The sequence below is a fragment of the Pleuronectes platessa genome, chromosome 10 (assembly GCF_947347685.1).
Source record: "Pleuronectes platessa chromosome 10, fPlePla1.1, whole genome shotgun sequence".
Lineage (NCBI taxonomy): Eukaryota > Metazoa > Chordata > Actinopteri > Pleuronectiformes > Pleuronectidae > Pleuronectes > Pleuronectes platessa.
In genome coordinates this window covers 17,192,483-17,314,378 of record NC_070635.1, presented here as the reverse complement: position 1 = coordinate 17,314,378, position 121,896 = coordinate 17,192,483, and the positions used below count along the sequence as shown (strand labels likewise).

Here is a 121,896-nt window from a genome sequence, read left to right as displayed (position 1 = left end):
TGTACTGATATAGGAAGACATTAAAATATAAATTGGGTCCTAGCGGGATTTGATTGCGTGTGTAGTGCCATTATAACTCGTGTTGTGGGGACCTAAATCTGTTTCCAGTCACATTATGGGGACTTGTCTTCCTTATGGGGACAAAAAACAAGTCCTCATATTGTGAATCATAACATTTTAAGGTGAAGACATGTTTTGAGGTTAGGTGTAGAGTAAGGTTAGAGTTAGGCAAGTAGTAACTAAGGTTAAGGTTAGAAAAATTCTCCAGGAAATCAATGTAATGTCCTTTGAAATCATGGAGACAAGTGTGTGTGTGTGTTTGCTTGTGTGTCTGCACATTTTCAATACAGGATCAATGCTGCCCAGCTCGTCTAATCTGGTTAAAACATCCCTCAGGAACACAGAGCCAGCTTTTAACAATATTATGAAATAAAGCCTGTGCCAAAGTATCACTGCTATTTAATCATCAATGAAATCAGAGCCAGAAGGGGAGGGGACACGGAGGCAGGATAGTTTCCTTTCGCCCTTAGTCAGCTCGTTTGAGTCAGGAGAGGCTAAAAGGGGTCTCAGCAAGGAGGACAGCCTTTTTCCTTTGGTTTAACTAGGGAATAACATGACAGCGATTAAACCGTCAGGAGAGATTTTCTTTAAGTTTTCTCCTCTGTCAGGTTCCACTTGCCTGCACCCTGCCGCCAGTAGGAAAGGTAATGGATTAGATGCAGTCAAGTAAAAACAATGATCCGACACTGCCCCCATGAGAAAGCAGGAGGAATCACAACACACCAGATGAGCGAACGTGCTCAGTGTGCATCTGTATATTGAACATGACTGATTTTGAGCTTGTGAGAGAAATGCAGGTCACCAACATGCTGCTATTCAAGGCCCCAATGTTTGGCTTTAGGGTGAGTGAGTAGTCAAAAAGGTGGTGAGAGACAGCCAACAGGACACCACATTATCAATATAAGCATATAGACTTGTTAACAGTAGCACTGTTCATTTGTCTTTAACCAAATGTAGCACTGTATAAACCTGATGCAGATGGCGAAACAGTAATACAGTGTTCCTAAATGTTATGTTTAGAAAAAGCATAAATCAAATACTAAAACAGGAAATGGAGTTTTAAAATGTTTATTAAAAAAATAGAAAAACTTACATTAAAAAAAACAAGGTATACATCTATATATGTCAGTCAATGACAGATTCTTAGTTACACAGATATGAGCTGGGGATTTGGTTTGTGGCAAGAGATTCAACCACCCATCGATTTACCCTTTAAGGCGGCTTGTTGAAAAGCCACACTGAAATACTAAGGGCATATTGCCCGCAGTATCATGTCAAATCCATAAGTTTGGTTCCCAGGGTGTTATACTACTAATTTTCAGACTTTTGAACCACATAACTTCAAAGTTTGGCTTTTGTTAATGGCTCCACCAAAACTGCGGTTAACGGTGAATCTGTGACATCCCGAGCTCAAGTCCTTGTACGGATCGCTGTGTAAATTAAGTAGCTTTGAAACCTTGTTTTTAGAGATAGACTTTAAATACGGAGACTAAACCCCGACATGTAAGGACCTTACACAAAACAGGTTTTGAATTTAAAAAAAGAGACGATGTGACATGATGCTAATGATAGCAATCACTGACTGCAGAATCTGCTCCTGGAGCATACACCTAGAAGCTGCATGTAAAAAGTAAAGCCAAATAAACCCTGACAGTGCATGTAGAGTCGAGGATAGAAAGCTGTCACTACAGCCAGGGGGGAAAGGGGAAATTTGGTCTTTTTTACAAAGGCAGAATCAAAAGGAGCTATAAGGCAGAAAACAAGCATTTTGCTGGTAATAAGTAGCACCAACTGTTGTCGAAAACAAATTTAAAATGGCATGAGTGAACACTGCTGAAGGTGTATTTCCTCAGCACAGTCTACAGTCTATTCAAGAGGAAATGCACCCACAATGAAAAGTGATGTTTAAAATGAGAAATGGTGGTGGGAAAACATTTGGACAGGCAGTTGTCTAAAGTTCAAGTGATAATAATGCATCGTAAATTAAACATGAATAAAATGTTGGCATCATGGGATTTTTGGCACATTTCTCATGTTATACCACAGCTCCCCCTTCTGCTAGAAAGCTGGACACACACACACATTCACACATTCCTTCAAGGCCCTTAATTCCATCTATTGCACAGATCGATGTAGTCTAGAGTCAAAATAAGCATATGTATAGTGGGGGAAAACCCCTAAAATGAATCTAAAATGTGAAATAAATTAAATAAAAAAAGAGAATCATTATTGCACATTAATGCAAATAAACTTAAAATAAGGTGGCAATGTTTACAGTACAAAAACATCGTAGTGCCATCGTGAACAAAAAAATCCCTTTGTGACAAAAACAAGAACATAAGATTATGACCAACACACACAAAAAAGAAACACTTAGTACATTCAAACAAGTCATCACAGTTTAAGCACTTGAGACAAGGTCCGGTTTTGTGCCTTCACACCGAAAAACATCAAGTCAGCGTTGCGCTGCATAGGTAGAAAGGTAGTGCTTCGCTTCAGTCCAGAGTACAATTCACAGATGATAGTCAAAGCCGTAAGAGCTCTGAATCGAGAGCGTGCTAATAGAGAGTTCCATTCAGGGGACGAAATGAGCCCGAATCAATCGAAAAGGAGCAAAACCTTCGAGAGCGAGAGATTGGGTTTTAGGAACCAGTTCAGTACTATGGCACGAGATGTTCAGGTTGCATGGAGAATGTCTGGGAAACAGTAATTCCTTGTTCAAAACATCTGTGCTGGTGTGCATCAAATTTAGTGGAAGGGCTCTGACTACCATCAGACCAAAGTGACCACAGGTAAGAGTTTTACAGTCAGCCTTCACCTGAAATAGCCCTGTAGCATCAATCGGTGTGAGCATAGATCGGTCGTTTAACATCATAGGTAAAACTCGCTTCAACTTGGGAATTCCAGCATGAGGTTGGTGCAGTTTTGAGAGCCGCTGAAAACATCAAAATAGGCTTCTTGAATCATTCATGGCTTCTCAACTGAAAGACTAGTGATGGGCTGAGAAAGGCCTAATGAGAGCAATGTCACATCCTGCACCTTCCAAGTCTTTCATCTACTTTGGTTGAGAGCAGGGAGATCTTCCCTCTTCCTGCGCCGCCAGGTGTTTCTGTTGTAGTGCTGCTGGTTCCTGAAGCACGGTGTCGTGTTGTGACCCTGGGGAACAAACCGCTGCTGGGGGGTGAAGTTGCCTTGAGAGTGGTTTTGGCTCTGCAGGCTTCCGCCTTGGTTGTGCTTGAAGCTGAATTTGTGCGGCTCGATGGAGCTTTGGGAATTGGATCTCAATGTGTGAGTATGGCTCTGATGCCCTCCGACCTGAGGCTGGTGGAGCGGGCTGGGGAGAGGGCTTGTGGAGTTGATGTGCTGGGAGACCTGTGCAGCTTGTGACGCGTGTCGGTGCACAACGCTGATCGAAGGCAGATTCTCATGGTAGAACTGGCAATCGGAGAGGGTAGGGATGGCTAGACTTTCAGGGAGAGACATCTGGACCTGGAGAAAAATAAGAACTGTAATAATGTGTATTCTAAATTTAGCTACGAGTAACCTTTTGTTATTATTAAAGCAAAAGGGATTAGCATGTCTGCATTACACACGAATCATGTAACTGATTATTTTAGGCTGAAATCCCAAGCAGCATTGTTCTTATTGCTTGGTCAACTGTGAGTCGAACCAGACATGCATTGATTTTTTTTAGGCCGATACTGCTATGAAGGAACTGGTGAGAAGTTTAGTGTATTTCAAAATACAAATAAAACTTTCTTTGCATGCGTTTGTAACACATCTGTTCAGAAGAACATTGTGGTGGTGATTTATTCACTCCAGCAGAGTTTGCAACACTGATACTCACCAATATGATTGAGAGACCAATGTCACTCGATAATACTGGCAAACGCATAATACGGTTTTGCTCTACCGGCAGCGTGAAATAAATAAATTATAAACCAACCTGGGGCGTGGCCTTGATAAAGCCTGCTGGGTGTGTGGCCCTCAGGTCAGTAGTCATCTGGATTACTGGATGGAGTGAGGGCAGGGTGAGAGGGTGGAGTTGGATAGCAGCATTGCTGCATGGGGGTGAATCAGATTCCTGGAAAGTGTCACATATGAACAAAACTGCTCACGCCAAAAGAAAACCAAGTTGAACAACAGACCAGTTGTGGCTGGGGGATTTATAGTTGCATCATGTTATTCTGACGTTGTTATTGATTGCAGGCAACGCAAGGTAGTGGCTCCAGACTATGTCCCCACTAATCATAAACCACTGATTTAGTAAATGTTTGAATGGTCAAAATATCCTTTGGTCTTACTATGTCACTTCCGGAGGAGGAGGAGAGGGAGCATGCGGAGGATGAAGACGAATGGTGCAGAGGGCTGGGGAGGAAGACTGGGGAGGGTGAGGGGGAGTCAGCGCTGAGGGGGGAGGAACTGTCCCTCTGATCCTCCACAGAAACTAGCATAAGCCTGGCAAGGTCCTGCTCACAGGTGTCTATATCTAGGATCGAAGAGAATGCTAGTGGTGAGACAAAAGTTGATTAGTTTGTCACGAGATCATAACAATGCATTTTATTTTAGTCTAGTCCAAATTTTAAAGAAATAAGACGTAAACACACGTTTGTTGAAGGCTTACCATGGTTTTCCAACTTGGCGTACTGCTTAGCTCCCCACTTCTTGATCGTCCACTCCCTGTAGATCAACACCTCTGGGCTGACTTTGATAATGCGTCCTAAAGTGCTGCAACACAGAGATGTAAAGCCCCCAATGACATCAGGATAAACACAAAACTAGTGCAAAAACAAGACCTATGAATTAAAAATAAAATAATCAAACCTGTCATACTCCTTGTTGGGGTAAGCACGAGCGAGAGGAGAAACTCCATGACTCAGCACCATGTAGGCAAAGTCAAACACCTGCTTCACCTGAAGGACGCCATAGGAACTCCTGCCAACGTCGTTTCCTATGAAGAATAAAATAATACTATAAAAGTAGTAAAATTAAATAATAAAACTCCAATGCTGTGAAAAAGATTCCAACAAAATCAACAAAACTAACTAACCTTTAAACTAGGTTTAAATACTTGTTAACCATTAGCTGTTAATGCTACTTGGAGGGAAATTCTGGACCAACTTGAGTCCAGGGAACATTGCAATCTCATGCATGTAATTTTTTTTATATCAATTACATTTTCAGCGTTTCCAATTAGTTTTTTTATGCGCAAATATAAAAAGGACAAAACTCACGTTAACCTTTAAAACTACACCTTAACTGATTAAAAGGTAAGGGAGACATTTGCTTCTTATTGTTTGCCCATTCATTTGTTTGCCCATTAGCTATTTTAGCTTTATCTGTAATTCCCTCCTCCTCCGTCTGTATATGAACAGTTCTATATATCAGATCAGAGTGCATTTATTCATCCTATCAGACCCCAGTCTGACCTGGCTGTATTGGATCTTCTATGCAGAGCATGGACGGCCTGTTTCCAGTGCCCATGGCTTTCAGCATTTCCTCCTTGGACAGGTAGGCCCCTCCTGTCTTCACCCTGATGCCGGTTTTGATGTAGTTGAAATCACGGCCGTACAGCTCAAAGAACTCTATAAGCAGGATGCCCAGGTTGATGTTGGCACGACGCGTGTCGATCCTAGGATGTAACTGATCAACAGGACAAGGAGAAATCATTACCCGAACTTTGTAAACAACATCCAGCCAGTTTGAAATAGTTTCTTGACACACAACACAGAAGGAAATATATAACTAATATCAAGCAATATTTTGTTTATTACTTTGCAAAATAGTTTACACAGAGTTTTATGTTAAATTGCACTAGAATAACACTTTGGAATTACGAATTTGAGAAATTAAGAATATCTATGAAATCTCGAACGAGGGGGATTACACAATTGTTAGTGTTTTGAATAGACTGAAAATAATTACATTTTAATGTCCTTTCACACTACCAAGCAGACTCTTAGGTTAAGGATGCAAACTGAGCAAATGTACCTGCAGGAAGCTGATGGCCATTAGGATAAGGCTGTATGAGCTGATGCCTCCAGTGAAGACTTCATTCAGATCCCTCTGCAGTAGGAACTGCTTCAAGACGAAGATCAGCGGTGGCAGAACAGTGTACTTCTACAAAACACAGCAGACACATGCATGAGATACAAAACAAAAGACAATGCCACTACTTGTGTGGAGATTGTCGAGCATTAAAATGATCACCTTCAGGTAGCTTTTGATGAACTGTGCTGCTTTCACAGCGGTTTCTACATTGAAGCTGATGTCCACTTTCACCTCTGTCTCATGGTCTGTGAGCTTGATGATTGGCACCTGGGGACAGACAGTCAGGTTGTGATCAATTCACAAATAGATATGTCAACAGACATCTCATGATTTGTGATAACATCATAGACTATAGATAAAGATGGACGACGTGTGACCTCTTGCCCCCACTATCCAGATATGAACACTCATCTTGCATAGTTGGAGCGAGAGGCTGAACTCTAACGATCGGGAGATGGAGCTGCGCAAGCATGGGCCAACCGATAATTGTGCTCGACCAATTGAGACTTAGTCTCAGCTTTCAATCATGATGTTTCACCCTGTTTTAATAATATAAAATACATTACAGTGCGACAACGACCTACAGTGACAGAAACAATCTTTAAGAAAAATGGATTTCTGTCCTAACTATTAGCATGGAGGCAGGAGTTACAACCTATACTGCAGTCAGCCAACAGGTGGCAATTGAGATGCTCGGCCTTCACATTTGGAGAGTAATCATGTTGTCCATCTTTGTAAACAGTCTATGGTTGAAATGATTGACAAAGGTGTTTAGCCACAGTTTTTAATATTTAGCTAATACAATCTTTAAACAGCCCCCAACCAAAACTACAATGACGTTGCATTTTAAGATATTGACTTACCGTAGCTTTGTCAAGGACCTTGATGGGATATGGGCCGGACACATTGCGTTTCTTCAGAGCTTGTTCCAGTTCCTGCAGCGGAGGATGATCCCACTTTCCAAACACAACCAGGTCAATGTCGCTGAGAACAAAAGAACAGTACTTGACCCTCAAAACTCAATATAGTTCCCCCAAGTATTCAAAGTGCATGGTGATGTGTAGGTCACCAAAAACACAACATTAAGCCCTGCTCTATCAAAGAAAAACAAATGGAGACTTCTTGAAATATGGACAATCCTGTTTTTGTAGACTCTGAGCCGGAGAGGTTGTGCGAGCTCAAAGTGACAATTTGACAGATTAAGAATTTAGAACAGAATAAAAAGAGAAGATTGGTGAATATAACTGGACTGCAGCAGCATTTATTTAGCTTCAAATTGTACAAAGTGTTCTAGATCAACTCTTAAAGCATAAATTCTTCAACCATTTATGAAAAATACACTTGATAAATCGATATAAAAAAGGAGGGAAATCAGTTCTTCTCGTGGTCGTTTTAAAGACCCAGCCTTAACTCATAAGATTAACATAGTGATCATGAGACTTGGCTCAAATTAATGTGCGAGTAATAAGTGAATACACTAGTGTGAAGTTGAAACAACCTATGGTCTAAACAGCTGTTTTCTTGCTCATTTCCCTGTTCTAAAATTGATGTAATTGCTGCTTGACTGATAAACTATTTCTAAAGCTGCTTCATAGAACACTGTTACTGAACCTCTGACTAAAGTAAACCTACCCAGAACAAATATAGCTCTACAACTCTTAAAACTAGCAGATCGTCATTTTAAAATAAGTCCACATGAGGTCAGACCATGCAGGGGGAAAAAAAAAAAAAAATCCTGTTACCTTGTGGGAAGATATAGCCCTGTGCTGAAGCTGCCAAAAATCTCCACCTGCAGGATACAAGAGAAATCAACACAGGTCTGGTTTAAGATGCGACACATTTTATGCAACCATTTAACAGTTTGATTCATTGCTCTGAATTGATGAAATGTCGTTGCAGCTTGCTAGTGAGAGGGTTGGCTGAGTAAAACAGGTCGGTTTTGCTCAGTATTTGAGTTTTTAAAAGAAACGGTATTTCACTCTTACACTCTTAGCCCGAACGACAACTCAACAACTCTTGTGTAATTGCTTTGTGATATTTGTGCATGTCTGTGTCTTCATTCACTTGCCCTAAACCAAGTCACCTATGGAATTAATTAAAATGTGTTTTACTGTATTGTCAGGGGAAGAATATATGTAGTAATTAGGGTGGGTGAAGCTTTTGTGCTAACCAAGTCTGTGTCATAAACAAAAGCGCATTTACAACATTAAATGATATTTGTTTAAAAACAGAGGTAACTTGTGATTAATGCACTGCACGTCAAGCTCTCTTGCCAGCAGCTTCAGTATGTTCGGCTAAAAGGGCTTTACAAACTTCATAAATGGTTGTCAAAATTAACAGATTAAATCCTGCAGACAGCTACAGGAGGTGCAACATGGGGAAAATATTAACAGAAAATGCACTCTGCCAATGTTGATCACAGTTTGAAGAAGTGTGAATGAGTTGTTGAAGTTAGAAATTAGGTCAAAATATGACACTGATCTCTGCAGAACATGGTGTGTGTGCACTTCACTGCAAAAACATCTAGTATTTGTACTGCTACAGTTTATAAGAGTGATGCTAAATGGCCTTTAGAGGAAAGAAACTAAATCGTAACCACATTGAGGCCCAGGGGGACTTCTATGGCCTGAACTATTTCAAAATGTTTATACAATTATTTTTTTTATTTATTATGAAGTACACTTACATTCTGCTGGCAACACAAGATGGAAAATAATTTCCCTAATGCTACTTTGGGAACGCAAGTGACATGAATAATGATCATATCCGGCCAACTGTGTTTGGACGTGTAGAGTAAAGCAGTGCTGTTGACTGTCTATGGGGTGGCCAAAACAATATACGCGAGTGCAGTAAACCTCCAGATACACTGGCTGTGGCTGCATGACATAACATTGAATTACTGAGCGCATCACCGCTCTGTAAAGTATTGAACAAAAGCGATAAACAAAGTCGATATTAGAAATAAAACGATGTATTGAAGGCCAATGTTGCATAATGATACAAGCAAGTAAAAAAGCTTAATTTAAAATGTGTGAGTCATGCTGGGTTCAAATGTTTCCGATATTCAAGCCTTTGCCGATTTGCCGGACTCTTATTAGATGACCCATTTCGGGAAGAAGACAAACGTTATCCATTTTGGCTACAAGTATCAGAACACAACAAGTGCTTTGTGGAGTCCACAAAGCACTTTGAGTTTCAGGGGCATGAAGACATGGACCCATCTTCAAACGTTGAAGACATGGACCCATCTTCAAATGTAATAAAACAGAAGAAAAAAAATGGCTCCATACTACTCGTGTCCTCAAGCACCGTCATTCAAATTTGACTCGATTCAAAGTCATTTCCACCAAGTTTTTAGCCTAAAAGTCCACTACAAGCTTCTAAGCTAGCGTACATTAGCATTTTCCAACGGTCGTTGAATGCGCCTCGTCAGAAGATAGCTGTGGATATATGCTCTTAAAACACGATGTAAATGACACCGTTTCAAGTCCAATATGAATATCGGGGCCTTCGAACACTTAAATGAAACCACACGAGCAGTGTGGAGGCATATTATGTTTTTTTCTGTTGTTTTATTAGGTCTGAAGGAGGACTCACCACAGACTTCAATCGTATTGGATTCTGTTCTAACAAAGTTTACAACTGAAACTCAAAAAGTGTTTTGTGGACTCAAACACATCACCCACTCCTCCATTGGCATAGGGGTGAGAAGATAAAGAATGCATTTTCTTTTCGGGGTGAACCATCCCTTTAAAGCCCCTACAGGGACATTTGTACTGGTCATGTATTATTTTAATATTGCCACGTCTTCATGACCTACAACAGCAAATGAGACAATCGGGAGAAAATTGTCTTTTTCCATAAACTATTCTCAATGTCTGTGGTCAGGAAAGAATACCGTGAGGTCATTGGCAACAGCCAATGTTTAGGCGTAGGGAGAGGAAACCGAAGCGGGGGAAGCGAGCCAGGCTACGTGCTAGGCTAAAGGCTAACCCGTACACACCAGCGCTCTAGAGTCCGTTCCTCAACATGTCCATGTCTCTTACAAACAAGATGGATGAGAATGATGATGCATTAACTTGTCGCAAACAGCAGTTTGTAATAATTTGGTTTGGTATTCCAGACAACTTTAAGGCCCTATACACTGAGTGACTTGCTATCATCTCAGGTGGGATGATACATTTGCCAAAAATAAGGAGCGGGGGAAGTATGGATTTCTCGTACCTGTGTAAAATGAATTTAATACTTAATTGTTGTATTAAATCACTAATATTGTGAAAATATTGATAATACTAACAAACGGGTTAATAATTTATGCATCTTTATTCGTTTATTAGACTGAAACAATCCAATAGGACATTCATGGACAGTCTATGGTTGAGACAGTGTGTTAGAGAGGTGGTAATTCACATTCTGTCTGCCACATGTCTATAAATCTGAGCAAACGTATCATTAAAACTGATCTCAACATAAAGCTGTCCATTATAACACCACCACTTACCTTGGCCTGATGTCACTAGAGCTGAATCATCATCACCTCTCTGACCTTATACCATACAAAGATGATCTGCAGCAGTAAACAGCTAATTTAAGATTCTAAATCTGGAATCACACGTTTCTGCATCATTCCTCTATAAATCATATTTGCAAACTTTTATCTTCTTTAAAAAAAGGGGGGGAAAAAATAGAAAAAAAGAAATCGAATCTTTTGCACTAAGAAGTTAGAAGTAAGGTTCACCTGAAGCTGCAAACATTAACTTCAGCCATTTCCAGATTTGACAGAGGAGGGTTTGAGGTCAGTACTTGATGCATGATTATAAGGCACATGTTAAATGATAATGAACTGGGATAAGAGGTGGAGAACGGTATAGTCTCAAGAAACAAGCATGGTGGTACGCTTCATCTAAAAACAGACAGCTGCGAGTCCTCCACAGAGTATAGCTCCTTTTCCACTGGTCAAAAAACCCACTAACAGAAATTAACATCCGTCTATATTGTTTGCAATGGGATTGGATACTGTCGCCATTAAATCCCGCATCAAATTAATCTGCAGTAAACGCAGGTTTATTTAGGCTGTGGCTCAGAGCCACAGTAATGGAGACATGACACCTTGGTGAACGGGTCAATTTCTTCTTTATTTGAATGTCTAGACGATGACGCTGCACCTCTCCTAGCGTGACATTTCAGCGAGCATGAAGAGCCATGAACTTTTGTGTTAATATAGATTTCTTTTTTTTTTACATCTTGGGAACCACATGCAACTGCTTTTTTTGGGGGGGGGGGGGGGTGTACAAGATGCAACATTAGCAAGACAGAAAGTTGCGATTCTCCGTTTCCAACACATTCCTGATGTTTAACATAACTCGCTGGGGGGTTAAAAAAACCGAAGGGAGAAGAATTAACTTTAGCGATTTTACTCACAAAAAAAAAAACTGTATATACCAGCTAAATTTGGTGCAACAGTTGTATTGGGCAGAGTGGAGTAGTGCAGCCCCCATACAGGGCATGTGGTACCCTCTCCAAACCTCTGCACAGGCACATGATGAAGCCTCCCGTTACTCACCCGCGCTGTGGGCCACAAGTCCTTGATGACCTTTTCTATCCTGTTCACCACATCTCTTCTCATGGCCTCCTCCTCTGGTCGCGGAGACATGAAGTTGAAGAAGTCCATGATCTCTTCATGCAGACTGTAAGGAGGAAACACAATACATGTGGGATCATGGATTGATACAATTGAGAATTCAGGAAGCAAATACAAGGATGGGGCCTACACAAAACTAGAAGGGGGGGGGATTATGTAAAAATGTGTTTATGCATCAAGTTCTTGATCTGAGGTACTTTATAAAATACCAAACGTCAAGTTCAAGGGAATAAATTAAGTCAAATAAATCCACAGTTTTGTTGGAGGGACCACAACTTTTTATATGTACATTTATAAAAAGGCAAATTTGGGCATTTATTCCCCACTTCTCATTGTGGCTTGGGAGCTGGTGGAATCTTGTCAAGTACCAATTAGGTCCCGACACCTCACGTTGTGAACCTGCCGGTGACTGGAAGGAATCGACCTCACGCCCTTACCCGTTAACGCCCGGGCTGTATCGCCTGGTTTTCCACAGGCTGCAGGACGAGTCTACGTAGTGTCCGTAGCACAGCAGCGGGTTGATGCCGTGGAAAGTGTTGGCCCGGTTCAGGTGCCTCCTGCGCCCGGATGGATGCGCCTGGTGGTGGTGCTTGTTCCCATGCTGATTCTGCATGCCGGCGGGGGTGTGGCCGCCCGGCTGTTGCATGCTGCGACAGTGGTGCTGCTGCTGAGCAGTGTGAAAAGGCGGAGGGGGACACTGCCGCCGGAGATTGTTCTCGTTCAACTCGTGCTCGCCGTAGTGCAGGAACCGGCTGGCCTCCTCCGCCACGTTCAAATTGTCGATCCGCAGAGAAGAGCCGGAGGGAGACGAGCTCTCGGCCTCTGAGTCCAGCGAGGAGGAGGACGGCGACAGCGAGCCCTTCCTCCGGACGCTTCCCCTGCTGCTGCTGCCGTCGCTGCCGCCTCGCTTCGGCAGTTTCCCGAGCACAACCACCGGCGGTAGCGGGGCTACATTTTTGCAATACTCGCCGTTCGAGTCCGCGGAGTTTGAATTCTGCGCCGCGAAGTTGCGCTGGTGGTGGAGGTGGTTGTCGAGGTCGGAGTTGCCTCCAAATCCCTGAGAGGTTTCCCAAATGTGCATCCACAGGGAGTTGGCAGGTCCCTTCTGCTCCGGCTGGATCCAAGCGGTCCTGGGATCCATCAGACTCGAGTTGGCCGGAGAGCCTCTTCGCGGGGTTTAAAATGCGAATTGTTCGGCAAATTAAGCGCTGAGCACCCGAGAAAAAAAGAGGTGTCCTACCGCCGCGTTGCTTTACTTGTTACCCTGGAGGTGCTTCATGCCCGGAGACTGCTTGTCGGTCTTTAATTTCGGGCAGCTTGTCCAACTCCACTCCCCATGTAACTCAGCCAATATGGCGCAGGCAGCAGCACGGATCAGCCAGTGCGCATGTGCGGGGGATTTAAATCTGCTGGGACACACCCCTCAGGAGCGCGAGCTGCGTCAAGTCACAGGGGTGCAGGGCGAACACACCGGAAGTGAAGCATTGAATTGCTTTATATTTTCTTAAATATAACAAAAAACTCACTAAAGATAAAGCAGCTGATAATTATGTCTCTGCAGAGTTATTATACATTTTTTTCAAGTAATTGTTATTACTCCATATCTCTTTTAAATCTCCTTTTGACAATTTTTTTTGGGTGCTTTCCTTCTAATTCTGATATAAGCGTCAATTTTATTAATCTGCAATAGTTTTATTTTATCTTGAAAAATATTTCTGTATTTCTGCCTCTAATGCCCAACCTTCAAATGATTTCTTATCGTTTGCCATTTTTAACTATTTACAATTGTTTGCCCACAATATTTTATTTTCAACATGTAAAACAAGTCGCATTTGTTTAAAAGGGGGCAATGCAAATAAGGTTATTGGATCATCTCCTAATTTATACGTTTTGTCAATGCTTTTTTAATTTGTCTAACTTTACATTCCACAGTAGCTTGGGCTTTTATTCTGAAGCCCAATAAATGCTGGTTTGACTCATTGACAGAGAAGATATTAGTCACTTGACTGGATCACTTATCACATTTCTTTTTAAATTCCTATGTGTGTCTAAAAGTCGATTTAACAGCAGTTGGTTTTATTTCCAGCAGTGATATATAAATATATATTTCTCGATAAGCTGATAGATGCAGATTCAACAGAAGCAGGTGAAGAGAGAGTGCAGAAATATAATTGATTTGTCTCAATAAATGGAAATTTTAATTTGGAAAAAAAAAGACTTAAATAATCCCTGAATCTTACAACTTTACAAAACATTTCTTATTTTCATTTGTACAAAGCACCTTATATTTACACAAAGACGAACGAAGAAACATTTACAGTAGCACCCGGTTGAGTCAGAATACAAATGTACACAATTTACAATATTTTCAGAGCATTACCTGAGTATGGCAGACAGGGAGGAATTCATATGAAACAGAGAGTGGAATGCTAAAAGATCAGAAAACCAAATTCTATATGTGTCATTAAAAATTTAGGAAACATTAACTGAGATGGAGCAGTCACTCTATACGTGTGGAAGTGTACATAAAAGACAAAAATAGAATATGTTTAAGAAGTCTTTGAATATAAGATGGCACAAAACCCATTTGTGACTGTTCATAGATCCAAACACCTCTATCACATGCAACTCATGTCAGTGAGTTAAAATGAATAGAGGGATGTATGGTGGCGTCTTCATTCTCCTGCCTTTAAAATGAATGCATGTCCACATCACTTTCTCTAACACGTGTCTCTCTCAGCTCTTGACTTGTCTGCAGATGGAGGCTAACTGGTTAATGTAGCTAGTGACAGCAGGGGGGGGGCTCTGAGTCGTCTCTACTCTCCACTCCGCAAGGGCGTCCAGGGCTTGTTTTGGGTTGCTGGGTGACAGTTCGTGCATGCAGTACACGGCTGCTAGCTGGACCTCCCAAGGCACACCTGCAGATAGAAGATATAGGATTGCAATGGTTCAGCTACTGGTCAGCCGCTTCTTCAAAACAGGATGAACGAAACATTATACATTTGTTTTTGATTGTTATATTTTTTGAAATTCTGAGAGATACCAACATGCCAGTGCACTTTAACATGGATGAGTGCACTCAGGCAAGTATCTGTATGATGACATGTGAAACAGAAACATCCTGACTCCACTCAGAACGCCTATTAACATTCACCCAGAGTGATCCGATCACAAGTGGTCAGCTTTAAGTACAGGTATGAATGCACCCTTGATGCATCCTGAGATCCGATCAATCAGACCATATTCTGAGGTATGGGACACACGAGGCCATATCATTTTTGCTGTGTGAACACAAATGTGTCCTGGGCCACATACGAAGGACAGACATCTCAGCTGACGTCCTCTGACCTACTACAGTTTGAAAGATCGAACCCAATTTTGACTCTTCTCAGTGTCCAAACATTGATTTGATTGCGGCCACAATATCAACACTGACAACCACATTATGATTTCAATTGTTGTAATGGGTAAAATTGTATTCCATAATAGAGCTATGTGCAGCCCATTGATTCACTCAGCCCCTCCTTACTCTGCTCTCGCTTCAGCTAACACATGCATGCATGCAAACACACGTTTTGTCAGACTGGTTCAGACAACAGCATTTTGATGTTTGTGTGTTTGCATACAGAGCAAGGAAGTAAGACCATCACCTTGTGATCAGATCTCTCAGGATGGTGCCAGGTCTGAATATGGCTGCTTAAAAAAACTAAAAGTACTCTCAGCACACAACAGAGGCTGTGTTTTCTCTGTAGTAAACACATTCTACAACATTTCTCATTTTTGCCATACCTTCCTTCTGTCCATGTCGACCGAACGCGTTGATGACATGGGCGACAGTTACCACAGACGCAGACCTCTCTTTCATTCCCAGCTGACAGAGGCATCCTATTTAAATAATCAAAAAGACAATTAAATTCACCAGTGATCATCCAGTTACTCATCAACTCAGATAATGATGTACACCAAGTCAATAAACTAACTAACCTATGAGTCGGAGCACAGTGGCGACAGTTAGATCAGAAACGGGTGCTTGTTGATCTCTGGGCTGCGTCACCCACGTGTTCATTAAAGGCCACAACTCTTTGCTGTCAAAACAAAATGAACGGATTAGCTCAGGTACTATTTTGAAAAATGGCATTGATATATATTTGCTATGGAAGACAACTTTGACATAGATTATATCATTAAGATCTGTAGCTTGATATCAGAGAAAACAAACCTTACCTTAAAAGATTTGCATAGGTCCACTTCCACTTTTTTTGAGTACAGAGAAGGTGCAGAGTGAAGACATGTTCCCACGCCTGAGTCCCCAGGTCCCACCCGTACCGACTGTGTTTGGTGAAAGACCCACCTGACCCTGACCGGATATCAGACAGCACTCTGGAGATCAGCTGGTCAATTTCACAGGGAGGATTCTGCAGAGAAACAGGGAGATTAGGTCTCTGAGAGTCCACTGACTACAAACTAAAGGCCGAATTATAGTCAGGTTGCACGCACGCACGCATGCATGCCCCTTTCGTGCCCTCTGCGGGCTTGCGTGCGTCGGCCAATTTTTCTAACTACACGACAAAGCGACGCGAGCCTCACGCAGCCCGCAAGGCTTGTGATTGGTCTGCTTACTACATCCCGTCCGGAGTCTAGTTTCCGGTTTCATGCCCCACAATACGCGGAAATCACGGAAGATTTAGAAGAACGAATATGGACCAAATAGAAGAGCACTTGGCAGAAGAGATCCGAAAGTATGACCACTTGTATAACCCGTCACTGACTGGCCGATTTGTCCGCCAGAAATAGGCTATGAGGAGCCGGAGTGGCGATGTAAATAAACAGTCGACGAAGAAGAAGACGTCTCTTCTTTGTGTGTTTTGTCTTTGAAAAAAAAACGTTACTCCGCCTAGGGTTCTGGCGGTGAATTGCATTGCAACACGCGCAGCACGTTAGAGAAGTATAAACCAAAACGAGTCCGTCGATGCAGCTGCGTGGCCTTCCGCAGTTGCAGGACTATAATTCAGCCTTAAGGTCAAACAGGTTGAAAGTGCGTCAAGCAGACACCCCGTGAAAGTAGCTAAAATTTTAAATACCTTTTCCCAGCCGAGGAACGCTGAAAGTGCGCCGAGAATCTCTTGTTGCGCTTTCATTTTGGTGACAATGTGTATGGCCCGGCACAAACAGCTGCTGTGTGAGAGAAGCCTGGGCCACGTTGTCACCATGAACAAAATCAGCTTGGCAGAATCTGGGAAATCTGCGGTGAGGAAGATATAAAAAGTAAAAACTCAACAAAGCCGATAATCTTATACCTTTAGGTGGAAAAGACTTTGTAAACAGGTGGTAGGGTGAAAACAGGTTGTGTGCGATTGCTAACCTTCTGTGAGAACGCTGTAGGCCAGGATGTGAGCCTTCTCCCAGTCCCTCTTCTGTCTACAGATGCCTGTGTAGACTCTACAGAGAGCCTGCAGGTAGTTTGTGCTCAGGTCCTTCTTCTCAGTTTTCAGTTTGTGCAGGATGGCTGAAATCACATCATCCGCCTTGAGCTGAAAAGAAAAGAAAAAATATCCACGTTTATTTTACACAAAAGAGGACTGACTTCATCTCACCTGTGAAAGCTGAGAGCACTTATTTGTCTTTATGTATACAGAATTCATACATGAGCTTAATAAACCAGCACACTTACCAAGCTGCTGTGGCAAATCTCAGAGATGACCTCCTTCTCTTCATCCCTCAAGACAGGTTTTTTGGGGAGGTTACCAACGTGGATGTGGCTCTGGATCACGGGCAATACATCAAAACACTGCTTTTCAATTTTCTTTAAAACATCAGCCAGATTTTGCTCTGCAGGTTCTCCACTGTCCATGGACTGAGACAGATTTTTGATCGGTTCAAGCTTCAAACTCTGGGCTGAGGCGGTCTCTTCTCCACTGTTTGATGAGCAGGAAGGCACCTGCATACGACTGGTGGTGGGAGAGTGGCTGTCAAGCCTGCAACATTTGCTGTTAAGGGGCTCAAGCAAACTGGTGGCCTGTCTTTTTTCCCCTCTCGTCTCAGTCTTGGTGAAGGCCGTCGAGGTGGAGTTGACGGTCTTAAAACCGGACATCTGATTTTCAGATGTCTTGGGTAACGTCCCGTTCTCCGATGAGCAAATGCTAAGATTAACGTTCCTTCTGAGGATGCTCAGAGTTCTGGCGCGGGCCGACATCTCTGGATACATGGTGTCGAGCATTCTCATGGAGTTTTCCTGAGACGGACTGGAGGAGGACGGCGAGGAGTTCATGGCTGTTATGGGCAGGCGACCCGGGACCGGAACGGCGTGTTTGGGCGTGGCAGAGCCGAACTGAACCGGTGACGAGGGGACACTTAGATGGCGACTGTTGGGTGTCCTGTGGCTCAGAACAGGGGTGATAGGAGAAGCCAGCCTATCCATGGGTGAGGGAAATAAGAGTTTTCCAATAGCCTGCCGCGGACTGATTGATTTACCTGCTTTTGTGGGTGTGCTCAGAGGGGTTAGGAGAGGGGGAAGCGGGGGGCCCATCTCAGAGCGAACGTCACCTAAGCATTGCTGTGGTTGATCTGTGGATGTAGATGAAGCTGCTGCCGGGTCACTTTGTTGCTCCAAACCGTTACTCGGCCTATTCATGGTAGTCGCTCTCGGAATTAATGAGGCGGTGCTCAGTGTGACGATTCTCTCCCGGGAGACGTCTTTGACGACAGCAGTTAAAATCACACCTTTCTCCTCTGGATCAGGAACAGCTTTGTTGTTCGTTGAAACGTGCTCAACATCCACAGTCAACTCTTCTATGTTTGAGTGAGTTTGCAAAACCTTCAGTTTTACAGTGGGCATCAGACACGTGGGGCTCAACTGCCTGCACACAGAATGTGTGTTTTCTTTCAAAGACTCACAGTCAACACTCAACGTCTCTTGGGAAACAGAAAGGGAAGATTCAGGATCAGACGTTATTTCTTTGTTCAATGTCTCTATTTCAAGGTTCTCTTCGGGGGTTTCAACATTTACTTGGTCAGAATTCTGGCCAGTTTGACCCTCGTCTGCATCTTCCATCTTTAACTGTGAACATATTTGAGTTGATTGACATCTGGTGCTGCTGTGTGACTCTGGGGAAGAACGAAGAATTCTATCAACTCTTATAATTTTTTGTTCGTCATTATTATTTTCTACCTCAATATGTTTAATGGGTCCATTGTTTTCAAGCTCCTCTTTAACTATTTTAATTGGGACACTAGTGAAGCTGTTACTGCTGCCTGACGTACAAATGTTATCATCTTCTGGCAAGCTCGTGTGTTTGCCAGGGGAAGATTTGATCTCCTGAGGCTTCACCCCAGAGGCCTCCTGATGGCTCTGTGTCGAAAGACAAGAGTCTTCATGACTTTTCTCAACATTTAAGAGATTATCTCTGTTTGAAACCTCAGAGTCTTTCACGAAGTCTGTAAATGTTGAGGAAGCACCTTGCTGCAACTCTTCGGGAGCTACAGTGTTATCGGTTCCTCTGGGTGACTCTGCAGCTTCATCAGCGACTGTTATGGCTCCGGTACCATCACTAAGGTTTACATCTACATCCATTATTGTTATTGTCTCTGACTGATCCTCCTTTTCCTTTTCTGGAGCCGTTTCAGTTTCGGTGATGTCAGTGGTAATGTTGTGACAGGGATTTCTGCTGCAGGATGGTTGTTGATTTTCACTTGCTGACGAGACAGCCTCGACCAGTACTGTATTATCTGGTGTGGCAGGAAAAGAAGGTGCTAATGTGGACTGTGTTGGCACAGTGGCTGCTTCCTGCTCAGTCTGCTCGTCTTTCTGAAGATCCATTTCTTCAACGTCTGCACTGCTTTTATCTTTCAGGTCAGTGACACTGTTCAGCTCCTTCTGCTCCAAGTCTTTGGAGTCACTTTCCTCAGAAATGTGTTCAACTTCAGGTTCTGTGACAACTGGCAAGTCCACGGTCTCTTCCACTGGTGGTATGGACGCCTCTTGTTGTAGAGCGGCAGAGTCATCAGAGGGTCGGTGACGGTTTCCCTCTTCTCTATCATCCGTATCCATAGACTCCATCTCTTTATCCTGAAAGAAAAGGATGTCATTTCAAGACTCATGTCCACTATTGCACGTGAACGGCAAAGTTGCTCAACTGAAATGACTCAAAGAAGTAAAATATGTACTTTTTTTTGCCAATTAAATTAAAGGATTGTTCATGAAAGTAACTAAGCAGTTTGTCATGGGCGTATGTCTCTCAATGGACCATCATTCAATTTCAGCTTGTTTGACATAATGTGAAACCACTTAAGTTCTTCATTCTTAGAAAAAGAAAAATTACCATTAGCTGATATAAGTACACATATTGGAAGGTATTTACCTCCGCCATGAAGATAATGTTTCCACCCATGCCTGTTTGTTTAGCAAGATTGCGCTGCTGTTAACAACTTAATAGATTTTTGTGCGGATGTGGATTCATTGTTTGGCCTTGGTGCAGGTATGCGCTCTGCTAAGTGCTATTTTAGATTGGATTATATCTTCTGACTTTTCGTTTTATTATAATGATTGATCCAGTTATTGTGATTCAAAGTCATTGCGATATATAATAGTGTAGATAAAAAAAATGTTTACAGGGAAAGCAAAACATTGAGTCAATCAACAACAAAACATTCACATGAAATACGAACCAAATCCTCACCATGTCTAATATTGGTGATAGGCAGAGGGGCATCGGTTTTAACATCTCCATGATCTCCTCAACAGAAACTCTGGAGCTGCCTTTGTCCGAAGAAGACTCCTCAGTTTTGTTTCCCTTGGACAATCGCTTGCTTTTTTTGGGAGAGTCTCTCTGCTTCTTGCCACCCGAGCGCTGAGGAGACACTTGGTGCTTGATGGTTTTCTGTGCAAGGGGAGAAGCTTTGGAGAAGGGTTTTGTCTGCATCATGTGAGAGTGAGATCCCACGTTGTTGTCAGAGGTGGACTGAGGCATGAAACTCGGATGAGAGTTCACTGTGCGTTGTGGAGTCAAGGGTCCAACCTGCTTGGAGTTGAGGCAGGACTCTGAAATTACAATTAAAAAAATAGAGAATTGAAAGCATTGTTTGGTTGAAATGGTAAAAAAAACCTAAACATCTCAGAAGTCACTGTTGCCAATTAAAAACTACACCAGAGCCACTTACTTAATGATGTTTCACCAGTTAAGTGCAACTGATTTCGCGAATGCTGCTGTTGAGGTTCTACACATGCCCACAAATTCTCGAGCAGCATCAGGACTTTTTCTGGAAAACAAACACAACGCAAAAGTGAAAATTATGACAATCTGCCTTCAGGCTCACTGCATGTGGTTAGCTCATCAACTAATGTAATAGATAATAAGTAAAGCCAAAAGCACACCTTTGTCCACTTTATGCTCCTCTGGGGGACTTGCTTGTGTTGATGTGCTCCTATAGTCTGTTGAGAAATAATTATGATGTTAATCTAATGAAATAGATTATGTATCCTTGATTCCTTTATGTAACTGAAACATGGGAATTGTAGTTGTATTTATTTGTACCTTTACTCCTTTCTCTTTCCAGTTTCAACAGTCTCGCCTACAATGTTATTGAAATACATAAAGAAATGGTTAGTTCAATGTCCCTCAAAACAATGTTTCCAATAATTTGCCATCCAAAGCTCATCACTGCACCTGGAGATCAACAAGATTTGTCTCCAGCAGGATCTTCTTTTTGGTGAGTTTGGATATTTGATGATTCTGTTTGGAAACTGAGTCTGAAATAAGAACAAATACATGAATAAATATATGAAAAGCAAAACCACCAAACAAGCATTGACTTTTTGTCACTGCAGTTCAATTCAAGACATTCTCATCAAAACAATATGATTTGAATTGTGTGATCATTAATTTATTATACCAACCTTCAAGCAGTTTAACGTTATTTTCAAGGTTATCCTTTCTGTTGATGGAAAAAATTTAAAAAAAAAATCACATTGAAATATTTTTCATAATCTGTTTATAATTATGAATCTTTCACTTAATATTTAAAGAAACGTATATCTCATTCAAATTTAAGAAACCACACATATTACAAGACCGAGTTCTCACATGCTTGTTATCTTGATATTCTCCTCTGTCAGCTTTTCAACTTGATCTGCTCTGGCCTGAGATTTCTTAAAAGACGTCTGATGAGGCGAAAATACAAAAATGAAGGGATTAAATTTCAGTATAGTATTCAGGGTCAGTAATCAGATTATATTAAAGTCATATGATTGAACCTGGTCAAATTATTAATGCTTACCTGTGTTTTTAATAGATCATTTTCTACTTCGGCCTTTTCCCTCTTCAGTTGTGCATTCTCAAGTGATTGTGTTTCTGATAGTTCTACAAGTTTTGAGGACAAATCAGCACATTTTAGATTAAAGAATTATAAACCTAATACTAAATTTATAAACTGGACAATTTTTTGCTGGATTTAAGTGACAGGATGTGACTGCAAAGTACCTTTCTCATCCTTTAGTTGTTCTTCAAGCTTCTTCTTCCTGAAGGATACAAATACAATAATAATCATTTGACAAGAAAGACATAACCATCATCTGCACTGTTATGGTACTGACTGGCACCATCTCTTACTCTGCTACTGTCTTGCTGTTTTCCTGCTTTAGTTTTTCCATCTCCTCAGAAATGTGTCCATAGGCCAAAAGAGCGCGCTATAAAAATCAACAGTGTGAATATTACATTGACAGAAAAATTAAATTAAATTTATTCAGAGATGGACAGAATTTGTGTGGCAGTACTAATGTTAAGAGACAGACATATTCTTGCCATTCCTTCAGTGGGATCTTACAGAGAAATGACATACCTTCTTTTCTTCCAGCTCAGCTTGCATAGATTCATAATCAACAGTCTTTTCCTCCAGTGTAACCAAACTGATCTGCAGCTCCTCCAGCTGTTGTTGGAGTCTGATAGAGTCACTGCATAAAACATGTGAAGAGCATGAACATGTTAGTCCAGTAGAATACAACTTAATAGAACAAAGTGTTACTGTCTGTATGAGGCTTCATAATGCAGTTATGTCCTCACATGTACCGTGTGTGTGCGTTCATACTGTTGTTTTTCATTGCAGCGTAATACTTTTCATTTATACTGATGCTCAGGCCAATACAGGTGCAATGTTGAGATAATAAAAATATAATTATGTTATTGAGTTAGCACTATGGGGTCTCTTTTATAAAACTATTTATTTTGTAAAACATTTCCTTTCAATCATTTACCTTTAAAACACAAACACTGATCAGTTTATTTAAATGAAGAAACTTCCTCACATCTTTATGAGTTTTGAATCGGTCAACAGACAACCACAACAAATGTCTATGCATTAGTTATGGTCAATAAAACTGTATTGAGTATGAATAGCATGAGGATCAATATATGTATGTATATAATGCTGAAGCATTGTGTAAGCACAGTGAGAAGGTGTGAAACACTATTGAATTACCTTGGATTTGTATATTGTTTAACTGTTTAATTAGTGTTGGTCATTATCTGCCCATAAAGAGTTTAAAACCACAATCGTTACTCAAAAATCAAACCATATTGTTATAAAGTTAAACTCTGGTCATCCGGTTGAGTCACTTAACTAAGATTTTAGTGTAATAGTAGGGAACTTCTCCATAGATAACAAAGTAGAGACTCTGTCAAATAAACTTTATCAGTGAATATTAACAAATGGTATTTATAAGCAGAACTGACCCTGGTGTCCAACTTATAATCAATATAAGTAACAGCTTAGGGTTTTTGTAGATACTCACTCTGAGACAGTTATCCTCTGTTTCAGTGCCAGGAAGGAGGACACATATTCGGTCAGGCTCTGTAACATGTGATGGGACAAAACAAAACATAAACAAACAGGGACGCTCGTCATTACCGACACGTCCACTGCAGCCGACAAACACATATAAATCATGTCAACCCCACGGGAAGCTGTTTGTATTCTGCCCTCAGGGATAAAACAGTGAAGTGCTAAATGTTTGATAGAAAGATGATCTGACCTGATGCAGAACTGAGCAGTTCTGACAGTTTCCCAACTTCGCGTCCGCAGCTATGGCCACCGTTTTCGCCTGAGTGTCCCCGGGCATCATGGTAACACACGTTCCTCTGTTATTCTCAATTATCTTTCTCTTTTGTCTTCAATTCAACGACCATGGCCCCATTCCGCCAAATCTACACAGCTTCAAAACAACTTCACATTTTCGCGTCACCCACGTTGAGGAAGGACCCGCGTGAGGACCCCACAGGGGCGGCTTCGTGAAATGCCGGTAAAGAAAGAATTGCCGATTCCCGTTGAATTGTATCCACGTTGAAGTTATAGAATGAACTAAATTTTGCATGAGCATCACAATTATTAAATTGCATGCCGTATTTTTATTTTGACCAAACGATGATATTTTTGGTAATTTTTCGCTTTTACTTCAGGCGTTTCATTTTTTTTGGGGGGGGGGGGGGGGGGGGGGCGCTTACTGGCGTTCACTGGCCAACAGGGAGCAGTGTTACCTTCTGGTTTAAACAGGGTGTATTCTGAATGACTGACTTTGCACTTCGAAACGTTGTGTTTTCATCTCACAAACTTTACAACAAACTTTACAACACGTGTCAACGACGTTCTGTTTTTCGTTGTTTCCCCCATTAAGGCTCAAGGATCGGTCATGCTGAGGGTCGGCGGAAGGAACTGTCCGATACCAGGACAATCTCCGTTTAAAGGACAAATCCCAGCCCTTTCAAGTTAAAGTGAAGAAGCCAGAAGATATAGTGACTTTCCAATTCCAGTTGCCTGTTTGCGCATAGCAACAGTCCCTGGTGGTCTAGTGGTTAGGATTCGGCGCTCTCACCGCCGCGGCCCGGGTTCGATTCCCGGTCAGGGAACTCACTTTTGAATCTTTTAAGTGTTAAAATGTTTTACGTTCTTCTTCTTATTTCTCTTTTGTCATATTATCTTTTTTTTAATTTTGTATTACCGTGTATTTTCTTAACTTTGTAACCTGGTTAGGATAAGTGCTATTACTATTATTATGTTTTTATTATAGATGAGTTATTACAAGTGATCCACGGTTGTATTGTTGTATTTGTCTGTTTGTACTTTGTGAGTTTTAATTTTCATATGAATCCAACAGAGGGTGCTGTTGTTTAGATAACTATGTTCTTATCCAGTCTCTATGTCTCTGTGTCTCTCTCTGTCACATTCACACACACACACACACACACGCACGCACGCACGCACGCACGCACGCACGCACGCACGCACGCACGCACACACACACACACGTCCCTCTATTGTTGGTGGGAGGACATTCATTAATATAGTGGATTCCCTAGCCCCTTACCCTAATCTTAACCTAATTCAAATCCTAACCCTGAGTCTTATTTCTATTTCCTTATATTCTTTTCTATATTTGAATTATTCTGAGCATTGCCAGAAGAGAACTTGTGAACCAAGCATTTCATTGCCAGCGATTGCTATATGTAATTGTTGGGCATATGACAATAAACTCGTGAATCTTGAATCTTGAATTTTAACCCTCAAACAGACCTTTGAATTTGTGAGGACGTAAAATTATCCTCACAATGATGGTATCGAACCAAAATTGGCCCTCATAAATATAAATAACCATGCACACACACTCAAACCCACATACACACACACTCTCTAAGCTTTGCTATGCCACTGAATGGCTTGGTTTATCATTTGGGAGGCCAAGGTCCAGTAAAAGAATTTGATTGTCTACAAAAAAACACATGAACTTTGAGACAACAGTGTGTAGTTCAATGCCTCATCCCCACTGCTGTTGAACATCCATGCTGTCTGTCAGCGTATTACACTGAGCCATGCAAGTCCTCAGTATTGTGCTGCTGTGTGAGAGGTTGTTGTTTCCCTAGATTTGAGCGGCTGTCCCAGTTTGTCGTGCTCCACAATGGTCGGCATAATTACTGTGGCAGCAGGTCGTCCAATAGCAGAGAGGAAGCAACAAAAGGTGCTGGGACGTGCGCTGCAGGTTTGTCCTTGATGGAAAGGTAATAACCCTGTAACTTCAGATGAACCTTGGGAGCGCAGCCTCGAGGCTAAAGAGCCCACTCTCTCCAAACAGATGCAGTCAGAGATAGCATAGTTTCTATAGAGTGGAGAGGGGAGTGTTGACCGTGCTCTCCTCTCTTCCTCTCTCCCCCTGACAGATAATCTCCTCTGTTACCAGACATGGGTGAGGTACCGCTCTGCATGTTGCAGGATTGCTCTTGATCACCTCAGGAAGCCAATCTCTGATCTTTATCTTAGTATAAACAATAATTCATTCATCCTCTTTTATTCCATTTCCTCTTGTGAAGTGTCCGTAACAAGTAATACTGAGTGAGGTGGAAATAAATTTGCAGCCGACGCAATGAGTGTTTGTTTTTGATGAGCCAGTCTCGTATGTAAACTGGTCTCTGGTCGTCACAGGGTTAAAACTGACGGGTAAACACATTTAGGTTCACACCTGCAGCCACACAAAGGTGTGTGAACTGTTTGGACTGCAGGAGGAAATGCAAACTACAGACAAGTTGTAACATAGGTGCACGGTGGCCGGGACGCCTCACACGCCTGTTAACTGAAAACACAAAGGTGACAACACAACTGCAAAAGCCACAACAGGATCCAACGGGGGTTGTGTTACAGTGATGTCGGTTTTGATGTTGTAATGTCACCTATGCGCTTGTGTTGTAACTAGACTTTTGTAGTTGTGTAAGTGGTTAATAATTGTTATCATTTTGCATAGTAACATTATTCATTCAGCATTAATAAGTGTTCTGCAGCATAAATTGGGGATTTGTTTAATATTGTGTGTATTCCTATGTGTACTCTTCTCTTCTCTAGATTGAGTTTTAACGTGACTAGAGTGCAAAGTGGCTGATGACAGTGCATTCCTTAGAAACATGGAAGAGGGGTTGGGGGGATAGGGTAATCTGACGCAATATATGTGTGTGTGTGTGTGTGTGTGTGTGTGTGTGTGTGCGTGTGTGTGTGTATGTGTGACAGCAAACTGGCAATGTGTGGTAAAACTGTAATATACAAACACTGCTCTCGTGCCTACATTCACCCAGTGATGTGGTGCTTACGGCTGACCAGCTTTCAATCAACTACAGAGAGGTCGTTGACATGGAGGAAAACCCCCTTCTCTCCCTGTACCCACCTCTCCCTCTGGCTCACTCTCTGTATTTCTCACAGCATTTTTCTATGACAGCACCAAACACACATGTGCCTTCTCCCTTTTCTTCCTCTCCTTCCAAGAGCCTGAGGCCTGTGCCCCAGGGATTCTGACAATGGTGATTTTGTTTTGGGGCATCAGTGTCTTCTCGCCTTGTCGAGAAAATGACTCAGAGCTAAGCCCAGACACAGTATGTCATAGGTGTTGAAACGGATAATACCACATTGGCATTACTTCTATAGCCAGGGCGCTTGCTTAGGTGCTTTCACAGTGAATATTAGATCTTAGCATTCGGCTCCAGAAAGTAGCTTCAATAGCCAGACTTCTTTTCTTCCTCTTTTAAGTTTCAGTACATTATGATTTGACTGGACACTTTTGTCCTTTGGCCTGAGAACCTATAATTTGTCTGAGTCTGAAACTTTGTTTTTTAATGAGCCATGCTCATCAACTTCATCCAGATACACCAGGCAACCACACCACCACTCACAGACCGCTGGCATTAGACACTCTGTGGAGGACAGATTTCCCAGATGTGAGCCCAGTGTTTGATTGGGACCAAGTTTGGGTTAAATTATGGTTAGTGAATAAAAACCCAGACCACCAGCAAATGCATTACATTCTTTTATACAGAGCATATCTGACGCCTCAGAAGCTTAAGGGCCAAATCACACATACTCAAATATTTCTATACTTCCCTTTACGAGCGAGGAGGCGATTCAAAATTGTTCAGCTGTGGTGAACTTTGACCTGGGATATTTGATTCACATATGTGTGATAGTGTCCTTTCTCAATAAAAATAACTGCTGACCCTGAAAGTCCTGACCTATCCAATTTGGGCCACAGCTAAGAAATGAGCTCTAGTAGTTGGGTTTACAGCAGTGAAAAAAATGGTTGCCATGTGTTGAAAGCCTCCAGACTCCCTCTTTTTTCGTGTTTTGTACGTTGTGCATTTGGGGCCATCGACTGCTTGAGTCCATGGACTGACGGAATCCTATTTAGAGGCTTGGCCTTCACTTTTATGAATCTCCAGGACATTTTGCGGTGATGCTGTGAAGGGATCAGTGGCCTGGATCCAGAGGATGGGGTTGGTAAGGATTTAGTTTCCTTTCATGTTTTTTATTTGTATATTTTGTATGTTTCGCGCGTTTGTTTGTATTTTCATCTTTATTTGAAAAGAAAAGAACAGAAAAAAAGACAAGAAGTTCAACCAGACTGACGACTGCATGCTACAGCTGAGATGCTGACATGACACAGATTTCTTTATTTTCCCATTTACATTGTAAAAACTCACATTGAAAAAGTACTAGCCATCATTTGTCAGTGCTTTTGTCCATAATCAATCTGTAATGCATTATATTTGTGCAATGTCGATGCATGTAACACACGACTGCTTCGAGTGATAATGTTGAACAGTGTAATGTAAAAACAAATGGAGCCGTGCCTTTTCAAACAGCTACTTTTTGTTATTGATTAAGATATCCAATAACCAGCTATTGTTAATGATCAATAATCATAATAATGGTGACCTTGATGATTGAGATTTTGACATCACAGATGTTTTTCTTCAAAAAATAAAATAAATGTTTTGTGTAAAAAAAAAAGGTGCAGTTTGTCAGCATGAAATCCTATGAAACATAATACAAAATATAAGGGTAATAGGGTAGAGTAATAAAAGGACGTATTTATACTGCTTATTAATACAGTCTTCCAGCAACGCTGTATCGTAAAGCCAATAAATAAAACAAACAACACTGTACATGGGTCACACAGCTCAGTTGTTCTTCTTGAGGATTTCACATTGATTTGGTGACAAAAGACAACGTTATAGCACCACTGAGTACGAAAGTCGGTTCACACAACCAAGACCCATCGCAGAATACTTCTCTCATTTATCATACATTTACTTTTTTTCTTTTATAAGCCAACGAAGAGCGTCCTGCTATTGTCCAGTTATTAAGGAAGCCCCCTCTGACTGTTCCCAGCCTGTTTTGTATCAAGCCTCACAGTAAAACTACGTTTTCTTACTTGTTTCTTTGAAACATCCCTTTTCATTATCAGATCCCAGATTTCCAAATTGTCAAGAATCGCAGTTTGCGCTCCAGGGCGTATCACATGTTGTCGCGTGGCAGCGCTTGAAACGCCGTCCCCCCCTTTTCTCTGTTGGTCTGCCATCACTGGACCTCAGTTGCCTGGGAGATGTTGGGTGTCCTGGGTACAGATCTGTTCTATTACATACAGTATATAAACAAAGCTGGGATTTGTCAGGTTTTCAGTTTCTTTTGGACATGTCAGTCCTATTCAGTTTAATCAAGATTCCCATTTTGCGAGTTCCTCCTCATAACTCGCTCCTTTATTTGTACTGTCCTGATCACATTCCTGTGTAGTGCTGTCAGCATCATGTTCTTCTATCCAGATGGCCGGCATCGCAGGGAGAGGAGAAGGGCACTGCAACTCTCTTGCACTTCCATTGAAATGTCGTTGTGTTTTTCAGTGCTCGCCACACGCTTTAAGCAAAAGAAAAAACTAAAAAACGGTCTTTTCAAGCATGGACGTCAAATATAGTCTTTTGTCTAACTACCTATCTGTGGGGGACACAGACAGACTCAGTTCATGTGATTATAGGTTTGAATTTGAACAGGACTGGCAGCACTGCTTGCCATAGAACTTGTGGTTGCAGACTCCATGCTGGGGCACCAGGTAACACCAGCTGAAGTAATCCCTGCACGCAAGGTCTGCGAGAAAAATAAGAGAAGAATGATTGTGGAAGTGTTTTCATGATATAAATTCCAAGGAGGAACTATTTCAATTTGTCTTCGAGCATTAAAAATACATGATGTAAGAGTTTCAGTACCTTTCTTCTCAGGTTGAGGGCAGAAGTTGGTGTTGCAAGCCTGAGACATGGAGGGTTTGAGGTGGAGTGCACAGCCAGAGGAGGGCTTCCCCTGAGCCAGACATTGGACTGTCCGGGCCTGCACCCCCCCTCCACACGTCACTGTGCACTGCAGTAAACAAAGACACAAATTTCAAGAGACCCAAGGACTGAATAGAGATTTTGATTATCAGCCACAATATTGGATATTCATAATATTATAACGATCGTTGAGCGTTATTACACTCGGTTACTACACTATGCACGATATGAAATGCTTTATACACACACACAAGATACAAACTGCAGTATATTGCAAAACTATTTTAATAATAAGGTTATATTCAAGAGAAAGCGCACTGGAAGTCGTTGGAAAGGGATCATTAGCAATGCTTTGTTGGATGCGTAGTTCCTTCACTCTGAAAATAATAATGTACACAGTATTGTAACTTATTTCCCATTTTCCAACATTTATTTTGCTCTGAATCAACTCTTTATGGCTAATTTCCATCTCGTAGCTGGTCGGCCATGTTCCAGGCTCAAAGCTCTTTTATATATGTTTGTCTTCCCGCTCATCCCAATCCAAAGTAACTTACCTGTGTCCAAGGAGATAAGTGCCAGTCTGGTCGCGGCGGAGGTTGAGGTGGATGGGTGCGATGATGTGTGTTCCACCTGTGGACTGGAGGTGTGGTGCGGACGGGGCAGTCAGACAGGATGCAGGCCTTCTGGAGCTCTACGGTTGGCTTGGGGACGTGGTGACACTTCTTGGCAGCGAGCTCTCTGTATTTTCCTGCAGTGTCCTTTATCATGGAAACAAAAAATAATCATGTAAGCATCAAGATATATAAATATATGTATAACATGACACCCACAAGAAAGACATTTTTTGCATTAAAGATAGCACTGCATTTATGTATTAACGGTGGAAGTAAAGTGCAAAACTGAAAACCTACAATATAACTAATAGATTTTGATACAGACCTTCTCTGCACATTTGATGAAGCGTGTCTGATAGCCACGACCACACGTTGCTGAACACTGAAAACAGAGTAAAGAAAGAATTGAGAAAGAGAATTTATAATCCAAAATATGTCACACTCCATAACCTGCTGCTTTATTCATTTTAATTCCATAATTTTTCACCCGTCTTTACATCTGCTGTGGGGAATTACCTCTTGCCATGTGGAGACAAACCACTGGACCTTTCGTTGTTTCTGGCAGCGTTTAATGAAGCAGGATTCTTGACCGGCAGGTTTTGGCAGGCCTGCGCACACACTGTCTGGCAGCGTGTGTGTCTGGACTCCTGGGTTGGTGCTCGTGCACAGCACTGTCCGCTTCCTCAGGCCATTGCCACACTTACGAGAACACTGCAGAATAGAGAGAAACACGGTAAAGACGATTCGGATTATTTCATCTTTTACTGCCACGACAGTGCGTGACAATATTATTTACAATTATTAATTCCCAAAATTAAGAAAATCAAAAGGAGCAATTTAACTGAGGCAGAAGGGAAGTTCAAAAGACAAATTAAATCTCCACTGACCCATTTAATAACATTCACACATTTGGCTGCTTTCAGACATTCCCTGAAATCAGGATAATCTCCTGACATTCTCCGTCGAGGCTATATTAGAGAACGGAAATATTCGAGTTTCTCTGGCCAGTCCGCTGGAATAAAATCTACAGAGAGTCTGGAGGAGACGATGTGAGAACACAGCAGAACCGCAGCAGAATGAATACGTTACATCCTGCCTCTGCCTGCTGCGCCACCCCTCACATTCTGGAGACTTCTGTGTACCTTTTTTCTGTGTCGAGTAGAGAATCTGCAATCCGGTTGTTCACATGTGAACTGCAAACTCCGGGGAAAGTCCAGACCTAATTGTGTGGACATTCTCCAGAGTTTATGTCTGAAAATAGCCTGAATGATAAATTGACGTAGACTCCGGGTCCAGAAAGTGCCTGAAACCTATATTCTCTCAAATGACCAGCGAAGGGGGAAATCCACTCATCTCAATCACTGGTTTCAAGTCTTCTTCGATACAGCATGATGTTAATTTTTTAATCAATTTCCCATTTAGAGTAAAATAGACAATAAAGCACTGTTTGCATTAGGTTATGAATACCATGTGATTGACAGCTGGTATACTGTCCAATTGGTAATGGTGGGCATGCAGTGTCCTCGAGCCCTCGGTCAGCACCCCCCATCAGAATAAGGTTAGTTTTGGACAAGATGGCGCCAAAACTTAAGGCTCCAAAACGACAGTTCATAAATCAATGTGCGACGTCACGGTGGGTTGTCACTTGATTTGGCCCCATGCTCGAGAAAATTTTAATATTCAGCAATAAAAACACAACAATGATAATGAACTCTGACGAAATGGGATCCATTTCGAACTATATTTGAAGCGCAGCCATCTTTTCAGAAGTAGCCTTTCCACTTCCACTCGACTACAAGAAAGGATTTGTCAAAATAATACAAGATTTGACATAATGGGGCTACTAAATGACTTAAGCATAGAAAGACATGTCTCAGGCCAATGATCTGAGCAAGCCAACCATGCACACTCGCCCATATACTCCCATTCTCCACACAGTGACTTATTGTGCCTTACTTCCTTAGTAATTCCTTTGACACGGGCCAACAAGTCCCCCAATATCCATTCTGATCCTGTGCACACATCTAATGGCACAGCCTAAATCAAAACCCTTGAGCGTGTTTCACATCATCCAAGAAGCAGGGGGCTGTGACGCACTATGCACTGCACTGTGCTGCAAATTACCACAAAGGAAGCACACTGGACACCGTTTGTGGCATGTAGTTAGGGACTTTCTGGGGTAAAATGGGAGTTTAACAGCGAAACGAGTCACTAGACATAATGCACAGGAATTTGGGCTTAGAACAAAACACGAGAGGTTTCAGTGAGATCACCGTCGTAAAATGTGGTGAAGCCATTAAGGCGACGGCTCACTTAGCAACACATTGTATAGAGCTAGTTTGAAGCTTTGGACTGTTTTTTTTATCATCCTGCAGATAATGGTTTTGTGCTACTACAGCGGTATGTCCGTCATACGTCAGTGTGATATGTGGCTGATCGCTTTCACACATGCTTACCTGTGACCATGGACCCGCGGTCCAAACTGGCGGACAGCTGGGCGCGTTGCAGGCTTGCCTCCTAGCGAGGGAGGGCTGGGCGCACTGAGAGTCAGACAGGACGGCTGCTTCGGCCTGGCTGGTCCTCTGGATGCACTGGACCTGCCGAATCTGCTCTCCTCCGCCACAGCTCCGGCTGCACACCCCCCAGTCTCCTACAGACCAGCTGGGACGACACAACACAAGGCTGCTGAGTCAAAGTGCACGGCTCCTCAAACACTTATCCAGGCAGGCCTGCGGGAATTCACCATTGACATGATAAGTGTATAGTGATGGCAGCTGCAGAGGACTCCCTGTGTTGCATCCATGCCATTTCTCCTCTCAAGTGGCTCTAGTGTATTCTCTGCAGGGAATTCTGTCAGATGTTTCAATAATATAAATCCCAGACTATAGAGTTTATCTAACAATAGCTTATTATGTTTATTAGAAGTAATATTGTAAACATAAGTCTTCATATATCAGACACAGTGTGTTGCAGGCTATAGACGATTGTTCATGGCTGACACATGGAGCCACAAGAGCCGGAACACCAAACTATAATCCAAATCCTACTGCACAGTTTTAAACCCGTTTTCATAGAATAATAATACTAAAATCGTAATTTAATGAGTACAAAGTCATAATATTATGAGAATAAAGGCGTAATTTAATGAGATAAAGAGTCACATCATGAGAATCAAGAAAAATATATAAGTTTGAGCTACTTGACAAAATTAGGTTAATAGAATTAAGTGAAATGAAAAACTAAATATAAAGTAAAAGATCAGCTTGTCAAATTTTACAGTGTAATTTATACTTCTAATTAAAGGAAGAGATCACCGATGTGCTCTCATCCAAGTGTCCGTAAGCCCGACAATTAAATCGACTCAAAACGGAGTAATTTACACCATGTTTTTAGCCTAAATGTCCTCTGATAGCCTCAGAGCCGCAGTGAACTATCCCTCTGATGTGTTGGTAACTACAAAAACATGGACGGTTCAAGAAGTATACTCAGCGTCTTTCCTTCTAATGCATCTTAATCCTCTGATCCTAATAAGTGTGAGAGTTTACGTTATTTTTAGTGCATTTTGTTTCAACACTGCAGCCGGCAGACTTTATATCTTAAACCGCCTAATCCCAGAATCTCTTTTCCTCTTCTTTCTTCCTCAAAGCTTTACGGCATCTTTGCCAAGCGACCCCAAACTCAAGGTGCCGGCAGCCCAACATCAATCCTTCATCACGCTCACTGTCATCCTCTCCCTCAGCCCCGTCCCAGTATATCCACCCAGTCCCCAACACGTTGCTGTCAGCGCACAGTTGTATACATGAACAGTCTAAACTCTATTTGCAGTAATGCGGTGCATCACTTGCTTGGAATGTTGTATAAGGAGGATAAGAAGACTATATATGTATACCAGCCAATTGAATCTAAATAAATATGGATGGAGAAACTCCATCTGGTTTCATCTATGGTTTATGGTTCGTCCATAAGGAACATTTACATTGTAGCATCACGAAGGGAAGAGTAGAGGGATGTCGGGATTGCTTCAAATTTTAACCTAATATTCAACATGTGACTTATCTAATTTGCTTACATTACATTTATTCTGCACAGAAACACAAGCAAACCCCCACAGACATCATCCCTTTGTATGTATCATACATTAAAGCAATTTCTAGCTAAGACATATATGGACACTTACTCTTATATCGTTGGCTTAAAACGAGACATATTATGCTTTTTGTGTGTAATATTTTTTTTTTGTGGATTTAAAACTCTTTAAAGCACAAAGACTGTGGAAATGAGAACCCCTCTTCCTCCCAGAAAACACTGCTCCTGAAACTCCTCGTTAGAAATCGAGAAGCACCACTAGCTGCTAATCTGTCACGTCCCCAATCAAAGCCAGGTAAAGTAAGAAGGCTGATATTTGCCACACGTGGAAGTGGTTTACCAAACACAACAGAGTGGGCCAGCTGGCCAATCAGAGCAGATTGGGCTTTATTTGGAGGAGGGCCTTAAAGAGACAGGAGCTAAAACAAACCGTTTCAGACAGAGGCTGAAAAGAGGAGCTGCAGCAATTGACAGTTTGAGGAAAGTGATGCGTTTTCTGAAAATTAAAGCATGTAAACCTTTTCAAATAATAACTCATATTAAAATAATGATCCTGCATGTGAGCATAATGTATCTCATTTGAAGACAGAAAATTTGATATAATTGTAGGTCATATCCCTAGCCTTACCTTGTATATTTGTATTTTACCCCAAAATATTTCAGTACCTAAATTCAAAGGGATATCTATATTGTTACATAAAAGCCTATATTAGTTAGCTAATATCATTGGTTGATTATGCCAGAACATTTACCGACTTGCATTGTGATATCATACTAGCATCATTTATGAGTAATGTTATTTTGGCCGTGTTACACCACATATCAGTTTTCGCATAGAAATTCGAATATAGTCATCTGACCTACACTGAGCTAAACTTTGTAACATGATAAACGATAGAGGTGACACGATAGAGCTTTAATTAATACTGACTTGTACCACAGATTTATCACTTTAATGACCTCACCGAAATGGTCATTGGCATAATATGCTGATTAAAGCGACATCAAAGTATAGACCACCGTGTGATCTGTGCCTTGGTTGCAGTCAGAAAGTGTTGTTGGTGGATGAGTAAGCATCAGACCCTTTGGACAGAAGCACACGGGATCAGATGTCCTGTGGACGGAGGGTCAGAGAACCCCTGGGATCTAAACGACACTGTCTGGATAGCTCACCAGGGGCATTAAATAACCTCTGACCGGTGTTTATGGCCGTGTGTTATTGCACTTTCACGTGTGCGAGGGTGTTTCTCTGCTTATATTGGTGCGCATCCACTCAGTGAGACCGGATGATATCATGCTCCAAATACGAGTGGGCATCGGAAACCTTTTTCCATGATGTAACGCCAGTTCAGTCCAAGTCGGCGGGTGCAGACGCAGCAAAATGAAATAACTGCAGGGCCTCAGAATAGTTTGACCTGCAGAAGATGCACTGATGACCACAGACAGACAGTCTAGGCTGCGGTGCATGTTTAGGTCGGTGCAGCACATGATTTGTCTCAGCTCACAGTTCATGCACATTGTAAGAAAGCGATGCGCTTTGAAAAAACCCGGCCGGATGCTTGATGAAAAGAGTAAACACATGTATGCTAAGCACATGTAATAAAATATGTTTCAGTTTAGCTCAGCTAAAATAGGATCTGCAGTTTACAAAGTTGCAACCGAGACAAAGCTCTGGTTGTTTTAAAACAAGAAACAGAGCAGTGATGGAGCAGGATGCGATGAACCTTTAATACGAAATTAGATTCATTCCTGCAAATAACTGCAATCAGACTGTGTAAGCATGAAAATGCAGCCTTGAGCTTAAGATTGTAACCAATCGGAAAAAAGATTATCTAGGCTTGTTACCATATAACTTTTCTGCTGCAATATGAGAACCCTGCTGTGTGTCCCAACTTGTAGTCTGATCATTTAGGCAGTTAGTAAGGTTGATGGCTCTTGAGTCCGTTCAGAGAAAAGATAGTTGATGAAAGGCTCCTCTAACTGTTTTTAGAGGAGCAGGATCACTTCAGAGGACATAACAAAGAAAAAAGACAAAGCCTCTATTTCCTGGAGACCTTTCACTAACCTTTCCTACTGCCACTACTTGCCTCACCCTAACCCTTAACCTAACTTTAGTCTAAACTTAACCTTAACTTTACTTAACCTTAAAACTTATCTTCACCTTAAAATGTAATGAGCCATGTCCCCATAATATACCTGTACAAACAGCTTTAGGTCCCCACAACATTGGGGAGTCCTAGAGTCCACACACACGCAGACACACACAAGCACGTGCACACAGACACACTTAAGCAGCACCAGCTGTAGATAATGAAGGAGGAAGGCCCAGGAGATGAGTGTAAACAATAGCGGGATTACTTTACAGCCACTATTATCACTCCTTCCTCAACTCAGTGTAAACACACAAATCCATTAGTGAGTAACTGCTGATAAGAGCAACGTGCAGAGCTTTGTAATGGCGGAGTGTGAGAGAGAAGATATCGGAGAGAAAAGAAAGCAAAGCAGGGAGAAATATCAGAGAGGAGAGTCAGTCGGCATCTAAGATAACCATGGGAGAGCAGGGAGGAGGGTTTGTGTACATGAAAGAAGGAGACTATGAACATTTGAACGTATTTATAAATGACTTTTAAAAGATGCAGACAGTCAGACAGACAGACAGACAGACACGGAGCCAAGAGAGTGTGTGTGTTTGTCATAAAGCCCTAATAAATCCCTGCTGAGAGATTGGAAGCACTGCAACCAGAGAGCAGCTTAGATTGAATGACAGCTATCCTTGGCTAGCTGCTTGATGGTAAAAGAGTGTGCGTGTGTTTGTGTGTCTGTGTGTGTGTGTGGCTGGACAGGTCACAGGAAGGAAAAAAAAAGACGTCACATCAAAGTGTCCAGGCCATTAGGGTTATGTTTACAGCTGAGCCTGAAGCCAGCAATGGTAATGGACACTGCAGTGGAGGTCTGGCAACCTAAAGCCATGCTGTTTATCGGTGTATGTGTGTGTGTGTGTGTGTGTGTGTGTGTGTGTGTGTGTGTGAGTGTCTTTGTGTATGTGTGTGTGTCTGTGTCTGACAACTGACCTCAAAGGCTTCACCTATGCCTGAGCGGGTGAGACGGAGACAGAAACTAGACAGTGAGACTCATGGCAGAGATAACACACAGAGAGCAACGAGAGGGGACATAGTCTCGTCCTTTCAAGAATGGCTGCAACGCTGGTGTGATTCAAAGTGTGTGTGTGTGTTGACACTGAAGCATCTGCTGCATCCCAAGAGATGAGTAAGCAGTTAAGTGTTGACTGAACTCAATGTTAATGAAACACTCACTGTCTCTGGCTACCAGATAATGACAGTGTGATCACACGGTGTAAATGTCGAGATGAAGCTTGACTTGTTTGGCTTGTTGGCATAAGTGGACAAACACTGTGAGCAACAATTTCCTGATTTCCACCTTGATATACAGTCCTCCCTCCTGAAATGTATACATTCCTTTCTCCGAGATACATTTATAGGACGGTAATTTAATTTTCCACTGTAAGCGTGGCAAAGAAACATAATACACTATGGTTCACATTCTATTGCAATTATATGAACATGTGTTATCTGATTTTTTTGACAGAATACTTGACAGACATTGTTGAGGCCATTCAATGAGTCTTGTTTCGATGCCAACCTGACATTTTAAGTGTATGTTAAAGGAGTTATTATAGCTCTATATGACGTTTTTTGATATGAATTTCTACCAGCGCTGTACTAAATGCTTACAGGGAGTCGCAATGATTACACTTAATGTACTGTAACCAAGAGGTTTCAGTTATGAGCCCATTGGAGGCTGAATAATTGTCATGACCCCCCGATGAGTAGATTGATTACATATATATCCAACAGAAACACTGGGGAAAACGGCCACAAAACAGCCAAGTTACTCTCTAACCAAGAACATTTCCTTCTCATTGGTTTCTGCTGAGTGAGTACAAAATTTATATCTAAAAATAATAATTGCAGAAATCTGTACTGACAGTCTGTCTGTCAGTAGCTCGCATATCTCAAGAACCCTCTTATCAGCAAGTGTTAATGGCTCAGGGAAGTGCTGTTTCAGAATTGGTACGATTATGACATGTGATACGTTCAATATAAATAAACTTTGAATAGATAGACAATCAGTGCTCTGTAGCAGCAGTGGCTGATCCAAACAACAGCACTTCCTGAATGGCACGTTCACGACAATCGCAACGACAACTGATTCTCCAGGATGGGGTTCTTTGTGCTGAGTCGAGCTTAACTTAACTCTGAATAAACAGGTGAACAGCTGTTTGTGCAGCCGCGGTGGTGCAGCTTCAGGATTCTGTGGACTGATACTAGCAGCTGGTCTCTACTTGCTGAGACTCAATTACTGCAGGTCACTTTTACAGTTTTAGAGAGGAAGCTGGGAACAGCATCACCACAGGCCAAGAAAACAGACCATTCCAAACATGCAGGCTTAGAATGGACACTGCACTAGTTTACTTTAGGTAATCGTATTATTGTATAGTCCTTTTTTCCTTTCCTGTTAGAAATGAAGCTTCCTTTTATTTAAAATGCTTTCTTTACTTTGCTTTAATTCTACATTGAGAAGCAACTAAAATGTTTGTGTAAAATCATAAGAAACAGTTATTACCCTAATACAAGACCATACAGTGAATAATGTAGGTGGAGCGCAGCAGTAGCTTGTGGACTCCTTTATCCAAAGAGCCTCCGAACTTATTAGCGTGGGTGGAAATCATTGGTAATGCTGGCAACAGAGCACTGTGCTCACGGTACCAGCTTCTCCTCAATGTGACAGTGAAAACAAAGCAGAAATGACACCATAATAAATGATAAATGACTGCACAGGATGACCCAATGAACCACAATCATGTCATTATTATTCAAAAGGTCTGGGCTAACAAAGCCCTGGAGGACGCGGCCCCCTTTTCAGGCAACTTTTTATATATATATATGGTTTGTGTCAACACCATCACCATTTCATGTCGGTGAATATGAGACAGCTCTGTGGTCACCGTGCAGAATTTTCCTAGGATACCTGTTCCAAAATGGAGACAAAAACAAATGGAGCAAGTGGGAAATATTCATGCACTGACACTTCTCGGGGAAAAATCCCCTCTTGAGCAGCTGTTGGTTTCTATAAAACATGAGATAAACGGTAATGTTACTGGGATTCCATGATTTCAGTGCTGATTACATAATATTGGTGGCCTGTAAATACCGTATCCCAGTGAAAGTTTAGTTTTTTTGTGTGTGCAGCAGGTGTTGGGAAACCACAAATGGAATGTAATGGAATATTAGTAGAGGGATGACTTCATAAGCACTGAGAAAAAGAGCGATGGAGTGAGAGGTTTGAATGGGACTTTAATGTCTGCATCATTAGATTGTTGCGGTTTTGGAGCTTTGACTGCACTGATCTCAGGGTGAAGTGCAGTAGAGACACCAACTTTTTTAGCTGGGAGTGAGTTATGGAGTAACAAGACCCCAATTCATCCCCTATCTTCTTTGTGTGTGTGTGCGTGTGTGTGTGCATATGTCTGCACTTGGCAACATGATGCCAGCAACACAAGCATCATACATCATGACTGTGTGTGTGCTGTGCACGTTACATTACATATACAGATACATATGTGCACAGACAAAAATTCCTTCAGAATCTTATATTTATCATACCTCAGCAAACCACTGATCACATTCTTTGCGTTCTATTAGTCTGTCTGTTTTATTCCCCTGCTCCTATCTATATATTTTATTCCTACACATTAAGATTAACTGCACATTGTTTTAAAACCCAGGTGTTTACAAATATTTTCATTATGTAGAAAGTGTCCAACATTTCCGGCCCGAAGATGCGAAGAGGCCATATTGTGCCTGTCTCGGCTGTGGCCCTTCTAATAGCAAATAACAAGAGTTCATGAAGCATTTTAAGTGTATTGGCTCAGCCACAACATAGTAAAAAAGCTTTTCACACAGGGGACACAGTCACATTCAACACATGCAACGCTGACCAAGATGAGGTCAGTCTCTCAACAAAACTCTTCTCTGCTCAAAAACCAACTTGTCAGCGATGTCCTCTGTATTAGCGAGAATTTGGCTGATATTTCAGACCATTACTAAGAGCGTTCATGGGAAAACTGTGAGTAGAGGCACAGAGGAACCGACGCCTCGACAGCAGCTGTCAAAGGCCTCGAGATGAATACTCTTGTTTTTCTGTGAGAGATACACATCATGGTCATCATCATCGTTTTTACATGTTACAATGCCGCTAAGATTGTCTCCATTTGGTTTGTAGTTGCGGTCGGTCATCGCTATAAAAATTTCAACAATAAGGACAGTTGTACGGATGCCCAGTACTGTTCTGTGCTTGGCTGACAGCAGCAGCCAATAAAGTACAAAAGCAGAGAGGATGTGATAAAAAATGATCAGTGGAGTGATTTATTTTACTATTCCAACTAAGTGTAGAATAAATGACTTGTTTGCCTAGCGTCCATTTGTAGCCTAACAACTATTCCTAAGCACAACAGTCGTGTCAAGCTTTGGATTTACACCATGAAGCTTTGAGCATGGCGTTGTTGCAAGAATGTAAAAAAGTGTCTCCAATGCCAGACATAAGGAATCATTGGTGTAATACCAATATTATTTGTAACCTATGGGATCAGCTCAAGTAGCTAGCTAGCTATATCTGATAAAATCTCCCAGTAGCAGTCAGTAGCTAGAAACAGGAAGCCTGCTCTCGCCTACTTCTGTTTGAAATCAATATTCCCCTGTTCTGAAATGATAACGATTTTTGAGTGAGAAATCTGCCATATTTATCAATGTAAACTGTGTATATGGGCTGTGCCAGAACACACAGCTGGACAGGTGTTGCAAAAGTAACTGAAGGGGGGGTAGTTTGTTTCCAACAATGCATTCCACAGGAACTTTGGACTACAGCAAATTGCAGGAAGCATTTCACAACATGAAACTTAGCTTGTCTGATTAGAATTGGTGATCAGGAGAGAAGCATGCACCCGTGAGGTTATTGCACTGGTGACCCCCTTCTCTTGCAAGAGTTATGTCGGCCCAAGAGATCCTGTTTGCATGCTTTCTCAGAAATGATTGCTCCAACCGCACTTAGAGAAAATGCACTCAGGGGAAGTAAAACTTCATCCAGCAGCTGTTGTAGGAATGAAGCACAGCGTCTCCATTGGTCAATGCACTGATGTGACAGGTATATAGTCATTCTATGGCCAATTTAATACACTTACACACCCCAAAATTGGTCAACCAACAATTCATGTCCTTTTAACTGTTGTATAAATATCGTTCCGTGTTTATGTATATCTGGTTTTCATTAAATCTTATCACGTTTCTCTGATTTGTTGTCTGGCCCGAATTTTACCCTTCGTGACAATGTCCAGAGCAGCAGAGACAGGGGAGGGACATTTCCCCGGTGTATATGTGTGTGTGTTTTTATGTGTGTTTCTTCAGACATAGCCTGACAGTCAGTGCGGCTCACCACTCCCTATGATGTCCGCAGCATTGCACTGTGCTGACTGATCTTTGATCCTCTGCCTTGGCCCTGTATGTCAGGGGCATAGACAGTGACCGAACCAAATGAGCTGAGCCAAGATCCCACAGAACCCCACCCTGAAACCGCAGAATCATTAGCGGGTCTTGCTCCCACTCTTCCTTTGCCTGGTGTCGTCATACATCACTGAAAATGTGTCAGTGCTACTCAAAGTGACAGGAGTGGCCTTACACAACATCGCGAAAAGCCCTCTTGGTCACAGCAACCTGAGAGTGAACCTCAACCTACTATAATGTTTCCTTCTTTTGTTACCGAATGCAAATAAATCTTGAGCTTGTTTCTGGCGCACCATCGTGGGACAATATTATCTGAGATTTCCTGAGTTTGGAAACGAACCAACATGTCCCACTAAATAAGCTTGCACTACATTTTGTATACAGCAGAGTATGCACATACACGCATACACGTAGAACTACAAAGGCCTTGGTGGGCCTTGATTTAGCCAGGGAAGTGGAGTTTATTATGAGCTTGGGTCCCTCAGTGATGCTACATATGAAAAGATTTACAAGCCCTTGGCCTGCTATGTTGAACAAACACAGAAGCTAACGGTTCCTGACTGTAAGTGAGGTATCACTCTGGACTGCATGAAGACATTAACAGACTATCCGTAGGAACTTCCCCTGTCTTTCCTGTGTCTCACGCGCACATTTTAGCCACAATTTATTTTTTCATTACAAGGAAAATGTCATCATGGTAGAACAGGTGCATTACTGGGGCTGGGAAAGGGTGGAGAACATAGTTAAACCGGCGCCGCCTGACACCCTTCATTCACTATATAATGAGGAGATAGTGTGGGAAGCTTGGAACAGTTGACTCAACCAATAAACAGCGCTTCTCCACAGATGTGTAGGTGTTTGTGTAGACCAGTAACACATGGCAGTCAGGAAGGAGTGAACGAAGAGGAAGGTGGAAGGGACAGAAGGCAGGGAGACACAAATAAATCACACCCGAAAGGGTAAGAAAAGAGACTGTGGGAAGGATATGAAGACAAAGTTGAGACGAGTTCTTCACTGGCATTGATGAGCTTGAGTAACTACATCAACTCGTTTGGCTGATGGCCCTAAACCTGATCATTTGCCTCCTCCCAACATGAACATGGACGTACGAAATAGAGAGCAACTACAGCCAACAATGTTTTTGGCTACTTACATAGCTTACAGTAGACGTTATCCCTCCGAGTAGTTAATTGATCAACTGAATAACTGACATACCCCGAAGTCTAAAAGTCTAGAAGGACCAAATATTTAGTCGTATTTCATCCAAAATTGATGTATTAGAAATTATGAGGGAAAAAGAGTGCACGGTTCAGTTTTTAATGATGTCCAGATTGAGAGTCCATTAAATCAGAGTGCAGATATGCTGATGATGTAATTCGCAAACTAAATGACTACAGTAACACTCAAGAGCTTCAAGAGCATTCCCAGCACCAACAATTAAAACTGCTATAACAAACATGCACAACAGTGACGTGGGGTCTGACCTGGCAGGACATGGTTGGGTGTTGCAGGGCATCAATCCAGTAGCTGGTCTTGATCTGGGATTGCAGTGGGATGTGTTCACCTGCACTCTCAGGTCTCTGTAACACGCTGACCTGGTGTTCATCTGGCCTGTAAAAGTTTTACATCAATAATTTAAGGCACATTGTCATAAAAGGAGCAATTCATTTTCAATTTGAGTTACAGTCTATTCCTGGCTAATACTCTGTAATTATAAAATAATCTAAAAACAATGTTACAGGGCCATATGTTCTGCAATGGCTTTAATAGTTATGAAGAGCATTTAGATTATTGTATGTATATACTGAGTTTAAGGGTTATTCTTGAGCCTGGAAGCAGCAGCTTCACAAAACAGTCTTTCAAGATGCAAACAACTGTTTACACAAAATGTATCAATGACACCTGTTAAATAATGGGGAAGCAATATGATAATGGATCCATCCTGATACTGAAATACTACCTAGGTGGTACAATGTTGTTTTGAAATAAGGTTGATGAATGTTTAAATGTGTGTGCTTCACATGGGCAGATCCAGTATAAAACAATTCCTGTATGGCTCTTCCCACTGCTCATGTGATGTCCAAAAAAGTCTGTCCCTTTAAGCTGTAAAAACACTTACATGATTTAATTTAACTTTCTTAATCAAAGATATTATAATTTACTTTCTCAGAGGTAAGCAACAAGGATTCTGTGCTCCTGCTATTTGAATTCTGGCACAAACTCTGATCTGACAGTGTTTTTTGATTTCATGTGAAACTTGAATCCCAGGTTTACAGATATCCTGGTTGGTATTTTGGCCTTAGGCACGGTCAATCTGCACATCCCAACCAATGCAGGTCAGTAAAGTCAGTCACACTCTTTAATAGAGCAAATGACCCCCGACCCAGCACAGCCTACAATCAGGACACAAAGAGGTGGATGTGGTTAGGGTGGACCGCCGCAGACCAGGGTGGGGAACTTTAACCTGGAGGGTCAATCAACAGGAACGTTACACTAGGGGCTTTGTTCACACTCATGAAGCCAAGCAAGGGCATACACACACACACACACACACACGCACGGACATACACACGCACACATATACACCTTTATCTCCCAACATCTGCCCTCAAATCACCATGCCAGTCTCTGCACATGTCTGTGTGTGTGTGCTTGTTTAATACTAGGCCTCTTGTGGGACAAAGGACACTGGTCAAAGCCATGCATGCGTGTACTTGTTTGCTTTAGCGGATGTGTGTGTGTGTGTGTGTGTGTTTGTGCATGTAATAGCAGGTCTCAGATGTAGAAGAGGTAGAAGAGGTCCCACCAGTCCGAAAGACGAGCTGCTAATGTCCCCTCACTAATGATGGGAATGCTTCTCTCTTCATTTAACCTGCAGCTAAAAGCCTTATTATAGATCAGAGGGTCCATTGATCTACGAACTGTCCTCTTAATTTGCGGGGGTTGGCCCAGATTGAAAAGAGGTGATCCGCCGTTTTTCATTAAAGTAAGACAATTTAAAATCTAGGTAAAAAAAAGCAATAAAAAGTAACATGTCACTGCACTAAATCAGACATGACAGGCCAGATGAAATGTACTAAACTTACCGTTGAATCCATCTGTCATTGCAGGTTAGAAAAATACATTTTGATGTAAGTGTAATAAGATAAGGCTGTAAAATGTTGGTACATACCTCCAGCACAAGTGGCCGAGCACTGGGAGCGTATTATGGCCCATGTGTAATTGTGTTTGATGTGATTCTTTTTCTCATCAGCTTTCTTCAGAGTGTACTCCCAGCGCACACCTGGGTTCCAGCCCTGCAACAATACCTACAGAGGAGAAGATGATAAGCATGAACTTTTTTTTATGAAGCAGAAAAGAGAAGCCATGACTGCAAGAGTCTCACTCACCTCTGGGGTCAAAATCATGATTTATGATGATCTAATAGACCCTTCTTCAAAGTCCCGATACTTATGATAATGTGTTGACGATTAGCCAAGTCATTAAGTTTTTTATTACTAAGCTTTGATTTAGCAAGATCCTCCACATTCCTCATCTTAACACAGGCTGATCTTCGCATATCTGCTATGACTTAATTTTGCAAATGTATGACTTTTATTTTCTCGTAATATTTCAACTTTATTCTCATATAATAATTAGGGATGCACCGATATGGAAATTCTTGGCCGATACCGATATTTAAAATAACAATCTGGCCGATAGCCGATACCAATGTTGTTTATTTTCTTTTTGTTGTTATTCATTCACCCTTTTGTGCCAGAAAATTAATTAAATCATATTTAAAAGCACTATTTAAAAAATGTTCAGCCCTTCATCACTCTTATCTTTTAATGAGCACAAATCTAATCAGATTTATGAAACAATCTTTGATTTAACTAAACTTTATTTAACAGAGACATATTATGCCCATTTTACCGCAAGTTGAAATGGTTCCTTGGGATCTTAATGAAATGACTGTAACATATTTTGGTCAAAATACCACAAGGATAATTTAAAACAGCACCTTTTTACCCTGTCTAAAACAGCCCTGTTAAAGTAGCATTATAGAGAACGCTCTTCTCATTGATTTACGGTAGCAGTATTGCCCGTTTATTAGATGTGTTACGGCTTCTGTGTGTATGACGTATGTTGTCAATTCCCTTGTTACCTGTGCATGAGACGGATGAATAGAGCCGGTGCACATGAGAATAAAGTACTTAAACAGACGCTACGCTCATACTTTTTACGCCAAGTTACACTGCGTGAGTCAAGATAACTTAACAAGCCCTCCTCAGTTTTACCTGTTTTTAGTGTCGGGCAGAAATCACATCACGTCAACACCCACCGTGGCCCTTCGCGATGCTTGTTTTAATTAAACAGTCGGATTCCCCTGGTCCGCACCAGTTCTCAGTCAGCTGCTAGGCGCCAGCCGGAGGGTTCCGTATGAACATCGGCCAATGATATCGGTGAAAGTCAAGTTTATTACCGATAAGCCGATATCAGTAAACAAGGCGAATATCGGCCGCTACCGATGTTCGGCCGATAAATTGGTGCATCCCTAATAATAATATATGTATTTTTTGCCTTCCATTTAAGTGTATCAAATACTATTATTCATGTTAAGAGATACAAATATTAGAAGTGACCAAGTTAAGAAATAAGAAAGTCACAGGGTCAAGGGTCGATGATGAAAGGTCTTACAGTAGATAAAAAAATCACCAATTGGCACAAACACATAAATAAGTAATATAACATTGATCAAAGTATTAATTTACGTACGCATTGACTGAACCCTTACCTCTATGATCAGCGTTTCATTGGTGGGGCCAGTTGAAAATAGGCTCTCGGGTCTGTTATACGGTCTCTTGTATTCAAAAATAGCTCCAGCAATGGGATGTCGGCCCGGCCAGTCCACCGTCCAGTGTCCGTTCAGGAAGTAGCGTCTCTGGGAGTCCCTGACAGCCAGGTATGAGCTGGATGTATTCAGCTCTACAACACGGATGCTCCGAGCTCCTGCTGGGATGGTTACCACCCCATAGTACTCTGACAAGGACAAAATATTAAGTTTGGCACCAGACAATGAAAAACATTAAAAAACTGACACTAAACTACACAAAATAAAACAGGGCTCACAAATGGTCACGGTGAGAATTTTTGGGGGGATTACGTTTGCATTCCCTTGTTTTATGTTTTCACCTATCGAGCAATGGTTTTCCATTCATCAGTAGTACTATATCAGCATACTTCATATCCAAAGTAAAATTCAGAGAGCTGATCAATGCTGCAGGGAGACGAAAAGGGCTACATATACGAGTGTGGATACCTAAACAGGGCCCGTGGGAAGGAGGCGAGCTTTGGACAAAAATTTGAAATTATATCTGTGTTCGGGTGATTCACGTCGACTAGGCTGATTTTTTTAACTGCATTTGTCTGTAGCCTGGGAATACAAGTAATAACGCAAACTTAGTACAGCCTACATTAGCTACATCGTGCTTGGGGTGGGGTTAGCGGTGGGCTTGGTTGATTGTCTCGCAAGCTCGGACAAATTTGGACAGAAAAATGCAACCTGAAACACTAGGATCAGTAGGAAGCCAAGAAGAAAAGAATGGAGGGATAACGCAGAAGTATTACGAGATAATGCAAAACATATCGTGAGGGAATGCATAACAGTAATCCTCAAAATATTCTTGGTGTGAGCCCTCTGTAAAATAGTCTCGTATAGTAGCTATAAAATCATAAAAGCGAGGATATGAGCACAGTACTTTGTAAAATATCTCAAACCACATCCAACGAATCCAATGAACCTCTCAGTTTAAGTACTAGGACTTACGGTTTGTGTAGTGCTGCTTGGTGTACTGTCCTTTATAGATCTTACAGGTGGAGTTGTCTCCCTTACAGACCCCACAAGCATCAGGCACAGCTGTGGAGCCCAACACACGGTCACAGCCAACCCTCTGACGGAGAAGAAAACAACACTGCTTATTAAAAATGCAACTTAACATCACACAGTGTCATAAATCCCAACAGTCGAATGCCAGCATAATTTTTTCCCCACTTGTGATGAAAGGTCAGCTTTTTTGTTTCACTGCGTTTGAAGTAGTCGAGAAACAGCACAACAAATGACAGGGTGTCTATTGATGTCCTCCGCTGCTAAAGCCGTTCTCCCCCAAAATTTTATAGCATAATTTCAGAGATCTCACACATGATATCCTCTTCAGAAAAGAAACACCCGGCACGGACTCTGCGTGCTCGCTCTCTCGTGCTTCCACACAACCGTGTCACTGTCTCGCTGCTCGGCTGCTCGTGAAGGATTACCTCACACAGTCCATCAATACAGACGTTTGTGCTGTCCTGTGAGCAGAGGGTCCCATCCTTAACTTTGCTGGCCAAGGCAAAGAAGAAATCATAACCTTCAGCGAAGCAGTAGAGCTTGCACACATCTTGATCTGGAAGACAAGAAAACGACCACAGGAGGCCAGAGGGAACGAGCAAAAATGTCCACTTGTCATTACACTTCATTTTTCCCCCTAATTAATTCTGAAAATGAATTTGGTGCTTGTCTCACCGTCCACTCTGGTGTATGGTCTCCATGTGTAGTACCATCCTCGGAACTGTTTGCTGTTGTGCTCGGCACACTGTTGCGCTCTGTAGCCAATGGCGTTGGGGGGACAGTCCTCAGTGTTACACAGTTTGTACGACCTGGACGAGCCCTCACAGAACTTTCCTCCATACGCAGGCCTGCGGAGAGGAATAAGCATGACAGAAATGTAGGTTTTCCTTTGAATCATTTTTTTCATAATGTTATTTTCATGTGTTTGTGATCAACAGCTAATTATACTGTGTTATAAACGAAATACAGAGCCAATACAAGGCCCAATAATCCCCTTGTGAAACCAGAAACCATTAAATTCACTGGGATATGGATTTTCATTTGGAGTCTCAGACTGTGAGACAGTCTCACAGATGTCAGTCCTGTAAATTTTCTTTAAAACGAGATCCATGAATTATTCTCTGAGAAATCAACAAAAAAGTTGAGAATCACCCTTTTGCTGAATGTTAAACAGAGTTTCCCGGATCTCCCCCTGTTCCAGATTCACACCAAAATGTAATGGGTTCTTCTGTGAACCATACCACATCCTTACACCAAGTTTTGTGGTAATCTGTCCTGTAGCTTTTGCCTAATCATGCTAACTAACAAACACACACACACAAACAACTGCCGATAAAAACCTCCTTGGTGGAAGTAATATCACTTTTCATTGTAACCACATTTTGGCACAACTAATATGTGGCTATCCTTCCCTCTGTATGTGTGTGTGTGTGTGTGTGTGTGTGTGTGTGTGTGTGTGTGTGTGTGTGTGTCTTTAAAGGCTCACCCAATCACAGGTGTACAACCCTAGGCTATGTTCCATAAAATGCCTTCCAATGGGACAATTACAACGTCTATAAGGCCTCCAATCACATTGTCACTTATCTCCTCCTCTCTCAGATTCTGCCCCTTTACATCTCCACATTTCATCTCCCTCTTTTTTAATCCCTTCTCTGTCATCTCTTCCACCCCCTTTATCCCTCCCCCTCTCCCCAGCCTCCCTCTTCCCTTGCTTGTCCTTTGTCTTCCTCTCCCCTCCACCACCGTCCTTCCTCCCTCATCTCTTGCTCTCTCTGTTTAATTTAGCCTTGTCAGGAACTTGGCATGGCATGATAAAGAGGAGGGCTCCGGCATTGGGGATATAAGAACCTCTGACTGACACTGGCCGCGCAAATAATCCGGAGTGACGGATGAGTATGGGACCAAGTGAGATGATAAGTGATGAGGTGACAGACCCGTGTGATGGATCTTCAGGAGTCTAATAACCCGTAGCAATGCACTCTTGGCCGTGAGTCAATCAATCGCAAACCACAATCCCTCTTTGTATAAAGTTATATGTGTTTTATCAGTTTGCATTTGTTTTTATTTTCATTCAGTTTGGGCTTAGGCCTTAAAATGGGAGGAAAAACGTGTTCAAATCACTCACATCTTTATAATGCCCTCAAACATGTGGCTTCTGCAAGAATGAAGTCATAAGGAACACCGCGCTGTGTGATAAACTGTGGGATGAACTCCTCTCCTGTGTGAAGCCTCTGTGTGTGTATGTGTGTTTCTGCTCCTCTCTGTCGCTCTTCATACACAAATGGACAATCCCACTCAATTAATTACTAATCTATGGTGTTGGATCATGAATCCTATTCTAGGTACAAGGTGCTTCTGCCCTGATCCTGAAGCGGTGGGCCGCCACTGAAAATGAATGTGTTTCGAGTCCATGCTGCTTTCCAGGCCCAAGCTCCATATTCAACACATGGAGGTGGAAGTGGGACTGATCATCTTATGGAAGCAGAGTTTCCCAAAATGTCAAACTAAACTTTAATTGGTGGCATTTACGTTCCTGTGCAGTTCTCCTCTTTGCTAACATGCACTGCTGTGCTTGTTTGTTACCTCTGCTAAGGAGATTGTTTGAACGCAAGAATACTTAAATACTACTGGACATATCACCATGTGACTTGGTGGAACGATGTGGTATGTGTCAGGGACATGGTCATACAATTTTGGTTCTGAGCCATATCAGGGGGCGGACCCAGTAATGTTTTATTACCTTCTTTAACACTGCATGCACTTTCCAACATTTCCACTGATTTCCCAGGGAATAATTCAAGGATCTTGATGAAACAAATCCGACACATTTAAGGGACTAATATCTATGAGTGTGTGTTAATTGGTGCAGCTTGATGGAATTTAAGGGGCCTGTTGGTCCGTGGTGGAGGTATCCCCGCTCTGAGCGTCATTCCTCTTAGGTACTGTATTTTTATTTATTTTTTTATTGCTCTACCGTGGGTTATTGCACTGCCTCTCTCGATAGGTGACTCCGCTCTCGCAGCTTCGTGAGCAGGCCGACCAGGAAGACCACTCCGACCACTGTCCATGCTGAGGCCTCGGGCCCTCGTCACCCTGTTTGACACACTGGCCCCTGCGACACCACTGCGGAGAGAGGGAGAGAGAGGAATTATGAGCGGGAGAGAAGGAGGAAGAAGAAGGGAGGCAAAGTATTTAAAAGTCTCTAGAACACACAGACTATATTTCAGCAGACCCTGCCCTTCATCTTCTTTACGATGACCATTTGTCAAACCCCAGCAGAGGCCTATAAGACGCAGCGTTCAGGTTTAACTGCTGTCAGGAAGGTCACAGTCGTGCTGGTTACATGCTCATAGTCCCTCAGTGAAACGCCAGTTGTGCTGCTTTTTGGACCGTCTCTAGCTAGAGCTGTCATCGGCTAGAATTAACAGAGCTCATGCCAAACACAACTGAAATGCGAATGTGGAAAAAAACAACGTGTCAAGGATATTCGCCCTACAATAATACATCTAGATCTGTTTTGTGCTGTCAAATTTGCATTTCATGTGGCCTTACGCCTCCATTTATCAACTCGTAAAAATCAGTCCAAGTGAAAACATTTACAAAAACATAAAACACGTCGAAACATGTGTTGCCAGCAATGCACAAATCAATGCAGCAGAGTTTCTTCACTGCTGAAAAACATCCTTTTAAACAATTTGAGTTCTGAGGCAAAACAATAAATATCTGCCAAGGGAGTGAGATAATTTCACATCTTTCCAGTGCAAATCAATGACGAGGGTGGGGCATCTGCCTCGTTCTGTCTTGTTTATTAGTATTTATATGTGGTTTCTACGTACTTTCTGTCAGAAGTGTATCAGGTCAGGCAGATTTTGACGGCATTTTTTGATATTTGTCCCGTGTTCTTCCAATTTGACGAGGAGAATTTCCTTCCCAATCTGGTTGCCGCAGACTTTTTGGGGAATATGCTGGGGGGCCACCCAGACGGAACGGCTTTCCACTCACAAAAAGCTGCCAAATGTGATCTATGAGGTAACCAGGCAAGGCAGCGTGAGGATATCAAACTACAGCATGTGCGGAAAGTTATGCGAGTAAGGATTTTCTGCAGAGCGCTGCATGGATCGATGGGGCTTCTCTTACTGCTGAGTTATTCACTTTATGTATTTAAAAGGAGAGTCATTAACCAACCAGCCAATCACGTGTTGCGAAATGAGCCGCGCTTCGCTCCAAATCTGTTAATGTAACGCGAGAACGCTTCGCAGAATCTAAAGTCTCTTAAAGCAACATTATGTCACAAGCTGTTTCCTGGCACAGCACTGAACTGGATTTGTACGTGTCAAGATGACATCAGTCACAATATACAGAATTTGCCACACACACATACAGTGCACAAAAACACATAAGTAGTGAATATACACACAAACATACACACTAAGAACGCACAAATATACGTGAACATATACCTAGTGAAAAAACACACATGCACCTACACACACAAACAACCACGCGAACACAGTGAGTGCACACACAACTCATCCGTGAATGAGATCAGCTGTTCTTGATCTCACTGTGTGTTCATGAGCTGCTCACACACACACACACACACACACACACACACACACACACACACACACACACACACACACACACACACACACACACACACACACACACACACACACACACACACACACACACACACACACTCACTCACACACACACACACACACACACCTCCAGCTCATCTCGCGCTCCTCGACTGAACTGGAACAGCTGATTTCCCCTCAGTTTTCCCCTCGCGGCTGAGTGCCACAGATTCCTAAGTGAGCCTGTCATTGTTTGTGTTGAGTTAATTGTCCCGTGGAGAGAGAGGGCGGGATTAAACCATCAAGTTCAATATATTGAGAAGCAAATGCCGATGAGGGGCTGTCAGGGGAGCGAGGGTAAGAGAGAGAGCGAGCCTGGGGGGAGAATCATCTTGAAACAAGGAGGAGAAGAAAGAAAAAAACACAAAGAATAAATAAAGAGCACAGATTGCTTTTTGGCCCCAGCCCCGATGGCATATTTTCGCCATGTCAGCAACAAACCAGTTGCAGCTGCTCCCCGAGATAGAATAACGGAGGACGACCATGATACCTCGATCGAGAGGAAGGAATTTATTGATGCCGCACTTAAATGAACCCAAAGCTAAAACCTAATAAAGTCAAGCTTTTCACTTAGCTTAACGATGCTTTTATTGGTCTGTGCTGGGAGAGAATGACATTGGTGTGTAAATCAACGCCACTGAAAGACCTGCAGCTTCCCACAGTTCGAGGCCTTTTGTCTTGAAATGAGCTGAGTGGAAGTATCAGCACTTTATAGCACTGAAAGACTCAATAAATAATACTTTCATAATAATATCTCCATCCACTTAGCCGGTTAACCTTAAAATAAAATATCACAACGCTTTGCGCCCTTTACTCACTCAGAGTAAAGCCCTTAGAGGTATTGCTCGTATGTGTCTGTATGTTTGTATGTGTGTGTCTGTGTGTGAGCCATCTTTTGACAGGCCATAACCCCTCTTATATAGTAATAAATAATAATATATTAAAATTAAAATATAAAATTCCAACTTTTTATGTTATAAATTGATGGTTACTGGATTGCACTTTTCTAGTGTTAACGACCACTTGCAGCACTATAAATTACAGCTCACCTTCACCCACCCCTACACACACACACACACACCATTCATATGTTTCATTCGCACACTGACAGCACTGCCACAAGGGTCAATTTGCTGCTTAGTGTGTTGCCCAAGGGCAAACTGGGGATCAAACCACCGTCCTTTCAATGAATGGACGACAGGCACAACCGGAAAACAGTCGTGTTGGATGTTCTTGTTTTGAGCAGTGTCGTTGTTGGAGGGAATTTTCTCACCAATACAGACAAAGAAAACTTTGTTAGAGACTCTTGTTTGGTGCCTTTTTATTTGCGGATTTATTTGTTTAGACCTTGCCATGGAGCGATGTATTGGCAGCAGTTAAATGAAAAAAACTGAAAAAACACAACACATGCTGTCCTCATTTGACAAACCATGAAAAGATTTTCTCAAAGGCATATTAACTCCACGAATCATTTTGGCTCCTTTAACAAAAATGGAACATGGTTTTAGGGATGTTATGATTAAAGGGTCGGTCAACCTCCTGAATAGATGGTGAACTTAAAACAAATGCTTAATTTCATCCTGCAGTTCAGAAGTTGATAGCTGCATCCCCCTGCTAGAAACTTTATTGGCATGACCACTTGAATTGGCTCAAAAGCGATGGATAAAAGGCTAATTAAAGTATAAAGCTTCTCACGCCAGTTATTTGATTCCACTGTTGCGATGACAAAGCCTTCATGTTTATCAACCGCTTCCCTCCATAACCACACAAACACATACAACTCTGTGCAGCTAGAGTTGTTAGAACATTGCACCGACTTCCAATCATTGCGGACGGCAAACCTAAACCACTGGCAAACTTTAAAGGAGCTGCTTGAAATAAAAGTTCTTACTGCTATATTGCATTGGCATTAAAGGCTGTTTACTCATTAATTAAGCAGAAACAGCTTTTTCCCCTTTGCTAATGTAACACGCTTCTCGGATCTCCTTATCCTAAATTCTGGCTCAACCACAGCAACTGTTTACTTCCATTTCTACAGGTTTTCACTTTCACTGAGGTTGTTCCAAGCCTGGCTGGCCCATCAATTTCCATTCATTAATGTAACGTCCAGTCTGTATTAGGAACATTAGCTTTGGTCCCCACTTTGACTACTGGTTCTGAGAGGCTCAGAAAGGTCCCAAAAAGTTCATAAAAGTGTTGATATACACACACACACAGGTTTGCGCAGCTATCATCAACAGGACCTTGCATTTTGTGTGGACAGCATAAATAAAACCTCCCTGACTTTCACCATGACCAATTCACGTTTAACCATAATCCTAACCTAACCAATATTCATATCTAAACCTTAACCAGGGGATCAGAAATCAAGATTTGCCTCATTAAGATTAAACACACACAGACAGACTCACATACCTAAACACAATAAGAAAAGAACATGTCAAGTCACCATATCGGGGCCGCAGGCAGAACCTTCGGCAGCTGGCATGAACTTGGTCTCACACTTCCTCCCGACACGGTGACACCACAGAGCCTTGCAGATATCCTGGAACAACATGAGACAAAAGACAAAATGTTAAGTTGCATGAGACACTGATAATTTTAGAAGAGGGATGATCAGTATCCTCCTCCTCACAACGTCTGTAAACAAACTAGCGCTGGTAAGAACAATAAATTATGACTGCATTGTTGTTTTGGTTCTTGGGAGCTATTAAGACATGTTGATACAAAGTGGGAGACCACCGATTGTCTGAATAATGACCGGCAAGCTATAAGTGTCCAGGCATCTTTAATCTCCAAAATATTTATGCTTCAGTAGCAAGGATAACAACATTTAAGGGGAAAAAAAGGAGGAAAATACGTGAAATGTTGTCCAACTGTTGCGAAAAATTATTCCACAGGCAACGCAATGAATCAGTGACAGTAAATCATGCACATCCCTTGTTTCAGTTGCAAAACGATGGAGGAAATGTAATGTCTGTGTGCATTGTATTTACCTTCCAGCTCATTTTCACACATATATATGATAGAGACATTAAGAGAGGAGATAACCCCATCCAATAACAAGGCACATCTGCCTCACAGATAAATCCCAAAGTCATGACTGTGTTTCTCAGCAGATTCTGCCAGGGACGCCGGGTGGTTTCCCTGAATGCATTGCCTGAGAAACATGGCCCGCTGCATGTTACCATCGCTTCTATTACCGTCTGAATGACTATATCAGAATGTGACAACTCAGTGCTGATGCTGACAGGCCCCTCGGCCTCAGCTCATCGCTGCCAAGAGCCACCATGGAATTCATCCCAAGGCCTGTATTTGTCCAGCTGTTTTGGTAGCTCAGGAACTTTTTCAGCAGTTTAAAAAATTGCAAAGCGCGAGCGAACGAGGGAAGATAGAGAGTGAAAGGGTGAAGTGAGGAGAGGAGGAAAATGAGAAAGAGGGGGAAAATAACACCCGTACTTATTATTTTGCTTTTCGCTAGGGTAACCGAGCTCTACCAAACCACAAACGCTGTGGAGAGAGTCGCTTGGCTGCTCCACTGGTACCTTATCTCGACAATGCCTGCCAAAGAGCTCCAAGAAATATGATTTCATTACATGAAGAATTGCACCACTGAGGCTGATACTTGAGTGGTTCTTTTTTTTTTATGAGTAACAAGTGTCGGGAAAGACAGTGATCGTGAGGGCTGCTTTGGGATTTTGGGTTCCTGTGCACCTTGCTGCTACCAGGTGCATCGACAGACACCAGACGTGAGAACAAAACCAAAACCACGAGGGAGCGATTCTCTGATGTCTTATGGCTGAAATAATGCGAGGACGTTTCAGTGTTCAGAGGAGTACAGGAGGATACCATCTGTCAATGTCGTGGATTCAAATCCAGCAAGTCTCTGTCACATTTCCAACCCTTCTTCTCAAAATAAGCTTAAATGTTTTACAACAATGTTATCATATTCCATCATGCTCTTTAGGGGAAAAAACTAACCAAAATAGCAACTTAAAAAAATAAAAATGTGTCTAGTAACTTTAAGTCTTACGGTAAGTGCACACATGCTATAGTCTCACAGTTTTAAGTTGTTCTCAGACATGATAGATTTGGCCGGAGTTTGTCGTTCCCCGATGACAACATCAGTTTCTGGTGATTCAGGTGAGGGTTGGCGCCTGGGAAGGTGTCGACACACCTACTCCCTAACTGTGAATTTTCTGGAAATGCTGCTGCTGTATTCTCACATGGGCTCACTCGGATGTAGGAGCCACGAATGAGTTTAAGTTGAATATTCATTTTTGGTAATGATACAAGGTGTGTTGGTTATATTTTGGGGTATTATTTAGATTATTTATTATTTATGTTTATTTGTCATTAAATTGTTTCGGCAGAAAGTAGGTCACAAAGGATATGGGTGGGGGTTATATGAGCACCTGTTTTGGGTGTTGGTTGTAGGAGGAGGTGAGTGGGGCCGACCAAGTTTTTGTTGTCTGCTATGATATTTTCTATTTAATCACTGTAATTGCTTCAATTTATGAGTTTGTGCACATTACAATAAGTTGATCTCCTATTTTTAACTGGACACAAGGGGGCTGGCAAGAAAAGAACAGGAAAATATCGATAGCAACTGACTCGGAGATTTGCGTTCTCACATTCAGCTCCCTCTAGGAAATACCCGTACATTTAGTCCATGTACGGAGCAGCTTTCTATCCGCTTCGAGGCAAAGATGTTAGCCAATTTAGTTTGGAGTCTTTTCTCAACGGTTGCCTCTTTGGTTCTGATGAAGTTTAGGTAGGCTGCCATGTTTTTCCCCGAGACGATTTCTAATCCAGATGCAACAACATCAGTAATTTAAATCACTTTAAAATGTCTTAAAACAATGAAGCAATCCAAATCCTGTGAGGACTCGCACAGAGCATCTCCAACAACATCAGCAGAAATGAGACAATGGGAGAGCAACAAGAAGAGATTCCCATTGGCAACGCTCCAGTGTATATATAGTCATCATCCCAGTGAGTATTCCATGGACAGCATTGCAGCTCTCACAGTTTAGTTTGTGTTGTTGTTGTGCGTGTGTGCGTGTGGGTGTGGATGTGAGAGATCAGATATGTATCTAACCCTAATCTTCTCTTTTCCTTCCTCTTTGCTAATTCTTCCTTTTTTCCTCTACCTCATTCTCCGCATCCCTTTCTCAATTTCTTTCTCTCTTTTTCCAAGGAAACAACTGCCCTCAGATTTTTCTTTAGCGCTGATTAAGCAGCTGCCAATGGGGGTTGTGAGAAAACCCTGGCACAGGATACTTACATTTGAAACACTGAACCAAAATCAATTTTACCTTCTTAAAATCAAGGGTGCAGAGTTTGGCCTTCTCCCCAAACTGCCATTTGCACTGCGTGTCTGCGTCGTACAGCTCGCCAGGCAGCTTCTCGGGGTACGGATACTCCTTGACTGCTCTGGGTTCATCTGATAGGCACAGCGCCTGGGCAGAGCTGGAGGAGAAGAGAGCACGATAAAGAAAAAGAAAAGAAATTACAAAAGGCGAGGAAAGTTAAGGGAGTGAGCAAAAGTGGGAATGAGTAAAGCAATAGAAAGAGGGGAGTTTAGGTAAAAAGGTCAGGGAAGGAGAGGGGAAATAAAAAATAAATAGGGGGTAACATTAATCATTAATATTAAAACAACTTCTGTGATATATAACATGCATGCAACGGTCAGATGTGTGAGTCAGTGCCGCGCTTCATTAACGTGACGTAGCTCATATGTGAGTGTCCCTGCTGCACACGCAAGAAATTCCTCAATAGCGAGCACCAGTCCATTATTTTCCATTGTTCCCCACTTTGGAGAGTACCGTAAAGTGTTGCCATGGAGACATAACAAGTTGCCAAACTCAAAACCCGGAGAGTAATGGCTTTAATGCATCAGACACTCAATTATGACAGACATAAAAAAAAAAAAAGATCCTTGCCCATATCACTCATATCCGAACACCAGCAGGGGGTTTCCAATGTTAACTGATATCAGTGGTTACCATACAGAGATGTTTTACAGCTTAAACACAGCAGGCCCAGGGAATATAATACAAAACTATGCTGGAGAGAGCATGAAAAGGCAAAATATGTTGGACTGGTTCAACGTGCTAGTGAGTGGTCCTGATCGCTTTAGCAGAATATATGTGTGAGTCTGAGTGTGTATGTGATCTTTCATTGCTTTTTGGGACCTATGTGTCTACAGAGAACAATGGCTGTTCTGCAAGTGCAAGACTCTGATGTCCCGCGTTATTCACATAATAAAGTGTCTGAAAAATACATCAGCATCAGCAGGCACACGAGCGAGGCTCCGTCAAACATTAAATTACAAGGTCAGTGGAGCTCATTTGCAGGATTTCAGGACAGATTCCCTTTAGAGCAGGTTTTTGGTTATTCACCGATGGCACTGATGTGGGCTGGAAGCACTGAACAACCCATGATAATAATCAGCTGCAGATAAAAATAAGGAGTTCTGTGAAGTACCCATTGTTTTCTAGGATTTCCCGCAGATCTGCTGAGTCATCTCTTCCTGACATCAAATAAAAACGAATTATTTTCTTAATAAAATGGTTTGTTGATATATCAAACACAAAAACAGTTAGATCATTTTATGTGGTCAAGTGAGAAAGTCTCATAAATCACACTGACAAATGCCAAGGACAAATCTGGCAAGATGAAGAGTGGTAACAAGGTGGAACTACTAAGGTAATCTACAAATTAAATCTCTAAAAGAAAGTATTCTTTAAAGCTTTAAAGCCATCACTGATGAATCAACAAAAAAAGCTTCATCTAAATGCAGGGGCGGTGCCAGGGGCGGGTCGGGCACTGGCCCTAGCGGAAATCGGATTTACTCCCTAAGTGCCCCTGTCCTGTCAAAAGTCCCTCACTAACAATACAAACAGCTATTATAATTTGTTAAGAATCTGTATGATCTGATATACATAATATAGATATTTATGGTTCAAGATCGAGTGGCTCCGACTCAATCGTTAGCATTAAGAATATTCTGTAAACCCCTAAACAGACAGAAATGTCCCCGCGATTGTCAGGAAGTGCAAATCGGGTTTAATTGGGCTAGACTTTCCTCTAGTGTGCAGAGGCCCAAGCTTATTCAGGAATTGCGCATGGATGTTGGACATATACTGCCCATTTATGGCCCCTGATTTAGAAAAGTCCAAGATCCGCCAATGCCAAAATGGAATTTAAAAGGACTAACTCAATATTTTAGGGAAAAAGAGCCGGGCAGACCGATCTATAACATTCTCAAAACCAAAGTAAACATGTAGGTGAAGCCAGCAGTTGATAAATTTAACTCAACATGAAGACAAAAGTTTTACAAGAGAAACTGAGACGTTAGCTTTAACCTGATCATTAGATCTGACTCTGTCCTTAAGTGTTATATTAGACTGTGGGGAAGAAAATGTGACCGCAAGAGAAATCTTGTGACTTTCATGTCTCACTGACTTTTTAATAGTGTTCCCCCAAACAAAAACAACTCCAAGTGGCTTTTAAAGGAGATTCTGCTTCCCCTGCCGTGAAAGTTATCCATCCGTGATATGCATGACGAAGAGCTGTGATAAAGCTTCTGACTGGACAGTGTTGGCACAGAGCTCTCAGTCATAGCTGATCGAGGAGAGACAGCGCTGAGTGAGCGTGATGTAGAACTCTGTTGGCTGACAAAGCTCTTCCATCCCAAGCAGATGACGACAGGGACATTTAGAGTCTCAGTTAACTCAATGAGACACATTAAGCCAAAGATATTCCACTGTGATAACATTCTGATGATTGCAATTAGAAAAACACACAGTTTTTTTTTTGATCATTCAGTGATTCTGCAGGAAGAACGACCCTCGGTTGGTTCGGCGGTGCAGCGATCCCCCTCCGCGTGGCCTCGGGGGGGTGATGGGAGTTTAATATAAGGCTGACAGGTCTAACAAGGGTGAGGTCACTCCAGCTCTAATAACTCAGCGAGGAAATACACTGTCTGTCTCCAGCACTCTGAGCGGGGAGACCTGACAGTTCAGTTAACACACTGGTAAATTTAGTCGAGGGCACTGGCTCTGGGCTATCAAGTTTCAAGTATACACTCACACACACATACAGACACACACACACACACACACACGCACGGACACAGACACATAGACGCTACGTCCATGATGCTTGTTTTTTCACTTGGGTGAGCAGGCTGCATGCATGACAAATGTGCATTGCATGAACACAGACCCACAACTTTCTCACTCACACACTTTCCCTCAGATTGTGTAAAACAACTCTTACAGGCTAAAAAGGTGGCACCACATCATTCAGCTTGGTTGCCATGTTAGCTGTATATTTCAGCCTTGCACACTTGCCTGCCTGTTTGCCTTTGCTTTCATGAATTAAAGCCCATCCAGTCATCATTTTAACATGAGTGCAGTTTTTTCACTTGGCTCTCTCTGGACAGCGCAGACGTTTGAAACTGATGTATTTGCTGTTGACATGTTCATCCATTAGTAACACATGTCGAATGAAATAAACATAATGCGTAAGATAACGGGAACCCTCTTATTTAGACAACTCTCTTTTACAAACTGATACAACACGTTTCTGTTTTTGTTGCCTGAGCACAAAACAAACGCTGGCACTAGTATTTACTCCCGACACGTCAATGTGCCATATGGATGTGATGCAGCCCCTTATTTTCTGAAACTTAATAAGACTCTTTAAAGCAGGGTTGCCCATAAATGTTAGTATTAACAACAAATGTTCCTTAAATCAACTGTATTTGCGCTGTTCACCACAACAAAAGCACAGTGGTCATGGTAAAAGATAAAAACAGAGGATGCTTACTTGAGGAAGCGGCTGAGGTACTGGCGGCTGCAGGCGGACCAGGAGAAGATGCCATTGTGGCCGGCTAACGTGGGGGACATGATGTTGCCCTCCGACTTCTTACAAACGTTACCCTCACCATCGTGGACCATTCCAAAACTGAGGAAGGAAAGGAAAAATATTTAATGTGGTCCAGTTATGGTGATGACGCTTCATATTCAATTTAAGTCAACTTTATTTAAAAAAACACATTTAAAAAGTTGACCAAAATGCGGAATCAAGACAATGCGTAATACAAGTGATGTGATGTGGATAGGGTTAGGGTTAGGGTTATCAAACCCTTGACACTCAAAAGTAGAAGAAGAACTATGTTGACAGAAGGGAAGCTCTTCATTGTAAATGGTAGGTTGTTCCATGGGGCGGCCACAGTAAACGAACTATCCCCTTCACCACTTAGCCTCGACCAAGGAACAACTAGTAGTAACTGATCAAAGGGATCAGGGAGTGGAAAGGAGACGGAAGAGCTGAAATATTAGGTCAGGTATTTTGAGGCATTTAGTGCTTTAAAAACCAAAAGAGGAACCTTGCACTCCATTGTCATATTAATTGCTAAAGCAGGAGAAAACAGGGTGCAACACATGAATGTGTTAAAGTCCTAACTTTTCATTACTGATAGACATTTAGGATCAGGCTGCAAATGTCTGGAAATACAAATAGAAAACATTTTACAAAACACATTATTTTGTCCCTTCTTAAATCTTACTGCATGTTTAATGAACACACATCAGTTTCTTTGTGTCATTATGAGCCTGTGAGGGATGGAGACACTTACTTGTGTCCAGATTCATGGGCGATGGTGAATGCCAGACCCAGGCCTGTGTCTTCATTAATGGTGCAACTCCGGTACTTGCTGCACATCCCACTAATCGGAGCAAAACCTGTGAAATCGGTGATGCAAATTTTACACATAGTAGATCACAGCTTTTATTACAATGTCAAGAGTTACTAGGATCCACAATAGTACCCAATACCTGCTATTGTCTGCTCAACGACGACATGTCCTAACCCCTCCCTTTAAAACAATGCAGAACACTGCCCATGTTGGCCTCTTGAGTAAAAAAAAAATGTCTTCCTTTATTTAAATTCCTCTTTGTTGTGCCGCACTGGGGTTGATATTGATATTATTTGATCAGTCAGGGCCAACTTCACAACGAAATACGTGGACAACTTTCAAGCAGGCCATAATTTTGTAAAAAAATCCCTCCCTATGTTAAATAAAATATGGGACTCTGTGGGAACATCCCCAGATCTCTTGCTACCTTTCACTTCATTCCTCCACTGTCTTTTCTGCTTTCTCATATCCCTCCTCCTCTATAAAACTCCCTTTTTACTATTCAGCTCCTTTTACTGTGCGACTCTCTTTCTGTTCACTTTCCCTCCGTCCCTCCTCACGTAGACACTGACACACACGCAGCCCCCCTGGCACTGAATCAAAATAGATAATTCTCATGGGGGCCTCCCCTAACGTCTTTGTCTCAGTGTCTGGGAGGGAATTCAGCCTTGTGTTTTGTTATTTTATAGTTTTATGGCTAAGTCATTCGTTATAGAGTGTAAAAACCCTAAAGTAATGTTCTCATGTACATAACTAATGTAAATATTGAGTATATGCGTACATACGCAGGCAGAGAGACTGTGAGAACCGATATTTTAGTGGCCAAATTAAGATCATCGATATTAAATACAGCTTTTTTAAATATGGAGGCAAACATTGATGGATAGGGCTGTTGTGCACTAACCCTAAACTGAACTGGTAGCCCATAGGGTCATTTTGCCTCAAACCTTTGGGAATTAGTCCAACCTCACTCTTATTTTTGACTGCACACACACGAAACATGCACACACGAATACCTTTAAACTGGTCAATGGTTAAGGCTAATGCTAGTCTCTACACTTTGAAGTCAATGCTGAGTCTGGTGTGTGTGTGTGTGTGGGACACAAAATGGAAGTTTCTTCTCACAGTGTGGAAAACAACAATGTGTTGGCACAGTCATTACCGCAAACAAGCTGTTGTAAGTTTGTTAGAGGGTGTGCACTCAAGAAAACTGTCTCTGAGTGTGTGTGTGTGTGTGTGTGTGTGTGTGTGCGTTTAAAGAAGCTGAAGTATTTTCTGTGATGTGAATACTGGATAAGCACATTTGCTTTTCTAAACTTGTTTTGTTGTTGCATCTGCATTATTAAATTCTATAGTTCTGCATCTTATTAATAAAATGTTGAAGAGGTCAACTTCTCAGATAAATTAATCAAGCTGCACTTCTCATCCTTTCCCCCCTCTTTGCTGACAACTGATGAATCTTCTTTTTATCTGCTGTAAAACTTTATATAACTCCATATGTGATCCTGTGGCGTAGAAAAGATCTGAAAGCTGCAGATCTTTTTAACATCTGGTTTGGCGGGTGTGATCCTGGGTCACACCGTGTGACAGACAACAGGGACGTCTTCCCATACAGATGCAGGCAGCAAAAAAGAATGATATATATTTTCTATCAAGAGCAAACAGACAAAGAAAAACAAACACAGCTGGCAAACATGTGGCTTTCTCGGAAATATTAAATTTAATGTAAAACACTCCTTAAGTCCCACTTCTCAACATTTAGTGCTTTTGCATTTGCCCCAACTTCTTTTGTGTTTCCTCAAATTTCACTTTAAGGTATTTTGTCACTGTAGAATCCTCCTCCATGTTTTTGCCCAGCTCAGTGATGGACAAGGCAATAAAGACATACCGAGAGTGTCACAGGGTTCATTCTTCCACGAGCAGATGTCAAGTCCCGTCAGGAGGATGGCGTGGTCGTGGTGGCGTCCCTCTCTGCCTCCCAGAGTGGACTGCCAGTGGCAGAAGCTGTTCAGTGTGTGGTCTGCATGGTGGTTGATCACCAAGCCGTCCTGTGAAATAAACCAGATAAAATGAGTCAGACAGAGCGAGACAATGTTCATTTTATGGAAAACAAGCTGTGAGCACAGAGTGTGGATTTCAGTGGAAATTATAAGTCAGTCAAATGAAATCACATCACCTAATCTCCTTCCTCTCCTTCGACAATTAGACGGACACACCATATTACATATACGTGCATTGAGATCAAATCAACTTTTTTTTTACAATTTCACAGTTCATAGATATTTTCCATGAAGATCTTTGGATTATTTGGATAATTACTCAAAATGTAGAAAATGCACTCTCACAATGTTAAAGGAAGAGGAAACAAATCCCGGGTCCGCCTTACTTAATCAAATCCACTCCAAAAGTGAATGGGATCTTCCTTGGCCTATGCCCCACCCTTCCGTGAAGTTAAAAGAAAGTCTGCTTTTGCTTAATCTTACCAAAAGGCAGACAGCTGTGGCAAAAATTTGATATTTATTGCTCATTTTTGAATTACCAGATCCTTGGCTGCTTACCAAGATCATAGACATACTGTATGCATGCTAAAGGCAGCATGCAGATGTTGGCATTCTTCTTTTGGAAAACTTTGAACTCTAGTAACATCACAGGTGGATAGAAACCTGAATCCACAGTCCTTTGAACTGCTTTGCACTTGACAGTACCTCACCTATTTCTTCTTCCCTCTCTCCCTCGCTCTGTTTTTTTTTTCTCTCATGCTGTCTTTCCGCTGCCTGCTCTCCACGAGAATTTCCCTCCTCAATCTCGCAAACATCCGGGAAATGCTTGCCCTATAATTAACCACTGTAAAAGTCCTTAGTTGTTAGGACGACCCCGGGAAAATCTCTGAGAGACCTGAGGGATCTGGACTTTCAGGTAAAACAAATAAACAAACAAATGATAACTTCCCAGGCCCCATAAAGTCACCACTAACAGAGATTAGGGTGGTTAAAGTAAGGGTGTATATTAATAGTGATATTCTTGGTCATGAACGATTCAAAATTGGTTGAATTTTCAAAAGCTTCAACCCCATTAAAAACCCATCGACATCATTCAATGCCATGCAGTGTATATAAAGATTGCCTGCTTTAGTGTAGGTTATATATCTTAAATCCTCAATGTTAGGGGATGGGAGTATAAATCCAATTTTTTAATTCCTCAAAGATGTTTTTTTTTATTGGTCAATAGGTAGTTCTTATGACAGGTAGCTATTTGGTTTTATTCACATGATTGTACTCGGGAACAGTTTGGCATCATTTTTGGAAAGTGGGAGGAAGCAGAGTTGTGTCGTGCATCTTAAATACAGTCCATGTTCGGTGCTGTTAAAGAGGATGACATTTTGGACACTTTAAGATTTCACCTGACACTACTGACAGACTTTGGGACGCTCACCTGCTCTTCATCCAGAAGCACGAGGCCCACGATCACTATGTTGATGTTCCCTCCTATTGTCCCGTCTTTGAAGAGACTGGAGACCTAGAAGACAAAACAAAAACAGATGCTATTACTTATTGCTAATGCTACTATTTACAATTTTTCAATTCATTCATCAAAGTCCTGTATCAATGGCAAATTTCTGCCTACAGCTTAATAGCTCTCCAAAGTGACTATAACAGCTGTTAACGACTCTTAAAACTTGGCTAAAGCACAATCAAAGACATCATTCTACTGAGCACGGTCCCACATGTTTATTCCCAACCTGATTCCCTGTTATCCAGCTACACCAAGTGAGCACAGACATTTTCACAGAGATTTGAGAGGCTTGATGATAGAGTGTTATTTTGCCATCCGATATGCAGTTATTAAAATCTTCAAACAACCCCCCCCTTAAAAAGTCCCTTAACTTTCAAAATGTTATGTCTGGGAAAATGCATTCAGTGTCCAAAGGTACTTGAATAGTCCCTGTAGCATTTATTGTAAACTGTGAAATCATGAGATATTTATGGTCAATATTTTTAAATGCACTTGAACTATATGGGGCGGCTGAGGCTCAGGAGACAGAGTGAGTCAACCATTGACCAGAGTGTTGGTGGTTTGATCCCCGGCTCCTCCAGTGCACTTGCCAAAGTGTCCTTGGGCAAGATACTGAGGCCAAAATTGCCCCGGACGACTTTGCCATGTGTGAATAGAAGATGTTTTTAATAAAAAAACGACATAGAATATAATAGGAATGTTTGAATGTGTGTGTGAATGGCTGACTGTGGCCTGTAGTGTAAAGCGCTTTGATTGGTCGATAAATCTACAAAAGCACTACATCTATTTATACAGTCCGTTTATTTTAACGGTAGGGTTGGTCATTTGTTTATAAAACACTTTTCATCAGAATTGGTGAAATCCTCTTATCATCCCGATCATCAAAACACAAAGTTGACCAAAAAAGTCAGTGGCCCTTGCATGAGTGTAATAAACATAATCATTTTATTCAGACCAAATTAAATGATTCACCTGCATACCTGTCTGTCAGTATTCAAGTCTTCACAAGCCAGAAAGACAGCCAGAAGTAAGCGGGCAAAGGAAAAGTCGGCTTCTAGTGCTTTCATGAGCTTTGGGGAAGTAGCGTTGATGAAAGGCCGATGGGGGAGAGTGGGATGTATCCATTGCATATTTCAAAGTGTAGCCTCTTGCTAGCTTCAATCCAGGATTACCAACTCTGCTTTAGGAACAGTATTTGCACCATATTAAGTTCTGACAAACGTCAAATGTCAAGGAGACAATGCACCTTGACATTCCCGTAGAAATGACACACAAAGCCTTTGCAATGGCTTTGCTAAGGTGTGATCACCAGGGCCGCTGTTTCCAATCCAGCGTCTTGTTCTCACACAGATATCTCACCATCAGTCATAACAGTTTGGACTTTGAAAGCAGACTCCTGATCTTTTGCCCTGGTTCATTCTCTCTTGAGCCTTGTGAATAACTCAGGTGCCACTCGCTGAACTTTTTTTATTTTCTCTCATCAGGATTCGCTCTCATTCGATCCTGATGTTTGGTCTTCCTCCGCGCTGACTCACGAGAGGACACACACGGCTGTGGTTTGTTACAGAACTCAAACAAAACTCCCCAAAAGGTCAAAGGGGCAATCAAAACCACTCACTTAAACTGAGATGTCGTGGAACATCAGTGTTTGATGGAGTTTCAGACTTACACATGTCAACAGATTCAATGAATCACTGCCTCACAAAAGAAACAATCACAGCCGTTACCATAGAGCTTCAACGCTTTGTGGTAGAGCCAATTTTTTTAAAATATGTAATTAAAAAGATATTTCTGAAGTCTGTCCAGGCTCGAGAGAAGACGACATAAATCTATGTAAAAACTTGAAAGGCATCAAATCCGATTTAGCTTTAAACTAATATTAAATAATCTTTCCGGGGACCCATGGGAGCTGACAGGTGGGGCTGGGAGTCGGTTGTTTTGTGTGAAACTCCACACTGTATTTAGGTGACTCCTCTGAGGGCAGGCTGTGACTACTCCAGCTTGGTTTCAACCAAAGGAAACCATGTTTTGAAAATAGATGGATTATCTTTGGATTTGTCAGTCACTCACTAAGTAGCAAAACGACCGTGACGGAATTTGCTTGCAGATCAGCTGCGAGGGACAGGGGTCACTGTAAGCGCTGCGGCGGTGATCTCACCCAGATATCGGTTTCATGTTGTTAGATACGCTCTTTTTGATAAGTGAGAACTGGGTCGTCCAGTCACTAAGCTCTAATCGATGGTAAACCTACTTATGTGCGGCAAATCAATTTGTGCCGCCCTTTTTTATGCAAAAACAACAAGTTTGAATTCAGGTTGTCATTTTGAAAGTGTGTAACTTGCCGAAACCTAATTTGATAAGTGAATATATTGTTGTTGTTACAATATTGTTGAAGCTATTTGTAAATGTTATTTCTTACATAAAGCTGAATAAGCGCTGTATAGCCAGTAGGAAACATGCTACATAAGTGCGCTAACTTGTTCACACCAACTAAACATGCTGATATTAAGCTAATGGGAACGTGATTAGTTTAGTAAACATTTCATACCATAAACCTATAATATATTTTAGGTTAAAGCCCAAAATACAGGTCAAAGAGAGCTGATGGTTATGTCGAATGACCTCATACTGCCCAAAATTGGCATAATGCACGCCTACCAGCTAGTCATGCCCCCCCATAACTAAAGCCAAATTCATGCTTCTGCGTCGAAGCTACGCCATAGCCTAGGCGTGGACGTGTACCCTATGCAGAGCCCTGCACCTTACCCTGATGTGCATCTCCCCAAAAATTTAGCTGCATGTTGAGGTGATGCAGACCAGGCAGACTCATGCCACTTTCTTTTCTTTGTTGCAGTTCTTTAAGAAAAAGTAATTGGTCTCCAACATCTATCAGCTCCAACTCCAACACAATCGCTTTAGTAAAACTTGCCATTGTTCTGAAGTAAACACAGATGTCAGAGAATTTGTAAATAAGCAAACCAGAAACCAGAGGACACTCAACACCAGCATAGAAACTCTGCTGCCACTAGCATTTCTGTAATTGTAGCACAACTCACACACACCTACGCTCAACTTTGAATGCTTGGCCCCGTGCGTAGGCTATGTGCGTACTTATTGCATAGCTTTGACACAGAAGCATGAATCAGCCTTAAGCGAGAGATGAGGCTGACATTTCCTACATGTGCTGGAAGCGGTTGACAAATCACAACAGAGAGGGCAAGCTGGCCAATCAGAGCAGACTGGGTTTTATCTGGATGGGGGCCTTAAAGAGACAGGAGCTAAAACCAAGTGTTTCAGACAGAGGCTGAAAAGAGTAGCTGCAGCAATGCAGTATAAAGAAAGTTGAATGCGTATTCTGAATATAAGAGCATGCAAAATTTTTCAGGTGATAAACCAAATCAAAATTAAGAAACTGAACAAAAGCACATGTCTCCTTTAACTTTCATCTCACCATATTAAGAACAGTAAGAACATATGTGGTTATGTTCTCATGGCCGTGGTTATCCATCATCTTCCTGTCCACCACCACCAGCGTCTCCACGTTCAGCTTCTGATTGGCTTCGTTCTTCATCAGCACTGCCCTTTTGTTCCTGGGGATAAACTTGTACTCGTCTGGGAGAATAAACACGTCCTCTTCTGGAGGTTTGGGCATGTCTGGAAACAGATCGGGGAGAGATAAAGGGAATGAGAATTAATGAACTTGTTAACTGTTTGGAAGCACAGATAATGTGGTGACAATTGAAACAGACTAAATGAGGCTTCATGCATAACACACTGTGGCTGCAGAGTAATTGAGTATAAACTCAGCGACAGTGGGTTGTAGGTGATTGATGAAAGAGAAAACAATAGCGCATACAATAACAATTTAATAGCGATTCTAACTTCTATTACAAATATACAATCAGTCTGTCCCGCAGCTGATTATACTGTATGTTGCACAAGAGTTGAAAGTAACCTGCAGCCACTTGCCAAAGGGGTCACCTTTGCTTGTGAGTGTTAACCAGCTATTCTGGCAAGTAGCTGACAGCCATCCGGATGATTTACTATACTCTCACGATCATGTCTTGATGTCATGGATAAACTGCAAACTGAGCTTTCTTACCGCTGTTGACTCTGGCAGTGTCACTGTTATGCTACCATTAAGTTAAGTGTGAAACCACAGTGTGTAGTGCACTGTGCATTAGCAGCACATAAAGCCAGTCACATTTTATTGATATGCAACTGTTACGTGAAAGCTTTACATGCTACGAGCAGATAAATTTGGCTGTCAACAAAGTCTTCAAAGACCAGTTTCACGTTCTACCGTCATAACACAATATGTTAGATAGTGACGGACAAAGGCAACAACGTTTCTTGACGAATGAACAGACGTAAACGTGAACCAAGAATGAACATGTCACTGTTTTAATCCACTTTGCAAACAAAGGTGATTTTGAATGGGGGACGAGCATATTGTGTTAAATTATGTGATGACGTAAATTGCTATCAAGTTCACATAACAAACTTATTGTGAAAACTTATCAGCACTTTAAGGGACTTCGACAAACACAGACCAAATGCAATTTGGTCATGTGATAACTCCCCTTTTGAAACGAGAAAACCATACCGGAGAGTGCATACCTCTTGTTGCCTCTGTGAAAAACACCTCACATTCAAACTATGCAGGAGGTGCATAGTAAAAAAAAAAAAAAACAGTCAGCGGTTCAACCATTGTGGCCTTTGACATTACCGCCTGAAATCTCGTCTTTCATGTTTTCAAGTTATCAAAACTTTCACCGATCACTGTCTGACTGCGATAAACCACAAAGGTTCAAAAGGTTGCTTACATAGGGGGAAAGCAGGTGAGCGACCAAAGTGCCCTCTCTGACTGAAACATGGCACAGGTGCTCGGTGATGTCACCGCGCGGGAATGTAAACACCAGTGTGTTTTCACAGGGGACGGACAGCTGGGGTTCTGCAGGGTAATGGCCGGCGGTACCAGTCCCATCCCTGCCTGCTCGCTCTGAAATGACCCCTGTGACACCCGCAATGTTAACTGATCTCGTGGTAATTTTCTTTGAGGGCAAACATTTGTTACGGTGTTTAAGTGAATATAAAACGTTTCCCATAACCTCTCGCAGCTTAAGTCACTAATGAAGTCAACCATCAGTGTCAATAGTGAAAATTTTGTTCGCACATGTCATCATGTGAGAGTCAAGTTGAAACCTCCTTGAGTAGTGAGATTTAGAGTGTGAAGGAACATTTTAAATCAACTTTCTAACTTAATAAGGTTGCTTCTACTTTTCACCATTTGTGAATAAAAAACAGCCTTGTTGTATTTCTCCTCAACACACACACACACACAGGGGCTAATAATGTATAATTTCCTACACAAATACAGCCCGTGCTGTAGGTGATTTCTGCACTCATTAGCATTCATGAACATGGGAACCTGTTCTCTTAGAGTGATGTGGTCTCTGTTCCCATTACACCCAACCAACCACAACCCCTGTGAGGCCGACTGCTAAAAGAATTAACCCGTAAATGTCAACAAACAGAATTGCTATCTTGTGTCTATCTTTTTCTTTTCTGTGTGAAACTGTAAGTGGCGAGATTATTTCTCAAAATGCGCCTTAACCTCTGACTAACTTAGTTACATCCTGACATTTAACACTTTATATTATGACACGGTCTTAAATGTGTAATGTGAGAAGTGTTTCTATGTGGGAACGTTGTTCTTTCAGTGTCAAATGTTAAACCATTTTATTTAAGGGACTGGAAATGGTGAAAAAAAAGGCTGGATAGTAATCTTAGAACAATATTAGTTTAATTTAGCGACTAAAAATCAATCAAACGGTAAATATCTTTAGATGTAGGAAAATATGTGAGGAAGATAAATGTCACTGTCAAATCAGTTGCTGAAATATCTAAAAACTTCAAGCACTGCTCTTGTCTTTTTACTTTCCATGTCCCGAGGGCTTGGTTTGATTTATAGAGCTCAGAGAGAGAAACAATTAAATGTGTGTTCCACCGTAAGCAGAGCAGTACACCATGTCTCCCTGATCACTCAACATGTGCACGAGCAACAATCGCAGGAATCTTTAATGCATCCCAACGTGAGAAGGAGGCCTGTCACTGTGCATTAATGCTGCACGTTATAAGTGGACCAGAATGAGAAACAGCCCTTACATACATTTCTTCCGTCTCCCGCAGAAGTGCTGCCTCTGCTTATCCCCGTGTCTGTATTCGCTGTCCTGGCGATAGCTGCCGCGGGGAAGGTCACTGCCCCGGTGCTCCGCCTGGTCCCCATCGCTACTTCTGGTACTGTTGCCATGGTGGTAATGGTGGCCGTGCCTCTGCTGCTGGTGCTCTCCATCAACCGTGTTGTAGGTGGCGTCTCTACTGGATGTCTCTGTGACAAAGTGTCCGTGCGACCTGAGAGGGGTCAGATCTGCCGACCTCTTCAGCAGGGCCCTCTGCGGGTGACCTCTCCGCTCTGCCTGGAGGTCCCTCTGGCTCCTGTAGAGGATGTGCGGCTGGTGGCTGGAGGGTGCTGTGAAGTTCTCTCTCTGGGCGAGGCTGAGGGACACGGGTCTCAGGAAGTAGTCCGCATCCTGCGTTCTGATCAAACCTGACTAGAGGCAAAACAGAGAGTTTATTAGTCTTTACATCAGTGGCTTATATTCCTAAAATGCTTTTCAACAGCCCATCCTCGTTCCCGGCAGGAAGCCTAATGGGCTGCGGTCATATATAACCAATGAACAAAACCTTCTCCAGCTATTCGTTTAGCTCCCGCGATCTGTCTCTGTCAGCAATTAGTCAAGATTTGACTGCTGGGTCACTCTGAACCTGACCCTCTTAAACCTCTGGCCGTGTTGCTTCATGTTAAACATCTGTTTTGCTTTTCAGTGTCAGAAGCTATCTGAGCCAAATTTAAATAAGGACAGGTCAGACAGAAAGAGTTTCAAAACAAAAACAAAAAAAGGGGCAGAGTGTGGATGAAAAGAGAAGGCATATCTAATCTGCATTATACACTGGAGGTTCTCAATGGGCATTACTCACTTTATGTCAGAAATCGGACAAAGAAAATAGCTCTACAGGGGTTATCTGAGTATAATATGTAACAAATGCTTTCTAAAAATTGTGTTCTTAGATGTTATGAATGTTTCTAACTCCTTAAAACTGCTGCCACTTAAAGTATAACTGCCTTAAGCTTTTGATATAAGAGGATAAGTTATGGGAAAACCTATTATAAATCCCTCAAGAGCTGGCCGACAAGAAAATTCTTCATTTGACCTTATTCTCTCTATTTCAGCCTCGGCCTCTTTGGGAGAAAGACAGAGACATTTTCAGCTTTCATATTCCACTTTCAATAAGCCTCTATCAAAACAGCCGACTCAGACACAGGGAGATTATTTTCTCTTGCTCTCTGCCTCGCTTTGTCTCGCTCCGTCTCTCCAAACACACACCACATCTGTGTTGACAGTCAACTGGCACGTAGCCTTTGGACCGTAAACCGTGCTTGGCAGTAAAATGTGTTTAATTGACTACAGTCAGCTTTTGTTTTTTCAGCATGAGTGGGAGATTCTTCATCGCCGCGGCCTGATACAGTGGCAGCGGTGCAGTGTGTCCTGTTGTGATTGTATGTGTACAACATGTGTGTCTGCGTGACAGTCCCAAGACAGTGACAACAAAGGGTGAGTGGCATTTGGAAAGACAGAGATTATACATATGTGATTATGTCTAGTCTTTGTGTCTATCTATATGTTTATTACAGCGGGAGTGTCCCTATCATCTCCTGGAGGTGTATTTAATGTTTAATGTAGCCTGGACTAACCTCATTTCATCATCACTTCTTCTTAACCCAGGCCTCTACCTCTACAGCTTTGAGAGTGCGCACAGGAATCTGCAAATGTGGAATCTGCAAATGTATATTCTGACTCAGAGTGTGCCATTTAATTTTTAAACATGTAATAAATGTGTTTGCAACTGTATTGAGATTTGTACATGTGTAGACGAGTCTGCAAATACAGTCACAGATCAGTGAATTTGTCCATAAATCATACATAAATATTTGTGGCTGAAAAGGCTTTTAATCCAAGAGCTGGAAATGCAGAAGAGTCATCAATTACAACTCAGACAGGCCTTGCAATTGGATGTCGTTTCACACAAGATTCTTGCTACACTTCTGCCATGGCATATCTGCAAAGGAGTGTGGGGATTTGTGGAGTTTTAGAGCAGCTAAAACTGAGAAGTTTGGAAACCCTTCTGACCCTGTTTTAGACCCTGTTTCTCACCACTGCTTGCTGATTGGGTCTTTTCTGTCACCACGTGGCGTTTGCCGATCCGTCATGCTGCTATTGCATGACCCTTCTCCGTAAGGAAGCAACTGGCACTAGCATCGGCATCAATGGCAAGCGTTGCTGACCTTCTTGTCTTTGCTAACAACTGTGCAGTTAAATTCTGCATTTATTCAATTCTACACAGGTACAACTGCTTATATGCATAGGAGACAAGGTATTATTCGTGCAATCTGTGCACACTGGCATGCAAATCTACGTGAGTGGTCACATGACATGCATTAACAGGCTTGTAAATATGTGCAAGGACGAAAACTGATATGGCGCCAAACACTAGCATGGACAGACATGGTTTTACTTTGAAGATGCCATTCTCAAACAAAAAGGTATTAGTACGGATGTACCCTGAAAGTGCTCAGCTATTGCTTTGCACGATGGCTGCTGTCAATGACACAACCCTCTTTGAACGGTCCACATTTACATTTATTTTTTAAACGCATGCATTATTCACTCTAAAGCTGCTACGTTAGCGTGTTTTTCTCACACTTTGCAAAAGCAAAGACAACACTAGGAGATTTAAGTTAACATGCATATATATAGAGGACTTACAAAGCAGTCCGTGGCTCATGCTCGCTTAAATCCCACTGTCAAGTTTTATGCCCTCGCCACAAGCCTGTGTGGAGCAGTCGCTGTTTACAAGTGGTTCTGCGTCAGATAATGATAATTTCCCACCGTACAGTAACTGGTGTTTGACAGAAAGCACAACAGGGACACAAGAAATATATTTGGAGACGTATTTACGACCGGAAACAAACTTTTCGGGGGCCCAGTACTTATTGAGATGATTATGATCTTTTCAACCCTTTAAAAACACACTCACAAAACCCCAAAAAACAATGCGTATTTTATGATGAAGTCCTCAGTGTGCATGTTTTGCTAAATCAGCAGCTTACCAGCACTGTCTTTTCTGTTTTATGTGTTTAAATCCTCTTAAAGCTACAAGCGTTGTTGTCCTGCAGGATTCCAGACAATGTTGCAAGGAATTCTGACAACTGACCTTGTTGCAACACAGCAGTTTGTTTTGAGGAATGAATACGTGGGGAGGGGCGGGCTGGTCAATTATTGGGAAAAGGAGAAAGAGAGAAAACAAAGCTACATGCTTACTAATGCATTACCACCTTCTACTTTCGGCCAGACTGACAATGGTCAATAAAATATACAGTTGTTCGTGCCAGGAAGCCCGGCCAGGATCCAATCGCATCTGACAACCGATCACGTGCACGGCACCCGCCCCGGCGTAATCACAGGCGATTGTCACAATTCGGCTCCAAGTCACGGTGAGGCCCTCTGACCTGAACTGTGCTGCTGTCAACCTTCAAAACTTCACATGTTAAGCACTCATTATTTCTGGGTGGGTGGCTGAAGGCAAAGGGGCGAGCTCCAGAGAAGCAGCTCACATGATGGTTAAATAATAAAAAGCTTTCTGCCTGTTTGGTGTATTGATCCAAAAAGAGTTTGGAGGAGGGGAATGGAATCAAATGTTTTTTTTTGTTGTTGTTTTTATCATAAGGGGTTATTTTTGGTCAGCTCTTTTTCATGGTCAGTAAAATGAGATGGGACAGATAATAAAGTCAAAAATGAATAATGGGAAGAGACAAGCACAGGACTTACAGCTGTAGCCTTTAGACCAAACTGTTTAGATGGGAGCTGTAACAGAAACTGTCATGGTTTGATATATATTAAAAGTGGTCTGGAGTTGACAGGGTGATCTGGCCAATATTCAGACCTAAACAGAGTGGAGATACCTACATGGCTGTATTACTTCTAATAGTTGCTGTGTACGCTTATTTTCTGCCAACTCCCTTTAAAATACACATTTGCTCTCACTGTATTGTATGCAGAATGCACGTACAGCTTGAGTGCACAAAACAAGCAAAGTAGAACCATGCAGAGGTGGTATTTAGAAAATGGGGCAATGTCTTATTCACAACTCCACTTGAGGCACGTCAATAAGCGTAAACGTCATGAGAGCCATGGCTGCATTTCCCTGTGACAACGTTCTCCCCGTGACCGTTCACTTCTGTCAGCACCACATGCATACAGCAAGTCACAGTGTGTGGTTTCTATGGACTGGTCTGTGTTTCAAAAGTTGGTGCTGAGGTCTGGGGGTTTAAGTTGTCATCACATCGGTGCAAAAGAGCTACGTCGGTCCTATGCTCATGTATGTCAAAATGAGCAGTGGGACATGGGACACAGTTCATTCCTTCAAGGGGGCCTGGAGATCTCCAAGGGTCCTTGGAAAAAGTTGAAACAGGGTCCATCAGACGGAGATAGATATCAAAATAACTGCCCCCTGCCAGCAAGGTTGTGTTGTCCCCCCTTGTCTGTTACTTACTGACTTTGCGAAATACATTGAAACTTGGTGGCAGGATGTGGAATGCGTGAAGGAAGAACCCACTCTATTTTGGTATGGATCCTGATCAGGGGGCACACTTACCTTAACATTGTGAGGCATTTTTTGACATCGTTATTGATTTCCCAGGGAATAATTTATGGATCTTGGCATATTTAGGGGACTGCTTCTCATGGGTGTGTAAAATGCGGAGCAGCTTGATTGAATTTAAGGGGACTGTTGGGCCTTGGCAGAGTTATGCGCTTTATACTAGTTTTTGAATTAATTCAGTCTATTATGTCAGTAGGTTTTTTGATACATGTAAAAGATCAACCAGATGTTGACAATATGTATTTGCGTTGGTTTCAATTCTTTTGAAACATGTTTGGTTGAAGTGTACAACAAGGGTCTATTTGTAGACAGAGCCAGTGACCATATGTCAGAGTAATGCTCTGTATTACAATGAAGTCAAAGTGTTTCTTCCTTAAACAAAGCAGCATGCATCCTCCTCCTCAGCACAACGACCAGCAAATCCTCGCAGTTAATCCCACAGATGTCTCCAGTCTGCAAACTCTGCACGGCCTCAGAAACAAAACAACATGTATCGCTACTTTCTTCAAACGTGTGCATGTGCCAGTGTGTGTATGCATTCGAGCCACCGTGTTCAGAGATTAGGTCACACGAGTGCCTTTTCCCAAATAGCCAGAGTCATCAGATTACACACTGCACTCGCCGAGGTGCAAATAGCAGTCATAAAATGCTGAAACACTACTTGGGAGGGCGCAAACAGCTGGAGTCTCTGGAGTCAGACGCATCCAGACAAGCAGGGACAGGAATTGGACGAGGGGTAATGGTGGTGGTGGAGGGGGGGTGTCGGGAAGAAGTGGTAGGAAAACGGAACTAGAGGTGGGGGGGGGGGCATTCAGTGCATTACAAGGTGCACCTGACTGTTTGCAGTATATGGTTGGCTCGTTCTTTCTTGCACAGCTCCGTTTAACTTGCCTTTTCCTGGCGAGACCCAAAGGCACATGGCATATACTTAATACTTTATAGTCAAGTTTAGAAAGTCTAAAACAGTAGAACAATAATTTGATTTACTCATTGACCACGGTTTTATGTATTATAACCAAACACAAAACATAAAGTGAAAACAAATCTCTTCTTCAATAAATGAAATGGCTTGAAATCTTCAAACAATCCTTCTCTCAACAGACCAAAGTTCAACAATCATTCTTTCTTGTCTCTGGTCCATGCAATCTGGTTCCACGGCGGCTAAATTTCTAGCAGCTGAAGGCAGCAGGGATTCAAACTTTGGCTCAGGGTTGACAGTGCTTATTGGGAAAAAAATGGGAACAGCTCTCTGACACCACACTTCAGCACCAGACACCATTTCTTCATCAATTAACAATTTCAGTTCAGGCTCCACCTCAGTCATCTGTTGGGCCGCCATCCACAACACGTTCCACAAACTGGAGGTTTATCAAATTTGGAAACTGCAAACCGACCTGGTTCCAGTTTCTGAGACACGTGTCGGTGACTCAATACCTAATCTGCTTCTTATAACCCAGGCAAACATGAATGATTTTAGCAAACAATAAAACCAGTTACAATCCTTCAAGATCATCGTGCCGAGAATTGATTACGACAACCTGCCAAGACCACACTGCATGCTTTTCAAAGCTGAGTCACATCAAGAGCCCATATATCCTTGGAAATCCCAGAGGTGGGATGAGTCTGCAGCGTTCTATTATTACTCCTACTACAACGAGCCCCGGGGGCAACACACCCGTCCTTTTACAAGAGGAAAACGCATGACCTCCAAGTGATTTGTGGTGGGAGGAGATTTAACATTTCCCTTTGGTACAAAAGGAAGGTGTGCATTAGCAGTCTGGGTGAAATTAGATTAGACAAACAGATAGAGATGCATGTGAAGAGCAGGGATAATGGTGCGTGTTACGAGGTGAGAAAGAGCCAGGAACAGAGCTCGAAATGTCCCAGATTAATGATTCCCAGTTTACAAAGTGACTGATGGTTATTTTTATGGAAGCATATTTCTAAGACCTTAAACTGAATAAAAAAAAAGTCCATTGTGGAACAATCAGTTGTGACTGCATTGGATGCTGGGCCACCATTTGCCTAAACCAGGTATATAAAGTTATATTTCATCAGTGCAAGCATGTGGCTCTTTCCAGTTTGTGGAAGCAGACCAGATTACTCTCCAAGAGCCAACAAGTATTATTTTATCTGATTAGGACTTAACGCAAAATAAATCATTTGAACCTGCTTTCAGACATGCACTGAACTCCAGATAATCTCTTAGAAATGTTCCAGAGGGGCTGTATGTGAGAAGGCAAATGTCCAAATCAGTTGCTGCCGACATCTTTCCCCAGAGTTTTTCCGACCAGCCCCCAAGTATGAACTCTGGATAATGTCCAAACAAGCTGTAGATGCAAAACTATTAAAAACCTCTGCTGATAAAGCCAGACGCCTGTGCCAATGTGCTGTTAACCATAGTGCGGTATGCGCAGTGGAATAAATTCGCTAAGTCTAACTTGCGGCATTCGAAATTCTAAATTTGTGAGAAACAAACTGAAGAAAGTGCAGACCTCATTGGGCGGACATTTTCTGAAGTGCATGTCTGAGACTGATGGGAGTGTCTGCAAGTATTTAATCACTCCGAAGTAGTGGAGGAATTAAAATTTTGACACAATGACTAAATGAGAGGCTGAAGGATCAGATCATCAGATGTATCCTCTGGGGATTATGAATATTAAGTACAAAATTGTGTGCTAGACCAACATGGCCGTTCTTTTGCCAGCATGACGAAAAAGCCAACAAGACATATCACATACAGGCAAAAAAAAAAGATTAGCGGTATCAGAGTTACACAAAGCCTGCATGTCACTCCACTCACCCCTCTACACCCTCACCCCCATAAAAGCCTGACTAAAGCAGATTAAGCTGCATTATAAAGTCGACACAGAAGAGAACCTGTTTTATGATCAACCCCCCCCCCCCCCCTCCACATGTGCGTATGTGCGCTGTGCACAGACTCAAACCATTTGGCAGGTGAATGGTGCAGCCAGTGGGCCTGGCCTGTTTCTTTCATTTTTATGGTTGAACTCCCCACTGTCATCAAAGCCGGGCTAACCACTATATGGGCTGCCAGAAGTGGGGAGTTGAAAAGGCAAACTTATGCACATGGCTTTACAACGTAACACTCCTCACAAGGGGGGTTTCACCACTTCTAAATGCCACGGAGGAAACAATGACCCGTATTGCTTTTTATCTCTACATCACAGTCTGATCTTTCTTCATCATTGTCTCTATGTCCATCCTTAAGCCTGAGGAGATACCAGCACGCAGGCTGTGTGAGTCGCCCTGAATGCAGATGAATAATTCTGAATCCTTAACAACACAGATGCCTTATCGTGCCAAATGTATCAAGCAATGACAGAGTAAATAAGGTGAGTTGTGTCGGGCTGCAGTTGGAGGCCAGGTGCTCCTACTGATACAGATATTGATCCGAGGCCCTCTGGTCAATATTTACCTGCTGGGTGCCAAATAGGAACCTGACCAAAGTGCAAGGTCTTGTGTGAAGTTTTAAGTTGTCCAGCGAACTTCGACCAAGCATAGGCAAAAAAAAAGAACATCTGAAGCTCAGAAGTGCATGTATGCATTTGCACATTGCACACAGTTAACCCTCACCGTTAACAGTTAAACCAGATCTTCCTGGTCGCCTTGAATTATAATACATGTATAACCCCAGCCCTGTTTTGCACTATAAAGTCACATCCATCTTTTTTTTTCAGGACAGCCAGGGCTGTCAGAATATGTATCCGGTAGTGATGTCGAATGAATATTTAAATAGTTAGATGACAAAAGAAAAGATAATACAGATATTGAATTCAACAGATATGTAATCAAATAACAAAGAGAACTATAATTAACTAGGTTTGTCGCATTTAGAAAATGCCCCCCCACGTTTGGGTAATCAGGAGGAGAAGTGAACATTCTAACCAACACACATCATAAACTATTCAAATTTTTAAAGAAATGTCACATGTTTTTATTAATAACATCCTGTTGTGCCATGTCTTAAACCAGTTTCTATCTGCAATGAGACAGAGGGCCACATAAAACTACTACTACCACTTCCAGTACTACTACTACTACTACTACTACAAATCTATAGATACCAGAATGGGTTCAATCTTATGTTATTCAATTGCACTACGTGTTTGAGATCTGAGCCACACACATGCCCAGTGAGAAACACAACCTCGAAACACACAAATACCCAACAGACATAAAAGGAAACCCATCTCAAATGTGCAGTGGGCTCGGCACTGCAAGATCAATTGAAATATCACACTACATCCCAAAATATGTACAGTCGCCCTGAGAGCTCAACACTTAAGAAAACACAATATACTGCACACTCACAACACAACCAACCACTTACAACACAAACAAATACTCACAGCAATACCAAATGCTCAAAACACAACCAAATACTCATAACACAACCGTATCACTGCTACACTCAAATACTCACAACACAACAGTAATACTCAACCTGTCCAAATCCCCACAACACAGTCAAATATTCACAACACAACCAAAGACTCATAATACAACATGTTTCTCTCAATTAATGAAGTGCATTGTGATATTTAACTTGAAATGGCTTAAGTGTCACAGCCGTGATCATCGGTTTTTACTGTCCCCTAAAAACACAATGTGAGCATTTGGTTGTGTTGACTGTTTGCTGTGTGTTTTCTATTAGCTGTGCATGCGTTGTTTAATTGATGATTTTTCCGCCATTTGCATGTGTTAAATTTTATTTTTACGAGTTTTCTTTAATTGTGGTGCGTTGAGCCATCAGGACTTGTGAATATGACTTTTTCTAATTTATATACTTATTTGATATGCATGTAAGAATGAATGATCCTCATTTAATAAGGGAAATAAGACACATCTTTTTTTTTTTTTTATTGATCTCATGATAAACCATCTTTAGCTTTACCCAGGAGTCTAAAAAACGTTTCTCTGCTGATATAACTTTGCACTTCCTCAATTCACATCAGAAAAATTTCAAATTCCCATTGATTCACTGACACAGTCCATTTTTGCCGTCCTCTTTCGTGAGAACCACGTTTACAGTCTCTACAACCCTGGACCTTTTGGCTGGATCTTTTATTGGGATCTGGTCTGAAAATGCAGACACACACACACACGCACAAACATGCACACACACACACACACACACACACACAGAGGAGAAGCATCCCTGGAGATGTGCCATTTTTCCGTCTGTTGTTTCAGAGGGCAATTCTCAGACACAGCAGTGGTCCTCCACAACAAAAATATAAACAGCAAACCAGCACAGTCAGGCCTGGAATTTAATGTAATTAAAGATACCAAAATAAAATGGAAAAAACAAGCTAAAGGGAAATGTGGTCATTCTGGTTTATCAAAGCATTTGTTTGTGTAAAAACAGTTAAAAGTCCCAATGAATTTCAATGACTGATTTAAGGTTAAGGTTTACGTTTGAAGTTATGCTGTAACAAGGTCCTTCAGATACAAAGCCACCACAAGTTTGGATCCTCTATGTTCCCTCTGTCAAACTGGGACAACAAGACTGCAGCTAAACTTTCTGATAATAGGTAAGTTCAAGACTGACAGCATTAGTGTGTATTCATGAAGGCCTTTGTTCTCTGGTCCAGACTGGTCAGAGGCGAGTACAACACTTGAGCTCTCAGACTGGAGCTGCCTCACTTAGACTTCATGTCAATCTTACAGTGATGTTTCCTTTAGGTTCACACAGCAACAGGAGGACCACCGAGGCGAGGAGGGAAACTGGGCCAAACTTCTTCCACAGAACACAAACAAACCCAAGTGAAATAATACGAAATTGTACATTTCAGCAATGTTATCCTACATATTGAAAAGATGGCTTTCACCCAGGACAAATGGAATGTTATGACTTAAAAGAGATGGAGAGGAAACTAAGACGACCCCAAACAACTCAGTCCATTCCAAAACAAGCTGCACTGCTGCTAATAACTGATCATTTTGATACCGATAGGTCTGCGACTTTTGAACGAGATATCAGCTTGTTTATCGTGTGCATGACTTATATTCCCGAGTTAGCTTTCTATCCTGTTGCCATCCATGCACATGTTCACACCCCACCTCCGTCCTTTAAAACAATTCTGTTCACTTAAGTTATCTGTATTTCACAGTTTGCTGCTTACGCCAGCTGCGTTAAGAAACTATTGTTGCTCTGAATTAGTGAACCTACAAAAACTCATGAAAAAGGTGTAATGGTGAAAGATGAAAGAGGATTTTGTTTTGAAATCTGTGAACTGTATTAGGGCATGAAAAGCACCAACACATTGTTTCTGCATATTTGTCATGTAGGGTTTTCCTGTTTTACAGAGCAAACATTCTGTGGTGTTTGCAGACTTGACTTTTCCACAACCATTAGTTATTCATTAGCTGATTTGGGCAAAAGTGCAACCTACACAGAAACAGCAGGGTCTAGTGATGCAGGGGCAGATAGGGACTGAAGGAGGGAACTCCTGTGCATAACTTGCCAACTTAGCCAGTGGCCTTTTAAGTTAACTTAAGTCAAGTATAGCCAATTTTATGGTCAGACAATGCATGGACCCGAGTGCAGCCTCACAATAGCACACTGAAAGAACTGCTTGATGGCTGAGTATGTGTCTAAGTAGAAAAAAAAAAACAGTGTTTTAACAATGAACAAATCTGTTTCGATTTAGGTTTCCTGGCTGCCTGTAATCTGATGGTCTCCTTTCATCCGTCTTCCCCTTCTCACTCGTTCCTTTATCTCCATGTCTGATTGCAATCTGATGTTTAATATCTTCTAACACAAAATTACAGAACATTTATTTATTCAGTCATGTACTTCCACATAGTCTCGGCTCTAATTCAGTGTTTTATAAACTCTGACTTGAAATCCAAAAAAGGGTCATGGACCTCTGTCTTTCTCCCTCTCTTGGTTTCTGAATGACAAGAACACTGTAATTCTGTGTTTATATTAATGGGATCCCAGGATGAGTCCAGCCTCACAGTTTCCCCCTTTGTCAGTTAGTGCAATCACTGCATTCGGTCGTTAAATCAATCTTAATGCTGCCAAAACTACATTGAAATAACAATGTAACACAAACAGTCTTTCAAACTGATTGTCCTGATGCAAAACACGCACGCCACTCCAGCTCCAGCTCATCCACTCCCTCCCGCAACTCGACTCCGTTCACGTTCAGACTCACCATCCCCATGCATGTGGACAGTGCCACTGAGGAGTTGACCCTCGACCTCAGCGACCCCTGGTAAAAGCAGAGGTCGTCCCGGTGGTGGGCCCTCAGGCTCTTGGTGCCGTTCTTTCCCAGGACCTGGACGGTGAAGCCAGGTGCAATCAGGCTCTCAGAGGTCTCCCTCAGCTCCATGTGGAAGTCCTGCCCCAAGCCGCTCAGCCGGAAGTGGACCGTTTCATTGCCGCCCCTGCCCCCGGTGTTTGACGAGGCCACATCTGGGGTCAGGGATCTGCGTCGCCTTCTGCGCTGGTGATGGGCAACTTCGTGGGAGATGTAAACACCGTGGTGGCTGACCTCGTACGGAGATATGATCTCATATTCTGGAGGGAGAGGAGGACAGTTAGGAGGGAGGAGAAAGACGGCAAGCTGGAAGGTTATTTTAGATGTAACGACAAGAGATTGAGAGACAAAATGAGAGTGATAAATGAGAAGAATCCAATTTGAGTAAAAATCCATTCATATAAAGAAGTATTCATGGGTTCCATCACTGCATAATACTGCTGAGAGAAGTCAATAGTCATACAAGTACACAGAAATATGTTGAGTATGCAACTTGGCAGAAATATAGGTCATTGTCCTGTGGCCAGCGAGCACTAATTTGAAAAACCAACATCATTTACTCTGATGTACCTCTTGGTGAGTCTAGTCTGGCTGCATCACGCACTGGTGAAAAACTACAACCTTTTTCCTCCCTTTGTAAATTCCCCTTGACCTGCCTCATATACTTTTGCTGGCAGAGTCAAGAAAGAGTTACAAGAAAAGGAAGAGATCTAGACACTTCCAACGCAGGCCGTTTGGCGGAGAGTGAATCATGCTTGACCTTAGCGTTTTACTGCAGCTTTTTTTACTGCGGCTCAGGCTGGATAACTGCAGGTCATAAAGAGGGCTGGTGGCAGGTCACAGGCCTGGCCTCTCGTGCCGCTTAAACGTCTACTGGTGCCGTGGCCACAGAAACTAACCTGCTTTTCTCCAAAACATCAAATCAAAAGAGGGGCTGACTCTGTGAGCCACGGCAAAATTGGTTTTCCAGAGGAAATCGTGACAGTAGACGTCGCTCCTGTCCGTCCTGTGAGTAAGACCTGACCTACTAAAGGAAGGCATGCTGTGACCGGGATGAAGCGTGTAATTGTCTTTAAGGCTGCTGCAGGGTTTCAGAGATTTAGAACCTCTCGCTAGGAAGTGAAACGTATTCAATGCAACACAATGTGCTAAAACTTAGAATTATGCTCACATTGTTGTTTCATTGTAATTTACTGCTTCTGCAGTGGGTTCTTAGCGGTAGAAAAGTCCTTGATACCATGAGCCATCCACACCTTGCAAGTGTATGCTCCAGATATACTTTTGGTCTATGAGTAACCAGCAAGCAAACAACTGAATTTACATCATTAATTGATTTTTGCGTGAGCGTTACAATGGCCTCTGTAAACGTGTTCGTGCTGGCCACATGGGAAAATTATACGCTGTCATTTTATCAGCTAGAAGTGCACGGAAATAACCGGAACCTTGGACTTACAGTCAACGAGAGCCAGAGTGGGTTACTGTACAGTATGCCCTGCTTTAGCGACTCTGAAATAATGAGTAAATATAGCACGGAGACAGACATGCTTTGGCAGTCAGTGGGCGAAGCATGCAGGGGGGTGGACAGACAGTGTGTCATCACTGGCTGTGAGAATGCCTGAGGTTTGAACTTGGCTATTTGGTGCAGTTTGGACAGGCTATGACTTAAAGCCAGACGCACAATATGACTTATGATTATTAGTGGATTATATATTTAAAGCCCTGGCATTGAGGTGAGTGTGTGTGTGGTCAGAGCAGGAAGCAGACCTGCAGATCAACCCACTGAGCTACGCGACTGCAGAGAGCAAACACACATCACGTCTCCAGCCCTTTCTGTGCAGGCACCGGAGCACTTAGGGCAAACGCGAGAAAACAGTCTTCTCTCTCCATCCCTGCTGCTTTGTCCATCCCCCAATTCGCCCCTACACAAACACTCACTCACGCACTCACACACATTTACACCTACTCAACTGTGTTTGTGTCGACCTAACTCAAAAACCAGCCGCAGTGACCCACGTCTGACAGTGTACAAACAAAAGAGTCTGCAGGAACAGAGTGCAAGCATGCGTGCACTCACACACACACACACACAAACACACACACACACACACACACACAGGCATGGCTGCTGGACTGTGACAATATCCTGCAGTGGTTAGTTTGTTGGTTTAGTAGCTCCTGAATGCCATTAGTCCTGATAGGCTCTCTAACCACCGGGCACCTTGGCTTCGTCTTTACAAAACATGTGAACTCTTTCCTCAGCCACTCGCATGAATGTTAAACACACTGATGCCGAGCAGTTAAGTTGTTAAAGCGGCTGACTGTGAGATGATCTGAAACAGAAATGAGGGTTTCCCCTCTCTCTCATGTTTTAGATCATCTCCACATGTGCCCATGCAGTGAAAGGAGTTTTCAGATGTGTCTTGTGTGTCTGCTCCTCGCGGTAAATAAAAAAAGACCAACGTAAAACCAAAACAAACAAACAACAGAGACCAAAAGATCGCAAAATGCCAACGCAGTTGCTGACTCAGCACACCACATGGGGTTGGATCCACAAAACGAAAAACAGATGAAATTCTCACTTCCTGCTCACACTAATTACTGAAGTTAATAAGGAGCTAAATTAGACCTCAATGCATCTTCTTTTTTTTAAGTTTTACTTCCCAGTGCCTTATTACAATTTAAGTGCACAAACACAAGGGAGCAATTTTTTTTATATTTTAATGTCTTTTCTTTTAACTGCCTCCACAAATTAAGTTGAATTTCATTAACTTCAAGTAAGAGGAATTATCTATCTAAAACAAATGTAACTACTTAATTCCTAATTTCTCTGCAGCCTGCAGCTGCTCTGGTGAGCCAACAGTGATGGCTCTGTGTCAGGGTGCAGGTCGCCCCCTAGCGGTGAAGAGAAGCCAAACCCAGCGGCGCAGGTGAGTGCAGTTTGATGCGGCCGGCGCTTTGAAGCACGTGAATGACTTTACTGTTTTCTTAAAACCTTGTTTACCAACATCCTGCACTTTCACACTAACAACCACAACCACAAGCTTAAAATCAGTATGTTCCATGCACCACTTGACACATCTCCTACCTGTATTTCCAGGTAAATTCAGAAACCGGAGTAGAGCCGATGCTTCCCTCTGGGATTCTGCACCGTCAGCACCATTACTCCAGGTCAAACTCTGCAAGAGAAGGAAGACTGGGTAAATTGTCTGGAGAGGATAGCCCTCACTTTGTCATGTGAAGTTTAGGAGCTCTGCGTGCGTGTGCAAGAACAAAATCGGACTTACTCTGCCCAGTGCGGAAAAACAAAAGAGATGGAAGAAGAGCAAAGTCCAATTGTTCCACGCTGCGCAAATCCGAAAGGAAGTCATGTCTGTGGATCACCCACAGCCCCAAAGACACTGGACCCTGTGCCACACGCTCACTTTCCACATAAACCAGTCCACCAGCAGCAGCAGGAGCAGAAGGAGCAGAAGGAGAAGGAGCAGGAGCAGCAGGAGCAGCACTTCTGCAGGAGTTGTAATGAATGAAGCATCAACGGCTTTCTGACGCACGTTTCTCAAGTTGTTTGGTCTCCATTCATTTCCATGCGTAAAATCCCTGAGCAGCAAACCGCATGAACTCAACTCCTCTCTCCCGACAAGTCATCTTTCTTAATTCCACTAACGTCTCTCTCTCTCTCTCTCTCTCTCTCTCTCTCTCTCTCTCTCTCTCTCTCTCACCCCCTCTCTCTCCCCTTGTCTCACACGCGCTCCCTCTCTCTCTCTACCCGGTGACCCCCGCGGACCATTTTGACTCCCAGTGAAATCATGTGATTGTCTTAAATAGCAGACTCTCTCTCTCTCTCTCTCTATGAAAGTCGCAACTGAGTCCGAGTCGGTTTCCACCGGGAGCACTGACTGAACACAAGGCTTGTGGGGACTCTCTCTGTCTCTCTGTCTCTCTCTCTTTCTCTCTCTCTCTCTCTCTGTCAGTGTGTGTGTGTGTGTGTTTGTGGTAAGTACAGCCTCTCTAGCCAGTCAAAGTTGAGACCTGTGAGAGAGGGTTCAGCACTTCCAGGTGACAAATTGCATCTCCTATAACCTGCACTGCATAACAAACTATTTGCTATGTTGGTTCCACAGAATGTGTGTATTTTTGTGAATTTCAGTAGCCTAGGCTCCGTAACCCAAACTTGATCTGCAGATTACACCCTGCAGCAGGTTATCAGTAATTTATGATGGATTACAGTCAGAAATTTACCCCCTGACCCCTGTTTAATCCGCTCGTCATTCTCCCATCTCCCCCTGTATTCCGCAGCTGCACTGATAGGCAGCGGGCCAACATCTCCGAACCTCCCCACAATCATTCATGGAAGTAGTTATACACGAGTGTGGGAGCCAAAAGAACTGGGAGCGCTTGTTTCATATTCTGGAGCATTTCATCCTCCCCAAAAGAAAACCAGATGAGGTTTTCTGCTGTGTGGCAGGAGAAATAAATGTGTGACGGTTTACAGTGTGATCTTTTTTTTTTTGGCTCCTGGTCAGAATATCTGGATGAGACTAAAGGGAATCAGAGGCGATTGTAAATATGATGGTCCATGAAGTTCCACCTAGTTGTAAGACCTGTTCCATAAGTTTCAGCCTGCAATCTTTTGTTGCAATAATTTCTTTCATTTCCGGGGCCTTGGAGCTATTTGTCATTTTATAAATAACTGAATTGTTTACTAGCCAGAAGAACAGATTGTCATGCAGTCCAGAATGTGTGAAGAAAACTCTGGTGTTGCGTTTCAGCATCCAGGAGAGATGGCCTGACAAATTACCCAGAGCGGTGGATGCTTGAGGGGACATCTCAGCTCACTGTGACACTCCGAGGGGTTTGTTCCTCACAAACTGTTCGATGCATCTGCCAAACAGCCTGTGTCATGTTAGATCAGCAGCAGTGTCCCGCGTCAAGAGATTTATCTGTGAGAGGAGGGCAATAAACGAGACAATCGGGCGATATCAAAACCAAATGACCGACTTTCCCCCTGGATGCAGCTTCCCACAGACGAGAACTCCCACCACATGTTTGGAGGCTCAGGTAATCTTTACAGTGTCAGCTGCTGCTGGAGTTAAATCACCCCCCTCCTCCTTTAGACAAACCCCGTATCCTACCCCCCACATGTGTGCACACGCTGCAATCCAACACCCACCCTGCACCGTGCAAATGGATGGGAAACACGCTTGTCACCTATATATTAATTAGCCGTCTCTCTCTCTCTCTCTCTCTCTCTCTCTCTCTCTCTCTCTCTCTCTCTCTCTCTCTCTCTCTCTCTCTCTCTCTCTCTCTCTCTCTCTTTCTCTCTCTCTATGAATTTGTTCTGCAAACGCACACAGCTGATTGGGAGTCTGCCAGATGTTTGAGCTGTGAAACGGTCAGTGTTGTGATGTACGGTGGTCTGCTGCTTCGCTTCTGTCCCGTGGGGGGGGTCGAGCATGTGGAGCGAGAGCGGCAGACTGCAGGAATATAGAGAGGACGCTCAGTATCGTTTGAAGGTGTTGAGCATAGAGAGCACCCCCACCACCCCCCCTCGGAGTCCAAGCTGAGCTGAGCTGCCGTGAGGGATTTGACCTGTGACCCTGTGAGCTGCTGCAGCCATGCCTCTCAGTCTGCCTGCCTGTCTGGCCGCATGTTTGTCTGCCCGCTACGTCTCTCTTCCAGCTCGAGTCTCTGCCCGATCGCTTGTCTTCAATATCATATCGGGATGCACAGAGCCAAAAGAGCGGCACATTCCTTCACATGTATTTCCACACACACACACACACACACACACACACACACACACACACACACACACACACACACACACAGGCATGGACACGTTCCTCTGTCTTAGCGAGGACACTCATTGGCACAATTCCTTAGCTCCTTATTCTAACCATAATCATCACAACTAACTTCCTGACCCTAACCCTTAATCCAACCTAATTCTAACCCTTAAAACAACAAGTCTTGACTGAAACAGCCCTTTGAAAAAGTAAGGAGGGGCCAAAGTGACCTCACAGGTACTCACATACACACACACACACACACAGAGAAGACTGCTTTCTTATCCGGAGTTCGATGATAAGATCGATACCACTGAGATGTCTCTACCCTATAGTATGAAGCTGTCACCAGTTTAGATCAGCACAGAGTCGGTCAGAAGTGATACCTCCGCCAAAGAGGTTGCATTATTGCCCCTGTATGTTTTTTGTTTGTTTGTTTGTCAGCAGATGATAGTAAAAAACTACTGAACTGTTTGCCATGGAAATTGGAATGATGTGACATGAGCCAAGAAAGAATCCAGTGAATTTTGACATGGATCTGAAATATGGGGTAGAACCAATGTTTGATCTATTTCTTTGAAATTGCAAGAAAAGAAGACAAAAAGTCAAGCAAATTGAGGGGATTGACATTCTCTGAGCCCATTGGCTATTGTCTGACAATGAATTAACTTTTGGTTTGGGCTTTCATTGTGGACGGTAGATATAAAGGCAAAGACTCTGTCTTCTGTTCACCCTACGCTGTTTACAGTCCTGCGAGTCCACACGATCGAATGCTTATCCACGCAAAACCTAGCCCATGATAGTTTTTGCAGGTGTTTTACGTACGGACAACATTTTGGCTAATCTCTATTAACAGCCATCTGCAGATGATATACATAAGCGAGATTATGAGACTGATATCTATGAGTGTGTACACTTTGGTGCAGCTTGATTGACGTTAAAGGGACTATTGGGCATTAGCGAAGGTAATTCTAGCTTCCTCTTTATTTAATCCAAGAATAAAAACAGCCATTATCTGAAAAACATCTTAAAGTTTCTGCTGGTTTCTCGGCAACTGGTCGAAGCCGAATGGTTTTAAATGATGAATCGTCACTTTTCAAAATTCAGCTTTTGTGCAAGATAAACAAACAAGATCCGATCTGTTAATTAGTGAGATTTAGAGGTGCTGGAAAGCAGATTGTGTTACCTTTGCTGTCCAGACTGTGGAGATTGATATTGATCCTCTAATCTATCTCTCAGCATGGAATCTCACAATGCAGGCCTTGAAGTTTCTCTCTGCTTTATTCTTTCCAGGTAGTTTTCACTCCATGGTTTCATTTAATTAGCCGTCTGAAACTGTCATCAAGGCAACACATGTGCGAGTGTGCACGAGGGGGCACACTTGTGGTAGGCACATGTGAGTTTGTGTGCAAGCTCTCTTGTGTGATTTATGTAAGTGTGCGCACAGGTTCGAATATGAGCCTGTGCATGAATGTATGCGTGTGCTCAGTGTGTGTGTATGTGTGTGTGTGTGTGCGTGAATAGTAAGCTGACAGCAGCTGTAAAATTCCTCTCTGAGCATCACAGAGGGGAGGCTGATGGGAGCTGACAGGGAGCAAGAGTGAGGGGAGGTGGGAGAGGAAGATGAAGGTGGGAGTGGAGCAGTGGGGGGACGGAGGTTGCCAGGTAGCGGGATGATTGAAGGTTCGGTCGGGCCTTTTGCAGAAACTCTGTCCTGCTGTCGAAGAACAGTGACGCCTTTACTGCTATTGTCTTGTCTAACCCGTACACCTTGGATGTATCAGCTAAGAGTGAAACAACTGTTTCTTCTTAATATTTGCAGATGGTGCAGAGTCCTGGCGTCAAGTTTTAGACCTAACTTTATATTTTACAAGACTAATATTTATATGACTTTAACTTACAGCTAATGTATACTCAAGAATGCATCATCTCACATGGGAAACCTTCACCATCTTGGTAAAAGTAAAATAAAAGTGCATATGGACAATATTAAACAACAGAGTAGCGGGACAGTTTCCACAACTGATTGATTTAGGAACAAAACATTTTTCAGAGTTAACATTTGTTTGTGACAATATGACATATGGTCTTCAGATGTCTTCAAAGGGAATATCATGTTAACGTTTTCATGTGTGTAGTGGAGAATCTTGCAATACGCAATAAGAAGCACATGAGCTCCACTGAGGATGAAGGTCGAGAAGGTAAAGTTGTGACAGGAGCAGGTGAAATGCAAGTCTGGCTGAGTGTTGCCTGACTTACAGTGGGTAAACATGGGATGCTTCAAAATCAAGTGAGTGAAGAGGACATCGGCAAAACTACTTTCAATCTTTCATTTCTCTTTCAGCAGAACAACGGTGTATTAAAGGAGAATCCCTCCAATGGAGAAAAACAAGGACAGAGTGAACGAGTGTAGTACTAAATATTTTGGATGCTATAGGGGAGATAGTTGAAAATAGAAAATCTATATTATCATAGTCAATGGTTCAGTGATATGCAAAGCACCACAAAGCAAGTTTCTGTCATTGAATGACTCGACACTTCCGTCTCACCACTAACAATTTTCCAAATCTTAACATGATTCCTTTCACATCACCTGCTGTAGCAACAACAGGGAAGGGCACACAGCATGTTCATCCATCTGCATTGTCCAGGAAATCCAAATGCTTTGCACATGTGCTTTGTGGCTGCCAGTGTGACTGCAGCTAAACCGGATGAGCATTAACACAAAGTCAGATGTGTGAAGAAACAGGATTGTTGCCCATTTGTATGCATTTTTTTAAAGGAATTTGTCTGTAAATGACTGCTCATTTATGATCAATAAATTCCACGTGCAATATTTTACAACCCTCTCCCCCCATGTCTGCTGGGATTGGCTCCAGCTCACATGACCCTTACTAGGAAAAATGGTCATGTTTGGATGGATAGATATTCTACAACATATTGTGCTGCATAAGTATTTAGCTGACAAAATGCTGACAAATTGTCTGCATCTTCTACATTATTTAAAAATTTACAATATGTACCTTTGGCCACTAATGGTAACTCAATCTAATCAAAACAGCAAACCACAACAACAGACCCAGTTTGATGATGTCGTGAAGCAACGTGGGATCATGGGAGCTGTTGTCTTCACCAAAATTTCTTGTTCCTTAATCTTCATGGGTCGTTTAGATTCCCTGTACGTTTGCGTAGTGAGCCATTCAAACAGTGAAAGAGAAACAGCTGACGGGCTAACTGGCTACCAGTCGTTTTTACTCTCTGGTATTTAATTTATAGCAGCTCACCTCTATTGCCTTGTCTATACGTCTCCGGATATTGTTCCCTTTGATTTACAAAATATATCCCTCGAGATGAGGAAGCAAAAAAGACAACAAATGCTCAAACAAGCATGTCGAGCCCGTAGTTGACAATAGTCTTCATCAACAAACCGTCAAATACCTGAGATGAGCTCTGTGGTCCAAGTCATATCATATTTGGCGAGGCAGACGTCTGTGAACACCTGACATGTGTTGCAATCAATTTAGCAGCAAACTTGCAATTAGACCTATCCGTGCTAACCAAATATAAGGAAACTGGTATATATCCGCCATTGTTTTGGTTCCCGGCCCATGCTCATTACACAAAGCAGCGCCGGGCATGTACAGTAGGCTATTACATTATCGTTTCACCAGTGCTCTGTTTCACATGTACACACGGATACACTAAAATACACGTTTTTGAAAATCTGCACTTTGGAATGCCAAAACGCAAAGTTTGTTGAACAAACTAAGAGCAGGGCATAGAGCGTAGTTGGGTTTGAACGTTGTTGGAAACAGTTTAGATAATGTAAGCACATGACTCAACAACATAGGTCTAGTTGTTTTTAAACATTTTAATGAAGAATTGTTACATATTATGTCTTTAAGTCCTCTAATGCAGATAATGTTACCCTGATCCTCTCATAAACTTAGACCAGTTATATTTGTGGGTTACAACAGAAGGCTGTAAAACCAATGAGGCCTGGTAGCCTCAGTCTTTGAGCACCAAACTTCAGCCTGTTGGTACAGTATGTTCACCAGCAATGGAGGGGAAGGTTGCACTTGGAACGAGTTACTGTTTAGCTTCATCCCTCCTTTTCAAACAGCCTCCACTGAACTAGATAATGTATTGGACATGGCTGAGTGAGTCAAGCATTAGTCTTCATAATAACCACTGATTAGTGAAGTTATTGTGCTGATGTCAGGGCTCTACATCAGTTAGCCTGAGAAGTGTTGCAGTGTGGGAGGTCTCGTCCTGACCCTGTTTGATCATGTGAGCAGTAACAGTTCACATTGGGACACAATGCTGGATGGGTCTGACAAAATCGTGATTAATCTGATTTATCGTGGCAATCATCATGTTGATCTATGGCTCTCCAAGTAGTGAGATTGGCTATTAATCCAATCAGTTGCACATTATTTTCCACAACAAGTATCCTATCAAAACACTTGTTACACTTTGTGGAGGTGAAGGTCTTTAATTCCAACACGACCAGAGTTAATAGTTTGGGTCACTTATTCCTATTTGACATGCAATTAAACTTATTAAAGTTTGTTTTATTTACTTTTATTATAAGAAATAAAGCATTGAATCCCATAACTATAAATCATTTACAAAGATATTTATTTAAATTTGTATTCTTTCCCATTAAAACAGTGGTTACCAAACTAGGGGTTGGGGCACCTTGGAGGTCACATGGTGTCTATCAGGATCAAATAAAGTTTAAAAAAAGTACATTCTAGCCATGTTACAAAGGATAAAAAAAAGAGTAAGTAAAGTCAAAATTAAACTAGATAAAAAAAATCATAAGCCTTTCCGATGTCTTTGTCCCCCGCGTGACCCCTGAAGTGATTATAAAAGATTAGCAACAGCATCAGTTGCAGCAAATCAATTTACAGCACCACAGGAAACATTGGAACATGTGCACGTGGGTGACTTTTTTGTGAACTAGCTGCATACTTACTTCCTGGGATAATGGAGGTCACAAGTCTCTGGCCCCTGTATTTAGTTGGTCAGGGCTTGAAAAGTACAAGATTAGTAAAGTATTTTACCGAATGGCACTGTCCCCACACTATTACACATGCTCGCAGAGTTTTGGATCGGTGGTCCACATGCCTGACAGCAAATATTGTCCACCTGTGATGCCAAGTTAGTATATCTGAGCGAGTATAGTGGACTTTTTGAAGATTTGTAGATTTTAATCTTGAGTTTTGAGTCCTGAGTTATCCTTACCTCCAGGGATAGTGAAGTTCCCAAATCCTTTATTCTGGTGGTCGGTGCTGAAAAATTCAGGAACCCCTGCTTTAAAGGTAAAACACAACATTAACACAGTATAATACAGTATTTCATGAAAATTACAGCAGGTTTAGTCTCTTTACTTGCTGTTTAACCAAGTCTACATTTCCTCGTGGTATCGAGGGACGGCACGGACTTGCTAACACAACACCACCACTCTCTCTCTCTCTCTGGGTTTTAGAGCCTGGGTTGAAAATGAAGGGCTGGAGAATCGCGTTAATTATTGGTAGTGAGCTGTATGTGATCGCTGGGGCAGAAAGAGCATCTCTGGAGGGGTGAAACCTAAAAAGAAAGTGGCCAGTCTTATGACACTCTGCAGGGGTGAGAGCCTGCTAAAGTTCACCACCTCTGTATTGTGTAAGCAGCGCTGTTATAATAACCGCCTTCATCTTGGCCTGGAAAGGACTGTAAATCATTATCACAGATGGCAGGTGAAAACCGGCCTGTTTGCTGGATTTTTAATCAGCGTTGGATACAGAGAAAACACCACTTCCTGTATTTTTCAATGAGCTATACAATGTTCAATAAGTTGTCCTTAAAGATTTGAATTAAACGCCTCTCTTTCCAGGAGGGTTCCTTGAATCTTGCACAGATTACAGACTAACTGAAATGCAGGCCAATTTCAAGCAGCCCTGGCAATCTCACCTCTGTCCTGTACAGTAGCTCTATTTTGCAGTGCCAGGCCCAAAGGAAAGAGTTTCTCGGCACTCAAACATTTGCATGTCTGCAAACTGGTTGTGGGGTTTCACCCGGTGGGAACCAATGTCTGGCCAAGAGTCTCTGAACCACACAACCCACCAGTGTCCGTGGAGTGGTGTGGAACTGGACCTGCTGGCAGGACGATGAGGACAAGAACAAACGTCCTCATTTAGCCCATGCAAGCAGAATTCTTGCTGAGTGGTGCAGAATTCAAGAATCCTCTCAATATAACAGTTTCTTTATTGTAGATAATGCAGATAAATGTGCTGCAAAGGGTTTACGCTTCTTAGTTGGTGGCATTAAAATATAGCACAATTACAGCATAAGGATCTATAAGATTTGTAAATGTGAATTATAAAAGAAGGATCTCTGGGCTGTGAACAGAGGATCTGCATGTTTAGATCAATGAAGTTCATGTTGATCTACCTTCATAGAGACAGTGCTGCCCATCTCGCCACTGTGAAACAGCGATCTGAGATACTGCAGCTACCACAGTAACCTCTTCATAACATTCAGCAGCTTCCAGGTTCCAATGTGGGTCAGCCAAAGTATGAAAAGGGCCAATGAGTAAGTTAAAGTGTTCAATGAAATACCCCAGTCAACACCGAACAGATGATTGAAAGAAACCATGTCCTCAACTTTAAAATCTTGCAGATGCTAGTTTCTAGTAGATCGATGAATCACCTTTCACATATTAACTGCCTTGTGTTGGGATGTGTTAAACTTCATTTCATTGACAGTATTTGTGCAGGTGGAATTTTACATTCGAAGCTGCACCAAGTGAACTCGCTACTGTGGATAATGGTTTCTGTCACTGGCACATAACGCTGGCAAACTTTGACTCAGCACCAGTCATAAGACCGAACCTGCCTCAACCCCCTGGATAAAAAAAGTGTGGAAAGTGCACAGACCACCCAGGAATACACAAACACACACACACACACACACACACACACACACACACACACACACACACACACACACACACACACACACACACACACACACACACACACACACACACTTTGCAGAAACAGATTGCCCATAGTGAATGTGACATATTTTTCTAAAAAGTCCAGTAAAAGTAGCAAAAGACTGAAATATCAGTAATGATGGAGATCAGTGAAACCTTTTTTCCACATGCACAGACAGTTTTGCTCAGTGGCACACAGGCCTAACAAAGACCTGCTGTCCACCTGGATGCCATGGACATATCTCTGGAAAATTTCATTTTGTCATGTATTTGTAGATTTAGTCTGAGGGGGCATTACCATCCTTGTTCAGTCTGAACCTTCAAACTTTGTGAAAGGTGCCTCGGACAACAAGCCGCACAAAACTTCAATCTGAATGAAAGACAAGATTTCTATCTGGATCTGGATCTGGATTGTTTGCAATGTGAATTTTTTTGGGTGGATAGTTCAAACTTTAGGACAAATTTCAGGAAGTTGAAAAAGCTTTTAAAAACATAAGAGGAAGAAGAAGCAGAAGCGGCTCACAGAATTGCTCATAGTCTTTGCCTCCTAGGATTTTGTCGAGCAGGAGGAAACACACAACACAAGCATTCAAAGAAGGAGTTGTGTGGTTGCAGTAGTTTTCTATTTCCCCCTTGTGTAGATCCTGCTTTGTTCTTTTAGTGATGCTTAATTTCTTCAAAGTGCAGACAAGCTGAACAGTATTATACTAATGGGTATTCATGCTGTGGTTTGCTCACAGCAATGAATCCAGATCCACAAGTAACCATGTAAGAGATACAGACTTAGTATCAAGGCATGAGCAGGATCTAGGAGTTTAGAGAAGTTAAATTAAATCTATGCATCCATCCATCCATCATCTATACTCCTTATCCTTGGAGGCTCTTGGGGGGGGCAGGAGCCAATCTCAGGTAACAAGGGGGGGTAAGGGTGGTAAGGGTGTATCCTGGACGGGTTGGCAGTCCATCACAGACATTTCGAGACAAACAACCATCTAAATCAAATTGAAACCTACAGAACTGTGGGAGGAAGCCAGAGCACTTAGATAAAATCCACACACACACATGGAGAGAACACACAAACTCTACGACAGTGCTATCTAACTTCATGGACCTCGCTGCCCATTTTTAATTTCAAGCTCCTTCATTTGTGGCCCACGACATATTTGTGTTCACACAGCGAAATGAATCAAGTTGAACACTCCTCCCAGTGGCGCATCAAGTCTATAACAACAACTTCCTTTGGGTCACTCATCACACCGACACACACACACACACGTAGAAGTAGAACAAGCAACAGCAACAACACTCCTCATCCAACGGAGAATCATCACAGGTCACCACCTCCGTCAGTGTGTGTCCTCAGCAGTGACAGAATAGCTGACCAACCGTAGCAGCAGCAAAGCGTTATTTTGGTTGAGAGGTTCAAAGGTCCCGGGATTCAAGTTGACAGAAGCTGTCATGGCTGCCTGAGTGGCTCTGTCATTGAACCTGAAAATATCCCTTTGGAAGCATCAAACACCGAGAGAAGAAGGTGAAAACCGAGGCTGTGGAATGACGACAGCTGAAAACATATCCGCTTAGTCACTAGAATAAGTGTTGGGCTGGATCGCACCATTTGTTCCTCTATTTTAGTTTTTTATCTAAACAGGCAGTGCTGAGTTTATTTACTTGAAGTTCACACCCTTCACAGTTATTCGTTCCTTCAACAATCAGTTGCCTGCACATCAAGACATGTTTATCATCCACCAAACCCCATAAATACTGTAGAAATATAGAATTTGTTTTGGTTTTTCCACTGACTATAAAATCTTGGGAAGTCCCTCCTTTGGAATGTTTCATAAGAAATTTGTTCAGTGTAATAATGAGCAATAAAACCATCAACCGTAAATTGTGTATGAATGTATTTCTGGTGTCACTACGAAGACTTAAAAAATAATAAAGGGCCTCCTTTGGAATGCGGCGTGACCTCTGACCCCATAGTGCAGGGAGTTTACATATCAATGTCTCCACTAGTAAAAACCACATTCCTACCTTCGATCTGGGTCAGAGATAAAAGATGACAGAGATCCAATGCTGACAGGCGAGACGGATCTGACGTTCGGAGACAAAAAAAAAATTCGGAGGTCTGAGACCAAAAGAAAAGTGCAATAAAATACAACCACACATTCGACACACAGATGTCAAGGAAAGTACTGCAGCAACTTTCGTGCTGTGCTTACTTGAACTAGCTCTTCCTAAATAAAGTGGCCTTTTGTTGATGTTACAGCCATTGTTGCACATCCCTCATCGGGATTACTTCTACCCTGCAATTTCTGTTGGGGAAAATAAGACACAGTGAGAAGGCTGCTTGTTGCTCTTATTGCACAATCACACAATATGTCCATTGTAGGCGTGAATGGGGAGGTGAGCAGCTCTGCCTTTATTTAGGGAAGCATTCATAAGAAGAAGCGCTGGAGGCAAATCCTCGCACGGACAAAGCAGCCACAGAGCGGACTGCTGTCAATCACTGAGCCAGTGTAGATGATTCTGTTATCTAATAGAGATCTGACATCCCACTCCGTCTCGTAGACAAGCTTGAGTAATGCAGATTGTAAGGATATCTCTGGAAAAACATACTGACTTACCCTGATTCTATTTCTTTATTAATGTGGTTTACTGTAACTCAGGGGTGTCCAAACTTTTTATCCTGAGGGCCACATACAGAAAAAAATTTGAAGGTCTGGGCCACTCACGCCGCCACACCCCCTGCCCTGGAGAGGACTGTTGACAGTGCGTCTCAATCGCGTAGCTTAGGGCGGGGGGCGTGGCGCCACCTAGTGTCAAAACTGAGTAGTACAATACAGTGGGCCATAGTCCATTACATTACAATTAATTTAGCTGACGCTTTTATCCAAAGCGATTTGCAATCAGTGCATTCAAGGGAAGGGGAGAGTGGGGTAATGTGAGACACCCCCTGTATCTAGGCAACGGAACACAATTGTGGTCATGTGATCATTATGTTTTCAAGCCCCTCCCGTTCCACCCTTGCCATGAAGGAGAAGTTGGTGCTGATGCTGTGGTTAGAATGTTTTTTCACAAAAATGTTTTTTTTGCATGTAAAAGTAAATTATCTTGCATCAACTGTTGTGTCAAAACAAATAGATTCAGGTAGAAAAACGTATATTTTACATGTTAGCCTGAATAGCTAAGAGATGTTGTTCTTTCTAAAATGTCGGCTGTGGGGTAAAGTGAGACATGTAGCACAAGTTAAGTTTAGTCTTAAACATATTTTAGTGTAATATTACATTACATATGTTTTATTTTTAATGCCTTAAACATTGTAGAAAAGCCATCATGCAAAGAAACTACACCAGGAAGACAACTTGGGGGCCAAATACCCCTCCCAGAGATGAAGAGTGTAGCTGCTGAGGTCATGCAAGGAAAGAAGTCCTTAAGAAAAGCTGGAAGGGATAAAAAATATTGATAAGACAACCCTCAAAAGATTCAGAAAGAAAAAAGAGAAAGGGGAAGTAAAATCAGTAGCCTGGGGTGCAGTAGCTGAGGTAAAGAGAATATTCACAGATGAGATGGAGGAGCTGGCCAAACACTTGAAACAACTAGCTGACCAGTTCCATGGCCTTGCTCCAGTTAAGTGCCGTGAACTGGCATTCGAATACGCAGAGAAAAACAATATCCCTGTCCCTGCCAATTGGACAGAGAAACAATGTGCAGGCAAGCTAGGGTGTGCAAGAGATCACATGAATCATAATAATCATAAATGTGCTTAATTGACCTATTACAACATGTGTTGTTATGGTAGTTTTAAAGTGGAAAAGGTAAGTGGATCACTTTACCCCCTTGATTTCTCTGGTCTGTCTCACTTTACCCCGAAGCTGGGGTAAAGTGAGACACAAGACCACTTTTTTACAAACAATCATATTTTCACTGCCCTTTGTCCTGAAGACATTCTGATCATTTCCATTGCTAGGAAACATACTGAATTAATAGGAAATGTGTAAATTGTACTGATATATGATTTTAGCTCGCCTAGAGGGGAGCAAATGTAAAAAATGTCTCACATTACCCGCTCTCCCCTACTAGAGGGTTCAAACCCAGAACAACAAGAATCAACAAAGTACAATTTCTTCAAAAATAGAGAAAAACTACATAGTGCTATAAGTAACTGCCATTTCAGTGCCACTAAATTGTTAGATACATTTTTTTTTTTTGAGGCGGGCCAATTTAAAATGGATGGCGGGCCGCAGATGGCCCGCGGGCCGTAGTTTGGACACCCCTGCTGTAACTGCTTGAAAGATTTAATAACCCGGCTGCTTTAACACTTAATTATCTCCATTGAACAAATACAGCTACTATTTCTCAGACATAAAGATGCACTTACTGTATATATTGTTGTTTTATGTCCAATTGTTGTTTTATGTACAGTGCACCAACCACACTAAGGCAATTTCCTGTATGTGCAAATATACTTGGCAAATAAAATAATTCTGATTCTGATTCTGATTCTATGAAGCCCTCATGAGAAGTGAGGCTGCTGTGGTGTTTGTGCGTACAAATCATCTGATTTTCACCACAATTTTCCGGATGTTTTCTTATTTACTCAACATAACATGTTGTGTGTTTTGTTCTGACTGGACAGAAGAGAAAAACATACTGATGGTTGATTTAAACATAATGTTCATGATCAAAATCAAGTAATGTTACTCTGTATAAATGCTTCCACTATTCTTGCTGCTCAAAATCACATACTGACCTTCCCATTTGGAAACACGAGCAGAGACTGGAGACGATAAACAGATGGGTCACTTTCTTCACACCCCAGCAGCTGTGGAAAGATACACAGACCATTGGAAATCTGAAATGAAATGTTGTGAGTTGTAAAAATGTCGCAACCTACAATAAACACATTCAACTACAATGAACACATTGAACCTACATGTTGGCAACAAAATTTGATTTAATCTGTTACATTTCTTCTCATTATTGTTTCTGAATCAGAAGTTGAATTCGTATTTCTGTTCTGCTCTTAGCTGCATCTTTGTCCGCTGACGAATCGGCTTAAAATCGAAGTTTGACACCGACAACAATAATGCGACCATCTCCTGTTTTGCTGGCTTTTACATCTCAATATATAGAATTCTGGTAATGTACACACATCAGAGAGAGCAGCAAATGTAAGTGCTCTTCAAAGATCTGATGAACTGGTATCATATCTTCCTTGATGTAAAGTGGTTCCTGTTCAAATAGGGCTGCATTCAAGCTGCACTTTAATTCTTCGAAATAGACTTGATGAGAAACAGATTTACCAATGAAGCCAATAATATAAACAACTATACCTTCGTTACAAAAAAAACACATAATAAGTTAAGATGAAATAACTATTAGCTCATTTAATTGAATAAAAATACTTTTAACAAACACGTCTTCTAATATCTTCAGTTGATGCAATAATCAACCAGCAGCTGTCGTGTTTGTAGTGAACTCTTTCCAATATGGAGATTTATATAAACATGTCACTGCTGATTTGTCAACACCTCTGACACACCCACCACAGGAGAGATATGTACCTTAAAGCCTGTTGCACACTGTTGCCCTCTGTTTTGAGCAAACATGTCGTGATGCCGTAAACTGTGGCAAAATGGTGCAAAACGTTGTGACACTGAACGCACCCCAGGATATCAATTTGAGGCCCAGGAGTTAACCAATGGGATGATGCTCAAATTGATTGTGATGGCTTGATTGGCTGAAGTTTTTAGTTCCGCCTACTTCCTACTTCCTACTACCTTCCACCATTAAATAAGGAAGTAGAATCTTACATGTCAAACAATCAATGTCAAAATGGAGTTCACTGCCTCCAGAGTTGGATTTAACAGGTGTCCTCTGTGAAATGTTACAGGAAATGAAAGATTTACAAATGAGACTCCCAGGTGTGTTGCTACATTTGCAGTAAAGAAACGAAAGAAGCTTTTCCCGTTCTTTCGTGAATATATTTGAACTTTAAAGCTAGAAAATGCACAGTTGGAATCGGCTGTCAAGTGTTTGCTGAAGCTGGCGGCCAAGAAATAAAGTGGACGTCTACACGAGGACAAACATCTTCATGAAGACACGTACATGGACCACGAACAGGAAGCCTAAGTCATTCTTGTTTGTTGTAGTTTGTAGGATATGTTGTTACCTCTTAAACCTGCCAATTAGGGCACAGGCCTAAATCATGTTGCCTTCATGATGTTTGAGTTGACATCACTACTCTGTGATTACTGGACGATAAGTGTTGTGGCTGTGGTGATATGTACGAGCAGAAGCTTGTTTTTGAGTCGAGGCAAATGTGTTTAACCTTTTGAACCAAAGGGACGGTCTGCTTGGTTTTCACTTTCAGCCTCAGGCTCTGTTTTTGGACCTGTTGTTGCCTCATTTGTCAGATTCTGATCTGTTAATGAAAATCCTACTGTATATCATGTGAATGTAGTGTCCCTGTTACATCTTATGCAGGTTTTAAATATATTCAGGATATGATATAAAACATAAGGATCATGGCTCGTTTGGTTATATAATTATCAGATCTCTTCATCCTCTGTGCAGGACTGTACTTTGCTGTGTCTCTGTCACTGCTTAATCAATCAACCTGCATCGGTATCTGTGCAATGACATTTCTTTTAGGTTGATCTACACACAGTGTCATTTTTCTTTCTCTTGAATCCTGCAGTGTATTCTTGGTTGGCCGCCGTGCCACTCGTGACATTTTGCTTTGTTACCTTCTCCTCAGTGTTTTTTGGCTCTATCGGTGAAACATAGAAAGAATGGAAAAACATGTATATTGATATGCAGCAGATCTATTTACACTAACATGTACTATCAGTAATCAAATTAGACCAAACTGCGGCTACAAATCCTATCTAAGTACATTGTACCTGCGATTCAAGTAAAGCATGAACCACTGGGATGAACCCCAAAGTAGAGATCAAAGAGAGGATCTTTGGTCGCAAGGTCCCGTCAATACACATGCTTGACCAATCACAAGTCAGTCCCAGCTGTCAATCATGACGTTTCACATTTTTATAGCATCAAATAACAAATAAAAAAACAAACTTAAACTCTTTAACAGACATAAGTGTGATAAGAGCTACCTACAATGACAGAAACCATCTTTAAAATGTACTTGATGTGTTCTTTGACTTTTTAGCTTGGTTATCGAAAAGGTTTTGCTTCACTTTTGAGGTGCGGTCGTCCATCTTTATAAACCTTTACAGGATGAATTAACCGCAGCCAACTCAATTTTATTTTTATTGCTGTATGCGTTTGTAGCGAACACAGAAGCAGGTATATAAGTCTGAAAGTACTTATCAGACAGACACTATGTGCACTGATGATGTGAAGCGAGTTAAAGTATCACACATGACTTGAAGAAGTTTGTAAATACTGTTAGAGAACTACAGATGTTTGTCACTGTTGGACTCTCACTACAAACCGAACTGGAAAAAAAGTTAGGCTTATATATCTGCCTACAGCAATGTTTGTGTTAAAAGGGTTTTAAATCCAATCCGATAATGTATACACTTGAAGTGACACAGCAAAAGCATCGGAAAGCAAGTCAAACCAGAGAAGACTCAGACCAACAGTCAGTCAAGCAAAGTCAGTCCCCAAGCACTTCACTCCCACAAGCCTCTTCTTGTGTGAAAGGGAAAGTATTTTCTGTGTGGGCATTCCCCGAGAAATGTCACCCTGCCCGTACGGCTGAGACAACCAAAAAGCCCATTATCTGAAAATGGCAAACCATCCTGCTGCTGGCACGAAGAGTCTGACGATTCAGCAGTGGGAGCGGGGGGAGAAAAATAAGACCTTTTAACATGGATGGGGGACGGGGGGACGGGAGGGAGCAGGGTCGGAGGATGGTAGATGGAGAGGGAGGGAAGGCTGAGAATAAATCTGTCCAGTGTTTTAGATCTGTGGCAAATCCCAGTGACGCCGAACCGCTCCACTCTGATGTCCAACCTATGTGTAATGTGGTTAATTGATTTTCGACAGGAGCTCAGCCGTGGGCACGTTTGCCTCATGATCACTAGTTTCACGAGTCATTGTGATTTCACTGCCCTCCGATTTCCCCGAGGGATTCCCACCCATCAGATTCCATGTGTTTAATACTCTGTTTCACCTATGTGCTCTATAAAGCTGCTGGAGTGTGTGTGCCTCCATTTCACGGTGCCAGCATGTGCTCATGTAAACTTTGCTTTTGTGAAGAAGTTCAGAGCATGTGTGTGTATTTCTTTTATTTTTTTTTTATTTCAGGGAGACCCTTCTGCTCCCATGGCTCTCATTCATCCACTGACAACTGGTTCTCACTAATCCCTCTCATTGGAAACAGCCTCCCGTGCGAGCAGCTGCCCTGACTGCGATGCAGCCGAGGCACGTCAGGCCTTGTCCAGTCCAATCTGTAGTCAGCTATTAATTTGTCGTCGGCGTGTTACTGTGAAGAATACAGACCTTGTTTATGCCAGATAAATACTGATCGAAAAATTCTTCAACTTTATTACCTCTGCCTTCTGTTAGTTTGCAGGATTTGCTAAAATTACCGAACAGATAACCTCAAAACTTTGTGGAAAGATGTGATATGTGTCAGGAAAAGACCCATTCAATTATGTGTGGATTCCAGAAATTTGTTCTTCACTTTCTTTAACATTTCTCAGAGAATAATCCATTGATCTTGATGGAGAAAAAAAATATCTGGCATCTTAAGGGGACAAATGTTTACAAGTGTGTGTAATTTGGTGCAGATCTATATAAAAATCCAGATCTCGTGAATTGAAATGTTGTTTCATGAGACAACTGTTTGGCCTTGGTGGAGGAATGCACTCTCTAAGTGACATTTTATAGTTTAACAAGTGATTTCCTTTCAAATGTGAACAAAGGCTCAGGTTTGTCCCAAAACACAACCCACCAACTTACAATTTCCCCTACAGATTTCAAACCTTCATTTCCAAGGAATTACTTTGTGACAGATCGTTTTCAAGAGAGGTTAATGTCCACTGGCAACATTTAGTCCCACTGCAAGAATCAGTGTCACATTCTTTGGCCGATATTCTTTTTTTTATTGGAAACTAAAGATATTCCGAGTGGATAAGCAGAATCCATTATGTCCAGGGACGACAAAAGCCAAAGGGCGAAAAGCTTTCGTATTTACTTCGTCCTAATGATAGTCAATGGGCTCAAGACTTAATGAATGACTAGTTCTTCTTGAGATAGTTAATTTTTAAAGATGTCAGTTGTCATTACTGCATCTCTGTCATTGTGGAGCGGGGGTTGTAAATTTGTTAGACATACGTTCAACTTATGTGATAATAGAGGAGAAGATTTCCTTGTAAAATATTAAACACTTATTTCATGTTTCACTTGCCAAATAACATTCATTTTCTCATCAGTTGTTCTTAAGATCTGAATGTTTGCCGTCACATTTCTTTGGTAACTGGCAAGAGAACAGAACCCAGTGAGCAGGTTTGGACAGAGACACCTGTTGTGACGACTGGAGCCACTTTGACACTTGATCAGAGGGCGTCCTTTGTCTCAACAGGTGTTTTCTCCACTTCTTCTTGCTCCTCAGGATGTGGACTTGTCAGGCGTGAAGATTTCTTGTGATATTAATACAGTTCAGATGTTTTTGTGGCTTTTGAACAGTGGTTGAATTGAACATCAGCCAGAATCTGGTGTTTGATCCTACATCACTTTAACCCACACGTCTATCATCCATTCATTCAAAAGCACGAGCAGACACACACATATTTTATCCTAGAATTTCTGCTGACTCGTAAAAAGTGCTCTGACTTTGATGTTTATTCAACCCTACTTCCGTTACACTTCCGTAACCATACTTCCGTTCGACATTTTTGCGGCCTTCATAGTTGTTGATGTCTGTGTGTTGTAGTTCTTTCTCAATGATACAGACATTAGCGCACTGTGATAAAACTATTTAGAAGGCTAACATGGAAATGATGAAGAATCATCTACAAACACCCTGTTCAGAATGCATTCAGAAACCCTGCACAGGTGGGGCATGGCATTAGTCAACTAATCATATAATGGGATGAATTATCTAAAGTCTGCAGGACGTTTGCAACTTGTCAGTGCAAACGCAATGGTTGTGAACACTGTTTTTGAAGTGAACACCGTCAGTTTTGACGGTTGCATTGATCAGGAACTCTCTCTCTGTCTGCTTCTCTGCTTTGGTGGGAGGGACCCCACACAGGCTCACACCACCACCAAGCTTTTCCAGTCCAGGCCTCTGGGCGCCCACTGCTCACCTGTGCCAGGTTTAATGAATACTCCTGAACCTCATGTGTCAGACAAAGGCGAGCATTGTTGGGGGATAAGGCTCCTCTGTGACTGGCAGCCCCTGTAGGAAGGGGCACTGTGAGAAATGATGATGGAGAGAGAACCGAGTAGTAGATGTGTCTTTGCGTGGGCGTGTGAGTGCATGGTCCAGGGGTGGCATGGTATTGTTCCTTGTCGGGGCATCATGGACCCCCCCGCCCCCGCCCCCTTTGAAAGTTACTAATTGACTCAGAGAGGGAAATAAAGAGAGGAAGAAGTGTGAGATCCAACTGGACCCCTGGTATTCCAAACATCTCGTCAATCACTGTTCGATTGTTTGGGTACCCACCCTCCGTCCCGCACTATAAAAAGCTTCCCACTTAGACACATCAATCAGTGACTTTCAGAGCTGCTACAGCTCATTAGTCATGTCATTGAAAACATCATTAGACTAAGCCGGTTACAAATCAGGGCAGGGTCTCTGAGGTGGGATTTACTGGGTTAGAGTCACTCATTTTCAATTAGTTCAGCCTGTGTCCTCCACTGTGTTAATACAGTGCATCTTTTTTCTCGTCACTTACCGATCAAAATAAGCTCACTGGAAATCAGGAGTAGTCGGTGGGAGATGTTGTCATTCATCACCGATGCCAATAGAAATCAATGTTCCTTTGCTGATTTGAAGTTAATTACTGACAGTTCTTGTTGGACGGTTTAACAGCAAGTACAGTATCATAACAAACGTTTATAGACTCACATGGCAGCAGCACTGTACATCCAGAGCTGCTGAGAGTTGAGGATGAAAGCCAGCTGAAAACAGTGACTTTCAAGGCTTTAACATGACGTATTGTTTTTGCACGTTTGCAGATGAGTAAAAGTTTTTCCCGTAATCAGGTTGTTCGGCTTTTGTTTTGCTCCATTTCCTCTTGACCCTTGTCGACTTAAATTGAACAATGAATTATTATTATTTAACTTTTTTGTATAATGGGTTGTGAGGTGATAGGTTGGATTTCCCTTCCAACACTTTTGGACATGTGAGTGGAGTACAAGGGAGGGTCCATGGGGCTGGGGCCAGGGCGGCACTGGCCACTGAAGTGCCCCAGTCCTCTCATTAGTCTTTAAATAAATAAATAGTCACTTACTTAAAGTGCTGACGATAAATACAACCGTATGAAGTAGCCTACACAATAATTTGCTTAAACAAGTAACAATTTTATATATCTGTTTAGTGATGTTTGGCCTAAATGTGCACTCAATAAAGGGATTGTGCATGGATGTGGGAAATATAATTTAGGACCCTTTACGGCCCCTGACTTAGAAAAATCCTAGATACGTCACTGGCAGGGTATAAAATTACTGGATGAAACTTCCATTTGGAATAAATTACAATTACTCTGAATATGGAAATGATAGTTACTTCCACATTACTTAGATATGGCATTTGACAACAGTATTGAAAATGGTGCCAGTATGTAAAAGTAAACCATCGGCAGAGGAATTCATTTTTTGTGGTCAATATTAGATCCAGTGAATGCAGCGAACTCAGGCAGAGTTATGGCAATTTATTCATCTGTGGAGCGATATTATACTCTATACTGTGTGTGGTTGTTCCAGGCAGTGAGATCTATCATTGCCCCTCTTTGTGAAGGATGAATACACAAGTGTAAGTCTGCAGTTCCTCTGCCGTCTGTACTATGGACAGGCCGAATGGAAACTGGGATGGAAGAACAACATTTCATACTTTGCATTCTGCAACAAACAACCTCTGTCTAACGAGTGGAAATCTTTACGCGATAATCTAGGAGTGCATTTCAATCAGCCCAATTAGGATGGTAACAAATCCAGGGCCTGCGCCAAGTGTTTGAAGACTGACAGCTTCTCTTTCTGTTGTTAGCTCTGCAGTGTAAGGCGCGGACGCACACACACACACACACACACACACACACACACACACACACACACACAAGCCCTTAGAGCGAGACCCGCATTCCATAATGACTGAAAAAGAGAGAGACGGGCTGTAATTTAGTTTTCAAAGGAGAATTTATTATTCTGTGATTGCAGGATAATTAGAGCTGCTGTACTTTAAAGGGCCGACAAGATGAATGACCAGCACCTGCTTGGATGTGATGCATGCGTGCGCTGTGTATGCATATTATTTGCATGTGTAATTTGTAGATTAGCGATAATGCCTGATACATGCCCTCGGTGTAAACGTATCGGTTAAAACATTTCCACACTGGCATTTAAATGCAATTTTGGTCATGTGCTATTAATGAGGTTTTGATATTGGAGACAAACTGAGGGCAAGTCGCCACCTGCCACTGGCTGCACATCATCAGTCTCATATATTAGCCGGTTGTGTGTGCATACTGTGTTTATGCGTGTGATAACAGCTGAGAGTCCACGTAGCCGTGCATCCTCTGGCCACCAGAGGGAGTAAACACTTAGAAGTTGGATTAGGTTGTACCTGAAAGATGTTGTTCACAGCTGCTACCATTTGAAAGTATTTATGTTCATTATATTAAACATTTCGGTTTCATTACAACATTTGGGTTATTTAGAAATGTCCTGACCCACATATGTCCTTCATTTGTCAGGCTACTATTTTTGTACATTTCCTCTTCCTGTAGCTGCAACTGTTTTCCCTGTTCATGGGGGGTAGAGGAAGTTAATAGGTGTTGGAAATATCAAACTCCCCAAAGGAAGCAGGAGACATCCAGAAGAGGATTTGAGCCAACCGGGGGGCGGGGGGGAACCCCTCCACAGCTCTCCCCTGTGTGTGTATGTGTGTGACACATGCTTGGTCCCTGAGGTGAAAACTGCCAGGGAAGATGCCTTCCATTTCTGCTATAGACCCGTGAACAGCTGGTCAGGGGCTGCGCTTACACCAAGACGCCTCCCCCCCACAGCCGGAGCCACATAAGGCTCCCTGTGGATGCACGTAAAGCTGCACACGCAGAAATATAAGCCTTAGAACGGATATCGGTGCAATCTTTCCCAGGCCATTAAAGTTTGAAATATGCAGACAATTGTGCTGACCGTCTTTTGTGCACTAATCATCACATGTCAGGGAAAGTTCCCACTGGTCACCAACGCTCGAAAAAAAATGACATTGAGAGGAAAATTTGTTTTTCATTGTAAAGTATCTATCGACATGTATCTCATAGATATTACAGATATTTCTATCATTCGGACCAACTGGAAAAGTCGTGATCTAAAAGTAGGACTGTTGCAAACAACACAACAGACTGGTAGAGTTACAGACATATTTCCCACGAGACCCCTACACGAAAACTACAAAGGACCTGGGATGACTTCAGGACTCCCTGTCACTGAACTTTGCTTGACCCCAAAAAAACGATGAGAAGACGACTCAGGCCGAGGGAAAAGAAGGTCACCGTGTTTCCTCTCCTCTCTCTGTTTCACAGAATGCTGCTCTTCAAATGACAGAGCACCCTCAGCCGAGCAGCTCAGTGTCTTCAAACACTAAAAGTGAGATGTTTGCCACCTCATTAGCAATGATGGTTCAGAGAATGCCTGTAATTCAGTTTTTCCTGGAAGTGTTTATGAATCGTGCCAGGCTATGCGCCGGCTAAGTAATCGCCCAGCAGGGGACCATATTATAGAGCTCATTCTTTCAATTAACATCGATAACAACAAAGGGGATTAACACTCCGAGGAGAGGCTTCCCCTTTTTTCTCTCAAAAGGTATTCATCTTTTGATTTAGTGAGTCTCCCTTTCTCTGTGCGTGTGTGTTCGTGCATGCGTATTCAATTGGTTTGTGTGTGTGTGTGAGTGTATCAATGCTCATTGTTTTTTGTTTGTGCATATGAGCCCTTGGTTTCTTTTGAAGAGATTGTGTATATCTATGTTCATCCCTCTTATTTCTTTGTGTGCATATGTGTGCACTTGCAATTTACAGTATTCACATTTTGCTGTGTATACATGCACCATATACACATAGTGTGTATGTGTGTGTACGTGTCAGAACAGTCTGGGCCGGGGCGGGTGCCGGCTTTGATCAGGACAAGTGCTGCCTGAATGTGACACTTTGACAGAAGTTCACTTTTCCCCTCAGAGGGAACAAAGCCAAGACTAACACAAAACATGAATCGGACCTGCCACACTACACTGGGCTTACAGTACTTGCTGTCGGTGTTGGGCACAAACTTTTTTTTTTTTTAAACGCATTTGAAACCCCTCCGGCTTTCTGACAGTGAACAATGCCATTGTTGAGATGGAAAAGGCCTAATCCCCCGTGAAAAAAGGCTCAAGAAAGAAAAGCTTTGGAATGAGGAAAATATGTGGGTGCTACTTTATATGTAAATTATGAGTTTAAAATTATGTGAATGATATATAATTACACCATAGAATACAGTTACAACACACTGGAGTCCTGCTGCTGCTGTTGATGATACGGATGATATGACTACAGGGATGATCACTGTATCACAGAAGGTGTGAGTTTATATTCTGTGTAGCCTGATCCCTGGTGTGTGTTTCTCTCTAAATACTACTATATGTTTACAGTCATTAATGCTGTGATGCACTGATCAGGTGAAGTTGAACAGTTTTACAATTCAAGGTCATGTAAGGTGTTAAAGGAGTTGAAAGCCACAAATGTTTTAGTCCTGAGCTGTTTTCAGACCTGAACTCTGGAAATTGAGTTTACCTTTCATACATGAAGAATGCTGGGAGATTATCCAGGTCAGACGGTTTCACAACAACAGGACAATATCCAGAAAATTGAGGGGACGGGGTGGCACCTGGACGTCATCAGAACAAGAAAGGCACGTCAGATAAAGCATTGCACAAGTGCACATAACCATTGTAGTGACACACACTTTTAGAACCATTTTGCATTGACAGTGCATCACTTAAAGATCCTGTAATGACTCTGAGTCCCACAAGGAAAATCCAACTCTCATCTCATCTTCTCACTGCGGCTCACTAAAATATTTACAGCTCCCTTTTATGCACCCAAATAAAAGAGCTTGGAAAAATACAAAGTGGAAGGAAACACTGACCAGTATGGCTGTAAAGTGTTTTTGCAATACATACACTTTTTAATCTAAGAAAGGACAACCTCAGTACATGAAAGGTCAAAGGGCAGCCCTGGCAGGAGTGTACAAATTTAACACGAGTAAGAAAAAGCAACAAAACAAAATTCCCTGACTAATCAATGCTACATATTTATTCCACATGGAATATCTACACAAATGAGTGTGAATGTAACTTGCTAGATTTATCTTGTTATAAACAGTCCCGTCTCTCCCTCTAGTGGACATTTTCAGTTACTGTCTTCTGAGCAGCATCTTACACACAAGAGACTTGTTTATCCACTCTACAAAATATTAAACACTTTCAAAATTGTAAATTGCAAGAAATTAGAAATAGTATTTTTCATAAATGAATGTAAATTCTTACCACACCATTTTTGTCCCAGTACATTAGTCGGTCAGGGTCATGATTTACTGACAGGAACTGTGTATTCGTTATTATTTCACATAAATTAAATGTAATGCTGACTTAGTTTAACTATAAACTTTACAAAATCACTAATAAAGAAAGTCAACATAGCGGCCCCCACTTCCCTCAGAAAAGGAAGAGAGCATCCGTACGTCGACATTATGATGTTTGACAGCGGTAGTGAGAAGGTAAGTGGCCCCTGATGGAGAGAGGGATCCATATGAAGTATACAACACCAGTCAGGAGGGTCTGGTGGGAATCCCTCCTCTTTGACCATGCTAGAGTTTCTCAATCAATTTCCCCTCTGCTCCCTTTGACCGAGATCAATAGCCATCATTGGAGAAGAGGAGATAAAGGAGACGAGTGAGATCATCTCCTGTGGAGTCACAGGGGGAAATGGAGAAATTGTGTATTTTTTTCGGACGTCTTTTGTTTAAAAAAATGAGGGGGCAAACTTTTTGACCCATCATTTACAAGCACAAACACACACACACAATACAACAATGACGCACAAACAATGCTACACATTTTTCTGCCTCTGGCGCTCTGTCTCCCCCCCCCCAGTCCAAATGATGGAACAAATCTATCTCCTCTGTGTTCTAATGCATCTGCCTCTTTCAATAACAAACAGATGATCATTACTTTACCTCCAGATGAATATTTAATGATGCACCAGCACCCTCAAAAAATATGGAAAGCCGAAAACTGCCAGACCGGCAGAGACAGAGCGGGGTAAGAGGGAGGATACAAAGCGCTTAAGCCTCCTCATCATTACGATGGCCCCTGGTACTCGGGGCCACCAAGGAATCCCTTAATTCCTCCAGCATTATGCGCCTCAGACCCTTTCATGTCGCCCGTATGGGAGACGGCGAATGGAGGAGGGGAGTGGAGGGGGGGGTCGTCGTCGCTGGAAAAAATTCTAATATGTCTGTTGCTATGAAAAAATATGCACATACATTTAGCATTTAGATTCTCCAAGGGCAGAACAGAAGAGATGGGCACATGTCAGCTACCGCATTGTTAGTGTGTGTGTGTGTGTGTGTGTGTGTGTGTGTGTGTGTGTCCTTGTGTGTGTGTCCTTGTGTACTGTATATGTTTGTGTGAGGAGGCCATCCTTAAATGGTTGAGTCTTTATTTATCCCCCAGTTTGTTTCTCTGCCCTGCAGTTACCATAGTAATGATTTGGATCCTCCACACTGGAAATGAGAAAAGGTCATGTGCTCCATCCAGCCCTGCTTAATGTATGCAGCGCTAAACTGACAGGTAGGCTATTGGTTAAACCGAAGCAGGGGCTGCCCCATTGGCGGAGGTTAACTGGTTCCCTGTCTGACTGAGTGACTGACTGGTTATTTGAAGTTGAGGCCGGCGGCTGGTTCAGCGGCCGCGAGGGGAAGCAAATTAAACGAGTGGTAGACATGTTGACTGGCTAACCCGGTGAGTGGCAGGCCGTCGGCAGAGCTGACTGGAGGATTAGCTGAGTGGCTGATTGACTCGTCGCTGGAACGACTGTCACCCTGACTGACTGCTGAGAGGCCTGTCTGGGTGGCTGGTCGGCCAACGGTCGGACCGACTGGATTGGCGGTTGTTTGTCACGCAGGTTTTAAAACTGATTTGTGTGGTGTTGGTGCGTTTTGGTTAATTGTTCCCCTCATACACCAGCAACATGAGGATGCTACAGTATGACAAACACATCCCAATATATGTAATGTTATCTATATTTCTAATTGTTCCTATGAAGTCATGTCATGTATGTGTGTAACTTTGGGTAAACAATTTTTATATATACTGTGTCAAAGTGAAAACTAAAATGTCCCTAATATATAGGCAATGGTATACTGATAAAAAGAGAAGCTAAATAGTTATAATATGGTATATAAAGGAAAAATATAAAGCATTTAAAAGTGAGGTGATTAGCTCCTAAGGGTTGAATACTGTTAAAGATCTAAAAGCAGCAGTGGTGTTATTTTTGTTCCGCTATAACACACATACCAATGACATTAGCTGTAACAAGGACTAAATGGACCTTCTCTTAATTGTGTCTCTGTTCACTCAACAGTCCTCAGAGGACATCTTGTTTGCCCTACATTTACTATATTAATACACTTTGTATTAAGAATAATGGTGAGCTAAAATACAAATTATCACTGCAGTACAAAAGACATTCATTTTAATGAATAGAGCAAGCCTCACAATCTCTGTGTTATATCCACTGTCTATTGGTGTGTATGTCATTGTCGAGTCTGTCGTTGCAGTGCAGCACATCATCGTCCATTTACGGGAATATAAACTCTGCTTTCGGTCCAGTTTATCGCTGATATGAAAAATGTGTTTTCCTTCTAAATTGTTAATTAAACCCCAACTCCATGATGCACTCCTGTTACATGATAATGGCATTCAGAGTGACTGTAATTAGACACAGACAGAGTAACTGGGACAGGCAATATTTCACCGCGGTGGCCACAGGAGGGCACAGCAGGCTCATCTCTCACCCCGCTGCTTTATTAAGATGGAAACAACTCACAAGGAGGAACGATCTTTTCATCTCTCCCTCTTCCTCCTTCCTCTCCCTCTCATTCTGCATGTATCTCAAGCCTTTATTGAAATCTCCCCCTCTATTCAGATGTGTTCATAATTAATTACACCATTTGGGATCGTTATTCACAGACGCACACACACACACACACACACAGTTGTGTACCACAGCTGAAGACTTCATTATCTGTGGAAGCTGCCTCTCAGATTGTCCACAGGCTTATACAGGGCTCGCCTCATCAGAAGTCTTTAAACACTCACCGTCTTTTCAATATCTCCACTGCTCTTATCTCTCGAGGTGATCATTGATTATTGGAGCATTCACTTTAGATGACTGAACGGAGCAACTTTTAACAGATAGGAAGTAACGTAGTGTCTTAATGCTATAAGATGAAAACACAGAATCAAGGACAACTGATACATTCAAAGACCAAGGGCCATGTTTTTACTATGTATTACATTTCAGTTACCAGGATAAACACAGTGTAATGGTACAGACCATTGAAAGCATCTTTCTATTTTATCTAAATTTACAACTCAACTCCAAATGTCCCCAGCGTAAAACAGTGCCACTTTATTTTATAAAAACCTTTTTTTAAATTACTTTATTTTGAATTTCTGTGACTTTTGCAACTGATTACATCTCTGCTGGAAAAGAAAACATGTTATATATACATGTTGATATACACTTTGAAAAATGTAATGGTTACTTTAATCTTTATTCACTTTTTTGTTTTGTTTCACTGAATTGTTCTGGTTAATTTTAATGGATAAATCTAATTTCTAAGCTTTATTTTAATTTGATCTTAAATGGTGTTTATCGGACACAGTATTCTTTATAATCCTTGTATGACATACTCCAGTGAGCACCAGCACTTCACTGCATATCCAAGTAAAGGACAAGATAAGATGATAAGATGTTCTTGCTACCACCTAAATATTGCTTTTCTACTAAGTGTTGACAAAGCATGACTCAGTGTTATTAAATGGATAAATGTGTCTGCATACGTTTTGACTTAGATCACAAAAAGATGCAGCATGGTTTAACACTATCAACCTTAATTTTACACTGCACTCAAATCCCACTTTGATCCTGTCGTGCACAATTAAACAATATAAACAATCTTAAGAAACCGTCATATGTATTCACCATTGTTTTAATCACTTATCAATGACAAGGTGGCTTCACATCTGAATCTGTCTAGAACAAATCTATCACACTGGATTGACTAAAAATATCTGTTAACTTTATATTCATTTGGTTTTTATGTCATATAAATGTATCGTACAAAAGAGATTCTTGTAACTAACTTAAAATCCAGAGCTGCTGCTACAGTACAAGAGGAACTAACTTCAAATCACTTCAACTTCACAGAAAGAAAAGTCCTCCGTGTTTAGCCTACTTCCTCAACTCTTGTCTGTCTCCCGCAACTTAATTATAACGCGATTAATTTTGTCAACAATAATTACATTTTTCATGACAGAATTTTAAGTAAGGGAAGATGCAAAACATTATCATAACACTCCCGATTAAGTTGTTTGCCTCTGTTTGTTTATTCAATTAAATATTAACAGCCTGCGACTCAAACTGATTAGCAGTTAATTCTCTTTCACCAGTGTCTCACAGATCTGGAGGAGACACGGTGAAGCCGACGTGACAGTGCAGTGAAACAACAACACGGTGAAGCAGAGAAGGTTTAAGTCTGTGTGAGCTCAATACAGTGGGGAGGGTGTTTTATTAAAGACTTTCAAACTGAACAGTGTCCCTCGCTGTTTCTACAATGGTGCTTTTGATCAATTAAGACATTTAGATTTGATTTGCACTGAAAAAGAAAATTGTTGGGCCGACTTAAATAGATTACTTGTTACAGTTGGTAAGATACATTTAAATTTGCCTCAATTAAAGTCAACAAGTCATGGTAACAACATTGATAAGTTTAATTTAACACTTATTACAATTCATGTCATTTTCTGAAGTATTTTAACAATTTCCTTTTTTCAGTTTGAGTTTGAGATCCCACAATCTCTGAGCCCCTTTTGCTATTGTAAACGATTTAGCCACTGGCGGCAACGGCAAATATTTTGGGGGCAACCTAAGCCTGCTCAAACGTGATTGGTCAGACTAGAAACAGAGAAGGAAATGCCTCTGACCCCAAAACCTTGTCCCTTGCCTACAGATGCTCACATGCACAATCTATTCATAGCGATTAAATGTCACACAACTGATAGATGCCCTTCTATAGCACCTTGTACACACTGTAAGTACTGTATATTTCAATCTGGAGCTTGATACTTTGCTGCGAATATCATTAATGCAAGAAAAGTGTAGAAAATGTGTAGAAGTTGCATCATGAAAAGTTCTGATGCAATATATCTCGAAACACAACAATTAGCTTTGCATGAAACTGTGGCTAAAATAGAAGTGAAGTCACGTGGTGTGTGCTATGGAAGTGTTGACGCATTGGTCTGACAGTCCAACAAAGCGGCCTTCATTACACATTTACTGTACATATACTGACACATGCATCATGGCTGTGCTATAGCAAATACAGTGGAGCGAAGGTTCCGAAAGTTGTGTCCTGTGAATATAAAATGAGCATTTATGTGACGGCCAGCTACTTTGAGTCGTGAGCGTATGATCGTGACAGGCGTCCTCCTCAGACTGTGCCGGGGTTAATGTGCAGGTACAGCTGAACATCTCAAACCTTTGCATACATACATTATTAGCCTGTCCTCATAAACCATCAAAGTAGGTTTTTAGTCCGTAATCTAGGTAAGCAGGTTTTTATTTATGGGTATGAATAATTGAGTATCTATTAGAATATCCCTCACTCATGCATTGATGGAGGGACGCATTAATATTTCAAAATAGTAGTGAGACCTTGCTGATACGAGTCTTTCTGTCTATATCATTTTTTTTTTCTGACAGGTCAGCGCTCGTGTCACTTTGCAAACATGCATCTTAGTGACCATGCTGACTCGAACATCAGTGAAATCTTTCCTTACATGACATCCACTTTATTTCCAAAGGACAAACCTCGTGTCGTGGTAATCATCCATTTTGACGACCGAGAAAACTAGAGACTCGAATATAGCAACTTACAAGCTGTGTGGAACTGAAGAAGTTCGAAAAAATCGTTTTCTCTTTTGTAAAAGTGAATGTCTTCCTTGGCTTGAACTCATTTAACTGTCTGGTGGCGTATTTATTAACTTGAGGTGATAACTATCCATCGTTTACATGCAACAAGAAGTGTCTATTTTTTCTGTGAAGCACCTGTTTCTTGTTCCTTGGATATCTAATATATCATCGGTGTAACCCTAAATAATTAGATTTGTAGGGAGGTGGATGTAGGATAGATGAGAACAGGTGTCTCTGTGCACGTCTGCAGACGTTGAGAGGATGAACAAGTTTTAATAAAGCTGAGAATTTGTCATGGAACTGGTTCATCTCCTCGTGTCGAAGCGCGTAGACGAGCATGTGGTGCAAATATGCAGCAGGCAGACGCTACCGAATGTGTTGTGAGAGAACACATTGAGGTTATTCCCCATGGTGGAATAAATAAAGTTAACATGTTGACAGGAATTGTAATTTATTGTCTGTGTATGTACAGGAATGTCATGTTCAGCTTTTTTGCTAGTTTTTTTCTTTTTTTTGGGGGGGGGGGGGGGTGTAGAAGGCATTTTGAGAATTATATGAAAGACAGTCACTTGGGTTAAAAGTGGAGGAGGCAGTTTGAAGAAAAACGGACAAATGTCAATATCAATTTTCAAAACGAAAGTTCTCAAAGAATGCAATCCTGTCAGTGATGATGATTTCTACCTTTAAATATGTTTTTTATTCAACTTGAACCATCTTACATTAACAATGCAAACATTTTAACACAGTACATGCACTAAATATGATGACAATTCAAGAAAATACACTAATCGTGTGTATTTCATGGGGGGTGCAACTCAGTGCTGTTTTGATGTGTGCACACTGGGTCTGTACTGAATCTTTGTGTTTGTCCGTCCCTTTATTTGCACGTGCCTGCATGCACATGATTACAAACAGAAAGGAGGGGATGTGTGATTGCAAACCTCATGTGTGTGTGTGTGTGTGCATGCATATGTCTGTGTACCACTGTGAATATGTGTTCATGTGTGTCTGCTTGTCTCTGTGTGTGTGTGTGTGTGTGAGTGTGTGCCTGTGAGAGATGGCAGCTGCTGTCACCCAGTGGGGCTGACAGTAGTTAAAGACAGTAAAGCTGCGTGTGTAACAGGCCTGCTGTCACTTCCTACCCTGTGTTATTTTACTTCCCTCTAATGGGCTTTATTTCATTGTCAGCTGGCAGTCTACCTCCTCCTCCTCTCCTCTTTCTTCCCCTCCTTTTACTCCCTCTTTCCTCATTTTCTCTCCCTTGACACATTACAGGCTGCCTTAGGAGAACAGCGGAGGGCCAGAGACCCCCTGCCAGCCGTAATAATGTGGTGAAACAAGCCGACAGGTAGACTGTGTGCGGACGTGTGTGCACGTCCACATTTGTTTAAAGTTTGCAAGTTCACAGGCATGCACGTGTGCGCCGGTGTGCGTGTCCGTTCTCGTCTTCGCGTGCGCATGCCAACGCGGGTGTCTTCCTCTGTGTGGCTTTTCCTGTGTCCTGGAAAACCTATCAAAGTCCTCCCCATTAAAAATCCTTCTGTGGCACATTATTAGCCCCCGTTACAAGGGCAATCTATCTGAGCTCCAACTAAAGGGGGAGGAGGGCCGGGCGTCGCAGTGGAGGGGGGGAGATTCCTGTCAGCTCAGTGAACATTAGCTGTCCCAGTGTGCATGTAGCCACAGCAGGTGTGCTGACCCACCAAGACCCATCAACCCCCTGCCTCTCTCTCTCTCTCTCTCCCTCCCACAAACACACACCTACACACACCTCCATGCTCAGGCTGCATACAAACACACCATACAGGCACACCTGCACATATGCACGGATGAGTGTACACACACACACACACACACATGCACAATAGTTCTCGAGATCATCTGAAGAGAGATGAAGCTGTTGCATTAATAAGCCTGCAGACCGGTGCCGCTGCCTTTATGAGATGACAAAAGCAGCGAGGAGTCGGAAAACAGCGATGCCTTATTAGTGGTCGTGGACGACACCTGATGTTTGTGAACTAAGGGGATTTAAATATGGATGTGTGAGTCCTAAAGGCGCACAAATGTGGGTTGATCATGGAAATCAGCTCATGGAACAACACCTGAATGGATTGTGGATTGGGATTTTCAAGGATTAAATAGAAGTTTGCAGATAAATAAGTAAAATCTACGTCTGATTCTGTTTTGACTGCTGTGACAGGACATATTTCCTACCATTAGAGACTATACATCTGTTATTCACATTGGAATATTTGTTTATGCTTTATATGTTGTATTTTTGTGATTATATGCGTTTCCTTTCTATAGGGGGATGTTTGCTGTTGTAACTCTTTCTGTTTCTCTGTCTTTCTGAGTCTGTCTCTTTCCATCTCTATCTCACTGTCTCTCTCTCTCTATTTCTATTTATCAATCACTCTCTCTCTCTCTCTCTCGCTCTCAATATAGCTCAATATATCTCTATCATTAAAAAAACAAATCTAATACTGACTCAAGCATTATAAGACATTACTGTGATCGTGACTCCAAATCACTGTTAACTGTGGACTCTGTTCATTGATCTATACTGTGTGTGTGTGTGTGTGTGTGTGTGTTACTGTAACATACTGTTTCTGATCTAACTCGACTCGCTGAGGCTTATTTCTACCAAGCTACCCCTCATTATTCAACTCTTTCCAAAAGTTTGATGATTAATCTTGCCATTTTTCTAAGTGGAATTCCACATCACAAGGTTCTGCTGTAATGCAGAGCTACAGCAAACACATTTGTCACAATCTGACAGTCAAAGACACAAATTGAATTTTCCTGTGTCAATGAATTATTTGATACCGCTCCGATTCACCTCGACTGCACTCTGTCCTGCTCGTATTTACCACACGCCTTCACATTTTCCAGCTTTCCCTTTGACTGGCTCGTTTGCTTTGAAAAGGGCCTAAACAGGAAAGATACCGAAGAGGAAAAGGTTGCGCTCCTTATTCAGAATTCCTTTTGTATTGCTATTTGACTGATTCTTCCTTTTTTTTTTTTTTTATGCCACTTTATTAACCTGACTTTTACTGTCTGCAGATTCTAAAGGAAAAAAAGAGAGAGGTCGGGAGGGGCGGGGTGGATGGAGACAGGGGAGGAGGGGGTGGGAGATGGATGTAAATGTGGAATAATGTAGCAGGAGTGAATTTGCATGGTCAAATGTCAAAAAAATGAAGCCTTCCCCTGAGCCTTGTCAGGGAAAATAACATAAGTGGCGCGCTCCGGCACTGGCATGCCATTAGCGGTTAGTTCTGCCTGTCATCAGTCGCTGAGAAGAAGAAATGGCCGTCATTATCTCCAAAAAATGGACTGGGGAAGATGGATACACCCCCTTCCTCTGACAAAGAGGCATGTGCACCTACGGTCTGTGGATGTGCAGTCACACACATTTGCACACAAAGGCAGGGGCACACCTGAATAAATGTGCAGTACTGTATGGCTGTGCACATCAAGCCCTGATTTTTTTTTTTAAGTATGTATACAGCATAGTGTGACCTGCAGACAAAATAAAAAAATGTGTAAAATACAAGTTGACCAACAAACAAATAAGGGATCTCTTAAGAGTCATGCTGTAGGGCAGAGGGGTTGGTGCATGTGTGCAATGGGTGAAACTTGCAGTTAAAGTTAAAGCTAATCAGCTCTAACATTACTTTGTCCAGGCTGTTTGCAGCTGACAGTATTAGTGCTCATTCTGGAATAATGGCTCCACTT

The 121,896-nt window shown here is 42.1% G+C and overlaps 3 protein-coding genes and 1 non-coding gene across 5 annotated transcripts; 1 reads left to right on the top strand and 3 right to left on the bottom strand.

Moving 5' to 3' along the window:
• Positions 1–1,112: 1,112 nt before the first annotated feature.
• LOC128450005 (terminal nucleotidyltransferase 4A) lies at positions 1,113–13,134 on the bottom strand. Of its 2 annotated transcripts, none has more exons than XM_053433402.1 (12): positions 12,190–13,134; positions 11,675–11,798; positions 7,854–7,900; positions 6,975–7,095; positions 6,271–6,378; positions 6,052–6,180; positions 5,490–5,703; positions 4,885–5,011; positions 4,685–4,788; positions 4,365–4,549; positions 4,007–4,144; positions 1,113–3,549 (listed from the first exon to the last, which is right to left on the bottom strand). In XM_053433402.1, the coding sequence occupies exons 1-12, from the start codon at positions 12,891–12,893 to the stop codon at positions 3,112–3,114; spliced, it is 2,439 nt and encodes an 812-aa protein (XP_053289377.1). In that variant the 5' UTR covers positions 12,894–13,134; the 3' UTR covers positions 1,113–3,111. The 2 variants fall into 2 exon arrangements, with proteins under 2 accessions (XP_053289377.1, XP_053289378.1); XM_053433403.1 differs by having other exon boundaries at positions 4,365–4,567; positions 12,190–12,317.
• A 789-nt stretch (positions 13,135–13,923) lies between these two features.
• ice1 (KIAA0947-like (H. sapiens)) lies at positions 13,924–23,995 on the bottom strand. The gene is made up of 20 exons (XM_053433150.1): positions 23,775–23,995; positions 23,535–23,593; positions 22,586–22,697; positions 22,357–22,433; positions 22,228–22,265; positions 22,025–22,107; positions 21,832–21,908; positions 21,645–21,682; positions 21,415–21,497; positions 21,283–21,319; positions 21,123–21,179; positions 20,909–21,007; positions 20,428–20,789; positions 17,424–19,817; positions 17,115–17,283; positions 16,834–16,994; positions 15,977–16,167; positions 15,737–15,837; positions 15,542–15,637; positions 13,924–14,670 (listed from the first exon to the last, which is right to left on the bottom strand). The coding sequence occupies exons 1-20, from the start codon at positions 23,862–23,864 to the stop codon at positions 14,489–14,491; spliced, it is 4,506 nt and encodes a 1,501-aa protein (XP_053289125.1). The 5' UTR covers positions 23,865–23,995; the 3' UTR covers positions 13,924–14,488.
• Positions 23,996–24,573: 578 nt separating this feature from the next.
• On the top strand, positions 24,574–24,645 carry trnae-cuc (transfer RNA glutamic acid (anticodon CUC)). The gene has a single exon. It is a non-coding gene; the product is annotated as a tRNA-Glu (tRNA).
• A 3,996-nt stretch (positions 24,646–28,641) lies between these two features.
• Positions 28,642–87,321, bottom strand: LOC128449567 (A disintegrin and metalloproteinase with thrombospondin motifs 16). Its single transcript, XM_053432812.1, has 24 exons — positions 87,238–87,321; positions 87,039–87,129; positions 83,849–84,213; positions 72,052–72,493; positions 69,331–69,533; positions 65,799–65,882; positions 64,255–64,414; positions 62,307–62,412; positions 61,496–61,633; positions 57,976–58,129; positions 55,107–55,202; positions 50,989–51,137; positions 48,690–48,862; positions 48,440–48,570; positions 47,955–48,078; positions 46,923–47,167; positions 45,318–45,453; positions 43,630–43,756; positions 32,939–33,143; positions 30,999–31,193; positions 30,808–30,864; positions 30,423–30,626; positions 29,809–29,956; positions 28,642–29,689 (listed from the first exon to the last, which is right to left on the bottom strand). Exons 1-24 carry the CDS (start codon positions 87,319–87,321, stop codon positions 29,574–29,576), a joined length of 3,933 nt encoding a protein of 1,310 aa, XP_053288787.1. The 3' UTR covers positions 28,642–29,573.
• Between the last annotated feature and the right edge of the window lie 34,575 nt (positions 87,322–121,896).

Coding starts and splice junctions, on each gene's coding strand:
- LOC128450005 (XM_053433402.1), bottom strand. CDS start 12,893: ATGGATCCCAGGACCGCTTGGATCCAGCCGGAGCAGAAGGGACCTGCC. Junction 5,012..5,489: donor AGAAGATCCAATACAGCCAG/GTCAGACTGGGG, acceptor TATTCTTCATAG/GAAACGACGTTGGCAGGAGT. Junction 4,789..4,884: donor CCCAACAAGGAGTATGACAG/GTTTGATTATTT, acceptor TCTGTGTTGCAG/CACTTTAGGACGCATTATCA.
- ice1 (XM_053433150.1), bottom strand. CDS start 23,864: ATGATGCCCGGGGACACTCAGGCGAAAACGGTGGCCATAGCTGCGGAC. Junction 21,683..21,831: donor AATATCAAGATAACAAGCAT/GTGAGAACTCGG, acceptor TTCCATCAACAG/AAAGGATAACCTTGAAAATA. Junction 21,320..21,414: donor CAAATCTTGTTGATCTCCAG/GTGCAGTGATGA, acceptor ATAACATTGTAG/GCGAGACTGTTGAAACTGGA.
- LOC128449567 (XM_053432812.1), bottom strand. CDS start 87,321: ATGACTTCCTTTCGGATTTGCGCAGCGTGGAACAATTGGACTTTGCTC. Junction 61,634..62,306: donor GCCCATGAATCTGGACACAA/GTAAGTGTCTCC, acceptor TTCCTTCCTCAG/TTTTGGAATGGTCCACGATG. Junction 51,138..55,106: donor CTGCCTGCGGCCCCGATATG/GTGACTTGACAT, acceptor CTCTCTCCGCAG/TGGTGTCGCAGGGGCCAGTG.